The 129442-nt window shown below is 39.8% G+C and overlaps 2 protein-coding genes across 7 annotated transcripts; one reads left to right on the forward strand and one right to left on the reverse strand.

Moving 5' to 3' along the window:
- The first annotated feature begins 46759 nt into the window (after positions 1-46759).
- On the forward strand, positions 46760-69480 carry KRR1 (KRR1 small subunit processome component homolog). 4 transcript variants are annotated; one of them, XM_058568759.1, is made up of 10 exons: positions 46763-47080; positions 59007-59179; positions 61218-61352; positions 61543-61668; positions 61759-61842; positions 62982-63038; positions 64174-64344; positions 66397-66474; positions 66582-66675; positions 68895-69480. In XM_058568759.1, the coding sequence occupies exons 1-10, from the start codon at positions 46996-46998 to the stop codon at positions 69035-69037; spliced, it is 1146 nt and encodes a 381-aa protein (XP_058424742.1). In that variant the 5' UTR covers positions 46763-46995; the 3' UTR covers positions 69038-69480. The 4 variants fall into 4 exon arrangements, with proteins under 4 accessions (XP_058424744.1, XP_058424742.1, XP_058424743.1 ...); XM_058568760.1 differs by having other exon boundaries at positions 46764-47041; XM_058568762.1 differs by lacking the exon at positions 46763-47080 and adding an exon at positions 59658-59725 and having other exon boundaries at positions 59116-59179.
- A 309-nt stretch (positions 69481-69789) lies between these two features.
- GLIPR1 (GLI pathogenesis related 1) lies at positions 69790-117399 on the reverse strand. Of its 3 annotated transcripts, XM_058568764.1 has the most exons (8): positions 117236-117399; positions 110135-110231; positions 89866-90144; positions 87813-88058; positions 79741-79853; positions 73739-73824; positions 70698-70724; positions 69790-70599 (listed from the first exon to the last, which is right to left on the reverse strand). In XM_058568764.1, exons 2-8 carry the CDS (start codon positions 110156-110158, stop codon positions 70457-70459), a joined length of 918 nt encoding a protein of 305 aa, XP_058424747.1. In that variant the 5' UTR covers positions 110159-110231; positions 117236-117399; the 3' UTR covers positions 69790-70456. The 3 variants fall into 3 exon arrangements, with proteins under 3 accessions (XP_058424747.1, XP_058424748.1, XP_058424749.1); XM_058568765.1 differs by lacking the exon at positions 110135-110231; XM_058568766.1 differs by lacking the exon at positions 110135-110231 and having other exon boundaries at positions 117232-117399.
- Between the last annotated feature and the right edge of the window lie 12043 nt (positions 117400-129442).

Below are 129442 nucleotides of genomic sequence, written 5' to 3' on the forward strand. Positions count from 1 at the left end.
ACCAACGCAATGATCCAAACTTACTAAGAGACATATAAATTTTAAAGAACCGTCCTCTCCCTTGGGAACTTGAAGGGAGTTTTGAAAGCACAAAGACTCCCCAGCTGGATGCAGCACTTGAAGAAAGATTTTTTTTTTTTTTGTGAGGAAGACCGGCCCTGTGCTAACATCTGCCAATCCTCCTCTTTTTGCTGAGGAAGACTGGCCCTGGGCTAACATCCGTGCCCATCTTCCTCCACTTTATATGGGACACCGCCACAGCGTGGCTTGACAAGCGGTGCGGCAGCGTGCGCCTGGGAGCCGAGCCAGCGAACCCTGGGCCACCGCAGCAGAGCCATGTGCACTTAATCACTTACGCCACTGGGCCCGCCCGGAAGAAAGATTTTTAATGGTGCTGTTTTTCCTGGTCTAGAAGGCACCTAGGAATCAGATATAACCTGGAAGGGCTTCAGAGGTAAGTTGAGCCCACGTTTAAGAGGACACTCGCCTGACTATTCTGTTGTCATAGAGAACCATAACTGGCCTACCCACCTATCTCATCTGTTTCTAACATTTACTATAAAACGTCACTGGAATTGTAAATCTGATCAGCGGGGCTTTATTTGAATAATCTGATGAGCTAACTCTAGGGTTCAATGTTTTAAAAAAAAGCAACACTTTGCCAGTGAAGTACACTAGTGAGGCCTTGTGCCTTTGTCTCAGAATTATTTTGGCTCAAGCCAAATATCATCTGCATTTCATGGAGTTTTCAGTCTTGCATGACAGACGCAAAGGAGGAAAGTTCTGCCGATACAATCTTTTTACAGAGGGAAGTGGTTTGCTCCTATTAAGAAGTCTGAATGGTGACCAGAGGGAGAATGAGGAGGAACAGGAAGCAACAGAAAGGGATCTGGCTCCAAGGCCGTCCCTCGGCACCTGATACACACAGCGGTCGGCCGGGGGCTGAAGTCAAGCTGCAGAGTCCCGTGCTCCGAGACCTCGCCCCCCCGGACCAGCACTGGCTCAAACACGTGGTTCAACACCGCTCCGCCAACTATACAAATACTCACAACCAACAAAGGTTTCTTTATAAATTGAAATAAAAATGCAAGCAAATAAAATAAGAGAAATCCACTCTCCCCTATTGCAGTATAGAATGTTAAATCGAGATACTTTCTTCATAAACAGCTAACAGTAGATTCTTCCTGAACTACTCTACCCCTCACTGGCTCAGAAGGTGTCCTTTTTTATGCCTGAGCTATCATTTGGAGGATGTTTAACACGTAGGATTTATTATTTAGAACGTTTGCTAATTCGCTACAGTGTTCCCAGTCAGTTCAGATTAAAAAGGAGGATTGCATATTTTATTAATTAATTAACAATAATGAATACTTTATCTCTGGTTTGGCAAAGGCTGAAGCAGCCTATTCGGTGACTGTTACACAGGCTGGTTTGCAAGTATTTCCTCTTGAGATTGCCTGAGGCAGCCGCCATGCGGTCAGAGACATTCCTTCTGCCACCACTAGCCCTTCTCCAAACACGTGGTAGAGACGCAGCAGAGGCCCCCTGTGTGGGCTTCTCCCTGGTCACAGCCAGAGGACCTTTGTTTTTATGTTACATTTTAAGATAAATTTTTTTTTTAAAGATTCTACAGCCGAAAATGTTTTGGAAAACTAGTCTTAAGAAATAGATGTATAGGTAAATAGTTAAATAGACAGACAGTATCCATAGAACACTGTAGTTCTATATAAAAATCCCTGCTTTCAGCCATAAGACCTTATGAATTTAACCTCCTTCTCTTTCACTGACACCTAAATGTATTCAAAATATTCCTTCCTACTAAAAAAAAGAATAATAAAATAATAATGGCCCCCAAAATACCTAGTGTCCACCTGTTCCTCTAAATTAGGGGTTATTAAATTTACTAAATTTATATGTATATTTCAGATGAATTAGGCCGAAACCTTTGTTTGTATCAATACAAGTGACTCTTACTCAGTTTGTGGAGGAGGCTAAAACCTGTGACCATGACAGGTCAATTCACAGACATTAAATGCCAATGAGTCCAGTCTTGATGTGACTTTTTCAAGACTGAAGTTATTGACTGACCCCCAACGCTGCGAGTCCATTCCACCGACACTCTGGCTGACAAGCAGGAAAACACTGCAGCAGAGAGCCGGCTGCTTATGGAACAGCAGTGCTCTAAACACCTGCCAAAGTGGAGAGAATTGAGTGCTCCATTTCTCTATTTTCTGGAGAGAAAACAGTCTTTTGCTTTCTGTTGAAGTGTATTTATTCTAAATCACTGTGAGATGAAGTCCTCACCACACAGGATGCCTCAAACTCCAGTGACTGACAGGGTGGTACAAGAATCAAAGTCAGGCCTCTCCGGGCCTCTCTGAGTCTCCTCTCCCTCATAGCCCTGCGTCCCCCCAGCCACCCACAACCCTGCCAGGACCATCCTGGAGGCGAGATGATCTTATTATTTGTAATAGTTCTAGCAAAGGCTATACAGCAATTTATTTCTTTAATTTTCAATGGCAGTTTACATATATACATACTTGTACACTTACTCTGCAGTATCTCCTTTCTTTTAAAATAAGTGAATACTTTCCAGGAAATATTTCAATTTACCAATATTAAATTCTTTACGAATGTAGATTTCATATTTATTACCTAAGCTTTCCTTTATTCTGAATTTTTTCCTTCCTCCATTCCTTTTTCCTCTTAGCTAGCCCATCAAATGACTTTTCTGCTATTTTACATTTTGCTGATAAGCAGTTCCTCTAATTAATAACCTTATCTTTCTATGTATGACAAAAACAAATTTAATGCATTTTATTAAGGAAATTGAAAGGACAAGGAGACATTTTATTGCCACGTTGATTCTGGTAAGACTAGAAATAAGCTGGTGGTCGGCTGACTGCATATGATAAATAGTATTTGCACACACATTTTCTGTTACTCTTGTACTTCAATATTTCTTATAGGTGTATTTCTGAATAGTTATATAATAAAGCAAATTTTGTTGAATAACATAATGATTTTAAGTCACTTTATCTTTATTTCTGATTCTAATCTTGTGTTTGTAGTTCTCAGCTGACCAACCTACAGGGCTGGGAATCAGAAGACATGGTTCCAACTCTTCCAAAAATTTGCTCTTGACTCAGGGAAAACAGCCTGATTGTTATTTCCTTATCTTTCAATCGGGGAGGAGTGTTTGTGTGCCTGAAACATCTCTAAAATCTCTTCCAGATCCATCATTATACAATTGCAGCTAATTCCTTTGGAGAAAGAGATGCCAATTTTTTAAAAATCCTACTTTAAAGCTTTTAAAGTTAAAGATCCTTTGAAACATGAATAATCAGGTCTCCATTTATCTGAGACTAAATCCAAAATGAAGACTGAATAAAGCCTATACCTTTGAAATTAGTGAGTCTATGAGTTCATGATGGGACCCTGACAGAAAGAGCTCTGTGAGGGACTCAGAAGAGTTTCTACCCTTATTTCCTGTCCATCCACGCACAGAACCCTGTGACAAGAGTGTGTCTGTACTTTCATTCTACAAAGAGGAAAACTGTGTTGGTGTTGCACAGAGGGGTTAGTTGTCCTGGGCAGGGCCGTACAGAGTCCCACAGCAAAGGAGGGTTGAACAAAAATCCTGATCTTCCAGATTATGATAATTTTTATCACAAATTTTGCTTTGGGGATCCCCAGGACTATTCCCTTCAAGTTAAGGGTAGAAAATAAATGGGAGCGAACACTCAGATAGGGTTGCCCTCCAACTAGGGAAGTGGACAGTTATGTGAGTGTCAGGGCATCTTTTCCACCAGACTGTAAGCTCTTAGAGGGAAAGTACCCTGTTCTATTGAATTGAGATGGGAGTAGTACCCTCCCTTCCCCCATCCTCACATCTGACCTCTTTCCACAGTCACTGTATCCTTCATCTTCCATTTGTACTGTTGAGTGTATTCATTTATCCTTCAGGGCAGAAAAAACACTTAGAATTTTTGTAACCTCCTACAATACCCAGCACTGGGCCAGGCTTTCCAATATTTTCCAGTTCCCTGACTCTGCAGGCACTCAATACCCACTTGCTGTTGGGTGAATCACCTGGGCTAACTCCAGGAAAAATGAGAAGCTGGAATTTGGTACCCTTTGATAAACTTCTAGTCTCTCATTGTATTCCTCCCTCAACTCACCCCCGCAAGCCCCTTTTGAAAAATTTGAATCCTCAATTAATCCCTCAGGGTCCCCATAGTCCTTGTTAAAGCAGAGGTCAAGACTCGAGGACTGTGGGCTTTAATTATGGTTTAAGGAAACAATGTGTCCACTTTGGCAGTCTATCTAATTAGTAACGCTCTTAATGGAAGATTCAAGCAGGTAACCAAAAGGGGATCCTTGCAAGGTTCTACAGCCTTCAGATCCATCTTCAAATACTGCTAACCACTCCCCTTCTGACACTCAACCCCTCTTCAAAGGGCAAAGCTTAACCATTACATACTTTTTTTTTTTTTTTGGTGACGAAGATTAGCCCTGAGCTAACATCTGCCAATCCTCCTCTTTTTGCTGAGGAAAATTGGCCCTGGGCTAACATCCGTGCCCATCTTCCTCTACCTTATATGTAGGAGGCTGCCACAGCATGGCTGGATAAGTGGTGTGTAGGTCCATGCCCGGGATCCAAAACTGCGGCCAAAGTAGAGCACGTGAAACTAACCACTCCACCACCAGGGCAGCCCCATTTTTATCTATTTTTTGAGCTTGTGTTTTTGTACTATGCACCACATGTGACTATTATACTGATGAAGAAAAAAACATGTTTATTCAAATAAGTTGTTCACCAAAGTAAAATCTAAAGATGATCAAATCAGAGCAACAGAGATTGTTTTCCTGAGCATTTGGTCATGGCTTCAACAACTATTCTCTCATTGAGTTTTTTGTAAAGGGAGTTCACGTCCATTTATAAGGGCATCTTCTTTCATTTGTTCCTTGGTCATTCTGAATGTTAAATTTTACTGGTATTTCTCTTTCTCCAAGCTCAGCAAGTTAAGACAGCATCATCATTGATTTCTGCATCATGTTAGAGCAAACATATTTATTTCTCTTTTTTCCTCCAAAGAAATACGATCTTTCTGTGCTCTGCACGTGGGTTAGGGAAGTCACAGTGAGGGGATTGTTCAGTCCTTGGTGCTGCCCAACCTCAGAGGTATGGACTGTTGTTCTTTCAAGCACTGTCCTCTAGTGGGGAAAATAGATATTAGCACTCGTAGAACAAGCATTGCTGTTCAAGTACCAGCACTTGGAAAGTTCGTTGCACTAAACCCACCAGTGCTTTTCCTGGGAGCAAATGACCCTTTTAACAACGTGAGTTAAAGTAACTCTCAACAAGATGAATTCTGACAGCACGTGTACCTTTAGCTAAACAGACGGGAGAGGCAGGCTGGCAGCGCAGCGCAGGTCTCATGTGCATCTTGGTCAAATGCAAAACAATAAAAAGGGCAGAGTGACTGTATTTTAAAAATCAGTACGTTAAAGGAAGGACTGTTGTGTTGACAAACTTGCTATTCTGAAATTAATTACTATGTGGGGCAAACATGTAAATTGCTTTGAATCCATGCGCAACTCAAGCCTGGCTGCCTATCTAAGGGGATAGTTCAGGATTTCTCATTAAACTTCCCTTTGGGGTCCAATGACTATTCACATTTTCCAGATTACCATTTTTTCATTTTATTTAGCGAAATGTCTGACTTTGAAATTATGAATGAGTATTCAACATGTCTATCAGCTAAGGTTTTGGGGCACTAGACTCAGAGAGACCTGGGTTAACCATTTATTGGTTAGTTAGCCTTTATGAACCTCAGTTTCTTCAACTGTAAAATGGGGATCTTAATAATGCCTTTCTCAAAAAATTTAATCATGAACCTATGAGAGGGTGCTTGAGAAATACTTGACACAGTGCCTGGCTCTTCACAAACACTACATAAACGTTAGCTATTCTTTTAAATATCTTTTGTAAATTTTTTGACAAGGTTTCTAGAGAGCTCTTTATCTCCCAACCAAACTCCAAACCAACCTCCCTGTAGAGCATGTGGGAGAGTATTTAAAAGTCACCACAGAGTTCGCTTTTCCTGGTTCCGGTCTTTGCTCAGTGTGCGTGCTCGGCTGGCCTCACACTTCTTCCTCTCTGCTGAGTTTCTATGTGTGACGCCTCCTCAGGGAACAGCTCCATATCAGGTGTCATTGTACATCAAGAAGCCAAATTTTGTGACTGCTTATATATCCTCAAGAACATGAACACAGTCAAGCTGACTGTTCCTGCTGTCAGTTCCCAAAATAGTGATCCGACCTCCACGCCCAAAGGAACATAAGCCACAGACTTGTAAAAGGGGTCCTCCCAGGAAGCTAAGCTGGGAGACAATCTGTGAAATATTCATACTTTCCATTGCTTTGTAGATTATGTCTAACGCCCTTCAAGGTTATAAAAGAATTTGCAACACATCTCTTCCATAAACAACTTCTTCCTTCCATAAACCAGGCCAGTTGCACAGCTGGGAATGTTTCTGCAAGACGACAATGGCCGATGGGGGCTTCAGCATAGCTAAGCCCTTGATACACTCCTCAGCTCTGCTTTTCTGTGAAAGGTGCCCTTGAGTCTTCATTCTTGCTCAGTGTCCTGTGAAAGATGCTGAAGCTACCACCACCTGATCTCAGTGTTTCATTACTGCCTGACCCTGAGCTGTCAGTTGACTCTTCCTGGCTCTTGCCCTCATAAACAAAGCTCAGATCTCCCCTGGGCTGGAGAAGGAGGGATGGTTGAGATTAGAACAGGGGTCAAAAATCAACAGAGGAATCCAATTACTCTTTTGCAGAAGCAAACCCAGTGTGAATTCTCTACAGACAGGTATACTGACTTGTGCACAAGGCAGAGGAAATCCCGAATGGAAAACAAAAGGAAGACCACAATGACACAAATGACTTCCGCATCTGGTTCTCATAACTAAGATCCTGGCACAATTCAGAGAAACGTCAGGGTGTACTACTGCACTTATTAGAGCTCCTGAGCTCCAAAGAGAGTAGGAAAATGAAGAACCAAAGGGCCTCCCTAATGTTGAACTAATTCCTGTGAAAAAATGAAGGACTTATGTCTTCTGGCTGGGATGTGGCCCATTCACGGGCACTGAACTCATACTGCCGCATGTGTTTCCATTTTTAAAACAAAGTGAAAATAGTCTGTTACTTCAGGGTTTCCTCAAGCAAATTGTTGGACTAGCTTAGACTGGCCTCTGGGGAGTAATTTTGCTCCTTGGACATTACAGGCAGGATGATTATAGCACAAAAATCCACTTTAAATCAGGTATTTAGTATTGTTTTCTGTAGAGTAAAAGCAGATATGAAGGTTAACAAGGAATTAGTTTTAAAGAATCAAAATGAATACTTCATAAGAAATCTCTGAAAAGGAAGACTAATAATAATAGGGATTCTGATAATATTTTTTCAAAGGGTGACTGATTAATTGTTTACAGGATAGTGAACTTCATTGCTAGTTATTTTTACACCAGTGTATTACATCAGCATTGTTTTCCTCACACCAACAGCTTATAATTGATTGTACACACAACTGGTGTTTTCTCACGTGTATATTGAGTGCTGAAAATAAAGCCAGATGTTTTGTTAGAGTGGATCAATAGAAAGAAGAATTCTCCTTTAAAGATCTCTTGAACATAGATGGAGGAATGATGAGTCCTGTTTAACTATTTAAGTATGGAATTCACCCAAACGTCATTCTACGCTTCTGGTCTTTTGGGAAACACTGGGTGTGAAAGATGGCAAAATCCCTGTGCATACATACAGAAAGCCCACAGTTCAGCAATTCATACTGCTCTGCCTCGTGAACCTCCATCATCTCCCTGATGATAAAATGTAGACAGGAGGCAATAAACTGCAAATCACATGACCACGTTTTGGTGCTTGGGGCCAGTCTTAGATCACATCGTTCCCAAGAGATAGAGAGAGGACTCAAGCACACACAGTCAGGCAGCAGGGGAGCCCAGGTGAGGTATGTGACGGGGCTCTTTATTTGGAGTTGAGAGTTCAGGTGGCTTCTCCAATGTCCTCTTACACTGGCCTTTGTGATGTTATAATAAAGTGAGCACAAGATTTCACCAAATTTACAGGGCTCCAATGATTCATTTCTTTGACTTCTTCTGAGGCTGCATGAAACTTTTGCTTCCAGACACTTCTAGTGGCTGAGTGAGGTTTCAGAGAGCCATTAAGGTGTACAGCTGAAAACGCATCTTGTAGAAGTGAATCAAGGACACACAACTTAGGGGGCAGCTCCCCATACAGTGACATTATTCATTCGGTCAGCAAATACTGATCGAATACCTACTGCATGCCAGTCACTGTCCTAAGTTCTGGAGATACTACAATGAATAAAACAAAAACAAACACATATCCCTGTCCTCTTAGACTCTATGTCACAGTATTGTTGTTATTGTTGTTTAACTATAATAGGCACCCCTCCCCCTTTTAGGTCATTTCAACACTGTTTTACCAAACTGTATTCGTATCATATAGGAATGCATTTGGCTACAGGTAAGAGAAAAGTTGACAAATAGTGGTTTAAACAAACAGGGTTCTCTTTTGTACTTAGCAGGAAGTCTGGCCATAGATTGTCTGGGGGCTTATGCAGCAGCTCTGCTGCATCCTGGGGAATTAGGCTCTCTCTGTCTTAGCACTTTTCCATGCTTAGCTAAGCACTTTGCTTAGCATGATGCTCATTTCTCATAGTTTCAGGATGCTTGCTGCAGCTCCTGGCATTATGTCTGTGCTCACGGCAAGGAGAAGAGGAGACAGATGTGAAGTCAGCTATGTCTATGCTTTATTTAAAGAGGAGAACAAAATTCTTACAAAACTGTACTAGCATACTTCAAATTATGTGTCATGGACCAGAACTGTATCATATGACTACCCTTATCTGCAAAGAAGGCTGAGAAATTGAGTATATAGTATTTATAGCCTTCATAGTGAAGGTAATCAAGGTAATCACAGTGAAGGTAATCAAGAAAGAATGGGATTGGGAATGGGTGTCAAGTTAGCTAACCTATAGTATCAATGACAATATTGATTACAAAAATAAAACAAAACAAAAAAAAAACAAGAATCCAGTGCCATTTAAAATTAAAACTGGTTGATTTTTGCATCTGTTAATTTTCTTAATGAGTGACTAAATGCATGAATGCCTTGTCAAAGTACACAATATTCTGTCATAGAAGCTTGAATAATTGAATAAGTGAATGAATGAATGGCCTGATACAACTGGCATATGCAAAAGATTTTCTGAAACTCTACATGGACAATTGTTTTGACCATTTGACCCTTTTCATTGCTTATTTCAGTGAAAAATTATTAATATGCCTGAATATAATCTCAGTTATCAAAGTTAGCATGTTTTTAAAAATTCCATTCAACAACTATTTCTCAAAAAATGGCTATAAAGCCAAGCACTGTCCTAGGCCTGGAAGAGGCAAAGAAAAATAGACAAGATTCCTATGCTGAAGGAGCAAATGGTCAAGAAGGAGAAAAAGATAAGCAAAAGGCTGCATTGGACACTACAGTGGGTCACCTAGCTCTGCATGGAGGAGTCAGAAGTTTTCCTGACGAGTTGTGTATGTCCTTTTCCCTGGTGTGCAGACAGGAGGATGGAAAGAAAAAGGAGGAAGAGAGAAGAGACAGATGGAGGCTTTTTCAGGCAAAGGGAACAGCATGTGAAAGCCACAAAGGCCTGCGGGTACACATTAAGTGAGGCAGATATTTTGGTATGGCTGTGCAGCATAGTGAAAAGTTGACAGATGCTGGAATCAAGCGTTATCTGAGTTTGACTCTCAATTCAGGTTCTTCCTTGTTGTGAGAACTGTTAAGCTCCTGAATGTCTCAGTTTCCTTATCTCTAAAATGGGAACAAAAATACCTCCATGGTAGGGAATTTGGAGGATGAAGTGCAATAATATATGCACAACATCAGCCACAGGGCTTGAGACAAAGAAAGTACTCGATGACTGTATCTTTTGTTGTTATCATTAGCATCATATTATCAAGGCTAGAATATTGTCTTGTGAGAGGAATGGGAGACAAGGAAGGAGAGGACAGCAAGTGTAGGTCACAAGGACACAGAGCAAGGTGTGGTAGATTGCAAAATATGGCCACAAGTTCCTCCCGCCTCTCTAGTCCCACCCTGGCAATGTGATGCTGCTGTTCTTCCATCAGGAGGTGAAATCTATTTCTCCAACCTCCCAACTCTGGGCTGGTCTTGTGACATATTTGGACCAATAGAATGTGGGAGAGGTGACATTGTGCATTGAGCTGAGGCCTTGAGAAACATTTCCAGCTTTCACTTTTACTCTCTTGGAACCCAGCTGCCTCATGAGAAGATCCCAGCCAGCCTGCAGGCTAGTCCACGTGGAGAACTGAGGCGCCTCAGCAGAAAGCCCAGGCAACTGTCATCTGGGGCCTGCTGGTCACTAGCTGATCTGCCACCTGACCACAAAACACATGAGTGAGCCCAGCAAACACCACAGGGAACAGGGACAAGTGGTCAGACCCGGAATTGTGAACAATTATGAAACTGGCAAACAGCATTGATGATTAAGCAGCAAGTAACTACAGGGAATCGGAATTGGCCACTTCAAAATATGTCTCTGCCTAAATGACACTTTGGCCCCCACCCCCACTAACTGACCAAAGGAGTTTGGGATGGGAAGCCTGCCCCCAGAACAGGCCATCACCATAGACATTTCCAGGTATCCGGGATGGTCTGTGCTAAGCCCATTCTTAGTTTTGGTTACCCTTTGTAAGAGACATTTATATTTGTAAAGGAAATCTCCATTTGTAAAGGTATCTTCTTCCCTGTACCAGGAAGAAGGAGGGGATGACCTTACCTAGAAACTTATCAGAATGGAAGGTGAGGACTTAAATCTGCATGATAAACTTACCCATTGTTAACTGTGCTGTTTAGGCAATATGCTCTCTGACTCCCACTAGGTTCCTGTAGGCAACATCCTTCTGGAGCCGGGATCATCAATGGTAATGGGTGTTTGAGCTATTTTTTTTCAGGAACTGAATCCCTTGTCCACTTCAGGCCAGATTGAGACCACCAACCCATCAACTGTGCACATGCAGACATGGGTCCGATAAGCAACCTTTTGACTACAAGAAGTTGGAACTCCACCCTCAGGACATGCTGACACCGCCATTCTGTGAACATGTGTCCTACGAAGAGGCATGAAGAGGCATGAAGGCTGACTACGCTCGCGCAGATCATCAATTACCTCATCTCTCCTCACTGCCAATCATTTCAGACCACCTTGTCCCCTACCCCATAAATATCCCTGAGTCCCTATTTTCGGGGGGAAGCAGATTTGAGATGCATTCTCCCGTTTCCACACTTGGATGCCTTGTGAGTAATAAACACTCTCTCTCTCTCTCTCTCTCTCTCTGCAATCTCATCATCTTGGTGATTGGCTTTCTGGGCACCGGGCAAAAACGGACCTGGTGCGGTAACAATTATGTGTTAGTTGTTTTAAGCTAATGAGTTCTGGAGTGTTTTATTATGCAGCAATAGACAACTGAAAAAGAAGCCTAAGCAGTCTTAACTTTATCCCAGGAGATGATAAGGAATTGTTGAAAGATTTTAAACAAGCTAATGACCTCAACAGATTTTATTTAGAAATTTCACCCCAATGCCAGCATAGAGGATATGCTGAAAGGCTGTTAATGAAAGCAGGTAGAGAAGAGAGGGGATGTTAGGAGCCATAGTTAGGCGAAACTTTATAAGGATTTGGAAGATAAACAGGAGAAGAGCAAAGAAAAAGTGACTTTCATGAGCGTGAAAACTCAGATGGGTTTAATGCTCTGCAGAATCCTTCTTGAAATTCTTAATAGTTTTTGAACAAGGAGCCTGCATTTTTATTTCGTGCTGGGCCCTGCGAATTACGTAGCCGGTCCTGAGGAAGAGACTAATAGTAACACCTCCAGGCCCTACAGGTCAGGGTGAAACAAACCTGACACAGTATATTCTTGACTGTGGTGGCCTGAATTGTATGAGGCCTGGGCTCAGTATCTAAGTGAATGCTTGAGTCTCTCAGTAGCAGTCAAGCTTTGATTACTGCTAAAATTAGTGGCAATTCCATACAATAGAAACACCAACAATAAAAAAAGTACTTCTAATCTTCTCCCGCCTAAAAGCTACCTGAGTGGCCTTGAATGAGGCAAGCTTTTCCAGCTTCCTCATTCATGAAATAAGGTGATAATCCTATCCCTACACAGCTCACAGGACTGTGATAATTCAGCGGACATGTGAATGAAGCACTTTAAATTCCCCGCAAAGGAATGCATTCAGCTAAATAGAAGTACTAAAAATAATTCTAGGAACAACAATAAGCCTCACTCAGTGTCCTCAACCCAGGTCCTTCTGAGGTGGCTATGACTGCATACGCTTCAGAATCCTCGGAATTAAAATGTCTGATACTTTTCCGAGAGATGAGGATGATAGTAAACAGATAAGCATTTGATCAGACTGGATCTGTGTTAACATGGTGTAAACTCTTTTTTGTTTATTTACACTGTCTTATAGTTTAAATTTTCTGCATCCATTAATTCATCAAAAATTTAAGGAACATACTTCATTATGTACCAGGCACCATGGTAGGTGCTAGGAAAGAGGAACCAGTAAGAGTCTCCACCCTCCAGAGCTCACAGTGTGTAAACTGGAGATTAGGATGCCGTGCCAGTGTCAAAACAGTCATAAACCATAAATGCTAGTGGAACACACAGAAAGAAACCATTTATAGTGGATGGAGGAGAAAAGAAGGGCTTCCCTGGGGAAGTAACGTTGAGTTGCTAAGAATTAGTTTTGGCATGTTAAGAAGAAATAGAATCAACACAGAATGAATTTTCAAGATTGAAAAATAAGTTCAAAATTTGAAAATAATCTCAGACTGATAATACCATATACATATGGGCATTATTTTTTACCACTGTATTGTTTTTGTTTTCTAAAAAGCCATTCTGGGTGTCTTGTGTTTCTTCATGATTTGATACTGAGTTGCTGTCATCTTATCAATTCACTCAAACATCAGTGAATATTTAGAGTGCCTTAAGCTTCTGAGCCTCAGTCTCTTCTAAAAATAAGAGATTTAGAAATAATGCATAAGGTGGCTTTGAGATCAAAAATCCAACAGACTGATTTTTAAATGAATATATCAGGACTGACACTTATAAAAATGTTAGAAATTTAGGGGCTGGCCCGGTGGCGCAAGCGGTTAAGTGCGCACGTTCCGCTGCGGCGGCCCGGGGTTCGCCGGTTCGGATCCCGGGTGCGCACCGATGCACCGCTTGTTAAGCCATGCTGTGGCGGCGTCCCATATAAAATAGAGGAAGATGGGCATGGATGTTAGCCCAGGGCCAGTCTTCCTCAGCAAAAAAGAGGAGGATTGGCATTGGATGTTAGCTCAGGGCTGGTCCTCCTCACAAAAAAAAAAAAAAAAAAAAATGTTAGAAATTTCAATGTAGCTAGTCTGAAGGATGGTACTTATGTTCCAATGGTGTTACCATTGTTCAAAATATTTTTGGCAACTATATTGTGGAACTGACAATGATTTGAGGACTTCCGTAGGAAAAACCTAAGGAGTAGGGGAAATTTCTGCCTAGGATAAGAAATCCCTTTGGCGATAGGAAATCAGAGTTTGCATCAGAGCTTGAGCTCTCTGGTCCTCAATTCTTCATAAACTAGATCTATAAGCATGGACTCCGCCCAGCCTAAAGAACTACGGGGAGGCTCAAATGCCAAGGTTATGTGAAATTGTTACCATGAAGCATAATACAAATATCTTGCTTTGAGAATGAACTTGATTTTATATCTGAGCCAAAAGTCATTCGGAGTAAGTCAGGTAAATAAAATGGATGTTATTTTGGGTCATAGATGAGCAGTGATTTTTGAGACCAACTTTTTCTTCAGTTTGTATGTAGGTTCTGAAGGTAACTCAAGGAGATGACTTTTTAGAAAGTACAATGGCTTCCTTGCTTGTCTGAAGATATAGTATCCCAAGATGACTTCTTTTAAAATATTCCTGTTTAAAAACCATTGGAGGGGCAGGCCCCGTGGCTTAGCGGTTAAGTGCGCGTGCTCCGCTACTGGCGACCCCGGTTCGGATCCCAGGCGGGCACCGGTGCACTGCTTCTCCCGCCATGCTGTGGCCGCGTCCCACATACAGCAACCAGAAGGATGTGCAACTGTGACATACAACTATCTACTGGGGCTTTGGGGAAAAAAAAAAGGAGGAGGATTGGCAATAGATGTTAGCTCAGAGCCGGTCTTCCTCAGCAAAAAGAGGAGGATTAGCACAGGTGTTAGCTCAGGGCCGATCTTCCTCACAAAAAAAAAAAAAAACCATTGGAGTACCTTTACTAGAGTCATGATTTATAAAGTGTGTTTTATATATAATTTCTAAAAACAACCAATAATGAAGATAAGTGTTGAGATGCATTTTTACAAAGGAGTGAACTGCTCCCAAAAAGCCCAATGACACATTTGTATGGACTTTACCATTTAAAATGTGCTTTATGTAAATCATTTCATTTGAGCCTAATAACAACACTGTGAGGTATATTTAATTTTATTCTCAGTTTACAGATGAGGAAATTGAGGATTATCTGTAGAATGAGACTGAGACAGTTGTTAACCTTCTTGAGCCTTAAATTAGCCACAGGGCAGAGTTTCAGTCCCACAAATCTGGAATCTGAGTCCTCCCATGCTCACACACATATTTAGACTACTAGACATCTTCATTTCACTGATGAATCTAGTAAAGCTATATCAAGCTTGTCTGGATGTCTGGAATTGTCTGAACAGCCGTGTTTTCTTGTCCCCTCTAGATGCCAGTGATCTGGGTTCATGACAAGCTTTAAGGATAAGCTGTTTCCTATCCTAAAGTGTCACCTGGTAGCCGCGCGGCGTATTGACTCATGGACCCTGAGAGGGCTACGGCATGGCTCAGAGGTTTGACTTGCCCATTCCTGACCTCTTCCTTCAATGGTGCTAAGCCCTGGCCTTGAAACAGGATGCCTATAGTTAGTGCTCACCCTACATGCTGGGTTCCTAATGGACTCCTGAGCTCCACCTGCAATTCTTCATTCTCTGATTTGCTGGCTTCACCTGTAAACTCTCGTCTTCCTTTCCACTCTCATTCTCTTCTTCCTTTTGTCACACACTCGAAGTGTCCACAGATGTCAAGTGTAGAAAAAGACATGTGGTGTTAATGCTTTCGTGCTGGCACAAAGGTACTTCCTGAAGAAGATATGGCCCCGTGAAGAGTTTTTTGTAGGCTGCCCAACTATATTTATCACTGCTCAGTGCTGATTCTTGATTCAAATAGCCTGACAGCTTTTGAGCTGGCATAATGCCACCCAGGATATCAGTCAACAGGCCATCTAGCCATATCAAGGGCGGCTGTTCAGGGCAGGAATCCCGGCCAGGAATTTCTAAACTGCTGTCTGTGAAGAGGTTCTATGCATTTTGGCCGGGGAGAACTTCCCAAAATAAAAATGAGATACCGTGGCCATTTGTTTGGACTTTGTAGAAGAGTTATTAGTCATTGGGGGAAAGGACAGGATGGCAGGGAAGACAGCATGAAATTAAACCTAATTAATCACTCTGACAAGCAGACAAGAACTGAGCCCACTCTTCCCAGAACAATCGTTGGAAATCTAGGAAATGCAAAAAAAAGCATTTAGCCTTACCAAATTTTGCTGATTTCTTCAGAAATTGGAAAGCCCAGATGAAAAAAAATGCATGGAAAGTAAACAATGCAGTGATCTGAGGAGTGTGTGCACTTTTCTTAGAATTTAGATGGAAGAGGGTCAAAGTGAAGTTTGTTTCCATCTCTGTAATTTACTTACTCTGCACACTGTTTGCTAATTTAGACTCTCCTGATGGAGGAGCAAATCCACTGCTCTTTTAAGTTGGAGCTCTGAGTGGCTTTGAGGGTTGTAAGGTCTCTTACTGGAGGGTAAGGGAGTAGGGTCTACATACTTTTTGAAGAACGGAGGCATTTGAGCAAAACAGAACTGGAGTTAATCCTTGCTTTCCTACCAGAAAAGTTGTTTTCCTTCTCTATGCCTGTTTCCCCATCTGTTAAAAAGTGATCATGGTAATACAACTTAATAAGATTGTTGTGAAGAATAAATAAGAAATTAGACGTAAAGAGCTGCCTGGCATTTAGTAAGTTCTCAATAAATACGAATAAATATCTAATTGATCCACTATGACTCACATGCTAGGAGTTTTTGTCTTTGCCTAAACATTCTTGTGGTTTTTATGCCTCTTTTCTCTTTCCTGGTCTCCCAGTGGTGTGCTAAAGCTAACTTTTACTGGCTTACAAGAGCTAATTGTTAAATTTTTAGAAATTTTGAGATCTGATTGTTAAATCTGGTTGTTAAATACTGCCAATATTAAAAAATAGATGAAAAGAAACATATGATTAAGTAATTATATTTAAAACAAAGTTTTAAATTATTTCACTGGATTTTACTATTATCTATACTCTTGAGGTTATTTATTTCTATTTTATCTGTATGGTGAAAACATGTGCTTCGCTTCCCAACTTGCGTTCAATGATATCCCTCTAGTGGCTTGAAAAGAGCCAAATGGCTTGAAAACAGACATCCCTCTAGTGGCTTCTGTAGGCCATTGCTCTACAGAAATAGGCAAATACTGTAATTCAAGACTTTTTCCCAAAAAGCCAATTATAAAACACTTACCATAATTTTGTGTTTATTAATCCTACACATGGAAAATTGGATTAATTTTATGTGAGAACATACAAAACTTATTCTGATAAACTTTTTATGCTTTGTAGGATCCAACTCTAAAGAATGAGTCAAATATACTACATATTCCCTCATGAAGTAAAAAATGTGCAAACAAAATTTCCATTTTTAGTGAAGAAGTAATTTCTATAAAACACGCCACTTAATAAACTTTTAAATGGGTATGCATTCATCAAACATTTTGATTTCTTACTGGTTATTTTTTAAGTGTCTGAAAGTTTACCTATTCTTGATTTTGGGAAATTACTAAAAATCCTAAAATTGTTACTGTTTGTCTCCAACTATGTGGAGACTTGTTTTTAAATAAAAATATTAATATGTAACTGCATCAATGCTCCTTTGTTTTTAAAATAAAAAATTATTCAACCCAGTGCCTGGCACAGATTGGAAATGGAGTGAAAGAGAGGAAAGAGAATGAGATTTACATTTGGAAGACTTGGATTCAAGTCCTGCTCATCTCTTACATGCAGTGGCCTTGGGGCAGCAATCAGTTAATCTTCTGTCAAGTTAGCCTGTCATGGGTATGTTAACATACCCTGGGGTGTTTGGCACGTATGAGGGAGTTTGGCATATAGCAGATTTTTCAACACATGCTAATTTACTGTGATAGCAAGCTAATATTTATGGGTTAAATAAATCCAGATCAACTGATTACTAAAGAGCCTCAGTATATGCAAGGGAAGAAATTCAGAAGACCACAATTTTTTGGAGTAATTCACATCCTAATTTTGTCGGAATAAAAACATGTGTCCCCTGGGGCCAGCCCAGTGGCGTAGTGGTTAAGTTCTCGAGCTCTGCTTTGGCAGCAGCACAGGGTTCACAGGTTTGTATCCCAGGCACAGACCTACGCACCGCTTGTCAGGCCATGCTGTGGCAGCATCCCATATAAAGTGGAGGAAGATGGGCACAGATGTTAGCCCAGGGCCAATCTTCCTCAGCAAAAAGAGGAGGATTGGCAACAGATGTTAACTCAGGGCTAATCGTCCTCAAAAAAAAAAAAAATGTATGCCCTGATTCAATGATCTGATGTCTCTCAGTGTCTTTTTTCTCCTCAGCAACTGGCCACGACCTATAAAAACAAGTTTTAGACTCCATTCCCCTGGACTCCTTTTCCTGACCTCCCGAGTTCTGCTCAATCCCTTTTCACTCCGCTTTTTCTTACCTACTCTGGTGATTCAGCCCAAATGCTCCACCCCAGCCAAATCTGGTCCCTATTACTCCTGGATTCAGCCAATGCTCTTGATTTTCTCTTTTCTTTGCCCAAAATGTCATCCTCTCCATTTTTCCATGTAGGAAAAGAATTCACAACTATTCTTTCTTTTTTCAAGACTTGGTGACCTTCTTATGCCATCAGGGTGCACTCCTTATTTTTTTTTTTGTGAGGAAGATCAGCCCTGAGCTAACATCTGCCAATTCTCATCTTTTTTTGCTGAGGAAGACTGGCCCTGGGCTAACATCCGTGCCCATCTTCCTCCACTTTATATGGGACACCGCCACAGCATGGCTTGACAAGTGATGTGTTGGTGCACCTCCCAAGATCTGAACTGGCAAACTCCGGGCCGCCACAGCAGAGTGCTCGCACTTAACCACTTGTGCCACCAGGCTGGCCCCCAGGGCTCACTCTTGATATCCCCAACCTTTGAGTTCCCAAAGTCCTTACTAGCAACACCTCTCATTGGTGCATTGGTTTTTCAGCCAATCCATATGAGTATATTACTTCGTCACCTAGATAATAAACTCCATGATAGTTTGGATTTTCTGTAACTCTCCTTCTCCCCAGTGCCTGGCACTGTGCTAGGCCAATAATGCACTCTTAGTAAAGGTTAGAATCTGTATGTGTCTGATGTGCAGTTGGTTTTTTTCCTCCCCAACTATTTTTTTCCTTGTTTTACCTTTTTATAGACTTGAGAGGAAAATTGCAGTCTAGGAGTCCAATATTCCAGAAATATCTGTTTTTCATTTAATATAAAACCATAAACCTCTGGCTGCTCACTGATTAAAATAACATAAGTTAGCTAAATACTTCATGAAAATACATGAAGCAAGATATTTTTCCCACTACTGAGTAGAAGATACTTTTTGCTTATACAAAGGTTCATAAAGAATGAGTTATATAAAGAACAAATCTAAGACCAAGATTGATAAGTCAATTGTAATTTTATATCTATTCAATTGACTCTCTTTATAAATAACTCAACATATCTTTATGTCTAATTTACTCAGAAACTTTTTGAAATTGAGGCTTCAGTTTTCATTAGAATGAATAAAGGAATATATCTCTAGTAAACAGAGGAAAATTTAAATTTCAGATTTTTTTCCACCCAATTCCTCATAATAAATTATAGAGTACTGGGGTAGAATTGGGAGAACTAATTAATATTCATCAACTTGTTTTTGATTACGTTTATTCTCTTCCTTTCTAGTTGACTTATTTTTCAGGCCCCACAGGTTCTGTCAATTTAGGCTGCTTGGGATTCTCTCCCCTCACAGCCACCCTCTCTCCCCCAATCCAGAGGAGCCAGAAGGAAAAGTTAGAAGAAAGGAAATAATTTCAATTCCAGAGGAATAATTTGCAATTTTCTTTATAACTGACCACTTTTTTCTTTTTCCCTCCTCTTTCCCTCTGCTAAGCCATTGAGATAATCCTTACAGAGGTGCTGTGAGCACCCTTTTTAAAGCATGGCTTGCATTTTCTAAAGCGATTCAGTTAAAGGATAAATGCAAGAGAACTAAAGTAGACTCAAAGTCATGCAGGTCTAAGTTGGTTTAAAAGAAAATAAACATGTAAAGAGACAGGAAAAAAACAGATCTTAAATGTCATACAACACCATGTGATGACAGGAGATGTATAGCCATAGGACACAACCACATCCCTCTTTGCTCCACATACTATGATTTGCTTACAAATTCATGAATCAGGATGCACGCCACGTTCATAAAAATTTATCTGAGGGCCGGCCCTGTGGCTTAGCAGTTAAGTGCACACACTCTGCTACTGGTGGCCCGGGTTCGGATCCCAGGGGTGCACCGACGCACAGCTTCTCCGGCCATGCTGAGGCCGCGTCCCACATACAGCAACTAGAAGGATGTGCAACTATGACATACAACTATCTACTGGGGCTTTGGGGAAAAAAAAAAAGGAGGAGGATTGGCAATAGATGTTAGCTCAGAGCCGGTCTTCCTCAGCAAAAAGAGGAGGATTAGCATGCATGTTAGCTCAGGGCTGATCTTCTCACAAAAAAAAAAAAAAAAAAATTTATCCGAGATTGAAAAACAGTTTGTAGAAGAGAGTGTAGGAAATAGGCAACTTGGTATGATCAAAATTCAACTGGCTTCCAATATGTAAATTTTTTCATAGTAGGTTGAGAGGGCATCTTTAATGGATAATCCCCCTGTGTTTATGGAATTAGAGCAGGGATAACCACTTGTTCTACAAGATTTTAATTACTCTGTCCTGATCTGATCAGCAAATCATGAGCATGTCCTTTTATAAGCCTGAGGATTACACAGCAGCCAGTAAGTAGTCTCAATGCGGATGTCCAATGAAATGTAGTAGAAAGAATGAAGAATTCTGTTATCTTTTCTGCATGTGAAGTTGCCATCTCAAAGCCCCATATTGTGTATTTTTTGATTTGCACTACAAACAAATGGCCATCCTAAAATTTTATAGAATAACAAAAGACCCCAAATAGCCAAAGGAATCCTGAGAAAAAAGAACAAAGCTGGAAGCATCACACTCTCCAATTTCAAAATATACTACAAAGCTGTAGTAATCAAAACAGCATGGTACTGGCACAAAAACAGACACACAGATCAACGGAATAGAATTGAGAGGCCAGAAATAAAATCACACATCTATGGACAGCTAATTTTTGACAAGGGAGCCAAGAACATACAATGGAAAAAGGAAAGTCTCTTCAATAAATGGTGTTGGGCAAACTAGACAGCTGCATGCAAAAGAATGAAAGTAGACCATTATCTTGTACCATCCAAAAAATTAACTCAAAATGGATTAAAGACCTGAATGTAAAACCCGAAACCATAAAACTCCCAAAAGAAAACATAGGCAGTACGTTCTTTGACATTGGTGTTAGCAGCATCTTTTTCAATACTATGTCTGACTGGGCAAGGGAAACAATAGGAAAAATAAACGAATGGGACTACATCAAACTAAAAAGCTTCTGCACAGCAAAGGAAACCATCAACAAAATGAAAAGACAACCCACCAACTGGGAGAAAGTATTTGCAAATCATATATCCAACAAGGGGTTAATTTCCAAACTATGTAAAGAACGCATACAACTCAACAACAACAAAAGAACAATCCAGTTAAAAATGGGCAAAGGATCTGACCAGACATTTTTCTGAAGAAGATATACAGATGGCAAACAGGCACATGAAAAGATGTTCAACACCACTAATTATTAGAGAACTGCAAGTCAAAACTACATTGAGATATCACCTCACACCGATCAGAATGGCTATTCTTAAAAAGACAAAGAAATGACAAATGTTGGAAAGGATGTGGAGAAAAGGGAACCCTCATACATTGCTGATGGGAATGCAATACCATTTATTTAGATAAATACCAGCTATTTCAAGATATTTATCTAAAGAACATGAAATCAATAATTCAAAAAGATGTATGCACCCCTATGTTCACTGCAGCATTATTCACAACACCCAAGACTTAGAAACAACCTAAGTGCCCATCAACAGATGAATGGATAAAGAAGATGTGGTATATACGTCCTGTATGGACTTTGAGGGTATTATGCTAAGTGAAATAAGTGAGACAGAGAAAAACAAATACCATATGACTTCACTCATATGTGGAAGATAAACAAACAAACAAACATATATAGATATGGAGAACAGGTTGGTGGTTACCAGAGGAGAACGGGGTGGAGGGAGGGCAAAAGGAGTAAAGGGGCACATATGTATGGTGACAGATAAAAACTAGACTATTGGTGGTGAATACGATGCAGTCTATACAGAAGCTGAAATATAATGATGTACACCTGGAATTCACACACTGTTATAAACCAATATGACCTCAATAAAATAAAATTTAAGTCAAATTGCTTCAAATAAGTCAATTATTCTAGGTATATAAATGAAATAACAAAAGCATCCCATTGTTACAATTCTCCATCTGTCCTACTCCCCTTAATTTTGTTTTTCCAGTTTCATCTTTAAAAACAAAAAATCAGATGCTCTTCTCCTTTATAAATTGCTCTGGCTTCATTTCTATTTCCTGCCAATTCTCATCTATTTTAAAATGAAGTTTCTGGCCCATTTGGAAGTAAATTTGGCTTACTGACTGACTATTTCTATGCCTGCCATGTAAATTTAGACAGCAACTCAAATGGAGGCGCTCAATGTTGTACAAGAAAATCAAAATAGGAAGAATTCTTTAAAGTTATAGAGCCGCTTCATTTTACTTGTAAATAGAAAATAAAGCAAATCCCCTTCCGCTCCTTTCAAATAAAGACTGGTAAAGAGAAAGACCTTTGCTACAAATTGAATCAGATTTTTGCAACTGACCCCTCACAGCCAGGGCTGGGTCTTTGCTTAGGTGAAAGAATGGCCACGGAAAAGAGCGATGCAGACTCACGGTCTGCGGTTTCCAGCCTCCTGCTTCTGTCTTGCTCTCTTTAATCTTCATGTACAATTTCAGAGTCTATTTTGTTTTTTTAAAAAAGGTTTGCTCATACATAAGAAGCATCATACTTAAATATGAAGGGGAAAAAAGCTGCCTTAAAATATCCTTCATTGTGTTCTTTTTTGACTACAATGAACATATGTCATAAACAATTATTTTTATTCATTTTTGGTGTCATTCTTTTTTTATAATTCAATAGTTCTTCAAGTAAACAAAAAGTTTAATTTATAAGACATTTGGGGAATACAATGAGGGGTTAGTTGGCCTCTGGCATCTAGTTGAATTACATAAATAAAGTTTCTAATAAGTGGAAGCTGGGAATATTTTTAGAAAGGAGTGTACCAAAGGAACACTGAAGGCATTGAAAATCATGAGTAAGTCCCATTTACGGGTAGCTTTGATCTGTTTATGAGAATGAAGTTTCAATTCAGCTTTTTCTTGCTGTCTCTTCTGACAGCAGGACCATGCACTCTATTAGACTCTTTTTATTTCATATATTTTTTACTTATTTTGTATATTTTTTTGAATTCCATTATTTTTTTCCTTCCATTATTAAGCCGTGCTAAGCAGATCTGTTTTATTTCCCATGAATATATCCAACAGGGCAATGTTGCCTTCGCCCAACAAGCTCTGAGCAGGAGGCTCTACTACGGGTCCCCTTCAAAGGAGTCATCAGTTTCCTCTAACACACGTCATAAATTGGCTAACTTGCTTATTGTAATGTGTGTCATTGGCTTAAGCAACTTCAGTTTACTTCATTGAATTCTTGTCTGACTTTTCTGTTCTTTACTAACTAGAACAGAGTGTCTTCCTAGACACAGAAACACCGGCAACTTAGTAAACAAAACAAAACAAATAAGCAAGCAAATAAAAAGCTGTGATTCGACCCTGACTCACTGGTGTTTTGCATTCGTGAACGAGATTGCTAGTATCTCTAAGCACATGGTCTTAAGAAACACCATAAATATTGCATCAAATTCATCCTGTGTACAGTCTTCAGCTCCTCCCAATCCCCCTTCCTGTTATGTCTTTCCTAGTTTTGTTTAATGTGGTCTAAGATGTTCTTATAGTTTCAAATGAATAGATTAGGAAATTTGTAGAAATGTTTGAGCCTTACAGAATATGGAGACACTTTTGAGATCAAAGGAATTTTTTACTTACGTATTTAAAGATACAAAAGTCCGTTGGACAATGAGCTGTCAAATCAAAGTGTGGTTCTTAAAAACTGTTCATATAAAAGACTTCTTTACCAGTTACTACATAGCACAGGGGTGCTGATAAAACCACCCTTGCCTAATGAACAGCTGTTATTATTGGTTACGCTGATTGAAATAAGAGAGAATTATGGCCAGCTGCAAAACACATTCACAAGTGGTGAGAGAAACTAGCAGCTGGTATTCCACTTGCTATAAATATTTTTAATTAAAATTTGCCTCCTGTTTTCAATTTGCCTAATAGCAGGGATTTTTAGTTACTTTAGGGGTGAAGGGATGTCTTTCTCCTGAAGAATAGCTTTTTTTTTTTTTTTTTTTGTGAGGAAGATCTGCCCTGAGCTAACATCCGTGCTTATCCTCCTCTTTAGGCTGAGGAAGACTGGCTCTGAGCTAACATCTATTGCCAATCATCCTCCTTTTTTTTTTTTACCCCAAAGCCCCAGTAGATAGTTGTATGTCATAGTTGCACACCCTTCTCGTTGCTGTATGTGGCACGCGGCCTCAGCATGGCCGGAGAAGCAGTGCGTCGGTGCGCGCCCGGGATCCGAACCCCGGCCACCAGTAGCGGAGCACGTACACTTAACCGCTAAGCCACGGGCCCGGCCCAAGAATAGCTTTTTAACTCTTTTATTAACAATACCTATTAACAATAATGGTGGCATCCTGCTGGCTGATAAGAAAATGAGTGCATGATGAAACTTTTTCTTTTCTAGATCTGCAACCAAGAATTTCAAAGTTTTATTTATTTACTTTCAATACTTGCATTTCCAGATAAAGAGTCCCTGCCATCCATCAGGAGTTCTTATAAAAATGGTGAATAGATGTGTCTTAGAAGTACCTAAATGGGCCCTGCATTAGAAATATAAGACACACACATACATTTTCTTACTGAAATTCTGCCTTTTTAACTTATAGGACTCTCCTCTCACTCTTGATGGTTCCTTTTCATTTCATCATCCATTTGCTGTCAAACATTGATAATTTTCTAGAATCTAGTTCCCAGGTCACTTCTACTCTGCATGCTCTCCTCAGATGTACTCAGCTTCTTTGTGGTATTAACCATGATCTACATATTAATGGTGCAAAAGTCTCATTCTCTAGCCCTGCCTTCCCTCCTGAACACTAAGGTTGTGCATCTGGATTCCTCTAAGCACTTAAAACTCATTAGTTTCCCCACATCTGCTTCTCCTCTATCTTCTGATCTCAGTTAACAGCACCACTACCCACTACATCACTGAAGCCAAAAGCCATGGGGTCACCTGGGACATCTCTCTTCCCCTCAAATTCTCTCCTACATCTTATCATCTCCAAGCTCTGATGATTTTACTTCTTAAATATTTCTCAGTTCTGTTCCTTCACACTTTCATCTCCACTGCTACAGCCCTTTATCTGGACCAGGAATGTTCTTGCCTAGAATGTTAAAACAGCCTCCTAACTTGTCTCCCTGTTCTTAGATTTGGCCCCTCAAATTTATCATCTGCCTAAAATGAAAACTAACCACATCACTCTCCTGCCTAAAATTATTCAATGGCTTTCTACCATCTCCAGGATAAAGCTTGAAGTTTTTATCACGGAATTCAAGGTCCTCCATGACATGGCCCCAGCCTATCTTTTCTTCTACTCCCCACTTCATAGTCTGGGCTGAATGGTACTGAATTGTTCTAGTCCTTCACTCATCAGCCTCAAAAACGTAACTTAAACATGACACTCTGGTGAAGTCTTCCTCAGAATCACCTCCTCCTCAATGGTCCCATGACTCTTGATCATGTACCTCAAGTGTAACATCTATCAAAATATACTATAATCATTTGTTTACTTGTTTGTGTCTATGATGGGGCCATTCTTTGATCAAGGACAATGCCATTTATCCTTGTGTTCACACAGTGACTGGCACATGGACTCTTAAATGTTTTATGATATTTAGAAAAAAGAATTTTAAATAAGAAAATTAGATCAGTATTCTTAGGAGTCTTTACATTAAATAGACAATTGTAGAAACTAGAATGTTAAAAAACACCCATTACTTTTATTAATGAGATGAACATTTTATTAGTAAAAGCAGGAGAAGATATTATCTGTCTCTTATTTACAAATGATATTCAGCCAAAACCATTTACTCTCCTGGAAAATAATGACATGTGGAAAGCACTCCTTATTGGTTTTATTAATTTACCTCCAGTAACCTAAGCCTTATGTTTCAAAAATCTGCATAAGATAAATAGCTATTATAATTTATGATCAATAAATCTATTGTTACAATATAAATAACATTTCTAACACATTTATTTACCAAGAAATATTGTTTGAGCCTTTCCTAGCTGAGGACCAGGATTTAGAGATGAATCTACGGGTCTGGACAGTCATTAACAAGCACATGGTTGAGAATTTGCTTGCTTGTGTAAGTTGTCTTAGCACTATGGGAGAAACACCAAAAGTTTCACAAAAAGGAATGTTCTATGTAGTCTAAGTTCCTCTGTATTCAAGAAGTAATCAAACCTCATAGTTCTGTTGATAATGTAGACCAGCCTGATATGGAACTTCTCGTGTTAAAAATAGATGGAAATGGGCACATGTGTATGGTGACAGATGGCAACTAGACTCTTGGTGGTGAACACGATGTGGTATATACAGAAGTCAAAATATAATGATGTACACCTGGAATTGATGTAATGTTATAAACCATTACATCAATTAAAAAATAGACGGAAATGCTAGACAAAATATAACACAACCTACAGAAAAGTCTGTGTGCCCGCACACGCACGCAAAGAAATAGCTGTATTTCAGTGAGAAAGGAATTGAATCCGTAGAGTGAGAGCAGCAGTAGCGAGCAAAGAAATAGGTAAACATGTAATTACATCTAAGTAGATATTGACTTTAAAATAAATAAATATCTATGTATGCACGTGTGTGTTATATTTGATTAACTGGAGCGTGTTTTAAAACAATATATGATACTTCTATTCAACGTTATATTGGATGCCCAAACCAGCATGGTGAGAAAAAGAAATGAAAGGTTAAGGATTGGAAAGAAAGAAACAAAACTACCATTATATAGAGACTACATTATTGATTAAGTAGAAATCCTATGAGAATCTACAAATTAACAGAATTAATGAGTGTCTTGAATGCTTGCTATAAAATATAAAAATTAATTACATTCATAACTATCTATGCAAAAGTGTATGAAATGTTATGGAAAGACATTAAAGATACCTCAATAAGTGGGAAGATTATACCCTGCTTATGGATAGAAAAATTCAAAAATATCAAAAATTGATATCAAAATATCAATACCAAATTAATTTTAAATTCATTGTAATCACAATAAAATCCCAAAGCTGAGTGTGTGTGTGTCCGTGTGGAACTAGGGAACTGATTCTAAACATTTAATTAATGAACCAAGGGACAAGAATAGACCAGGCAATTTTTTAAAAGAAGGATAAAATACAGAAAATTTCACTACTAGATATTGTTACTTACAAAAAAAAAGCATGATGTTAGTACAGGGATAGCTAAGTAAACCAGTGAAACAGACTAGAAAGCCCATATATGGAAACATGATCTATGACAGAGGAAGCATTGCAAAGCCACAGGGAAGGGCAGTTTAATCAACAGTCCTGGGACAAATGGTTTTCCATTTGGAAATAAAACAATTTGATTTCCACTTTACACCACACACAAAAATCAGTTTAAGATGAATTAAAACAAAAATATAAAAGTAAAAAGCTGAAAGCTTTAGGGAAAAAATGAGACTATTTTAGGATCATATTTTATGAAGAGGGAGAAAATTTTTAAATAAAATACAAAAATTGAGTCATAAAGGAAGAATTTTACAAATTAGATTACATTAAAATTTAAAATGTCTATTCATCAAAGGATGCCACAAAAAGTGAAAAAAAAACTACATACTGGGAGAAGTTGTTTGCAACACAGCGTAATACTAGTCTGTGACAATCTGACTGGTAAAATTTAAAGGCTGAATAGCAAATGTTGATAAGGATATATATTGAGTAAAAATGCATGTTGTAAAATATGTTCAATATAATACACTAACTAAAATTGCACAAAACAATACTGGCGTATGCAGAGGTTATAAAATGTAAAGGTATGCATGGGAAAGACACTTGCCCCCCTTAGAACAGTGTCAATTATTGGGTGTGAAGGGTTAGAAATTCTGAAACCAATATGACAAAATGTTATTCCAAGTAGTGGGTACTAGATGGCTATTTTATTTTTTCTGTACTTTTCCGTACATCTAAAATATTTCATAATTAAGCAAAATCTAGACAGACATTAACTTTAAAATAAATTAAATATATCTATGTATATGTATATGTATGTATATGCATGTGTGTGTGTATTTGATTAATTGGAGGATATTTAAAAACAATGTATGATACTTCTATTCAACATTATATTGAGTTTTTTTAAGAAACAATAGAAAAATTATTCTTATAAAAGAGCCTTGTGACTTACTCTGGGCATATTACACACATGACCAAGTGCTCGAGCTGCGCCCGGGAAACACCTGTCATCACCGAAGAGTGAACAGGCTGTGCTCTCAGCCCTGTGCACACCTGGGTCCCGTGTGAGGCTCTCTCTGAAGATGATGAGGCAGAAGACAGGATGGAGCTGAAAATTGGAGGCACGTAAATCTACCTTCTGATAAATTGAAGTACCGAAAGTGTCAAAGGGCACAGACATAACATTGATATTAGCAAATTCAGCATAAAGCACAGAGTTGTGGATGGCTGAGTTGCATTTATGTTTGGAGACATTTCAGTATACATTTTTCTTTTATATGAGGATGCAGAGGAGGGCATGAAGAACAGGGACATTTCAGAGCTTTTCCTCTCTCCAGGTCACACCCTGCTGCCTCTTGTTAGGCCCTGAGCCAACGGCCTTGTTGCAGGCTAATGAGGAGCCTGGCTCAAGCGTCGTTGGGCTTTTCTTGTGCACTCCCACAAGCCCAGCCTAGAAATTTCTTTCTGTGGGGGTGGCAGAACCACCTCGGAGGCGCCAACAGCACGGCTGATTAAAGATGTGGTCTGGCTGAATGAAAATTACGGCTGCAGTGACTCTCTGCCATTTGGCACAAGACTCTTCGGCTCTGCCAGATGGCCTCCTCTGCAGCCTTCGTCTCTCTCACAGCACCTGGCAAAGGAAGCCACGAGCCCCTCTGGATCCTCCCCCTCCCCACCCCGTGTGGACTCTGGGGACAGCCCTCACCACTTACCACTTCGTGTCCAAAGACACCAAGCGTGTGTCTGTGGAGTTCTGTGTTTAGGGATCTGGGGCTCCTGTAGGGCCAGAACTACGTCTTAAAGAACACGCAGGTGACTTGCTCATTGTAGGCCAAGGGATACAATAAAAAAGAAATCATAGGATTACATACAAAGAAGTCTTTGTTTATTCCAGTTTAGTGAACTTGGAACACACACACACACACACAAGTGTGTGTGAACATATTTTGAAACTGCTCTGTTTTTGTGTTAATGGCTCTGTTACATCTTCCCTAAATCAATGTAGCATTCTATATTACTGTTTTAAAATATTCTAAATTGTGATAAAATTTTGTTACTAAAGGGTGAATGTTAGTTTTGGAATTAGCTAAGAGCCACATAGAGTTTATTTTAATCAAAACATAGCAAAATCATCACATGGGATCTCTCAAATCTGCCATAATTCTATTTAAAATGCATGAGTTTCTCCCTAGCCATGGAGATTGGATGTTTACTAAGAATGCTCACCCCAGTCTAGGATGGCTTACCTCAGGACTCTGTCACGTGAAAGAGAAATTAACTATCTAGTTTAAGCTGTGGCTATTTGTTTTTTTAAAAAATTTATAGCCAAACAAAATTAATGCAATTAATAATAGATACAGTACCTAAGAATATGTCAAAAGTAAACGAAGTGGCAGATATCAACTTTTTATCTAACCTGTAGTTCAGAAAATTATATTTCAGCATCTTCAGGAATTTCTTTATTCTTCCTGCTATGTACGGACAGAATCTAAAATCACTGTTCTGTTGTCTTTCTTTGCAAGAGTTTCTGGCTAACCCCAGCACGCCTAGGGTAATCAGGGACACCTGTTGAGCTCACTTCTCTTACCAGTTTATATTTTCATCCATAATTTTATTTTGTGTTCATGGACAACACATGCCATTCAACTCCAACCTAAAAATTCCAAAGAAGGACTAGTGCCGACCAAATAATTTTTTATGACTTTTGTTTAAATTTATTTTTATGATTTTTGTTTAGATTATTATCTAAAATTATTAATCTATTATTATTAAATTGCCTAGGTTCTATCCATGGGGTCAGCAGAAACCCAAAAATAGCTCATTGAGAGTTGATGAAATCTGTTTCTTCTTCTATGTTTCTGCCTTTCCCTACATGAGAATGTTAGATTTTAACAAATAATTCAATGGCTTAAGTTTAATTCCCACCTCCCGGCTATCCCGCTTGAACAAACAAAACAACACAAATAAATAACATGGAGAACCCAGGAAATTTGAGGTCTTTTCATAACGCTACTAATACTATAGCCAAAAACTAGTTCTGGGAACTCAGAAATTAGTACACAGAGACATCGGGGGCATTATGCTTTAACCATAGCTCTTGTATTTGGCCTTTCAAAAACGTCATGTGATAAAAGTTGCCCATGGGAATTCCTTTCTCCTCCTTTCACAACACTCATTCAGTTGATTATTTAACAAATGTTTACTGTATACCTACTATGTGCCAAACACTATGCTTGACACTGGGCAAAAATATTCCCTGCCTCCAAGGAACTCCAAGGACTCCAAGGAGTCTAGTAGGCTTACATTTCACCTGTTAAAAAGTATTATTGATGATCACTAACCCATAACGACTGATATAACTTAGACACATGGGAAGAAATTTTATATCAACTTAAAGTGAAATTTAGGTAAATCTTCAAGATAAAGCTTCTATCATGAGAATTATAACAATAGATAATACTTAGAAATTTAACTGTACAATATAACTTTGTCAGTTCCTGCTGCTATAACGAAGTATCATAGACTGGGTGGCTTATAAACAACAGGAATTTATTTTTTGCAGTTCTGGAAGCTGGAAGATCAAGATCAGGGTGCCAGCATGGATGGAGTTCTAGAGGTTGCAGAACCTCTTCCAGGTTGCAGATGGCCATCTCCTTGCTGTATCCTCAACTTGATGGAAAGAGGGTAAGAGAGCTTTCCGGGGTCCCTTTTATAAGGGCACTAACCCTATTCGTGAAGGCTCCATCCTCATGACCTACTTACCTCCCAAAGGCCCACTTCCTAATACCATCACATTTGGGAGTAAGATTTCAACATATGAATTTTGGAAGGACACAAACATTCAGTCCATGTGTACATTGTAGGAGGTAATGGCTGTTATTACTTCTTTATACAAATGAGGAAACCAAGCATGACTGGTCCAAAATCGCACCACCAGTAAGGGTTTAGGCAAGGATTTGAGCCAGGTAGTCTGACTCTAGCACCTAGAGGGGTGATGTTTTCAAAATACTTTTTACTTAATAAGACGCAAAGCACTTACCATATTCCCAAAATGCTTAAGTATCTGAGAAATGTCTTCTTCAGAGTAGGAACTTTCAATTAATATCTCCCATGATGTGCAGCTTGTGGCAGCCTTGCACTTTTAAAAACACATATTTTCCTTCTCAAACTCTATCCCTCTGAAGGGGGCACAACATCACACCATGAATTCAGAGCGGTCACAACTCTGGGCTTCTCAAAAAATTAAAAGTATTTTCATCTTCTTATTGAGATACGTTGGTGCTGGTAGCTTTGTTTCCACTCAATCCAAATATTCCAATATTTATTGATTGAAACCTCATACTTAAAAGATGAATTGCTATGAAAAAACCAAGATGATTTTACACCCCCCAAACACACATAAGCATGTTCTGATCAATTTCAGTCTCCTGCTAAGTACATCGAGGTCACCCTGAAGTTTCTATATGTGACCCTTCTATATATGATCAGCCTTATTAGTAGAAGTTGATCAATTAGGATGACATTCATCTCTGAGAAACAAAAACCCAATAAACCTTTAAAATATCAGGTTTAGTATAGACTGTCCAAGGTTGAGACAGCATCTCTAAAATGTCACCAAAGAACTAAACTCCTTCTCTTCCTGCTCCATCAACCTTAGTGATGACTTTCATCCTTGTGGTTTCATGATGGCTGCTATACTTCCAGTCATCACAGGCATGTTTCAAGCAGGAAGAATGGGAAAAAGCAAAGCAACAAGAAGCGCTGTTAGTCCCCAGCGACTTCCATCTACATCTCGTAGGCCAGAATTGCGTTACATACTGCTCTTAGCTGAGAGAAAGGCTGGGAGTTGACCACAGTCATTTTCTAGCCTCAATAGTAGAGAAGGCAAGAGAGAAGAGCTAGGAAAGGTATTGAAAGAGCCATACTACAGCATCCACTGTAGAAGTCATTTGCATCTTTACCTTGGAAACTATGGAAAACATAGGGATGTTTCTACATGTCTGTGTATGGGACTCATCCCTGATTTCGGTAATGAAAGGTCTAAGAATAATAATTTGGGGTTCTTGCTAATCCACTTGGTTACTTCAGGGAGAAAATGACAGGGTGCAACCTTTCGAGGTGGCACCTTTAGGGCATGTGGCTGCTATGATCCAGAAGAGAGCAGTATCCCCACTCAGCTCGGTGCACACACAAAAGAGGGGGCCTTTGGAAACAGAAAGACCATCTGGTATACCCTAGTGGCCTTATTCTAGAGCATTTCCAGTGGAGGTTATTGAGCATCTCAGGATTCTAAATTGGAGCTTCACGGCTGCCACTCTAGGGATGATCAATGACAGAATGACTGTCCGCACTTCGTCCCCAGGCAGTCCTCACATTGTTCTGTCAGAGAAAGACCTTGAATATGCCATTGGGAATGGAGAGGTTTGGAAAGAATTCTAGCACCTTATCATTGGAAGGGACCTTTAGAATTCATTTAGTCCAAGCCTTCTTACTTTCATCTGAGGAAAATGAAGCCTAGGAGATTATTTGCACTGGGATGCCCAGATGAGGATCACTTTGGTGTCCTTTTCTATTCTGCCAGTTGGAAGAAGTAGAAACACTCCTACCGTGTATTACCATAGGACCATGTGCTTCCCATATGTGACACTTAACTGTAGATATTTGTTTGGTATCCTTCACCTCTACACTGTAAACTCTCACGCAGGTAGGGACTATGTCTGTCTCATTAAATGCAGTGTTTCTATGGCCCAGTACAACTTTGGAGATACAGTAGACAGTTGATGTATTTTTATGGAGTGAATAAATGAAAGACTAGATGGTCCCGAAAGATGCTAAGCAACACCTGATAGAGGTTGTAATCTTTTTTTCGCAATCACTAGCATTATCAAGGCCATTGTTATTCAGGTCATCAGCAGAAATGGAGTAAAGAGCCAGTACGGTATTGCACCAGGGAAGATTTTCCTACCTGTTCCGTTCCTGACCCCCTCATCACCCACTTTCCCAGGGCTGAGGAGCACTCAAGTCCCTCCTGTGTGTGAATCTGTCAATGAAGGGAAATAGAGATATTTTCAGTAAAACGTTCCATTCTCTGAGAAGATATTGGTTACCCGACAATGATATAGACCTAGAAATTCTGGGTGGAAACTGAGCCAAGCGTATACTTTTAAGTATAGCAGAGCTAAAGAGATTATAATAGTATCTGTCATGGTAAATCCTAAGGAATCTTCATTGATCTGTCTGGGTGTTCTGGAACGTGTAACCAGCTCACACAGTCTCCGACCTTATAGCCTATATCCAGCTGGAGCCCAGGGATAAAAGTGACTTACTGTATTTTTTGCCATGCCTTAGGGTCTGCTGTTTATCTTAGGTTTTCAATGGTTTACTTTTGGGAGATGGTCTCAGTGTTTTTAAGGTTACAGAGGTAATTGTTCTAATTTCATTCCAATGAGAGATGCTGTCTAGAACACTGGGCCTAGAGAATGCCCTCAGATTGCAGACTGCCTAGTTAGTGAGGCATGTGAGGAGTTGGAAATCTCCCAGTCATTTGTCACCCACAGTAAGAATGCATTATAGGAAGAGGAATCCCTTCTTGTTGCTCTTTCTAAATCTATTCACTGCAGGGTGAGGCACCACGGAATTAGGAAGAATACAGATTTTGGAAGATCAGAACACTTATTTCAGTAACTCTTGAAAGCAGAGAAGGCTCTCCCTAGTGGCCAGAGAAGAAAGGGTTTGAATCCTCTTAAAGGCTGTAGTTTCTACCACTCAAAGAGATAATCCTATAAATTGAATCTTACCGTTTTGTTTCCTAAGTTACAGTCTAAAACAAATGGCTCTTAGCATTAAGCTGATTGTCCTAACCAGAATTTGATCTCATTATCATTCATTTTAAAATACTGGTGAATCTCAACTATTAGGTGTTATCTTGCTAAATAGAGCTTATTCTCTAAAAAATTATCATAATCTTATTTGAATTTTTTCAAATTCTGTATGAATAATTCCTCATCTACTTATTCCACAAATACGTGATAATCATAAAAAATGACAAAAACTATTTGTGTCATTTTTTTCTCTCTAAGTAATAGCCTTTCATTGAAAGACAAATCTTTTCAAAATTTCTACCCAGGTCCCTTTTAAGCAAGGACATATCACTTATTCGATTAACATCGTGGGAATTTACAATGAGGTGTCCATGAACAGAAATTTCAAGATGAGCTCTTCTGGCATTAGACCTATAGTTTGTGAAATGAGTCATTTTGCTGCTCTTTTTCTCTGTTCTTCTGATTTTTTGCCCTAGAAACTTTGATCACTACATCATCGATTTAAAATTAATATTGTCGTTTCCAAAATAGCAACTCTTGATAAATTATAGTAGACGCTCAGTTAGTATTGTCCAAATAAGAAATTTATCTTAGATGAAAGCAGAGTTTGAAAAGTCATCATTTAAATAAAAATACAGTCAAATTGAATTCTAGCAATAGTGACTGTTCTAGTCCATTTGGGCTGCTATAACAATATACCATAGACTGGGTGGCTTATAGACAACAGTGATTGATTTCTCACAGTTGTGGAGGCTGGGAAGTCCACGATCAAGGCATCTGCAGATTCTGTGTCTGGTAAGAGCCAGTTTTCTGGTTCACAGACAGCTGTCTTTTCTCTGTGTCCTCCCATGGCAGAAGCGGGGCAAGCGAGCTTTCTCTGGCCCTTTTAGAAGGGCACTAATGCCATCCACCTGGTTAGACCTAATCACCTCCTAAAGGCCTCACCTCTTAACACCATCACGTTGGGGGTAGGATTCAACATATTAATTGGGGGGTCTGGCACAAGCATTCAGACCATAGCAGTGCTGACTTTTCCCAGATTTTATCTAAAGGCAAATAACCTCTTTGAGGAGGAACTACATTTAATTAGCTTCAACCACATGCAGGCTCTGTGTTAATTACATTATATATATATATATGTATTATACGTGTCTGTGTGTATAGTTGTTTAATTTTTATTACAACCAATCATGTAAAATATTATTTTTCCTACTTTACAACTGAGAAAATGGAAATATAGAAAAATTAAGTAACTTGACCAAAGTCACACTGCTAGTAGGCTGCAGAGCTGGACTCAAATGCAGACGCTGGTCTCTTTATCCAATATCTGCTCATTTAATGAATTTTTGTTAAGCGTGTACTATGGGAGGAATAGTGTGTGAGAAGATGAAGAAGCAAAAAAGTGAGTCAGAGTCCCTGCTTTCAAAGAAGTCACTGCTAATTTTAAGAGAATACGGAAGTGCCTCGACAGCAGACTCACGGGATATCACAGGGAAGCTATGTTTTTCCACTTGGATTTTCTTATCAAAAATACCTTTTACTCAAAAGAAAATCATCAACTTAAGCCTTCTAGAAATTTAGGACTATGAAACACCTAGTTCCCTGTTTCCTAATTCAAACTCGTTTCATTGAGCACAGAAATGGCCATGTCTCAGGGACCATGTTAACAGACAGGGCCAGGCCAGCACAGCACCTATTCCTCCAATGCTAGCACATCCCCCCTTTTACCTCTCCCACAGCTGATAAGGTAAGACGAAAAACCTTCCTTATCAGATCTGTTTCAGGGTTAGCAAAGCTCCAGACATAGCGTCCCAAATGGGAAGGCCCTGCCCGCACCGTGGAGTGGATACTCAGATCAAGAACTGCTAATTAGGTTGAAGATAATTAAACTGTGTTACAGGCTCACGGGGAACATTTTCCTACTCTTTTTGCCTGTTAGTTTATTGCTGATACATCCCAAAGGGACCCTTAGAAAGACTATGATAATGCTATCCCGTTACCCTCACTAACTGCACTATCATTAGCTAGAATAATCTTTCTGTTGTAGCCGTCTGTCTTCCCCAGTTAGGAAGTAAGTGCCACAGGTCAGGGAGCTGTCCGCTTCGCCTGGTGCTGGGCACTGCACGCCCAGAAGAAGCCAGGTGCGCGGGAGACAACAAACTTATGCAACAAATATTTTTGAGCGTGAATGAGTGAATGAAGAAAGGAATTCTCTATTTTAACAGGACTTTCATGAAGCTAAAAACGGTATCCCCTCCATTTTACCAAACTGTATCTTTTTCTCATTTCTTTTCTCTGAAGGACTATTCTATTTCATTTAGCAAAGGGAGAACGTCAAGGGATATATGATCCTATTTTAAATGTTGATAGGTGTTTCAAAATTCTACTGCTGTGTAACAAGCATCCTGAGAACATAATGGCTTAGCACCACCCAGTGTTTAATTCTCCTGTTTCTGTGATCTGGGCTGGACAGTGCTTTTGCCCCACGTGCTGTCTGCTGGAGCTGAGATGTCTAAGACTGTTTCTTCACTCACTCACGTCAAGAACGTCGGCCGTGATGACTGCAATATCTGGGAGCTGGCCAGGCGTGTCTCTGTCTCTGTCTCCACATGGCTAGCTTGAGCTTCGTCACAGTGAGGTGGCCTCAGGGTGGTTGATGTTCTTACACTGCAGCTCTCTTCCAAGAGAGAGGAAACAGAAGCTGCCAGTCCTCCTGAAGGTTTGGCTGGAATTAGCAGTCAAAGCCACCGCATCTTATTGGGCTAAGTCAGTCACAGGGTCAGTCCAGATTCAAGAGGAGGAGGAATAGGCTCAATTTCTTGGTGTGAGGAGTGGCGTGCATGCACAGACCAGGAGGGAAGGCACCAATGGTGGCTATCTCTGGAGATCATATATCACAACAATGAGGTGGTTCTTCTAGGGTTGCCTGCCTGAGTGCCATGGAATTGCTGTGACTGTGTGCCAGTATGTGCCAGGCAGGGATGAGGATCAAAGCAGTGTCTGAGGGAGGCAGATATTGCACCCTCCTTGCACCTAACTTGGTGCTGCCGATGTGTTGGCATTACTTCATTGCTTTGGTGTGGCAACAGCTCCAGCCAAGTCACTACTGCCAGACACCTGCCCGTCTGTCCTAAAATATGACTAATCACCATTATAACGATTCTTCAGCTTTATTAAACACTTGTCTTCTGCAAAATCAAATGAGATTCATAAAGACTTCCTCACTAAGTATCACAGCATCCCTGTTGAGAGTTTGAAGATGGTAGGTGTATTCTCATTTTAGAAATGAAGAAGGTGCAACAAGGAAGCTCTAGAAAGGTTAACCAAGATCACACAGCTGGTTGGATTGAATGACGGGAAGAGGCAATGTGTGTGCACGTGAGTGAGGATGAGAGAGAGGGAGAGAGAAGGGTATCTGGGCAAAAGGGAAGGAGAGTCATCAAAATTATTTTTTCTTTTCTCTTCCAATGCTATATGGCAACCACTTAAGTATCTTAACAAACTAAAAGATTTCCAGAAGCAACAAACTTCTGGTATAATCAAAGACTGAGTTCCCCCGCAAAATCATTGTAATGAGATTTAACCTGTATCAGATTCAAATTTGTTTTGCCTCTTTCTAGCTATATGTCCTTGTCCTCATGTGTTGATAAGTGTAAGTTTCAAAGGTTTGTTGTGCCGATGAAATGAAAATACATGTAGCACAGAATGTGTGGTAACTGGCTCATAACAGGCACCCAATAAATGGGAATGGTTGTCATCATGAGTTTTTCGGTCTTAGGAATATTAATATGTTAATTGAAACAGAGAGGATTAAAAAAAGCCTTCTGTCTTTATTTGGTACTGAGTGATTTTTCAAAACAACAGAATTGATTAGTAGTTAGCTGGTCTGCATATTATTATATGCAGCTGAATTTGTACATTTAGACCCAAGTTTGTGTGACATCACACCAGTCAATTAATGTCTCTGGGCGATAGAATCCTCATCTGTAACTTGACGGAACTGGACCAGATGATCTCTAAGGTTTTTGCATCTCTGACATCTGTGGTTCCACGCAAATAGAAAAAGTCTTTTAATTCCTTCCTCAAGCCATCATTTGTGACCATTTTGCCCTCTAGTGGCAAGAATCAAGGAAAAATATTCCCCGGAGAAAAAGTTTCACGTTTATATCCCCATTAAAATCAGATAAATGTTTGAGGAATGCTTAGACTTGCTTCAATATGGTTCTAGTTGTGTCTATGTAAATATTACCCCGAAGTTAGCAGCTTAAAATCACAAACATTTGCACAGTTTCTGAGGGTCAGGAATTCGTGAGCAGCCTAGCTGGGTGCTGCTGGCTCCGGGTCTCTCAGGAGGCTGATCAGGGGGTCTGAAGGGCTGTATCATCTGAAGGCTGCACTAGACTGGAGGACGGGCTTCCAGCTCTCTCAGGAGGCTGAGCGCGCGAGGCCTCGGTTCCTCCCCCCCTGTGCATCTCTCCCTGGGGCTGCTCAAGACACAGCGTCTGGTCTCCCAGGGCGAGCCATCCCAGAGAGAGAAAACCATAATAGAAGCTGCAATGTCTTCCACAAACTAATTTCACAAGTTTTCTACCATGGACAAATGAACTAGAATTACATAGATGCAACATGTAAATCTCAAAACAACTATTCCACCAAAAAAGCAAGTTGCACAAGTATGTACAGCATATGTATGTGTATAACTTTGTGTGTGTGTATCTATCTATATATATATATAAGAAAATAATTACTTTATCTGTATACAACTAATATAAAATACTTATATAACTATTAATATAATTATACATCAATTTATTAACATATAATGTATAATATGTCATATAAGATATGTAAAGCCTACTTTATCTTGATTAAAGATTATGTCTGTGTGTGTGGCAGCTGTACAGACAAAAATATGCTTGGAAGTGACAAACATCAAACTCAGCATAGTGGTCACCTCTGGTGGAAGGGGGCAGGAAGGAGATTAGGGGGTGTACACAGGGGCTTTAATTGGCAATATCTCATGTCTTAGGTTTAATTATGACTACAGAAGCATTTGTGTTATTAGTCTATCTGCTTTTTTGTAAGTCTGAAATAGTCCATAAAAAATCAAATCATATTGTTATTGCCTCTAGAAAAGAAAAGAGCAATACAGCGCTGTGGAGAGAGTGACTTTGTCTTGCACGTAGGTAAGATTTTATCATACAAACATGTATGTAAATCTGGAGCAAACGTGGCAAAAGGGTAACATTTCCTAATTCTAGGCAGAGGGTCTGGGATGATGGCTGCATTTGGATGTTCCTTGCATTTTCCTTTTTTATTCTTTTCAAGATTAAAAGAAAAAATACAGCCGTTTCTTACAGGGAAATATGCTACCTGGGAGCATAATCATTATAAAAGAGGGTTACACCAAGTCAGCATGGTTACAGTAGGTCACCTTTTCAGTGTCACCACACATGCCTGGGGAAACAGAAATCAACTTATTGGAGCAATCAGTGCATTTTAAAAACCTCACAACAAATATAGAGAATTACTACACCCCTCCCCAAAATAAAATTTTAACAAATAATTCCTCACCTATCTTGTGACTGGGCCTAAGTATTCTTTCAGTGTGTGGCTTCTTTTAATGAAATGGTGGCATGAGGGATGGTGATGGATAAAACCTGAAAATCTATTAATCCCTTGGGTAATTTACTGACTGTACTACACAGTGTGTGTTTTCGCCCCCCTGGCCAGCCTCCATCCCCCTTCTTTGGCAACAGCTCTTGACTTCCCCTTGGGAATCATTCCTTCCCATTCCCAGCCCACATGGTTTACCTGGGTGTGATCCACCTCTGACTCCAGCATGTGACCCAGGACTGGTCACTGAGAGTCCTTCTGGGACTTTTGATGGGACTCTTAGGAAGAAAGAAACTCTTCTTCTGTTGAGGAGCTTCTTCTGTTCCTGGAGCTGCTGGTAGACATCTTTGCTTCAGAATAAAGACAACACAGAAAAAGCAGAGCCAAAAGACGGAAGGAGAGAGAGAGAGATCTTGAAATCGTGGTTGAGAAAGAGCATGAACATCTCTATGACATTCTTGTGGTCCTAGATCCAGTTCCCAGGTGTGTAGGACAATAAATCCTCTTTCTCACTTGTTACTTTGAGTTTCTATGACTTGCAGTCAAGGGAATCTTGAGAAGTATACCTATACGCAGGTACAAAAGCATACTAAAATTCTAATTGTAGAAGGTATGTGCCTGTTTATTAAGGTAGAGGAGCCCCTCCATCCCCTCTGCCTCTCCTGGGGATCACTAAGAGCAGGGACTTTGAGTGCTTGTAAGATCAGATACAGGCTTTGAGACACTCCTCTCATGTTGCTTTATGGTGAGGGTCCTTAACCTGATAGCCAGGGCCTCTAGGGGTTCTATGAAAGAGCGCGACAGGTGTGCAAACATCCCATTAAATTGTCGGTAAGATGATATGTGTACCCAAATGTATGTGCTTTCTGGGGAAAGGGCCCATAGATTTTATCACATTAGTGAAGAAACTGGTAAACCAAAAGAGGTTGCAATCCCTATTAGATGATCCAAGGCAAATGTGCAGTGCTAATGTCTGAATTTTCACGCCTCTAAGTGTCTCAGGCAGCTAGACTTTTTAATCAGAGAATCCGAAACAATGAAGAAGCAATGTCACCATCTTACTAACATCATGAAATGACTTGTTTAAATATAAATACATTAAGCATTTTAAATACTTCATCTAAAAAATTTATTTCATCGCTATCTGCAGTGACTACTATCTGAAGGATGGGAGAGGCATATAGATTTAACAAATGACTAGAAATCTGCTTCCTGGAAAAGCGCAAATACTCCCCCAGTATCATGTAAACAAATAAAGACTGTAGTTTGCATGTTCTATTTGCACAAAATAATAATTCTCAGCAGTGTCAATACATTTCACATGCTACTGATTAAATCTTGAATATTCATGCATGCATAAAAAGCCTTCTGTTGCTATGGTGGAAACTAATATCATGAAATGTGTTCAGCTTTCCTTTAGGGAAAACAATATTATACCTTAAAATTAAATCAAAGCTGTTGCTTATCAATAAGAACAATTAGAAAGAGAAACAGGGAAGATTGCCCTTGAAATAGTAGGAAAGGCTGGATTAGATTCCCAAAAAAATATTAATGTTTTGGGGGCCTGGGGCCTGGAGAGACTAATATTCAAGCAGCAATGAGTATCTTTAGACCCCAAGCATCCACTGTATGTACAAGTCCCAATGTTTGTTCAGGGAGACAACAGAATTCCAGATTGACAAGGGCAAAGTTGAGAAAAATGGAGCAGGATTGCTCACGACGGAGCCCAACATAATAATGAACAGCCATCTGGCAACTTTGGCTTTTGATACCAGGCAAGTTCTGCTCTAGGTAGGTAAGAAGAGTCGAAAATAACTTTACTTTCATTGCATGCCTGGTTAGGAGTAAAGCCCTTACTAGCCCTTTGATGAAGAAACACAGAAGTTAGGAAAACCTATAGACCCAAGTTTCTCTACCTTAGCACTATTGACATTTTTGGGTTGGACAATTCTTTGTTGTTGAGGCTGCAAATTCTTGGACCCTACCCCAGTTCTACTGAACTATAAACTGGGAGTGAAGTCACCCCTCCACATGATTCTGTGGTTGGCTAAAGTTTAAGAACCAGTAATCTAACTCAACTCACTCATTTTACAATTGAAAAAACAGAGGTTGGTTAAGTGCCTACTGAAGATCTAACAGCTGGTTGGCAGCCAAAGCAGTACACCACACCTCCTTCTCCAGACAGTTTGCTAAGCATGGCCTTGCAGGAAGAGGTGGATGTCCTGCAAGGATAGTTCATCCCAGCACCACGACACATGAAACACCTTGCTGCACAGCAGAAAACATTCTAAGGCTGTCTGAATATGTTTCTCAGATTTGGTCTTATAGGGGATCAGAATTGACCACCTTAAAACACGTCTCTTTACCTTGATTATTTTCTCCAAAAGAAACTCCCACCATCCCCCCCCCCCCATTGCTTAAAAGAATTTTAGATAGAAGGCCTGTCCCCAGGACAGGCCATCACCATAGATAACTCTGGGTATGGATAGACTTGGAGGGTCCTTGCTAAGCCCATTCTTATCAAAGTTCTGTTTACCAAACATTTATATTTGAAGGGAAATCTCCATTTGTAAAGGTATCTCCCTCTCTGTACCAGGAAGAAGGGGGGATGACCTTATCTCTAGAAACTCTTATCAATGTGGAAGGCAAGGACTTAAATCTGCATACTCTTGTTTACGGTGATTTTCTGGTAATCTCCCATAGCTGACTCCCTTCACCCCCAACATCCTCCTTTGTCTTTAACTGAAGATAGTATTTAAGATGAGAACCTCTGCCATTTTGTTGAGTTACCCAGTTTCCTGGCTCTCTCCCATGTATACATGTTATAAAGCTTTGTTTGATTTTCTCCTGCTATTGGGTCTCATGTCAATTTAATTTGTAGCCCAGCCAGAAAGGACCCAGAGTGGATAGAGGATAGTCTTCTCCCCTACAGTCTCTTCCTAGATTCCCAGATTTCCTAGACTTTCATGCAGAACACTTCATTTTTATTGACATTATTTTTCTAAAGATAGGTTAATAACATGATTAGTTTACAGCTAGGCTGCTTTACTGTGCTTTTCCCTTCTCAACTGTTACCCCTAGATCCTTTTTAATATGTAATCTTATGGAGTTAGAACAGGCCTTATTTTACAGCCATAGTTGTTATTAGCGTTACTGATGTTGATAGAGATATGTTGATTGAAGATTTCACACCTTGCTGTGAGGTCAATTGGAATAGAAAGTAGCTTATGTATGTTAGAAAATAAAAACGTGTCAATCCTATGTATTTGAGAAAACTTGTCTTGATTGCTTATTTAAAAAAAAATTAGCAGAAGAAAACCCACATAGATTACTGTGCAAAAATCATTTTTATCCCTGTTAAATGAGTGCAGAAATGTTAAACGGAAAATAAATCACACTTATTTGCCCAGTTTTCCTACTCTTTTTAATAAGAGATAAATGCACTCTTCATCCCCCAACATTGTTAAGCCACATTCTGACTTCTCTGCCCACTACCCTCTGGGTTAATTTTGTGGGAATTAAGGTCTCTAATTCCAAAGGAGAGTTGTGAGGCCAACTTGCTTTTCACGGGAAAATGAATAAGCAGGGTAAGAGCTGGTGGAACTCGTCATCTGTAGGAGGATGGCTGCATGTGGGTCTAGATTGTTTATGAGGCCAAGGAAGGGAGAAGTCACAAGCAAAATGGGTCTGCCTGCTGTTGCTGTGACACAGAGAGGACTTTCCCAGCCCAGGTTTGTGACAAGAAACTCCTTAGTTTTTTCTTTCCCTTTTTAGTGTTACTTGTACAATTTCTGAAAATAACCTTGCAGATCTGAGTACATATTTATATTCAGATTTCCAAGGATGTTAAAATAAAATGATGTAAATTGTGATTGATTTACAATTGTATTGTTATTTAAATTGCCATCCTTTGTAACGTCTCTATACTGAGAAGTAACATGGTCAACATTTTGGTGACCATCATTTCATAGACTTCCCTGTGCACACTCAAACAGACAGTGTGATATAAACAGGGTCATGTGCACGCTTGTTTTTATCATGGATACCTATTTTTTTAACTCTTTTTGCCTACTTCATTTTTCTTTTCTAATTGCCTTCATCCCTAAGGTAGCCAGCCTTATAAGCTTGATATGTATCCTTCCAAATCTTTCCCATTGTACAGTCACATGTAAACAAATATATTCATATACATATATAGGCACACATATACACACACATATAATTATTATTATGTCCAGCACATAAAAAAGAACCAAGTATTTAGAACAGTGCCTGAAACATTACAGATGCTCAATAACTATTTATTGCATGAATGAATGGTTTGCTTTATAAAAATGAGATAATTAATATATAATTATTATATAAAAATATAAAAATGAGATATATATATAATTATATATAAAAATGTATAGAATTATTATCCCATCTTTCTGTATCTGGCTTTTATCACTCAATGCTTCTAGTTCATCTCTTCCATATAGATTTAATTAATTCTTATGAATGGCTATGTAATAGCTCACAGTTATGAAGGTAACATCAATTTATTTAACTATATCCCAAATTGATAGTCAAGATGCTTTTACATTTTTGCCACCATAAATAAATAACAGCTAACACTCACTGAGTGAGTACTGTTACCACACAAAGGGCACGATCTGCTCGCCGCAAGACAAAAGCCAATCATCACGAGGCAAGATGGTGGCAGAGAAAGGGCAGTTTATTACAGCTTGCTAGCAAGGGGGAACATGGCCGACTAATGTCTGAAAGAACCATCTCCCAGAACAAAGACTACAGGCCAGTTATATAGAGGGCTGGTCTCCGGGTGGGGGAGGCATCTGATCTCCAGGTGGAGGCATCTGGTCTCTGGGTAGGGACACCCATCTGGTCTCCGGGTGGGGGCAACCATCTGGTTTTAGTTCCTGGCAGTCTTTGTTTTACTGGATATGCATCAGAGACCAGAGCAAAGCCCTCTACCCTGATCTTTCAGTTGTCCTTGATGATGGCTATCAGCATAGACTCTCTGCCCAGGGGTCATCACATTCCTAAGGAACTCAAGAGAACAAAGTTATCAACTTGTAGCAGCTGGGAGGGGCCATAAAATCCGCAGAGTTAGTCAGAGGTCATTCAAAGTTACAATATTGTTTCTTTTCTACAATATGGCTTCCCTTATGTGGATCTTGTGTTGAGCTGGTATCAGTACAACCTGCAAAGTATTTTTTTTTTTAGCATTTTCCATGTATAAAGTCACTGAGGTAAAGTTTATCTCCCCATCGTAGGAAATTGAACAGGGGTGGTAAGAAATTTGCCCAAGGCTATATAGCCACTAAGTGGCAAACCAGTCAGTGTGGCTCCAAAGCACCTTTCACTGAATCACTTCTATACAAGGCAGTAATCAACACAGTTGTACACACATTCTAATGGAATGATGCTTTATTTCTAGTTGACAGTTTCCCAGGAGTGGAATTACTGTGGAAGAATATGTGTATATTTTATATTGATAGATTGTTTGCAAAGAGGCAGTAACAGTTTACATTTCCACCAGCAGTGTATGACAGTGCCCTTTCCTCCAGTAGATTATCATTTAAAAAAATTTTTTTATTATTTCTTTTTTGCCAATCTGGTGGGTGAGAAGTGATATTTCCTTGTTACGTCTATATGCTTTTTTGACCATAGTAAGGTTGAGCAGCATATGTTCATCAACCATTTGGATTTACTCTTACAAATTGCTGTATTAGTCAAGATTCTCCACAAACTTATAGATTAGTAATTATAGATTCCTGGCAAGTCCAAAATCTACAGGGTGGCCCAACAGGCTGGAGACCCAGGGGAGAGCTGATGCTGTAATTCAAGTCCAAAAGCTGTGAGGCTGAAAACCCAGCCTTCCTTCTGACACATTTGCAACAATTAATCCTTTAGTATAGTAGCCTTTCTGGAGGTGCTAATGGTCAGACTGCCTGGACTCGAAGTCTAGCTCACCACTTATAAGCGACTGAGTTCCTTAAAATAAGGATAATACAACCCTGCTTCATAGAGTTTCTGGGAACATTAAAGGAATTGCTTCTCACTTTTTAACTTTCACCTGTTGTTATTTGTTCACTATACGGATCTGTCATTGCTTTTTGAGCAAACTGTAAGACTATAGGAATGGAATCACTGACTGTCGTTTTTAAGACACAGGATAAAAGCAAAGATCTTAACATAATCATGTGTCTTGGGATCTTCTGTTCCCAAGTAACAGTCTGTTTTATACATGTACCTCATATACGGAAATCTAAATTTTTATAGAAGATACATAGGGTGGATTTCAGATAAACGTTCCTCCTTTCACTAACACAAGGAATTCAACCTATCAAAGACTTTCCCTAGTTGTGCTGCAGGAAATTTTAGAAAAGTCAAGCAATAAGACCAATCATCAAAAGAAGTCCTATCTTTACCATGTGTAAGAACTTTTAGATTCCTAGAAGTGTAAACACTTGTAGCAGTGATGAATTTCACACCTTGAAGTCAGCCATATGCAGTGCTGGGGTAGACAGGAGTTTGTCATTTCGGAAAATCTTAGGCTAGGTGAAACACTTCAGGAGTGTCGCTTAATTACTACCTCTCCGGCGGAGACAGCTAAATATCAAGACCCAAGAAAACTACCATCAGAAACAAGGATTTGAAAACTTACCCTCCAAAAAATTATCAATTTTGGAGAGATTTGTTTTAACTTTATTTTGTTCTAAGGATTAGAAATGCAAATAAAGTGCCAGGCACAAACAAATGGTAGTTATTACCGTCACTTCTTGCTGTCGAGAACCATATATTCTCATACTTGTACCTCTTCCCAACTCCTAAGACTTACCTGATGATTATATAAGATATTTATCGAATGAACGAATAAGTGACATTATATCGAATGAACGAATAAGTGACATTAATGACGATAGCATTAGGTGCCCTAACCCTGAAGTCCGACGTCCCGGGTTAGACACTGGGGCCACGAGAAAACTACAAATCCGACAGCCCTCAATGTTCCCACAGTGCGGAACTACAATTCCCAGCATGCAGTCAAACTCCGCAGTTGCAGCGCGGAAAAGAACCCCGGAAACGAACTCTCCGGCTCTCCACGGGCCACGCACGAGAAGCGCTGCACTGAGCAACTCCGCGGGCTCAGGCGTACGCACGAACGGAGACTGCGCACATCTCCTCGTCTGAGTTCTGCGGAACTCATTTTGAGTAGAGGGATTTTTAAGTCCGGTAGGATTTAAGAACCGTGTCACTTCCGGTAACACCGGAAGCAATTTGAAGATGGCGTCCTCCTCACTGAACGGCCCAGCCACGGCGGCTGGGAAAAGTGAGTCTCGAACCCAGAAGCCGAAGCCGGAGAACCGAGGTGGGGGTGTGTGGGAAGCGAAGCCTGGGGTTTGGGTGTGGAGGCGCGATTGTGTCTTTGGCTGGCCGGGGACGCGTACGCCGCCTGAGTCCGCTCTGGGAAGTGGAGGGCCACAGTTGCTGACGGTTGGGGGTGGCGGCCGGGTCTGGCCGGTGTGGTCCGGCCACGTGTTCCTGACTAATTGCTTGTCCTCGGGTGTTCTGTGAACCGGTGAGGACGGGGACCGCGCGCGGGGGCGGCGGCTGGCGTGGCCGAGCTGAGGGACGCGGGAGGAGCTCGGTGTGTCCGGGAGCGCCGGCCCCGAGGGCGTGGGACAGGCGCGGGGATGCGGGGCGGACACGGCCGCGTGGCCTGACCCGGCGTGTCGGTTAGTGGAGGTGTGGAAGCGTTTCCGTTATTCCTGTCCGTCAGACGACACGGCTCCTGCTCCTGAGGCTGCCCCACTTTTAAGTTGACGTGTCGCTGTGGCGTCTGGTTTTGTCTGTTTTCTTCCGAGTGAATGACAGGAAGAGGCTGGAGACAGGGCCCCGGGCCTGAGCAGCCAGTCCTACTGAAGGGTTAAAAGCCTGACCTCGCTCTCTGCAGGCGTTAGGGAGGTGCTGACGGGGCGGCGTCGTTCGTGGTGGAGCGTTCACGGCAGCGCAGTATACGCACCGCGCAGGCGTCAACCCGCACGTGAGCAGGGCCCGCGCCGTCCAGCGGAAGAGAGCGTCCCTGCGCCCGCGAGCCCCGCAGCCTCTCCGTGGGGTTCTCCCCCTCCGGCACGTCAGTCACCCTCTGAATCGTCTTGATCGCTCTCTTCTCCATCATCTTTACTACCTATGCGCAAGATGCTTTAATTTTGCCTGCTTTTGAATTTTATATAAATGAACGAGGACTGTAGGCATTTTTCTGTTTCTTGCTTTTTTTTTTTTTATTGATATTTTAATGGTTTCTAACGTGAAATTTTGGGTTGTACATTTTTGTTTGTCCATCACCCCATATATGACTCCCTTCACCCCTTGTGCCCACCCCCCACCCCCACTTCCCGGGTAACCACAGTCCAGTTTTCTCTGTCCATGTGTTGGTTTATATTCCACATATGAGTGAGATCATACAGTGTTTGTCTTTCTCTTTCTGGCTTATTTCACTTAACATAATACGCTCCAGGCCCATCCATGTTGTTGCAAATGGGACGATTTTATCTTTTTTTATGGCTGAGTAGTATTCCATTGTATATATATACCACATTTTCTTAATCCAATCGTCAGTCGAGGGACACTTAGGTTGCTTCTACTTCTTGGCTATGGTGAATAATGCTGCAATGAACATAGGGGTGCATAAGCCTCTTTGGATTGTTGATTTCAGGTGCGTTGGATAGATTCCCAGTAGTGGGATGGCTGGATCATAGGGCATCTCTATTTTTAATTCTTTGAGGAATCTCCATACCGTTTTCCATAGAGGCTGCACCAATTTGCATTCCCACCAGCTGTGTATGAGGGTTCCTGTTTCTCCACATCCTTTCCAACATTTGTTGTTTTTTGTCTTGGTGATTATAGCCATTCTAACGGGCGTGAGGTGGTATCTTAGTGTTGTTTTGATTTGCATTTCCCTGATGATTAGTGATGTTGAGCATCTTTTCATGTGCCTATTGGCCATCTGTATATCTTCCTTGGAGAAGTGTCCATTTCCTCTGCCCATTTTTTGATCGGGTTGTTTGTTTTTTTGTTGTTCAATTGTGTGAGTTCTTTATATATTATGGAGATCAACCCCTTGTCAGATGTATGTTTTGCAAATATTCTCTCCCAGCTGGTTGGTTGTTTGTTCATCTTGATTCTGGTTTCATTTGTCTTATAAAAGCTCTTTAGTCTGATAAAGTCCCACTTGTTTATTTTTTCTTTAGTTTCCCTAGTCTGGGTAGGCATGTCATCCGAAAAGATTCCTTTAAACCCAATGTCAAATAGTGTGTTGCCTATATTTTCTTCTATGAGTTTTATAGTTTCAGGTCTCACCTTCAGGTCTTTGATCCATTTTGAGTTAATTTTTGTGAATGGCAATAGCACATGGTCCACTTTCATTCTTTTGCATGTGGCTGTCCAGTTTTCCCAACACCATTTATTGAAGAGACTTTCCTTTCTCCATTGCATGTCCTTAGCACCTTTGTCGAAAATTAGCTGTCCGTATATGTGCGGTTTTATTTCTGGGCTTTCAATTCTGTTCCATTGATCTGTGTGTCTGTTTTTGTACCAGTACCATGCTGTTTTGATTACTATTGCTTTGTAGTATGTTTTGAAGTCAGGAATTGTGATGCCTCCTGCTTTGTTCTTTTTCTTTAGGATTTCTTTAGCTATTCGGGGTCTTTTGTTGCCCCATATAAATTTTAGTATTCTTTTTTCTATTTCTGTGAAGAATGTCATTGGGATTCTGATTGGGATTGCATTGAATCTGTAGATTGCTTTAGGTAATATAGACATTTTAACTATGTTTATTCTTCCAATCCACGTGCATGGGATATCTTTCCATTTCTTTATGTCATCGTAGATTTCCCTCAATAATGTCTTGTAGTTCTCATTGTATAGGTCCTTCACCTCCTTGGTAAGATTTATTCCTAGGTATTTTATTCTTTTTGATGCAATTGTAAATGGTATTATCTTTTTGAGCTCTCTTTCTGTTAGTTCATTATTAGCATATAGAAATGCAACTGATTTTTGTAGATTGATTTTGTACCCTGCAACTTTGCTGTAGTTGTTGATTGTTTCTAACAGTTTTCCAACAGATTCTTTATTGTTTTCTATATATACAATCATGTCATCTGCAAATAGTGAGAGTTTCACTTCTTCATTACCTATTTGGATTCCTTTTATTCCTTTTTCTTGCCTAATTGCTCTGGCCAAAACCTCCAGTACTATGTTGAACAGGAGTGGTGAGAGTGGGCAGCCCTGCCTCGTTCCTGTTCTCAGAGGAATGGCTTTCAGTCTTTCCCCGTTGAGTATGATGTTAGCTGTGGGTTTGTCATATATGGCCTTTATTATGTTGAGGTACTTGCCTTCTATTCCCATTTTATTGAGAGTTTTTATCATAAATGGATGTTGTATCTTGTCAAATGCCTTCTCTGCGTCTATTGAGACGACATGTGGTTTTTATTCTTTGTTTTGTTGATGTGATGTATCACGTTGATTGATTTGCGGATGTTGAACCATCCCTGCGTCTCTGGTATAAATCCCACTTGATCATGGTGTATGATCTTTTTAATATATTGTTGTATTCGGTTTGCCAATATTTTGTTGAGGATTTTTGCATCAATGTTCATCAGCGATATTGGCCTGTAATTTTCTTTCTTTGTATTGTCTTTGTCTGGTTTTGGTATCAGGGTGATGTTGGCCTCATAGAATGATTCAGGAAGTGTTCCATCTTCCTCTATTTTTTGGAATAGTTTGAGGAGGATGGGTATTAAATCTTCTTTGAATGTTTGGTAAAATTCACTGGAGAAGCCATCTGGTCCTGGACTTTTATTTTTTGGGAGGTTTTTGATTACTATTTCAATCTCTTTACTTGTGATTGGTCTATTCAGATTCTCCATTTCTTTTTGGTTCAATTTTGGGAGGTTGTATAAGTCTAAGAATTTATCCATTTCTTCTAGATTGTCCAATTTGTTGGCATATAATTTCTCATAGTATTCTCTTATAATCCTCTGTATTTCCATGGTATCCGTTGTAATTTCTCCTCTTTCATTTCTAATTTTATTTACTTGAGCCTTTTCTCTTTTTTTCTTAGTTAGCCTGGCTAAGGGTTTGTCTATTTTGTTTATCTTCTCGAAGAACCAACTCTTTGTTTCATTAATCCTTTCTACTGTTTTTTTGGTCTCAATATCATTTATTTCTGCTCTGATTTTTATTATTTCTCTCCTTCTGCTGGCTTTGGGCTTTGTTCTGTTTCTTGCTTTTTAAGCTTAACTTTGTTTTTGTTATTCAATCAGGGCAGTACTTCCAGCTGTAGTTTATTCTTTTCACTACTGTATGATGTTCCTTTGTGTGAATAGATGGTAATTTATATTTTCATTTTGCGTTGGTGGACTTTCGGATTGTCCCCGTCGTTTGTTGCTGTAAACATCTTTGTACATATCTCCTGGTTTACGTGTTCAAGAGTTTCTCAAGTTTACGTACATGGGATTGGACTCCTTGAAGTATAGGGTCGGTGCCGGTAATACTCAGGCTTCCCCAGAGGCGTTGTGCCAGTTTACACTCCCGCGGACAGTGGATGAGAGTTCTCCTTGCTCTGCATCCACACTCACACTTGGTATTTTCTGAAGTTTGAATTTCTGTCATTTTGGTAAGCATGAGAGGGTATCTCATTACAGTTTTGGTTCAAACTTTCCTTATTACTAATAAGGTTGCACATCTTTTCACACGTTTTGGGGCTTTTTGTTCCTCCTCTATTATGAAATTTCTGTGTATTTCTTTTGTCATTTTGTTGGTTTTTTAAAAATTCATAACCATCGAAGTGTTTAAATTGGGTGGGGACTTGGTTAGATATGCATTTTAAGTATCACAGTTGTAGAATTGGAGATTTTCTAGGATAGTGGGAAGTGAATGGTGTATGAAGACTAGCTAATCCTCTGTGATTTGATCCAGAAGTAGCAAAGTGAAGAAGTATAAGAAACAGAGAGCAGGTTTACCTGACTGGAGTTGATAACATGGGCTATAAAGACCTGTTTCTCAGACTTTAGTGTGCATAAGACTTTTCTGATGAGATTGTTAAAACAGATTCTTGGGCCTCCTCCCAGAGATTCAGATCCCGTGAGTCTGGGTCGGAGCCCAAGAATTGCATTTCTAACAAACTCCCAATTTATGCTGATGCTGCAGGCCTGTGGATCATACCTTTGAGTGTGCTGAATTAAAGTATAGCTGTTGGATTTAAGAGGTTCCTAAAATCCAGGACCAGGAGTTTTAATAAATGATGTGGGAGATCATTTATAGCCCTTAGGAGGCATTTTGTTTTAATGAAAGGAGACCTAGACTGACTCACTTTTGTGTACCCTTAGGCAAGTCACTAATCTTTTTGGACTGAATGTCTTTTATAAAATGGGAAAAAATAATACTGGTTCTTCCTACCTTTCATAGTTGTCATGAAAGATATACAGAAATAAGGCACGTGAAAACTCTTTGGAAAACCTGAAACCCTATACCAATGATTATTAGTTTTTTTTTTATTATTAATTTTTTGTGTGTGTGTGTGTGAGGAGATCAGCCCTGAGCTAACATCTGCCAATCCTCCTCTTTTTTTTTTTTTTTCTTTCTTTACATTTTTATTGATATTTTAATGGTTTCTAACATTGTGAGATTTTGGGTTGTACATTTTTGTTTGTCCTTCACCCCATATATGACTCCCTTCACCCCTTGTGCCCACCCCCCACCCCCCACCCCCACTTCCCGGGTAACCACAGTCCAGTTTTCTCTGTCCATGTGTTGGTTTATATTCCACATATGAGTGAGATCATACAGTGTTTGTCTTTCTCTTTCTGGCTTATTTCACTTAACATAATACGCTCCAGGCCCATCCATGTTGTTGCAAATGGGACGATTTTGTCTTTTTTTATGGCTGAGTAGTATTCCATTGTATATATATACCACATTTTCTTAATCCAATCGTCAGTTGAGGGACACTTAGGTTGCTTCCACTTCTTGGCTATGGTGAATAATGCTGCAATGAACATAGGGGTGCATAAGCCTCTTTGGATTGTTGATTTCAGGTGCGTTGGATAGATTCCCAGTAGTGGGATGGCTGGATCATAGGGCATCTCTATTTTTAATTCTTTGAGGAATCTCCATACCGTTTTCCATAGAGGCTGCACCAATTTGCATTCCCACCAGCTGTGTATGAGGGTTCCTGTTTCTCCACATCCTCTCCAACATTTGTTGTTTTTTGTCTTGGTGATTATAGCCATTCTAACGGGCGTGAGGTGGTATCTTAGTGTTGTTTTGATTTGCATTTCCCTGATGATTAGTGATGTTGAGCATCTTTTCATGTGCCTATTGGCCATCTGTATATCTTCCTTGGAGAAGTGTCTGTTCATTTCCTCTGCCCATTTTTTGATCGGGTTGTTTGTTTTTTTGTTGTTCAATTGTGTGAGTTCTTTATATATTATGGATATCAACCCCTTGTCAGATGTATGTTTTGCAAATATTCTCTCCCAGCTGGTTGGTTGTTTGTTCATCTTGATTCTGATTTCATTTGTCTTATAAAAGCTCTTTAGTCTGATAAAGTCCCACTTGTTTATTTTTTCTTTAGTTTCCCTAGTCTGGGTAGGCATGTCATCCGAAAAGATTCCTTTAAGCCCAATGTCAAATAGTGTGTTGCCTATATTTTCTTCTATGAGTTTTATAGTTTCAGGTCTCACCTTCAGGTCTTTGATCCATTTTGAGTTAATTTTTGTGTATGGCGATAGCACATGGTCCACTTTCATTCTTTTGCATGTGGATGTCCAGTTTTCCCAACACCATTTATTGAAGAGACTTTCCTTTCTCCATTGCATGTCCTTAGCACCTTTGTCGAAAATTAGCTGTCCGTATATGTGCGGTTTTATTTCTGGGCTTTCAATTCTGTTCCATTGATCTGTGTGTCTGTTTTTGTACCAGTACCATGCTGTTTTGATTACTATTGCTTTGTAGTATGTTTTGAAGTCAGGAATTGTGATGCCTCCTGCTTTGTTCTTTTTCTTTAGGATTTCTTTAGCTATTCGGGGTCTTTTGTTGCCCCATATAAATTTTAGTATTCTTTTTTCTATTTCTGTGAAGAATGTCATTGGGATTCTGATTGGGATTGCATTGAATCTGTAGATTGCTTTAGGTAATATAGACATTTTAACTATGTTTATTCTTCCAATCCACGTGCATGGGATATCTTTCCATTTCTTTATGTCATCGTAGATTTCCCTCAATAATGTCTTGTAGTTCTCATTGTATAGGTCCTTCACCTCCTTGGTAAGATTTATTCCTAGGTATTTTATTCTTTTTGATGCAATTGTAAATGGTATTATCTTTTTGAGCTCTCTTTCTGTTAGTTCATTATTAGCATATAGAAATGCAACTGATTTTTGTAGATTGATTTTGTACCCTGCAACTTTGCTGTAGTTGTTGATTGTTTCTAACAGTTTTCCAACAGATTCTTTAGGGTTTTCTATATATACAATCATGTCATCTGCAAATAGTGAGAGTTTCACTTCTTCGTTACCTATTTGGATTCCTTTTATTCCTTTTTCTTGCCTAATTGCTCTGGCCAAAACCTCTAGTACTATGTTGAACAGGAGTGGTGAGAGTGGGCAGCCCTGCCTCGTTCCTGTTCTCAGAGGAATGGCTTTCAGTCTTTCCCCGTTGAGTATGATGTTAGCTGTGGGTTTGTCATATATGGCCTTTATTATGTTGAGGTACTTTCCTTCTATTCCCAATTTATTGAGAGTTTTTATCATAAATGGATGTTGTATCTTGTCAAATGCCTTCTCTGCGTCTATTGAGATGATCATGTGGTTTTTATTCTTTGTTTTGTTGATGTGATGTATCACGTTGATTGATTTGCGGATGTTGAACCATCCCTGCGTCTCTGGTATAAATCCCACTTGATCATGGTGTATGATCTTTTTAATATATTGTTGTATTCGGTTTGCCAATATTTTGTTGAGGATTTTTGCATCAATGTTCATCAGCGATATTGGCCTGTAATTTTCTTTCTTTGTATTGTCTTTGTCTGGTTTCGGTATCAGGGTGATGTTGGCCTCGTAGAATGATTCAGGAAGTGTTCCATCTTCCTCTATTTTTTGGAATAGTTTGAGGAGGATGGGTATTAAATCTTCTTTGAATGTTTGGTAAAATTCACTGGAGAAGCCATCTGGTCCTGGACTTTTATTTTTTGGGAGGTTTTTGATTACTATTTCAATCTCTTTACTTGTGATTGGTCTATTCAGATTCTCCATTTCTTCTTGGTTCAATTTTGGGAGGTTGTATAAGTCTAAGAATTTATCCATTTCTTCTAGATTGTCCAATTTGTTGGCATATAATTTCTCATAGTATTCTCTTATAATCCTCTGTATTTCCATGGTATCCGTTGTAATTTCTCCTCTTTCATTTCTAATTTTATTTACTTGAGCCTTTTCTCTTTTTTTCTTAGTTAGCCTGGCTAAGGGTTTGTCTATTTTGTTTATCTTCTCGAAGAACCAACTCTTTGTTTCATTAATCCTTTCTACTGTTTTTTTGGTCTCAATATCATTTATTTCTGCTCTGATTTTTATTATTTCTCTCCTTCTGCTGGCTTTGGGCTTTGTTTGTTCTTCTTTTTCTAGTTCTGTTAGGTGTAATTTAAGGTTGCCTATTAGGGCTTTTTCTTGTTTGTTAAGGTGGGCTTGTATCGCTATGAGTTTCCCTCTCAGGACCGCTTTTGCTGCGTCCCATATGGTTTGATATGGCATGTTATCATTTTCGTTTGTTTCCAGATAGTTTTTGATTTCTCCTTTAATTTCATCAATGATCCATTGGTTGTTCAGTAGCATGTTGTTTAATCTCCACATTTTTGTCACTTTCCCAGTTTTTTTTTCCTGGTTCATTTCCAGTTTCATAGCCTTATGGTCTGAAAAGATGCTTGTTATGATTTCAATCCTCTTAAATTTATTGAGGCTTGCTTTGTTTCCCAACATATGGTCTATCCTAGAGAATGTTCCATGCGCGCTTGAGAAGAATGTGTAGTCAGCTGTTTTTGGGTGGAGTGCTCTGTATATGTCTACTAGGTCCATCTCGTCCAGTTTTTCATTTAAGTCTAATATTTCTTTATTAACTTTTTGTCTGGATGATCTATCCATTGCTGTAAGTGGGGTGTTAAGATCCCCTACTATTATTGTGTTGTTGTTGATTTCTCCTTTTAGGTTTGTTAATAGTTGTTTTATGTACATTGGTGCTCCTATGTTGGGTGCATATATATTTATAAGTGATATGTCTTCTTGATGGAGTGTCCCTTTTATCATTATATATTTCCCTTCTTTGTCTTTCTTAACCTGTTTTATCTTGAAGTCTACTTTGTCTGATATGAGTATGGCAACACCTGCTTTCTTTTGTTTGCCATTAGCTTGGAGTATTGTCTTCCATCCTTTCACTCTGAGCCTGTGCTTGTCTTTAGTGCTAAGATGTGTTTCCTGAAGGCAGCATATTGTTGGGTCTTGCTTTTTAATCCATCCTGCCACTCTGTATCTTTTGATTGGAGAGTTCAATCCATTTACATTTAGGGTAATTATTGAAATATGAGGGTTGAATGTTGCTGTTTTGTCACTTATTTTCTGGTTCTTTTGCATTTCCTTTGTTTCTTGTCCCATTTGTTTTGGACTGCCAATTCAGTTTGGTTGTTCTGTCTTATGATTCTTCTAGTTTTCTCTTTGTTTATCATATGTGGTTTTAATTTGATTATTTGTTTAGTGGTTACCTTGAGGTTTGGGCAAAAAATCTTCTGTATGAGATAGTCCATTATCTGATAGCCTCCTATTTCCTTATACTAAGTCAATTCAGTCACTTTCCTCTTCCCCTTCTAAGTTGCTCTTGTTATACCTTATTCTATCTTGTGTTGTGGCTGTGTGTTTACAGTGATGAGGTTAAATTTATTTTTGGTGAATTTCTTCCTTTGATCTTTGAGTTTAGTATTTAAGTGGTTGCTAACCTATTCCGGTAAAGATCTACTATTTCTCTGATTTTGTCTGCCTACTTTTCTCCTTACTCCAAGCTTTGTGTTCCCTTTCTCTTCTTGTTTTCAGGCCTGAGGGCCTTCTTGAGTATTTCTTGTAGTGGCGGTCTCGTGGCCATGAACTCCCTTAGCTTTTGTTTATCTGGGAGAGTTACTATTTCTCCATCATATTTGAAGGATATTTTTGCTGGATAGAGTATTCTTGGCTGAAAGTTTTTGTCTTTTAGTATTTTGAATATATCATTCCAGTCTCTTCTAGCCTGAAAAGTTTCTGTTGAGAAATCCGCTGAGAGCCTGATGGGAGTTCCTTTGTACATTATTTTTTGTTTTTGTCTAGCTGCCCTTAATATTGTTTCTTTGTCGTTGACCCTGGCTAGCCTTACCACTAGGTGTCGTGGTGAAGGCCTTTGTCTGTTAATATATATAGGAGTCCTGTTGGCTTCGCTTACTGGTATTTCCTGCTCCTTCCCCAGATTTGGGAAATTTTCAGCTATTATTTCCTTGAATAGGCTCTCTGTTCCTCTTTCCCTCTCCTCTCCCTCAGGAATACCTATAATTCTTATGTTACATTTTCTAATAGAGTCCGATATTTCTCGGAGTCTTTCTTCATTTCTTTTTAGTCTTAGTTCTCTCTCTTCTTCCATCTGGAGTATATCTGTATTCCTATCCTCTAAAGTACTAATTCTTTCCTCCATATTGTCAGCTCTGTTCTTTAAAGATTCCAGATTCTCCTTTATCTCCTCCATTGTGTTCTTCATCTCCATCAGCCCTGATAGGTTTTTCTTTATGATTTCAATCTCTTTTGTGAAGAAACTCCTAATCTCATTGAATTGTTTGTCTGTGTTGTCTCGTATTTCGTTGAGTGTTTTTATGATAGCTATTTTGAAATCTCTGTCATTTAGTTTATGGATTTCTGTGTCTTCGGGGTTGATTTCTGGTTGCTTGTCATTTTGTTTCTGGTCTGGTGATTTCATATATTTTTGCATTGTGGTTCCTGTGTTGGTTTTGGTTTTCCTCATCCTGGAAGTCTCTGGTTGCACTTTCCACCTGCCGCCACTGTGTGGTGGTGAAGGGCTGTGTAGTCTAAGCCCCCTGCGCTCTGCCCCAGTTTTTCTGCTGCGATCCGCAGTTTTGTTTTGTTTTGTTTTGTTTCTTTTCCCCACTGCGATCCACGGGTCCAGTCCAATTTATTCAGGTCTGCCTCGGACCGCTAGATCTGGTCGAGCTGCAGACTCCGGGTTGTGGGGAGGGGGGAGCTCTCTCTTTTGCCCTCTGGGTCCCTGACGTGGGAGGCTTCTCGTTTGCCCCTCTTTATCCGCTCTCTGGGTTGCTCAGATGTTGATGGTAGCCCTGTGGCTCCTCTGAGCCCTCTGTGCGGGAGTTTCCCACTGGCTGAGAGCGCCCGAAGAGCTGCAGTTTCCCGCCGAGGGCCGCCCCTCCCCCCTCTCTGGGAGCCGCGCGGACCGGATCGCTGATCTGATGGGGAGGGAGCGGAGTTCTCCTTACCTCTCCCCACTTCCTCCGGGGGCCCAGCACGTTCCGCTCTCAGATGTGCGGCAGTGTGGATCCCTCCGCTCCAGCTTTTGACTGTCTGGGATTCCGTTGTTTGTCTGTGGCTGTTACTTTTGTTGTATTTTGTGGGGGAAGAATTCACGGGAAAGCTCACTCCGCCATGATGCTGACGTCACCCCCAATCCTCCTCTTTTTTTTGCTGAGGAAGACTGGCCCTGGGCTAACATCTGTGCGCATCTTCCTCCACTTTATATGCGACTCCGCATGGCTTGCCACAGCATGGCTTGCCAAGCAGCGTGTCGGTGCACGCCTGGGATGCGAACCCCGGGCCGCCGCAGCAGAGCTCGAGCACTTAACCGCTTGCGCCGCCAAACCTGCCCCTAAAATAGTCATATAAACAAAATGGTATTTGAATTTTCAGCTCTAAGATAGTGTAGTGCAATAGAAGTTTAAGTACCCACTGTCTGTCAGGCATATGCTAATTAGGAGGGTCCCTGCCCTTAAGGAACTTTGTGTTATGAGAGGACTGAAATGTATACAGGTAATTTTAATACAGCGTGTTGATGATAGTGAGAAGCATGTTCTTTGTTGAATAGTCTGTAAAAAGCATGGGAAGAGGAAGTGCAGGGAGAGTACTGGGAAGCTGGTAAATGTGTGCAAGTGTTCAAAAAGTGTCAAAAGAAGGTTAAAATCGGATGTATAAATTTTTTCCCCTCTCTAGATGAATCAGAACTCCTCACTGTTCCTGAGGGTTGGAAGGAACCAGCTTTTTCCAAAGAGGACAATCCCAGAGGACTCTTGGAGGAAAGCAGTTTTGCAACTTTGTTCCCAAAATATAGAGAGGCTTACTTGAAAGAGTGCTGGCCTTTGGTACAGAAAGCCTTGAATGAGCATGTATGCATATTTATATATTTCTTTGAGATTTTGCTCTTTCTTATACCTTTACTTTTAATAAATATATGTGTGCTGATGGATTTTTTTTTTTTTTAAGTGCTAGCATAACTGGTTAATTTGGTTCCTTTGGTATTTTAAACAGCCTAGATAAGCTTTATTCCTATAATCCATTTGTTTTTGATTTTGCAGGTAATAGATTACTTTGAAAAATTCGCATACCTTTAACATTTTAGGGATTTCATGGACTTTCTGAAACTCACCCATGAACTCCCAAGTTTCAGAATGCCTGCTGTATGCTCTGTTAGTGACAGTGTACCTGGACAGTTTGAGTTGAGGCATGTTCCTGACAAATTGCTTAATTTTCACGTTAAATGAAGGCTGTGGATGTGGCCAACTTTCCCCTATCTGTTGCTGCTGCCATGCCCCTAGAGTAGTGTATTTGTTTTTGTTTTTCCAACTATGGATTGAAACCCATTAGTGGATCAAGAAGTCAATTCAGTGGATATAATGAGCCTTAAAAAAATGAATGTATCACATGTGGTAAGGGTAAGTGTCATGTTATGAAGCTTTTGGTTCATTTGTGTGTGTGTGCGTGTGTGTGTGTACTAGGTTGTGATATAAAATGCATTTCTCAACTCTGGGACTGCCCTGGAGCTGTTTTTGCCCATTGAGTATGAGGGTGGCTCAGCAAACTGCAGGCTGTTTTTACAGCTTTCTACATCTGGGTTTGGACTCTTGTTGTTGTTAACTTGTAGAGACCCAACCTTATGTTGAATTGTTCATCACTCACTATGTTGAAATATTCTTCAGATTATGCTCACAAGTCAGAAAATAGCATTTTTATTTGCTTTGTTGATATCTAGTTCTTCCTATTGAGAGTTAATGCATAATTTTCCAATTATTACTTCTGTCTAAACCTATGATAATTTGTTTTTACTGTGTATTTAGCTAATACAAACCAAGCTAGAAAAAAGTTTGAAAGGGAGGGTCTGTTCTCACCCTTAGGAAGCTGATGGTAGATTAGAGCTGGGTCCAGGATAGGGAAGCTATATAGCTTTACTTTTTTTGTTGTTGTTGTTTTTTGGTGAGGAAAATTGGCCCTGAGCTATCATCTGTTGCCAATCTTCCTCTTTTTTGGTGAGGAAGATGGGCCCTGAGCTAACGTCTGTGCCCATCTTCCTCTATTTTGTATGTGGGACGCCGCCACAGCATGGCTTGTTGAGCAGTGAGTAGGTTGGTGCCTGGGATCCGAACCTGTGAACCTTGGGCTGCTGAAACAGAGCACGTGAACTTAACCACTACACCGCCTGGCTGCCCCTTGACTTTTTTTTTTTTTTTTGCTATGAGGAAGTCTAACACCAGAATGAATTTTCCTCCAAGAAGTGATTTGATTTTGTCTAGATTTCCATAGAATTTTTTTGTGATGTTTGACATCTATTAACACTGAATTTGTTTCAGTGCTAAACAGTCAGTACCAACTTTTCCTGAAAGGATGTGTTCTTTCAGTCTGTAAATTCAAGTTTGCCTTTATTTCAGTAAAATGTCCCAGTGTTATAATTTAAAAATTTCTTTCTTGTTCCATTTATCATGTTCTCTTCAGAGACACCAATTATCCTTATTTTTGACTTTTACTCTTGACTCCATTTTTATCATTCTCTCCTATCTTTTAATACTGTATTATGTATCTATACTGTATATAACTTTACATTTCTACCTTAGGTCTTAAGTATGGCTTCATTTGGATTGATTTATATTTTTTAAACTAGAGATAATCTTTAATCCAGTAAGTACAAAGTATTCTAAAGCAAACTAAGTATAAATGGCTTCAATTGCTTGACTTTCTTATATTCTTTGAAGTATGAAAGTAATCAAGTATTAATTATTTATATTAACTACCTAGCTTCTTCAAGGAGGGAGTTGATAGAATTTGAGAGACAGCTTAATTCACAATAATTAATACTTTGATAGGATAGCCTCTAATTATCTACAATTGAATCCATTTTTAGACAGCTGCTTGTTTGCCCCTTCCTTTTTGCAGCACGTTAATGCAACCCTGGACCTGATTGAGGGCAGCATGACTGTTTGTACAACAAAGAAGACCTTTGATCCGTATATCATCATTAGGGCCAGAGACCTCATAAAACTATTAGCAAGGAGTGTTTCATTTGAACAGGTAAATTTAGAATTACAGAGACTTGGCTTTATTTGCATCAACATTAGAGACAACATATAACACTGCACCCCTCCCTTTCTCCCTCCATAGAGTTTTCATTTTTCTGCTTAGATATCATTAGCCTGGGCTCTGAAAAGAAATGTATTTATAAAGAATATTTGATTTAGTGTTTTCTTTATTTCCCCATAAGGCAGTACGGATTCTTCAGGATGATGTTGCATGTGACATCATTAAAATAGGTTCTTTAGTAAGAAATAAAGAAAGATTTGTTAAAAGAAGACAACGGCTCATTGGTCCCAAAGGATCTACACTGAAGGTACTTTTTATCAGTGGACTACTTGAATATCGTTCTCTATCATTAGTTTTTCAGTGTACTGAATTTCAACTTATTGTTCTTTTGATGCAGGCATTGGAACTCTTAACAAATTGTTACATTATGGTTCAGGGAAACACAGTTTCAGCCATTGGACCTTTTAGTGGCTTAAAAGAGGTGAGAACTATTTACTATCTTAAGTTAATTTTCAGCAGAGAACAAATTAAATAATTTGGTTATAATATAATAGTCCATTGGATAAATATTGTTTTATAATTATTTTATTTTTTAAGAATGTGCTTTGTTTGATTTCGCATTAGTAAATACTGTAATTTGAGGAAATCATCATTCCTGGACCCTAACGTATTAGGTGCCAACCTTTGGCAACTACAGAGGCATCCATTTTTGAATTAGAAAGTCTGCCCATCATCACTCCTTCCACTACACATTTTAAATGGGTATTTAAGATCTTAGTCTGCAGCACATATGAGACACATGATGTAGTTGCATGGCTCAAATGATTGGAGAGTTGAATAGAGATCATGTTATTTGCAGTAACGTATAGAGCCAGTAGAGGTCAGACTCTGAAAACTTCTTTTCCTTTAAGATATATTTTCTTTTGTTTGAATTTTAGCATAATGTTTATTCAATGTACTCATGAACATTTTCTTTAACTTGTTAAATTAAATGTTATGAGAAGATCTGTGGCGCAGATACTGTTTCTGTTAACTCCTTTTGATGCTATTGTCTGGATCTGGCTGTGAAGTCTTGCTTCCTTTCCAGGGCCTTTAATAGTAATTCTGTTGCACCTGATTCTCATAAGTTATCTGCCCTTTTCTCATGGGGCAATAATAATTTAAATATATTGAATACTTTATAGTTTTGTAAAGTCTACATATATTATCTTATTTAATTCTTACAACAGACTTTTGAGGTAGTTTTATTTTCACATTATAGATGAGAAAGCTGGAACAGGAAAATTAAGTGACTTTCCCATATGACGTGGTAGTCCCATTATTTGAGCCCACATTTTCTGACTCTAAATCCAGCCCTCTTCCCACTAAATCCGACAGTTCCAATGTGTTATATTAGTTCTATATATTACATTTTAGCAATAAAGTTGAGAACATCATTGTATTCAAGGGAGGTTGACGATTATGAAAGATCTAGAAGTCACTCAGAGCAATGGAAGGAACTATTATATTGAATGTGGTAACCATTGCCTGGTTCATACGACATGTTGCAATGTATCCCCTTCTACCTAGTTCATTAAAATCTTTATAAATGACTAATTTATTTTTCTTTGCAAATTTCAGGTTCGAAAAGTAGTCCTAGATACTATGAAGAATATTCATCCTATTTATAACATTAAAGTGAGTGTTAAATATATTACTCTAACAGTAGTTGTCAAACTTCTTTTAGCTACAGAAACCTTTCTTGAAATTAAATCTTTTATGAAAGCCTAATATACAAAACAAATAAAGAGGAGCTATTTTGGGTAAATTAGAGTTCAGCCAACTTAACTCTACCCCAGTCTTGTAGTTACATCCTTGAAAGCTTAGGTCTCTGTGGAGTACAGTTTGAAAACTATTGAAAGGGACAGTGTAATGTATTATATAGTTTTAATACAAAGAAAGGAAGCTTCATAGAATTTGTTGTCGATGATATAAATCCAGTTTTCTTAGATTATGAGCCTGTGTACTATATTTAAAGATGTGATCTTTCAGAATTCACTCTTTAAATAAAGTCTGGAATATTTCAGATTGCATTAAAACCTTTTTTGGAATTTAACACTCATAGATTCTTTGAGAGAGATCTGTTATATCCCTGTGTGCACAAAGTGCCTGATGGTACTTGGAAATGTACCCATGGTATCATGAGCCATTTTATGATGGGTATTTGTTAAGCAGTCCACTTAAATTTGATGAGGTTAAGTTAAAAAGTCACTCTTAAATTGGGGCAAAAGAACCATTTTGAGTTACATTGGGACATTAAAGATGGGATGCAAATCTGATGCCTGGTTTGCATCCTCTGATGTTCTAATGTCTGTGAAATTCACATTGGCATGGGGGAAATGTGCAAATATTGTGTGATCAAGAGAAAATTTGCTTTTTTCTTTCCCTGATGCTACCAAAAGCTTCCTGCTTGCAGGGAACACTGCTAATGAAGAACTCTCTCTGCTGTTATTAAGTTGAATAGTAAAAGTTTTAATGAAATAATGTTGAAAAGCTGAATTGGTCTCATTTTCATCTCAATTTATTTTAACAATACTGCATTTCTTAATCTAAATTTCTAATAGTTTTCTGATGCTTGGTTAATTATACATGTTTGAGATTACATATTGTTTTCTTTATGGAATTGGTTTACTCCTACTGAAGAGACTAAGAACTATTCCTCATTTTAATTTTGTTATTTCTAGGAACAATATTTACAATGTCTTAGTTTGACAAATGTATGAATTTTGAAAATAAAAATTTTTACTTTGTTCCTATATTGCCATGACTAAAGACCTTAATGATTAAACGAGAGTTGGCAAAAGATTCTGAATTAAGATCACAAAGTTGGGAAAGATTTTTGCCACAGTTCAAGCACAAAAATGTGAATAAACGCAAGGAACCAAAGAAAAAAACTGTTAAGAAAGAGTATACACCATTCCCACCACCACAGCCAGAAAGTCAGGTCAGTATTAAATGTTGAATTTCTTTACACGAGGGGGGAAGTATTTTAATCTATTTTGTCAGAAACTTTATTGAGGTTATTGTAGGTGGAATTTGTGTGTGTGTGTAGGTGTGTAGAGATATAAGAAGCTGACAGTAAGTGTAAATAGGCTTATTTTGAGCTAAGTGTGTGTCGGGGGGTATTAGGGGCTTCACCTTGTGACTGTAAACTACATCAAGGTGTAAACTACATCATTCGTGTCCCCATAGCCTCTATATATGTTCCATGGATGAAAAAGTCAACAGTTTAGCCGACAGTGTTCTCTGCTCTGCTTTAGCATCCTTCCTGTGACCATGTACTATATGACTGCTCCAGTTCTGAAGTTTTAAATTCTAGTATCTATCCTTTTTCTAAGTTATGAATGCCTCTCATTTTGTCAACTCTCCTCTGGCTTCAATTCCTTTCCAAAATTTCCTTTTCTCTCTTGTCCCTCACTGTTTTTTGTCATGCTCCCTTTTCTTTCTGTCAGACCTGCCCAGCAAAACTCTCAAATGTGGATCAGTCCTAAAACTTGACTTCTTTCCCACAATGTGGCTAGCAAACATAGTTGGAGAAAGTCATATCTTTGGATTATATTTACTGTGAATTCATGTTTCCAACCTCAGATAGGGCCTCAGTACTGTGTGGCAGTTCTGTGTAGCCTCTTAATTCTTTAGGCACCCTCCCACTTCTGGCAGATGACAGTGCATTTTATTTCACTGACATATTGAAGACCATCAGGCAAGAACACCTTCAGCTTCCTCCTCTCTCACTTATAATTGTTTTTTTCCATCTGCATTAATCCTTTCTTTACCTCTTCTTTGAATTCTGTCTTCACCTGTCTCCTGAGGGATCTAGCTTCATTATTTCCTCCCTTGGCTGTATCTTAGTCTTCCCCTTTTTCCTAGTTCTTTGTGCTCAGCTCGTAAACCCATCCCTTTCTGTGTACTGTCTTGTCTTCTCCACAGCCTTGTATTTGGAGTTTTTCAGGGAAAGTTGGATGAAAGGTCAAAGGGAAAAAAGGCATGATGATCATCATGGTGAAAACAACAGTGCAAGTCTTGGATCATGAGTACTGCTCTGGAAAAGGGAGGTAGTGAAGCCAGGAAATCTGATAGTTGAGGACAGCAGAGCGATCCAGTTACTAACCATGCTTCCATGACACCTGCTAGATTTCTCATGGCCCTGGCCTGGAGTTTGTTAGTAATTATCTGATCTCTCCCCTACCACTGTAAGCTTCTCGAAATGGTGATGTCTCAATTGACTTATTTTGCTGCTTATTTGCTCTGTGACTATGGGAAATTTATTTAACCCATCCGTGTCTCAGTTTCCCTATACATAAAATGGGGGTAATGATAATACCTATCTCAAAGAATTGTTAATGAGGATTAAATTGATTAGTAATTGTAAAGAGCTTAGTAACTGTAAAGAGTTTAGAACACTGCCTTAGATATATTAATGCTATGAAAGTGTAGGATAGATTAGTTATATATGTTGACTCTATATTGAATGAATGAGTTGTAGCTTTCTCTCATTATTATTTAATTAGTTACCAAATCCTGACAATTCTTGCTTTTCATTTTGCATGCTGCCACCTTTATCCCAAGCTTTCATCTCTTCTCCGTGCTTCTATACCTTAGGAAACGCTGCTTTGGTCTCTTCACTCTTCTCAGAAACCTTCAGTCATTTCTAAATCATATCTCACCTCCTTCGCCTGGCATACGAGTTTCTTTACGCTTCCCCAAAACTATCTTTCCAGTTTCCTCTCACGCTTCTCTGAGTCACTGACCTTCCACCCCACCTAAAGCAGTCCGTTGTGTATTCCGTGAACACATCACCTGCTTTGCTACCTTTTTGCTTTTGTGCATGTATTCCCTCAGCTTAGAGTACATTTTCTTTTTTTATGTCACTGCCCTTACAAATTAATCATGGATTTTTGATCCCACTGTCTTTACCTCAAGGACATTGTGACTTTCTTAGGAAATGACTTCTAATCTGTATTTCTGATGTAACTGTAAATACCACTTTCAACAGATTGATAAAGAATTGGCTAGTGGTGAATACTTTCTGAAGGCAAGTCAAAAGAAGCGACAGAAAATGGAAGCAGTGAAGGTAAGACTGTCTGGCTCACAACATTAATAGCAAAGGTCAGAGAAACTGAATTCTTACTTAACTATGAATTGTGTCTTAGTAATAACGTGTTTGTATTAACACTGTAGGCTAAACAAGCAGAAGCGCTCTCTAAGAGACAAGAGGAAAGAAACAAAGCTTTTATTCCACCTAAAGAAAAACCAGTTGTGAAACTGAAGGAAGGTAATGCTTGTTTTCCAACTCTTGGTATGATGCAAAAGTCTGTTATCTGAAGAGTAAACCCATAGGGAATTTGACTGAATCTATTTGAGCGTTTAGTAAAGAAATAACCTTATTCTTCCATCAGTTCTCTTAGCATTTCATTAATCACTAAGCCTAAGATGAGAAACTGAGGTCATTTATAATTTAGGAGCTGCTATTTCCTACTTAAGTGTATCCCAGATTGACAGTCTTCTCCTGACCTCTGGTTGTGCTTGGTAGTGAAAGATAGAAACCAGAGCAGTGAATCCTCTGTGAAAATAAAAGTAAAGCAGTGAGATCCCTGAGTTCTGCTATCTTGCCTCTCAGAAAGAGCTTATCAGAAGTGGTGCTTTTCTTCTCTTTGCGTACATGATTTATGGCTTAAAGTTTGATTCCTATATTGTCCACATGGATTTCTTATCCCCTTGTGCTGAAGGACACCAACAAAATAACAGGAAGGTCTTTTTTAGGGGCTTTTAAAAAGATACTCAGAGAAAGCACTCTCGTGCCTTCTCTTCTCCATTCCTAGCCTCATTCTGATCTGTCCTCTCCTCTGTTGCATTTTCTTTCCCACTAGTAGCACTTGTACTCTTCCTAAGGTAACTCACCAAAGTGGCCGGTGGCACAGTGAGGGGAGGGGGTCACCAGCAGCATTGCATATGACCTATGGCTCAAAGTCAGATAGAACATTGCTAGTTTGGTATCTTATGTTACATCAGTGTTAACAGCTTTAAAAATACTGTATTCTACTATGTAGATCATTGGTTATGTAAAAGTTAAAAATGTCATAAGCATTATAATTTCCAGTTTGTACAATTTGTCATTTATGTGCTTTGAAGGTAGTTCAGTAGCTGGTTAAATCTCAGTTTATCACAAATAGCAAAATTTCCTTCTTTTTTATGGCTGAATATATGACAGCATGATGCAACAACATGGGCTAAGTGAAGTAAGTTAGAGAAAGACAAATACTGTATGATCTCACTTATATGTGGAATCTCAAAAAAAAGTGAGCTCATGAATACAGAGAACAGATTGGTGGTTGCCAGAAGAGGGGTGTGGGGGTGGGAGAAACATATGAAGGGGTGAAAAGGTACAAAGTTCCAGTTATCAAATAAATGAGTCCTGGGGATATTATGTACTACAAGGTGACTATAGTTAATAATACTGTACTGTATGTTTGAAAATTGCTAAGAGAGTAGATCTTAAAAGTTCTCATCATGAGAAAAAAAGATTTTGTGACTGTGTGGTGATGGATGTTAACTAAACTTACCGTGGTGATCATTTCATAATACATACAAATATTAAATCATTATGTTGTATACCTGAAACTAATATAATGTTATATGTCAGTTATACCTCAATAAAACAAAAAATAATCTCAGTTTATAATGATTAAAAAGGTAGCTGTTCCACTATAGCGGAGGCTTTAGATCTCTGCTCCTCAAATTGCTGGGCAGATTGTATAAGGATGTTTTATCTTGTGATCTTTTATGCTCTGAGTACTGTTCTTTAAATGGTAAGAAAAAGTTACATTTTTTCTATGCTTCCTTTCTCTATTTTGTTCATGCTTTTGGCCTTGATTAGATGGTTGCATTCTGCTAAGAGGACCTCCAAATACTCTCAGATGTTAAATAAAATACTACTGGTCATTCATTGAACTAATATTTGGAAAACTGTATTTTTAAATTTTTATGTGGTTGTAAGTGAAGTAGATTTTGACCTGTAGCTTTATGATTAGTTAAAATTTTTGAAGCTAGAAGGACTACATGTAATATTCCTCATGAAATGTAATTTTAAATTATTTTAATATGCAAGATAGAAAATTGGCATACTAATGAGTACTCTAAAGTTCCAAAATACAGAAAAGAATATAAGTAAAAATAATCTAATTTCAAGTACGATTTAAGGAAAAAATATAGTTTTAATATAAATTGAATCCAGTAATTGGTTCAAATAGCTAAACTGTAATGCCATTTTCATGTATACTTTCACTAATGTGTTTTTAAAGTACTTTATTTTATGATTTATTTTCTCTTAGTTTGAAGAAACTTCGAACTTTCCTTTAGGCAGGTGTTTTATATTTATAACATGACCTTTCAACTTTAACAGTGCTCTGAAATTATTGTCCTAAATATATATTCTTTATGTTTTATTTGTTAAAATATAAAGAATTACATATATTATGTTCTTAATCTGTGTAGCATCTACTGAAACTAAAGTTGATGTGGCTGCCATCAAGGAAAAAGTCAAGAAAGCAAAGAATAAGAAGCTGGGCGCTCTTACAGCTGAAGAAGTTAAGCTTAAAATGGAAGCAGATGAAAAGAAAAAGAAGAAAAAAAAGTAACATACAGAAAAAAAATTGAGCTAAAACTTACTAAACTTTCTCCTTTTGTAAAGGATTTTGAGATACTAGGGCATTAGTTGCCTTATCTGTGAGGAGTAGACTCTGATCACTTTTTTTCTGAGTTTTGCTTTTTATAACAGTGTTTATATAAACAGCTGTTCTTTATAAATATAAATTATTCTCCATGTGTTTTTGAAACATTTTGTACTGTAAAGTGGTATGTATGCCTTTGTATACATTGCACCTGATCTGTTCCAGGCACGTTTTGCCTAAGCATGATTTTAGGAGTAATCCTTTAGGTTGTTTATATTATATAAAGATTTTTGGAATGTGGCTATTATAATTATCCATCAGATCCAGTGTGTGATGCCATTGGTTAATCTTTAAATCATGTCCCAGCATTTGGTTTTGAGGAAAATAAATGCAGATTTTTCAGTACTCTCTCTAATGATAACAAACATTTAGGCTTATTACAGCCCCCTCCCCTTTTTTTGTGAGGAAGATTGGCTCTGAACTAACATCTGTGCCCATCTTCCTACACTTGATATGTGGCACGCCGCCACACGTGACCTGATGAGCAGTGCCTATGTCCTCGCCAGGGATCCGAACCCGAGAACCCCGGGCTGCCAAAGTGGAGCTCGTGAACCCAACCACTATGCCATCGGGCTGGCCCCTAGGCTTATTCCCTTTTATAATCTCATTTTACATTTCATTCCAAGACGAAACAACCCATAAGCAAAGAAAGCAAGGCCTCTTAGATCAAATCCTTCATTTCTGTTGTATTCTGAGTCTGGGAAAGTGGTCAACCAGAAGCACATCAAATTGCAGGAGAGCAGGGAAAACCAGGTATTCAGACTTGAAGCAGCATGAACAAGCGAGGTAGAAACATTTTTACTCCTGAGGGCCGGGGGGTTATCTGGAATCACCTACATCTAGCTTGCTCATCTTACATACTGAGAAGCTGAGGCAGACAGGCTGGCTACTTATCAGCTGTGGCAGCCTGAAAACTGCTCATTCATAGAAAAGTGGAAAGTAAAGATGAGTTTATCCTATAGAGTTGGGAAGTTGAACAGTTGCTTCTTCTAAGAGTTTATTGCAACAACATTTTTTTCATGAAATGTTTTAAAATTAGAAATAAACCCAATTGTGTGGGGTTTTTTTTTTTTTTTTTTTGGTGAGGAAGATTGGCCCTGAACTAACATCCGTGTCAGTCTCCCTCTATTTTTGTATGTGGGACACTGCCACAGCATGGCTTGATGAGTGGTGTAGGTCTGCACCCAGGATCCGAACTCGCAAACCCCAGGCCACCAAAGTGGAGCACACGAACTTAACCGCTATGCCACAGGGCTGGCCCCGCCCAACTGTTATTTTTTAAGTGAGAGTTGTTTTTTTTTTCTGGATTGTATTAGTCCAACAGAACTAAATGTGAGGATATTTGTGCTTGACCCAAATGGTAATTATAACACCCAATAATAGGATTGGCGGACTAACAATGAGAAAGAGAGAGATGTATCTGTTACGTGAAGATATCGGCCAGTCTGGATACACAGTAGAGTAGTAACCTGTGAAATAAACATAAAATATCGTCTTAAATGTCTCCCAGAATGCAGTAACAATTCACATAGATCTTAATGAAACAATTTAAGATTTATATACATACGTGTGACGTTGTCTCGCTGTGGGTTAGCTATAAAATCAGAGAGAAGAAAGAAAAAACAGTAAGTACTGGTAAGTATAATAAAGCCAAGTCTTTAATTATAACCATTAACTGTGGCTTTGGCTTTATTGCAGTGATTTTAAAAGGTTAATTATTCAAGATTTTTTTTGTATTAACTGTATTAACTTGATATTTTTAAGTCAACTTTCTATATAAGCTTTATATATAAACTCTATATACCACCAGTATAAATGGAAAATCATAGTTTTACATTCCATAACTAGCAGATAATTTAAAACATTAGAATTTAAAAATAATTAAATATTAGAAATAATAGGAGCAATTTAAATATTTTTGTGGAAGTACGTTCCTCCCTGAGAATGATACTATTTATGATCAGTCAGTAATAAAGAGCTGCCTCTCTTATCTGTTCCATTAATTTAATTATCGCCATTAAATTATCATTAGGGCATTTGGCTCTCCTAAAGTCATAGTTACTCCTTTCCTTTCACTGGCCTTTACTCAGATTTTGACATGCAGAGCACTGGGAAGAAAATTCCACATCTGCCTTAGCCTTCTCCATACTTTTTTTTTATGAAAGAGGCAGACACCTTTTCCACACCAGTTCTCCACCAGCTGCTATTGGATTCCTGTGGTGGAATCATTGAGGAGCTGACCCTCTGGGGCCTTGTGAGTATCCTCGATCCTCACACCTGTGACTGGGCTTTGTCAATGGGGAACTAGCCTGAAGCTGCTGCTGCTTTAACTTTTCTTGGCAGTTACATCCATGAAATCAAGGATTTCTAGTTAACGTTTTTTTCTTACATATATATTTTTAAAATGTTAAGTATTCAGCTATTGAATATTGAAACAAACGTACATCCATGTATTAGCTAAGACCATCTCGTGTGCCATTGGTGTGCCCAGCACGTGTGCCGTTGGTGTGGCATTGGTATGCCCATACCAGTTTTGCTGGTGTGCCCAGCAAAACTGCCCTGATTTGGCCTCTGGGGAATTATTGAACTACCAGAAGTATCTGGAAGATCACTCCAATGTTTGCCATAATTTGTCAGAGATGGCCTTTGTTAAATAAAAGCTTTATTCTCTAACCCTTACCCCATGCAAGTCAGCCTACGTTTCCCTTTATCTGTCTTAAGAGCCCAGGGGCTTTTCATTGTGGGACTACGGCTTTAATTTTCTGAATTTTATCCCACAAGATTAGAGACCATCTCAAGCTAGATCTCCAAGATGGAAAGCTGAAACTCCAGCAGTTTTCTCCCTGTTGTTATCATCGTGGTAGCAGTGTTGTTACTAATTATCTGGGTTTTTAAAGGGAAGGAATGATTTTTTTAGGAAACATGCACTCAAATTAGTGCTTATTTGCCAGCTAGACTAGGCACTTTGGATACAAAGGAGAATTGGATAGGCATAATTCCTACCTGTTTGGAATTTAGAATCCAGTGGGAAAGACAGACAACTAACCAGTGGCAACAATTAAATTACTCTTTACATAATTTAAAATAATTGTCTCAGTGTTCATCACTATTTTAAAGAAGCATCGTGAAGATTGTTCATGGGCAGAAAAACATACCACCTAAAAGTTTGGGCATAAAGAAAACACCAAAACATCAAGAGTAAACTCAAGATTTGGGCTTACAGGGAGGATGAATTTGGGGTTAATAGATAATATTTATTGAATGCCATTGTATGCCAGGCCCTTGTTCTAAATATGAGTTTTTCTTTCATTGATTTGTTTCACCAAATGTGTGAAAAAGTATTGTCATCTACATTTTATTGTTGAGGAAATAGGTCCAGATACTTACCCAAGGTCACAGTGCATGGAACTGGAAATTGAACTAAGCATATTGTTTCTAAAACCTATGGTTTTACTCCTGTGTTACTGTATACTGCCTAACTTGGAAAAAAATAATACTATGCTTTGTAGTGTTGTAGCAGCATGAAAAATTCAGTTGATATGTTGAAACTCTGAGAAGAGATTCCTTGTCTTATGGCTGCATGTTACCAAGTTCTCTTAACACAGCTGATAGGAGTGAATAAAGAATGGTTGAACTCAGAGAGAAATGACTGGCTCAGAAAGCAGGTCAAAAAAGTGTTGCTGTATCTGGAGTAAAGATGAGAATTCAGTGTTTACAAATCAGGAGGAAGGGAACAAACACTTGAAAAGAATTTTATAATTTTAGACCTGACAGGGACCTTAGAAAACATGTAGGCAATGGAACACGTTTGCTAAACAGAAATTATGCAGTTAAACTTCATCCACCCTATCCCCCCTCTACTCTAAGCACCCGGCTCAGCCCTGGAGCTCTCAGGAGTTCAGCTGGTTACAGATGTGAACACAAAAGTACTTACAGGACTTGTACAACTGTAACAGCTTAATTGAGTCTTCCCTTCTTCACCCCATAAGAGAAAATGAATTAAAATACATACTGGGATGAAATGGGGACGTGTCTGGGACAGGAACCATAAACGCTTGGCCAATTATGTATTAATACTGCAAAATTACAAAGAATTTTAAGAGGACGTTCACTAAAGCATCCTTGAAAGTTATCTTCATTGGCCTTTTACGCTGTTCCTCATTAAATGCTGTCTTGCTAATAAAAAATGCCACATTGCAGCTTTATTTCATTCATTTAGTTCTATAGATGAAAATGCAAGCCTTGAGTGCCTTGGACAGGTAGTATCACAAAATTCAGACTTCTGCTTTTTTGGATATCTTTGTTATACCAATTTTTGATCTTGTTGAAATTAGCACATCTTGGATCTACAGTTTCCACCGTCATAGTCATTTTTTGTTGTACTGATTAGAGCTACATAAAAAGGATATTATTTGCTGCTTTAACTTTATCTTAAACATATATTCATTCCTCGGTAGGTAAGTAAGCCATTGGTTTAATTGCTACCTGATGCCAATTTCCCTGAAAATAGCTATTAGGATAAAACAAATGTTTGCATTCTTAACTCTGCAGAAAGTTATAATAGTTGCAAACACATCGTATTATCGGCCAATTGTTCCTTTTACTCACCGCAGAGGTTGTCCAGACAGATGTCATTCCTGGGGCAGGCGGTGCAAGTGGATCCTTTCTTATATGGCCAGGTTGGGTAATTTCCTCTATAAAGTAGAAGAAAGCTGTCCATTAGGAGATTTTTTTTCAGTTGCAATTTACTATGAATCCTTGACTAAACCCGTGGGATGGAAGGCCACAGATTCAGATGGTTGGTAGAAGTGGAGAGAGAGAAGCAGAAATGGAAGCCTGTTAGTATTTGCAGAGTTCATTCTGTGTGTCTGTGTCTATGTCTATGAAAACTATGTCTTAATGTACATCTTCTCACGTAATTCTTTTTTTTTATTTAAAGATTTTATTTTTTATATTTTCCCCCCCAAAGCCCCAGTAGATAGTTGTATGTCATAGCTGCACATCCTTTTAGTTGCTGTATGTGGGATGCGGCCTCAGCATGGCCGGAGAAGCGGTGCGTCGGTGCGCGCCCGGGATCTGAACCCGTGCCGCCAGGAGCGGAGAGCGCGCACTTAACTGCTAAGCCACGGGGCCGGCCCTTCTCACTTAATTCTTAAGACAACTCTGAGAGGAAGTTATTTTTATTTCTGTTTTGCAGATAAGGAAACTAAAGCTCTAAGACATTAAGTAACTTATCAAAAATCACAGTGTACACATGTCAGAGTCAGAACAAAACCTAGACTTGTCTGGCTCCAGGGCAGCACCCCTCTACTTACTGTCTGGCCTATGTGATTACTGTCATCCAAAAAGTCCATCTTAGAAAAGGTGTCGTGACCCACATTTGCTCTCCTCAGTCTAGCAAACTTCCATGGTTTTATTGGATAGGAGCCATTTGGCTGGGGGAAGTCCCTTTCAAAAGAAAAGAGATGGAATTTGTAAAGTGCAATTTGTTTTCACATAAAAGATGTGATATGAATAATAGATAATTACTGAGATCTCCTCATGTGCTAGGCACTGTTTTAAGCATCCTTGAATGAATTAATCTTCCCAATAACCCTATGAGGAAGATGATATTATTTATTTTTCCCCATTATATAGCTAGAGGCTGAGGCACAGAGTGTAAGCAGTTGACCAAGATCACAGACTAGAAAGTGAAATAATTCCAAACATTTTCTATCCCCATGAATATCTCCAGAATAATAATGATGAGAGGCTGTATATTTATTTCAATGACCTGCCATTGCACTGATCTTGTTTAGAACTTTGCTTTTGGAAAGTTCTTAACTTTTTTGTGTCATGGTACCCTTTGGCAGCCTGGTGGAGCTTATGGACTCTTTCAAAATAGTTTTTAAATGCATAAATTAAGGTCCTTGGATTATAAAGGAAACTGATTAAATTGAAATAGTTACCAAAATGTTAAAAAAAAATTGTGATATGGTAATATGTGCTTCTCAAGTATTAAATAAGATCTGGCAGGGAGTCTAATTACAGTAATTTCAAAGTAGTGATGAATAAAAACTGTATTTTGAGATGCCTGCAGCAACTGGAATGTGAGATGAAAATACCTGTGCTATTTCCAGAGTCACAGGGAGTGCTGACAGGACTGGAGCATCATCTTCATGCATAATGAAATGTTCTTTTCAGTATGAGGTAGTAAAATAAGATGTGACTTGTTTCTAGTCCAAGTTCATGGACTCCCCTCCCTGATACTGTAACATTTACCTCCAAAATTAAGAACTCCTTCTTTAGAGACATTATATTAACACCTCATTTCCAACCCAAAATATATGTTCTAATCTTATTTAGGTTGTTTCAGAAATTAAATTTACCCTTGTGCTTATTCGACACCATGGAAGATAGTCAAAGGAAGATAGTTGAGATTCTGACAACAATTATAGAAGATGTCCAAAATGGACATTAATCATTGGAATATCTTTCATTGTTAAAAAGCACAATACTCATTGAATGGTTAAGTTCTAGAATTTTTTTTTTTTTAAAAGAACAGACTTTTTTTTTTTTTTTTGAGGAAGCTTGGCCCTGAGCTAACATCTGTTGCCAATCTTCCTCTTTTTCTTTTTCTCCCCAAAGCCCAGTACACAGTTGTATATCCGAGTTGTAGGTCCTTCTAGTTCTTCTCTATGGGACCCTGCCTCAGCATGGCCTGATGAGTGGTGAGTAGGTCCACACTCGGGATCCAAACCAGCTAACTCCAGGCCACCGAAGCCGAGGGCATGAACTTAACCACTACGCCACTGGGCCGGCCCCTAGAATATTTTTAATAAGATCATTTATGCTACTTCATTCTTTGTTTAATTGTGCATTCCAAACTATAAAGAAGAGGGGAAAACTGCTACTTAAAAAACAAGCTAAAACAAAGCAGTTATGAATTTAGGGAAATGGCAGAATTCATCTTGGGAGGAACATGTTTACTGTAAAGGCCTGGGTTTGTCTGCATGGGAGTGATCAAGACAAAGGGGCCTGAAGTGTTCTGCCCCATAAAACAGCAGGAAGTTTTAGTGTCTCCCCTCCTAGCCTGGGAGATAAAGGGCTGGGGCCCTGGGACCATGGGGAAGAGAAAAGACAGCTCTTTAAAGAAAAAGATATGAGTAAGGGTCCCCAAGGCCATGGCTGCCAAAGTACACTGGGTCCTGTCCTATCTGCTTGTCAAGCTTGTTACCTCCTCTTCTGTGCTGTAGTCCTCTCCCACTAACCCCCTCTGGTGAAGGTCCGCTACACACCGTAGCCTTGCTCACGGGGCGCAGGGGAATGAAGAAGGGAGACTGTCTGTGCTTCGGATAATGCAGATCAGACAGCCCTGAAGCAGCTGGCAGGAGAGGGCTCAAAACTGTCCTGGGCAGGGGCCGGCCCGGTGGCGCAAGCAGTTAAGTGCTCGCGCTCCGCTGTGGTGGCCCGGTGTTCACCGGCTTGGATCCCGGGCGCGCACCGACGCACCGCTTGTCAGGCCATGCTGTGGCGGCGTCCCATATCAAGTGGAGGAAGATGGGCATGGATGTTAGCCCAGGGCCATCTTCCTCAGCAAAAAAGAGGAGGATTGGCAGATGTTAGCACAGGGCTGATCTCTTCACAAAAAAAAAAAAAACTGTCCTGAGCAGTGAAAACGAGTTGAGTGCATGACTGCAGAGCCTGAGTGACCGGTGGCTGGAGAATTAAGCACCCCCACACCCCATTCTGAGGAAATCTCGGAAATTTGGGGGAGGATACCAGACTTCTTGGAATCATATGGAAGGGGGGCCTATGATTTTTTGGACAGAGGAGGAAACAAGCTCAGAAGGCAGAAGGCGGGGAGGACATGCCTAACTGGCCTCTGCCCCCTTCATGCCTTCAGTCCACTCGGCACACTTGATGCAGAACGACCTCCAGGTTTACAGCAGTCGTGCCACTGCCTTGCTTACAGCACGTGGATGGCTTCCTCATGTGATGTGATAGTTCAGTCTGCCACGGCCCACAAGGCCCTGCCAGATCCTTTCCCCCAATTTCATCCGTTCAGTGGTCCGAACACCCTGGTCTTCTGTCCGTTCTTGAATCCTCTCCACAGCTTTGCCGCTGTTTTCCCCACCGCATCTGTTCCCAAAGGTCCTCCCTCACGCGTCTGCCTCCTCCTCACTCTTCATGCCTAGGCTTAAATACATCACAGAAAGCCCCTCCCTGATCATTTCCTCTCAGATAAGGGCCCTGCCTATCGATGGTGTCCGTTACAGTATATTTATATTTCCTTCATCACGCCTATCATAATACAGTTATTATATTTGTATTTTTATTGTCTGTCTGCTCCATAAATATAAGTTCCATAAGGGCAGGACCTGTGTCTGGCTTGTTCCCCTTTGAAGTTCAGTAAACAAATATTTGTTAAATAATTGAATGTATGATTGCATTTATTTGTATGAATAAGTGAATGTTAATATAGAAGCATTATAACTGGTTATACAGTTTTACAACTTAATATTGTTTATAACTCTGGAGGCAAGTAAAGTGTGTCTAAACCAGGAGAATTCACATTTGCACCTCATTATTACAACAATAATAATTATGAATACCTCTCAAATAATCACCATTGCCAGGCATTGAATATACTTCATGTTTTACATACCTTTCTCCTGTAATATTCATAGCTACTCCATAAGTAGTAGGTGCTATTATTATCCTGATCTTTTAGAGAGGAAACTGAGATTCAGAGAGGTTAAGTAACTTGCCCAAGGTCACACAGTAAGTGAACCAAGGTAGTAGGTCTCAAGAGCCTGTATCTTAATCATTAAGCTATATAAATATGAAAAGTTCCCACTGCTTGACTTATGGCTTTGGCTAGTGTTTCCTGGGTTTCCCTTATTTTCTGACTCTGGGATTTTAAGTCAAAGCTGTTATCTTCTGAATGACACCTGATTTTAGTCCCCTCACTCCTGCCCACACTCAGACTAGCAGACGTCTCTTTCTGAGCGCTGCTTCGGGGAAAGAGAGACAGGTTTCTTCTAACAAGTCTCCAGGAATTCTGAAGACTGGTAAAGGCAAATGAAATTCAAGGGCAACAAGTTAAAGGAAAAATTGTTACATAGGTAACAACAGGTTAAATTATAAACAACTACCACAAACCAATAAGAAAATCACTCTAGTAGAAAAATGAGTAGACCAAATGATTCACAAAAGGTGGAATGTAAACAGGCCATCAGGTGAAAAAATGTGTCATCAGTAGTAATCAGAGATGCAAAAGAAAACGTGGAATGCCATCTTCCATCGAGTTAGAAAATACTGAAAAATTATAATATTCAGTACAGTACTGATGAAGTATAAAGTGATACGGTGGAGGATAATTGGGCAATATGTATTTTAAAAAACTTAAAAATGATCACACCCTTACTTAGTAGACCATTTCTAGGAATTGTAGGGAAATAGATGTGACCAAAGACTTAAATACAGGGCTGTTCATCATATGCTCAGGAACCACCTCACTTCTTCAACAGGACGTGCAGGTGTGTGGGCCTCAGGCACAGACTCAGGGGCAGACAGCGGGTCGCCGCCCAGCCGATGGTCACCGGCGCGGCCCGTCGGGGCCTCAGTTTTCTTATCTGCAGAATGGGCAGTAACAGGACCTGTCTCCCAGACTTTCTGTGAAGGCCGGACAAGCCAGCGCACATGAAGCTCTCGGAACGCTCTGCACCCGGTAAGCATCACACAAGCACGCTTTCTCCTTGTTTTTGTAATTATTGAAATCATGTCTAAAACTGTAATGACATGTAAAATGTTCTGGGGTAATTTTAGGTAAAAAATAGAAACGTGTATTTCAGGATGACCTCGGTTTGCTGAACTTGCGTAGACGTATAAGCATACGTGTCTAAGTTTAGGGGAGTCGAGGACCACACGGGTCTTCCCTGTTTTCCAAAGGGAGACAAACTGTATCCGTTTCAAAAATGAAACTGTCAAAAGTAAATGAAATAAGTTATATAAATTGAGGAATTCAATTCAGAGTTATTTCTGTTTTGAAAATTATGTAAAAATTGCCCAGTTTTTAATAAATCAATAAATATAAAGTAAAATCAATCCTCCCATTTTGTGAAGTCATTACCATATCCAATTAATCTCTGTCCCTGAAAACATTTTAGTCTTGCTGCTCTTAAAAATGTGTGTGGGGCCGGCCCCGTGGCTTAGCGGTTAAGTGCGTGCGCTCCGCTGCTGGTGGCCGGGGTTCGGACCGGGCGCGCACCGATGCACTGCCTCTCCGGCCATGCTGAGGCCGCGTCCCACATACAGCAACTATAAGGTTGTGCTATGACATACAACTATCTACTGGGGCTTTGGGGGGAAAAAAATAAAATCTTTAAAAAAAAAGTGTGTGTATTCATGTAGTGTTTATAAAGGGTGCGCACACACACACCCACACACACACATACCAAGAAAAACGTACCAGAATGTTAACGGAGTAGATCTCTGGGCAGAGGAATTAGGGTAATATTAATTTTCTTTTTTCCACTTTCCTTATTATCCAGATTTTCTATAAGGAAGGTAAATACTTATAAAATAGATTTTTAAAAAATTTTCAGAAAGTTGATTTGGGCACTTACGCTGGTCCGTAGTTGCATATAAAATGTGCTCCGTTGGAAAGGGTTTCAAAGCCAGAAACTTTAGGACAAGATTGTACTGCACAGCCAACTTTGTAGCTATCTGCCCAAACAACCTAAAAAAAAATAAGGATTTTTAACGAGAGAGACAATAGAATGAGCAGCTGAATACAACCCGGCCCTCCGGCACAGGGTGCTGTCCGCCCCGGTACAGGGGGCACCTCCCGCCGGGCAAGGTCCAGGTGCTCAGAGCTCCGGTGAAAGCAAGCCCTGTAATCACTATTGTTGATGTGTGTGAGAGAAATATATACACACTAGCTAAGGTAAGCGTTGACAGTGCCACGAAGCAATGAAACCGAGCGGCTGCCGGCGGGGAGGGGCTGCTTTAGCCCGCGGGTCGGGAGGACGTGTCTGGAGCGGGCAGCTCTCAGCTGTGCGGGAGGCCTAGCTGATGGAGGACCAGGGCACGCGAGGCGCAAGGGCCCTGGCCGGCGTCTGCCTGCGTGGTGGAGGGGCGGGGAGAAGGCGAGCGGAGCTGGGCTCTGACGGTGAGGGAGAGGCGGAGGCGACGGCGTCCGAGGCGCAGGAGCAGGTCGTGGGGGATCTTGTGACGAGGAGCTGGAAGGGTCACGTTGGTTGTGATGCAGTAAGGGGCTGAGGAGAGCGAGGCCGGAAAGAGCGAGGGAGCGTGGGAGGCCGTCGCAGCGCACCAGCGAGAGAGGACGGCGACCTACGCGGCCGCCGGAGCAGAGCTGAGGACTGCTCAGGCTCGCGGCCCGGCTTAGAGCCACAGCTGAAGGGGGCGCCTTCGCTGTGAGCGCGGAGTAAGAGGGAAAGAGAACATGCGAGTTCCTGTTTGGGGCCTGAGCAAGACTGCCCGCGGTGAGGAAACGAGGGCAGGAGGCGGCGGCTGGGCACGGCCGAGGGGCTCTGCGCCGGCCGCCGCGCCTCTAAGACGCCTGTGGCCGCGCAAGTGCAGACGTCCGGCTGCCGGCCAGGACCGCCTGCGGCCGCAGCCCGGAGAACAGGCCCAGGCTACAGACACGGATCTGCCAGACACGCGGCTGCAGCAGGCCAGCGGGCAAAGAGAACAGAAAGAGAAAGGGAACGAGAGCATGGGCTACAGAAAAAAGAAAAACAGCAAAGCAGATTGAAAAGGAGTGGGCAGTGACATGGGAGAGCAACCAAGGACAGAGCCAGCTTCAGGCAGAGGGCCCCGTGACCAGAAGGGCTCCGTGCTTGGTTTAATTCAGTGCTGTCACACAGTTTAGCACGCTTAGTGGCACTTTCCCCCCGATTCTTGAACAACGGACTCCATGTTTTCCTTTTGCACGGGACTCCACAGACCATATAGCTTGTCTTAACCGAGAGTACTTGGTGTCATAGAAGCCTCAAGAAAAAAGTAAGGAGCTAGTATCTGGAGACGCCAGCAATTAAATGCACTCCTTTTTACAGTGATACCAAATTGCATTGTAAATTATTTTTATTCATAAACTTTTTTTAGCAATTTTGTGACAGGAATTGTGCCCAGTATGGGGGATGAGCAGGTGAATGAGCTGCAGCCAGTGGGCACCTGCACAAAATGTAGAGAAAGCAGTCGTGAAACCCTTACGGGGGTCTGACCACTGTGAAGAGGAAGTAGAGGGTGCTAAGGGGGTATCCCACACACGTGGGACCCTGCTCTGAGTGAGTGAGGCGAGCTGAGGGGGGGGGGCGGTCTGAGCGCCAGAAGAAGTCTCCAGCAGAGGGCAACACCTGTGTGAGACTCACTCAGATCTAAGAAGGCCAGGATAGCTGCAGAAGAAGATCCAGTTTACTGTAAAACTCAGTAAAAGTTGCTCCCTGGGGAGAGAGCGCAGGGCGAGACAAGGGAGGAGCTGAGGGTGGCGTGTGAGCTGCTCCACGGCTTGAAGCTGGGGTAGGAGGTGGGGCGTGGCTAGAAGCGGGAGGCTTGAAGCTGGGGTAGGAGGTGGGGCGTGGCTAGAAGCGGGAGGCCAAGTGTCGGGGAGGCTGCTGGTCTTTGCATTCTGCCCTCCTTGGTTTGGCAACTAGGGAGGATCTGGGAAGGCAGCTACTGGTCCCCCCAGAGGAGGAGCAATGCTCTGCTTTGGCAAGGGACCCCTCGCTGCTCCCTGAGGGAAGTGGGGTGCTTCCCTTCACCTCCCACACCCAGGAATCCTGTGCGGGAACTCGAGATAACCAAGTGGCTTGGGCCTCTCGCTCACAGAGAGAGCCTAGCTTTATGGCCATTAATCCTCAGGTTTGATCCCTGTACTTTAACTTTCCAATCATTTTTGTATTTATTTTTAAAATTTCTTAATTTCTATTCACTGCATCTCAAAGTGATTTCACCTGGGGTGCTTGGTTTAAAATGCAGATTTCTGGGCCCATCTCAGTCCTACTGAATGAGAGTTACTGGAATTGTCCTTGAAAGCTGTATTTTTTTATTGAGATATAATTGACATATAACATTATATTAGTTTCAGAGGTAAAACATAATTTGATATATATAATGTATATATACATTGCAAAATGATCACCACAATAAGTCTAGCTAACATCTGTCACCACACATAGTTACAAATTTTTTTTCTTGTGATGAGAAAAGACTTTTAAGATCTACTCTCAGCAATTTTCAAATATACAATACAGTATTAACTATAGTCGCCATGCTGTACATTACATCCCCAGGACTTATCGATTTTATAACTGGAATTTTGTAGCTTTTGACTCCTTGACCTATTTTGCCCACCCTCCACCCCCCACCTCTGACAGGCACCAATCTATTCTATGAGTTTGTTTTTTGTCTTTTTTTATTCCACATAGAAGTGAGATTATACAGTATTTGTCTTTCTCTGTCTGACTTATTTCACTTGGCATAATGCCCTCAAGGTCCATCCATGTTGTTGAAAAAGGTAGGATTTTTTTCTTAAAGGAAATGTGGTATGTGTATACAATGGAATGTTATTCAGCCATAACGAAAATGAAATCTGTATTTTAACAAGTTCCTCAGGTGATTCTCATGGGTACAACGGTGTCTGTCTTCCTTTTACCATCACCTTTGTACAGTCACACGCTGCATAACGATGTTTTGGTCAATGATGGACCGCATATGGGATGGTGGTCCCATAAGATTAGTACCGTGTAGCCTAGGTGTGGAGTGGGCTGTATGTGAGGTTTATGTGAGCACACTCCATGATGTTCACACAATGACGAAGTCACCTAACAAAGCATTTCTCAGAATGTGTCCCTGTCGTTAAGTGACGCATGACTCTAAATCACTGTATATTTTTATCCTTTTGTCTGTGAGCACTTTCTTCTGGTGTTGTTGTATCTCAAGTATTCTTAATCTTTGGGTTCCCCCACCTTTATGTTTTATGCTATATCTTTTATTGTACTTTCTTTTATATTTCTGGTCTTTTTTCCAAGTGCGAAAATGTTAGTTACTACATATTTTGTGTTTTAATTAGTCTTTCTTTTTTTTTTTTTTTGGTGTGTGAGGAAGATCAGCCCTGAGCTAACATCCGTGCTAATCCTCCTCTTTTTGCTGAGGAACACCGGCTCTGAGCTAACATCTATTGCCAATCTTCCTCCCTTTTTCCCCACCCAAAGCTCCAGGAGACAGTTGTATGTCATAGCTGCACATCCTTCTAGTTGCTGTATGTGGGAAGCGGCCTCAGCATGGCCGGAGAAGCGGTGCGTCGGTGCGCGCCCGGGATCCAAACCCAGGCCACCAGCAGCGGAGCCGGGCGCCAGTAGCAGAGCCGGGCGCCAGTAGCAGAGCTCAAGTACTTAACCACTAAGCCATGGGCCGGCCCTAATTAGTCTCTTTTTTAAAATCAGGTTGTAATTAACACAGTAAAATCCATCCTTTTTAGGTATACAGTTCTATGAATTTTGACAAAAGCATATAGGTGTGCAGTCATCACCATATTTAAGATCTACACATCACCCCACAGAGTCCCCTTGCGCACTTTGTGGTCAGCTCCTACCCTACCTCCAGCCCCTGGCAACCTCTAATCTTATTTTCTGTCCCTGTAGTTTTGCTTTTCCCAGAATGTTATACAAATGGAATCACTTTAAATGTAGCTTTTTCAATCTGGCTCTTTCACTTAACATAAGCATTTGCGATCCATTCATGTGCAGAATTCATTAGTAGCCACTTCTTTTTATTGCTGAGTAATATTTATTGCATGGGTGTACCACAGTTGACATCCATCCAAGCCGGTCTCTTTTTAAAAGCTTCCTGGGCATTTGGGTTCTGGGTTAAACTCGTGGGCTCTGGAGCTGTGAAGACCGAGTCCATGTTTCAGCTCGGCCACTCGCTCTGTGACCTTGGCCTCGGCTTTCTCGTCTGTTCAATGATAACAGTACCAAGTCCACAGGCTCATTCTGACATTTTAAAGGGGCTAATAAGAAAGTGCTTAGAACCTAGCAAGCACTTGGCAAATGTTCATGTGTTTTTTCCTCTTACAACTAATTTTATTCTCCTTTAAAATGTTTGAAACACTATTTTTTCATTAGGCAGATTTCTGTTGTATGTTTTCATTTCTTTTATTATGGTAAACAAAAAACATAATTTTTAAAAAAAGAGAGCCCCTCATTATTGAGAATGTAGTTGGCCCCAGGGTAGTGGTAAGCACTTTACATGCAGCATCACGTTTAACCTCACAGCACGTCAATACATAGGTATTGACCCGTTTTTATACATGAGAGTGGGAAGCTAATTCTACTTCACCACGAAGTCCTGTGAGGGCACTCCACGCCCTCAGCAAGATGCTTTCCGAGCGCTTTCCCTTCTAGCAGAACCAGGAGTGACGCTACACCTTTCTAACAAACACCCCGCGTCTGGGGACCCAGTGCGGCAGGCATGGCTCTCCCTTCCAGCTAACAAGCCCTTCCCACCATCTTCTCCTTCCAAGTCTCAGCATGAGTCCACCTGGCTCATTAAAAGGAGAATGGTAGGTAACACCGCAACACATATAACACCAGGTGGAGAAACTGTGAAACACGTCACACTTCCATTGGTTCGTGAGAGCGTAAAAATAACAAATAGATCAATACTACCATCTAGTGGGCATTTCCAGCACTACCAAACCTAAACTGCTGCCCCACCCGGATACTTGTCTAAAACTAGTCTCAAACTTTACAGAGCTGAACTGTTGGCAACAAAATATCGAATTTGAATAATATTTCATATTAACATACCAAAATTCTTCCATAATGCAGATCTAACCTCTAGTGAAGACAGAGCTAAAGTGTCTCATTAACAAGTCAAGAAATATCACACCTGTATGAAGTAATAATGGATCTGAATCTACTGTCTTTGCTCTGTACAACCACCCTTCACCGGCCAAAACCTGATAATAGCTTGCTTTTTATTATAGAAGATGAAGATAAGTGGGAGGTTATAATACCTACTTGAGGTTATTTCCTGCATGAATTTATAACAGAACTGAGTAGTCTTGAATCTCCCAGCAAGATTTCTTGCAAGGATGAAAACAGGAAGTCTTGAACCGAGCTATCAGAGTCTTCTTCCAATATAACTGGTGGAAAACCAGCTCCTGGAAGAGACCCAACCTTTGCTCAAAGCCTACTAAGTACTAGTACTTTACTAGATAATTTATACACATTATATTATTTAATCCTCACAACATACCTGATAGCCGGATCCCGACTCTCCCTCTTACTAGCTAAATGACACTGGGAAAACAACCTCTCTGAGCCTGTTTATTCCTCTATGGGTAATAGCATCTTTCTTACAGGTTTGTGGTGCGAACTGAATGAGATCTTAAATGTAGAGAGCTAAACACCACGCTCACTTAAAAAGTGGTTGCTGCTGCCGCCTCCTCCCAGAGCTGGGGGTCCCTGGGCATGCTCCCCATGAGGAGGGTCCCCCTTCTGAAGTGGGAGTGGGAGGTAAAGAGAACAGGTTAAGATCACTCAGCTTGGGCTCTGACACCTGTATGCAAGGAACTGGATTTTAGGAAATGAGTTTTCTCATGTCCAAAACATTAGCCCTCCCTTTTCCCCCTGGATGTAAGGGGGAAAGTTACAAGTAGGCTCAGTTAATTTTGGGAGGGCCATCTCTGAAATCTCAGGCCCATGTGACATTAACTCGAGTTTCCTCCGCTTGTTTTGGCTCCCTGGTCTGATGGAGATGCAGTGTCTTGCGTAGTTAAGGAGTCTGTTGTCAGCTTGATGTCTTCTGATCTCTGTGTATTTGCGTGCTGAGCTACCTGCCTTCCGAAGTACAGGCTCGTTGGTACACACCGTGCACCTTCTACACCTTGTCCATTTTGCCTGGAGTTCTTGCCCCTTTCCTTTTCACTTGACAAACTCGCACTTAGTTTTCAAGAGCCAACTCATATGTCTCCTGCTGTGTGAACACCCCCTGTCTCCATACCTCCCTTTGGCCAGATGAGTTGCTCTGTCCTCTGTGCTCACATGGCACTTACTTTCTCCGAACTGCACTAGCCATGCACTCTGATACATCCCCTTACACATATGTCTCCCCAAGAGAAGGTCAACTCTAAGGGTCAGGGGCCATTCCCAGCTGTGTCCCTCATTCCCTGCCCTACTCCCCACTTCTCCTCACTTCTGCTTCTCTTCAACTGTACTCCCAATAAAGCGTTAGCACGTGGGCTATTGTCTCAAGCTCTGTTTTTAAGGAATCTGGACTAAGACACATGACCAGTACCTTACAAAGTGCCTGGTGTAGGATAGAGCTTAAATCTGACTGAATGCGAGTCAGCACCCTCAAACTGACAATTATTTCTGGAGATTTAAACATCACAATGCATAATGGTACCAGGTCGGCATTCTGGGTTTAGCTTTCCTGCCCTCTAGGACTTGTAGGAATCCGACGGACTTTACTTTCTAGTTAACCTTATTTGTAAACATAAACCAAAATTGATGGCTTATGGGATAAGTCTAGGGGAAACCTTATTTATATTTCCAAGAAAGGGGCCAATGCTACTGCTGATTTGATAGCCATTCCTTGCTTATGATACTCCTGAGATGGAAATGTCACTGAAATCAGTCCTTTCCCTCTCATCATCATAATCTCCTACAACTGTGCCAAACTTGTTTGCCTGTAACACCACCAGTGAGAGCAGAGGCTTCATAAGACTGAACTCGGTTGAGAGTTTTTCCAACATTTTCCTCTTTAAAACCATCTAATATTCCAAGTTAACTGCCTTGTTAGAAATGTTTTTGCCCTCATACCTCATTTCACCAAATTTTTGTACATTAAAAGCAGTCAAACATAGGTTCAGTATCTTTCGTTATTGGTTTGACAAGGACTGCCAGGAAATAAAATAAGTAAACAAAATGTGGCCGGGATAGGGAGGCAGCATATCAAGAAGACTATAGAAGATGCTACTTAGGGACTTGTTTCTATCATGCTGCAAACGTGAGTTAGAGTTAGGAAGCCAAAACCAGCTTGAGTAAAAAAAAAAAAAAAATCTCAATGGGAGGCTCCCAACATTGCTATTGGGACTAATACTGTAGATTTTGGGGGCAGAATACCCACAGGATGGTTTATACAAGTTTACGTGTCGGCCTTTCCATTGGGGCTGAGACTTGTTTTGTTTGTTTTTCCTCCTCGGGTGGCACATTGTAGGTTCTCAGTCCATGTTTGAAAGAATAAGAGGATATGGAAGCGTCAATAAGAATGAGAGGCTTATTTCTCCCAGTTTTATAGTCTCTAAACAACTGCCTCAAATTTCATAGAGGACTCATACCTGAAAATCCATTCACTCGTAAGGTCCTTTGATTGCTCACAGATGGAATAAAGTCCCATGGGAAGACAGCTGTTGTCAAAATTGTTCAAGGCCTGTCCAAATTGGTGGGCCTCACATTTTTCCTTTGTCTGCATAACTAAACTCTTCAAGTGCTATCTCCTCTGGTATTGGAGTCTGTTCCACATACTTATGTTTTAAAGTAAGCCTGTAGCCCCTACTCGCTCATATTTACAGGTGCACTAGCTTACTATATATTTTCTTCACACCAGATTCCAGTTGTCTCCTCACCCTTGAAAGATGGTTTCAAGAGAATATAGGGAAGATACTTACCTGAGTGTAATGGCCACAGACCTTGCTGCATTTCCGGGTCTTGAAGTCATAGTATTCCATTTCATTGTACCAGGCCGTGATAGCTGAAGACACAGAAAACAAGGATCGAGACCCAGTCCAGATGTTTTCTCCCAGGGAAGTGAAATTTGGGTGCAGCTTGTAGGGTGGCTTCAGCTGTGAATTATGTGCAAACTGACAGTGTCTTGCCCACGCTTTTGCAATTTGGGCTAGTACTGGGTCCCAAGTCTGCAAAAACAAATATGCAACAACAGCAGGGTCAAGAATGGAACCTGTTACCCAACAATGTGACTGGAGTGAGCGAGGTGGGAACTGGAATGGGATGAGGTGTGATGACCAAGATAGAGAAGGAACCGCTGCACACAAGTCCTCCACAGAAGTATGGTCTTCAGGTATGAACTCACGCTAGCAGAAACATGATAATCTAGTTTTGTGGAACTCAGAATCTAAGTTAGGGACACAGACCAACATTTCACTGAAGGCCTATTATGTGCAAACTACTGTATGCTGTGTTTCATATATATATTTTTTTTCTCTTTTTTTGCAGGGAAAAGTTTGCCCTGAGCTAACATCTGTTGCCAATCTTGCTTTTTTTTTTTTTTTCCTCCTCAAAACCCCAGTACATAGTTGTATATTCCAGTTCTAAGTTGTTCTAGTTCTTCTATGTGAGCCGCCACCACAGCATGGCCACTGACAGACAGGGGGCGTGGTTCCATGCCCGGGGAGCGAACCTGGGCTGCCGAAGCGGTGACCCCCAAACTTGAACCACTAGGCCATCAGGGCTGGCTCTCACATATTTTATATAATTTAATAACCAATAGCCCCTATCCTAAGAAGCTCAGAAAGGTTAAACCAGCTCAAAGCCACAGAGCTGAGATTCAGCCCAAGACTGACTGAATCAAAATCCCGATATACAGATGGCCAATAGGCACATGAAAAGATGTTCAACATCGATAATCATCGGGGAAATGCAAATCAAAACAACACTAAGATATCACCTCACACCTGTTAGAACGGCTATAATCACCAAGACGAAAAACAACAAATGTTGGAGAGGTTGTGGAGAAACAGGAACCCTCATACACAGCTGGTGGGAATGCAAACTGGTGCAGCCTCTATGGAAAACGGTATGGAGATTCCTCAAAGAATTAAAAATAGAAATACCCTATGATCCAGCTATCCCACTACTGGGAATCTATCCAATGAACCTGAAATCAACAATCCAAAGAGGCTTATACACACCTATGTTCACTGCAGCATCATTCACTATAGCCAAGAAGTGGAAGCAACCCAAGTGTCCCTCAACTGATGACTGGATCAAGAAGATGTGGTATATATATACAATGGAATACTACTCAGCCATAAAAAACGACAAAATTGTCCCATTTGCAACAACATGGATGGACCTGGAGGGTATTATGTTAAGTGAAATAAGCCAGAAAGAGAAAGACAAACACTGCATGATCTCACTCATATGTGCAACATAAACCAACACATGGACAGAGAAAACTGTATTGTGGTTACCAGGGGCAATGGGGGTAGGGGGTGGGCACAAGGGGTGAAGGGAGACACGTATATGGTGATGGACAAACAAAAATGTACAACCAAAAATTTCACAATGTTATAAACTATTAAAACATCAATTTAAAAAAAAAAAATCCCGTCCTTTCCCAGACGCCACGCTGCCTTCCTGAGAAGTCAACACACTGCTGGCAACAAGAAAAGTAACTTAGAGACAAAACAAACAAAAAAAACCCTACAAAAATCAACAGGGGAGAAAAGAGAAGTAAAATCTACCTTTGAGCAGAGGAAAGGAAGTGTTCAACAGAGAACAGGCACTTGTTGGGCTCGCTCTCAACAGGAGTTGAGCCGACAGAACTAGGCTGGCTGTGGTCTGACCGCAGACTGTGAATTTACTGCACACATTAATCACAGTGAAACAATCATTCAGGATCACCGAGGATTTACTTCCAAAACCAGCACACATTAGTTGTTTTTGACTGACTTATGCCACAAAGACCGATCCTTTCCTTACCATGTATAGCATATCACTGGCTGCTGGATTCACCTCTGATCGGAACTTGTTGTGAACTCGAACACAGTCTTTGATGAAATCTTCATTTTCGATATCTGGCAAAGTATTTGCAGGATATGAATAACTGGAGACTAAAGACGCCATCCAGGCCGCCACAGCAAGTGTGACTCGCATGCTCAGTCTGTCTGGCCGGGAGCCCCGGGGGGTTGGAATCTGGAGCCACTGCAGGTCCCGAGAGTGGGCGCGTCTCTCTGTTTTACAACGCACAGCCAACTGCAGCTTTGAGAAAACGGAAAACAGAACATGAGTTCATCCCAAGTTTGAAGAAATGGGTTTCTCCATATATGGTTTGCAGCTCCTTTTGTGCTCTTAACCCTGTCTTTTCAGTGGTTCTCGGTGACACAGCACCTATTACAACATAGATTTTTATGAGGCTGCATCAGACTTTCTTTTGGGTTGGGGGCTATTTCCAAAGGAAATTCTGGGATCTCCAGAAATAACAACCTCAGTTTTTACAGAGGTTCTGGTGGTTAAATAAAAACATTTCTCTTACTTCTACAATTGTCTTGCAAAACGCTTTTTAAGAACTTTTTTTAAGAGTCTTATCAGCACACAGTGCTTGGAATATCTGGTTAACATCGGAACTTGACCTAGAATTCATTCACAATGGTGGATGTGTGTGTGTGCGTGTGTGTGTATCCATGCGAAAGAGGAGGCAGAGAGAGAGAGAGAGAACAGTGGAAAGAGCACGGGTATCGATTTCAGATTTTAGTTTGAGTTCTGTTTCTAACTAGTGGTAAGACCTTGGACAAGTTACCAAACTCTCTAATCCTCAGCTGCCTATTTACTGAATGAGGTCTTTTCTACCCCCTTTAATCAGGGGGGGTTTGGGAGATCAAATGAACTAGCTAATATATTAATTCAACACATATTAAATTCCTGCTCTGTGTATTCAGTTTAGTAATAGGAGATAAAAACATAGCACTGCCCTCAAGGAGCTTGCAGTGGTAAGAGCTGTGAGATGGTGACAAAGACAGGGAGAGGTGAACATCTGGATGGAGGAAAGCACAGGGAACTAAGGACCCACTGGAGACAGTGCTTAACCCATTCTGGGAAGGGTAGAGACGGCTTCCTACACAGGGCAGTGAGGTCCTCTTTGAGCTGGAATTGGGTAGGTGTTGATCAGTGGAAAGGGATGCAGAGATGAAGAGAACTGGGGACAGGAGCCGTGCTCTCTAGTTGTGAAGCTGGAAACACGATTTCGTGGCAAGACTAAAGAACCACTGCATGTTGTCTCTCTCTGTGGAGATGGTCTTCAAGAATTGCTTATGGCTAGTAGGAAACACGGTAGGTACCTGGTTTCATGGAATTTAGAATCCAAATGGTGCTCTCGTGCCAGTCAGGGAGAGAGGTAAGAGTCAGATCAGGGAGGACTTCTGGATTCTGCTACTGATTTGGATTTTATCAGCAAGGTGACAGGAGGGCTTTTTAGCTGTGGAGTGTGATCTGGTTTTAGAAAACACCAGTGTTTTAGAAAATCAAGAGGTACAGAGAATGGAATGGGGTGAGGGAAATATTTCTAATGGAAACTCTTAAAAAGTAAAGAAGCATTACAGAACCATATGGTGGAATTATTGTTGCCACACACACACAAAATAACATATACTCATATATAATTTCAGATTTTGTCCAGGCTGCTAATTTGTACTAGCATTCCTTTCCATTATGTGGACCTAGGATAAGCATCTCCCTGTCTGGGGCTCAGACGCAACCTTTTGATCAAGCTAGTGGCAATCAACAGTGAGATCTTCCTCCAACCTGAGGTGGTAACCAGACCTGGGGCCTGTTCCCATTTTCTTCTGGGTCTTTTTGAGCTTGTTTGTCCAGGCTTTGAACACAAGAACAAGAAAAATGAGACCTCACAAGCAAGGAAATTCAATGACATTTTGTGGTTGCTTGAGCAATCTCCATTGTACACATACAACTCCCAAGAATAAACAATATTCTCTTGGTATTGAAATAAACTAATCAATTTTTTCCTCTAATTTCCTGAAAATAATAAGCCAAAGGGAAAGTCTACCATTACTGAGACCATTTTTACATTATTATGCATAGCAATTTAGCTCCTCAGAGCTACAAGCCTCAAACTTCTTAATTCACACTACATCTCCACAACAAAAGCCCATGGAAGTAGTTTGCTCAGAACAGGAACTTTTACCTGGAAACAAATGCAAGCCTTCATGTCTTTTCAGAAGGCTTGCAACTTGGCTGAGTCTTTCCTCTCCTTATCCTGGGTCTTCACCATGGTCTCCTTCAAAAGTAGGTGTGTTTTCAGTGCTTATCTCTGAATGGTGGCGTTTTAGATTTTTTTTACTTTCTTTTTCATTCTTTTCTGTATTGTTTAAATTTTTTTACAGTGAGCATATACTATCTTTTATAATCAAAAAATAAACTAAAAATATTTTTATTTTGGAGAACCATAGGATCTTTATAATCATGCACAAATTAACACATATACACAGTTGATAAACCCATGCATAGATAAAAGACTAAAGGGATATTGGTATACCAGTGTTGACGCAAGTACCTAATAATCAATCAATAGATTAAAAATGGGGTGAGTTTATTATATGAGCCAGTTCTGAGGACTATAGCCCAGGAGAGGGACCTCCACCAGGGAAGGAAGCACTCTGGAGAAGTGATGTGAACAGCATGGTTATATACCATTTTGGAACAAGGAACATACGTCAAATATGACAGGAATACTTTTTTTCTTTTTACTACAGTCACAAGATGTTTTGCTAGGCACAGCAGGTCAGTGGTCACAAGATGTACACAGCAGATCAATCTGACCCTGATTTCTGGGAAGGAATGCTTATCTTTAAAGAAATGCTCATATGGGAGGGAGGCATTCATCTCTACCTTTAACGGCATCATTCTTTGCTTTGGGATACTGTAAATGTTTAAAGCAGATATACAATGCATGATTGACAGGCCACATCAGACCATTCTGGAAAAACAAGTTCAGGCCAAATCAGTTTTAATCCAAAATGGCTTCCTCATATACCTCAATAAATACTAACTTTTCTTGTTGCTTTTAATTTATCCCATCACCAGTATTAGTTGTGGTTATCATTGAATAATGGGGTATGTCTCTCTATCCCAGCATGTTTTACTAAAGTGCTTTATAAAAAGCAACAGTTTGTGCAGCTGGAGATAATTGTATATATTATATGGCAAAATCTCAGTCTTGCTATACTGTTCTAGACACGTCCTTTAGATACATGATGAGCTTCCTTATTTCTTGGGGAGAAATGATGTAGAATTCCCTATATCCCTATATCTCCCTCTCTGATTAGATTCTGTAAATATTTAGGCTCCAAAAGGCTTTAGTCACCTATTACATTGAGGATGGGGGTGTGCAGGTGGGGATGGACAAAGGTTAGGTGTCCAGAAAGGGAGAAGGATTCTAATAGTTATTAGCCAAACACCGGCACTGTTAAATTGTCTATGTGATAATACTTCTCACAATCATAATAACTTGGTCTAAGCCAGTTACATGTATGCCAGTTGCACAAGTTAACTCTAATTTATAACCTAGGACCAGTTAGCACTGAAGTACTCTGATAAGGAATCCACACTCCAAGGCGGGTCTCAGCACTTAAGATATGGTTATGGAAACTGACACCAGAGAGTTTGTTAATTAGACTAGGGATGTTACAGAATACTTTCCACTGATGAAATGAGTGCTGTTCAAGATGAATGGTTTGTAGGAAGATTGAACATGCCCTCCTGCCATTGCGTGAACAAAGTGTAGCGAAGACCTCTCACAGAGGCCCCGGCCCCTGCCCTGACTCGGAGCACAGACTCTGACTTCAGACTCGGCCAGTCCTGACTTCAGAATGTGTTGAGTGAGCCTCTCATACAAGTGTATGGTTGGAGTGTCCAGGGGCAGAGCAGGTCTGTTTTTATAACTGCTTGCTAAGGAATGTTTAGAGTTTTAGCAGAATTTGTCCAAGGCTTGCTGTCACGGTAGCATACCATCAAATATTGAGGTTGTCGGGGAGGGAAAGTAGCCTTTGCCTAACCTAGCTCCAACTGCATGAGGCTACACACATTTACGGAAAGAACCTGGCACTGGAGACCACGTTGGTTTAGGTCAGTTAGCAGCAGTGATGATAAGCACCAGCGAGGCTTTCTCAACTGCATTACCTCACTGCTTTCACAATAACTGTGTGAGAGATGCATTATTACCCCTATCTTACAGGTGACAATATTGAGACAAAAGAAGTTAAATGACTGGACCGAGAGCATGACTAATAAGATCTTAACAAAGGGTCTGTCTGATTGCTAAGCCTGTTTGTAGCCATTAAGAGCACAAGTTCTCTAAACTGTCTGGGTTCAAGTCCGGTCCTATGTACTGGCTGCGGGCCTTTTACTTCTCTGGGCCTTGGCTTCCTTATCTCTAAAACTGGGATAATAATAGTACCTACTTCATTGGACTGATAAGAAATTATTTGTAAAAAAAGCTTAGAAAGCGCCCAACACACAGTAAGTATGATACATATTAACTATTATTATTATTATTACTTCCCTTTTATTATCCTAGGTATGCATATGCATATACCTATGCATATCATAGGTATAATTGAGACTACCTTTAACCTAGAACATTTTCCTATTTTATAGCGTTACATTTAGATAAGTTGTTAGAAAAAATTGTATCTTGACAGTATAAATTATTGCTATAGAGTCACAATGGATTTTGATGCAAATTATTCAGACTGGTGTTTGATTTGTTTTTTAATAAATTCTTTATCTTGTGATTGTTCATGCCACTTGCATTTGATAATCATTTGGATAGTCTAAATAAATTATTTATTCTCCTAATTTTAGAAATGGATGGACTGAATTACACATAATGATATTTTATAATTAGTTTTTAAACATGTTATTACTGGGCAACAAGGTATGAGTCTTTTAAAGATTTCAAATATAGAGTGTCCAATAACCTTTTAGAACTTATACTAATTTATACTTCCATCATCATCAGATAGGTGTTGAGACCATATATTATCTCAAACATTGGAACTATGTGTATATATGTATATGGTTGTGCATATTGTCAGAGAACCAGAGCTTTACTAACTAAAGCAGTAAAAATAGATTTTATTCAGAAACTATTGCAATAGGGCAAAGGAGACCTCAGTGTAGAACTGGGCTCAATTCAGATTATACTAAGACAACTGGGGATTTGTAGCCAAAGAGCAGAGGTGGCATGGGCCGGGGGTTGGTGGACGGAAAATTACTGAGGGCAGGCCAGAGTGATCAGATGTCAAAGGTTGGGGATGAGGAATTTGATTAGATATTGAAAGTGATCAGATGTCAAAGGTGGGAGAGATTCTCTCTAAACTGACTTAGCAGGACTCTTGCTAAAACTGGGCTATGTAGCCCCAGTAAGGATGGGGGGCAAGATTGAGGCCTAGATGAGAACAGGGCTTAGAGATGTCTGACTACAGTTTGGTCAAGGAGAGTGTCTTGTCAATATGCATATTTAATTACTCCCTGTTTTCTCGCCCTTTGCTTGCTAGATTTTAGTTTATCATTTCCTAACTTGAGCTGACCTTGAGGCATAGTTTTTCCAAAGAGGAAGTCACAGTGGAACCTCTAAATTTTGCCTTTGGCTTGTTGTATGGTATAACAAGAGAGACAGCACCCAAAGCAACTTTACGAGCACTGGGATAAATTCTGCTCATACTTAAACAGATTAGTCATTTTTAAAAATATGAATTCAAAGATAATGTTAACATGAGAATTGAATAACATACATTTCTAAACTCTTAAACATTGCTACACTTGTCTTTCTATAAATATTTCTAAAAACTTGCTTTAGCATAGATGTTTCAGCAAAAACTATTTACTGAAAGTTCGTATCTTCTTGTTGTATTTTTTAATTTGATAAGAGTCCAAATATGAGTTAACTGAATTTCAGTGGAATAATCTGCCTGGTGCTCCCTTTTCTGTTTCTCTACTGAGTAATGCTGTTCTGATTTGCATAAGGCAAGAGAGAAGTCCTTACTGTGCACTCCCTCAAGTTCCTCCAGGGCCTCTCTGCTGGGGTGACCTCAGAGAATGATTCATATGCTTCAGCAGTTGTACTATAGCTTCTCGGTAGCCGGGCAAAGGTCTTTGTACAAACTGCAAATTGTCTGCAGGAAAATCAGCTGAGAAGGCTGGTGTGCAGTCGCCATAGCAACAAGCCTTCACCTTCTGCCCGTTAGCTTCTGCCCAAGACAGGGGAAGCCTGACAATTGTATGCTGGACTATTCCACTTACTCAAAGAGGGCAGCTGTCTGCTGCCAGTTCACTCTGGTCCATTCACAAGACAGAGATCCACGACCACCAGCCTTATATTTTTCACGGCATGGTATATCATGGCCTGGCATGTTCTCAGTTAATGTTTAATTCATTATGATACTGGAAACTATGTATTATATAGCTACATTTTTGGTGAGGAAATTGAGAGTCAGCATTAAGTAATTTGCTCAAGTTCACACAGTTAGTAAATGAAAGGAGTAAATTAAACTCAGCATTATCTCTCACACAATTACTTACATATTAGGTGGGCATTAGAATTTCCACACCATAACAACCCACCAGTGCTTTTAATCAGCTCTCCCTAGTATTTCTAGAATATGGCCAAAGTTTGATAACTGCTATTTTATGCCATGCTGCTTCTCTTTGCCTGGATGACATCTTATCCCTGGCAAAGTGCTTAGGCTGAAGGCCCTCATTCACTCTCATTCACTGTATCTTAGGATGTTGGAACCAAAATTCTCCCAGCTCCCTTCTGCTGCTTCCAGACCATTGCTACACAGCTTTTCCTCAGACTGCTTCTTTGAGGTGTACAACATTCATTTACACCAAATTCCACTCTTACCACCATCATTTTCAGGCCTCCCCTACAAGCCCTGAAGACTTGAGCCTTGGTCCCTAGTCTTTGTCTCCATTTGAATTATCTAACACGCTGCCCACAAACTTCTTTGACCAACTCTGCTTCACTGATTTGAACAAATCATTCACTTAGACATATCTGGGCCTTACCAACTAAGTTGCTGTACTCCAAACTCCACCTGGAATTGCTCTACCTCCAGTTCCTACTCTTGGGCCACAATCTTCTTCCTCCCACCTCTCAAGCACTGGCACTGTACTTGCTACTAAATCTGCTCCCCATATTCATGGCGATTCACCAGCTTCTCACCTTATTCTCTCAGCCCAGAACCCCCAATCCAACCTGCTTTTATTTCTTCTCTCTATGTAGCCTAGGCACCAATAATCAAAAATCACAAGCATGTTCACACCAGCATCTTCCACACTCTCACACTTAGGGTCTTCCTGTGAGCTAGCTCAGCCAGTCTTTCACCAAAGAATGTTTGTTGTTTTAGTTTCTATGAAGTAGAACTATAGAAAATAGAAAAACTATGATAATGGGCACCATCACATTGTTTATTGCTCAGCAACATTTTAAATCAGATCCGCTTTCATTTTGAGCAATGGTTTATCCAAACCTTTTGTAATCCTCAAGCCACCTACCCACCCTGAGATCTGGTCTCCTGTAAGCTTCTCAGCAGGCATCAAATGCCACGTTCTTCTGCAACTCAGTGTTTCTGTTCCTTTTGACCCAAGTGTCATTTTTGCACTTCTTTCTCTGTCAAACTCCTACTCACCCTGTGAAGCCCAACTAAAATGTTATCTTTTCTGTATTGCATTTTCTGACTTCCCTAAGCATCCCCTTTCCTCTGTGCTCCCTTATTTCCTTTACATACATGTCTTCCTTTTCCACTAAACAATGAGGCAGAAGCAGTCTGTCTTCATTATATTACTACCTCCTATAGTCTTTCCCTCTGCCTTAGACCACTCAGGCTGCTAGAACAAAATATCATAGACTGGGTGGCTTAAACAACAGAGCTCTATTTCTGGCAGTTCTGGAGACTGGGACATCCCACCAGCTAGGTGCCGGCTGATTCGGTCCCTGGTACGGCCCCCTTCCTGGCTTGCTGAGGGCCACTCTCTCGCTCTGTCCTCACATGGTGAAGAGAGAGACAGAGAGGGAGAGAGAGTGTGCTCTGGTCTCTTCTTCTTCTTATAAAGACACTAATCCCATCATGAACTCATCTAAACCTAATTACCTCCCTAAGGCCCTACCTCCTAATACCATCATATTGGGGGTTAGGGCTTCAACACAGCAATTTGGAGGGGACACAAACATTCAGTCAATACACCTTCTAATTCATAATTCCCACCTCAATCATTTTAAGTAAACAGAAGCCTACTTGGATACTGGACAAGATGTGCTCTAGAGCTGAGGCACTTGCAAGAGCTCAGTCTTTAAATCTGTGCTGTCCAGTGTCATAGCCACTGACCTCATGGGGCTGTAGAGCCCTTAGAATGTGGCTAGTCTAAATCGATGTGTGTTCTAAGTGTAAAATAGACACTAGATTTTAAAGATTTGGTAAGAAACAAAGGATGTAAAATATCTCCTTAATACTTTTAATATTGATTACACATTGAAATGATAATATTTTGCATATGCCGAATTAAATAAGATCTATTATTAAAATTAATTTCACCTGCTTTTTTTACTTCTTTAACATAGCTAAATTTTAAGAAAATTTAAAGTAATACATGTGGCTTGCATTACAGATCTATTAGACAGAAATGTTTTAAATAAATGATCTACGATGTGCAGTATGAATAGAGTGACTAACACAGAAGTATGGACTGATAGAGTTTAGGAATATTTTCAACTAGGAACTTTGCGTATAAACCTGTACTTACAAGAATATTCCTTTTTTAATAATTCTCCAAACTATATAGTAAATTCAAGATTCTTATCAATATGAGATTAGAATTAGAAAGAAGCTGGTGATAATGCTACCCTGCCTTTTTATCAGAAGATCTATAGATTCTGTCCTAACATATTCTCGTATAAATTTAAAATATAAGCATCCTCTTTATGCAAGTATCCATATTCAATTCACCACAGTTACAAGGTGGGATAGGACAGCTAATGCAGTTATCATACACACACACACACACACACCCCCACACCCACACCCACACAAATTCATTAATAAACATATATAGTTACTACCAATTCAAACATTCCTATTCTCTTATCACTAATACCTAATCCTTGCAGTAAGAGTCAATATCTTTGTAGTTCTCTTGCTAATTGTGCAATGCTGTCAACACCCTACAGTACGAGGCAAATTCCATAGAAGAAATCAATTGCAATGTGAGATTGCAATTCTTGCAAAAGATTCAGGATTTCAGGAATTTATTCAAAATCTGTTGACAAATACAATGCTGGCCAGAATCCAATCAGTTAATATTTTGAGGAGAACAAATAAACAAAATAATGACTCCATTAGTTTTTAAAAAGAGACTGATTTAGGGAAGTGACATCAGCAACATGGCAGAGTGAGCTGTTCCCTTTATCTCTCGTGCTTTGAACTACAACTAAATGGACATTCATTGACCAATGGAGGATACCCATACAGCACAACAGGATGCCTAGGAGACCCATGCAGCTATACATCTGAAAGTGGATGATCTGGGTCCCTGAGAAGTAATGGAGATAGGTGAGCAGTCCCCTACCCTTCCCCAGCAGCCCTGTGCACACATGCAAATGCTTTCCTGGAGGGCGGGAGTGCCCATAGTGCCACCACAGTCCTGCAAGTGGGAATGCGCCTTGGCGTGACTGTAAGAAGAGGCAGCAGCAGCCCTGACCCATGCAGGAACACTTTCTCGGCTGGCGGGAGCACCCACTGTACCCACAAAACTTCCAGCAGATGAGGGTGTGATCAGAAACACAGCTCCTGCTTCCCCTCAACAGCAGCAGGTGGAATCTGTGACCTGATACTACCACAAATGCACCAGCAAAGGATTAATTCATCAAACACCATGACAAACTGCAGTAACAATTCAGAGCAGAAGGAAAATGACAAGTCTCCAGAATCCAACCCTGAAGTCATGGAAATTTACAATCTAAATGACAGAGAATTCAAAATAGCTGTCATAAAGAAACTCAAATAGTTACAAGAAAACTCAAAAAGACAGTTCAATGAGCTCAGAAGTACAATTAATTATAAGAAGGAATACTTCACAAAGACATTGAAACTATATTAAAAAAAGCAGAAATTCTGGATATGAAGAACACAATTAATGAGATAAAAAATAATTTAGAACCCTTAAAAAATAGAGCTGATGTTATGGAAGAAAGAATTAGTGATTTAGAGGATGGAAATACAGAAATGCTTCAGGTAGAGGAGGAGGGAGAACTAAGATTTTTAAAAAAGAAGAAATTCTTCAGGGCCGGCCCCGGGGTGTAGCAGTTAAGTGCACGCGCTCCAGTGCTGGCGGCTCGGGTTTGGATCCCGGGCACACACCAAGGCACTGCTTGTCAGGCCATGCTGTGGTGGTGTCCCATATAAGGTGGAGGAATATGGGCACAGATGTTAGCCCAGGGCCAGTCTTCCTCAGCAAAAAGAGGAGGATTGGCATGGATGTTAGCTCAGGGCTGATCTTCCTCACAAAAAAATAAATAAAAACAAATAAATAAATAAATGAGAAATTCTTCAAGAAATATCCAATTCAACTAGGAAAAGCAACATAAGAATTATAGGTATTCCAGAGGGAGAAGAGAGGGGGAAAGGAGCAGAGAGCTTCTTCAAAGAAATAATAGCTGAGAACTTCCCAAACCTGGGGAAGGAACCAGAGTTACAAATACATGAAGCCAATAGTACTCCAAATTACATCAATGTAAAAAGACCTTCTCCAAGGCATATAATAGTAAAAGTGGCAAAAGTCAATGACAAAGAAAAAATATTAAGGGTAGCAAGGCAGAAGAAAATAACCTACAAAGGAACCTATCAGGCTTTCAGCAGATTTCTTGGCAGAAACCTTACAGGCTAGGAGAGAATGGAATGATATATTCAAAATACTGAAAGACAAGAACTTTCAGCCAAGAATACTCTATCCAGCGAAATGATCCTTCAGATACAATGGGGAAATAAAAGTTTTCCCAGATAAACAAAAGCTGAGGAAGTTCATCGTCACGAGACCTCCCCTACAAGAAATGATTAAAGATGCTCTTAAACCTGAAACAAAAAGGCAAGGGTCTACAAAGGTTTGAGCAAGGAGATAAACAGACAAAATAAGAAAACTGCAGTTCTCTTTCACAACAGAGTAACAAATACTTAATTATAACTTAAACGATAAAGGGAAGAAAAGCATCAAAAGTAACTATAAACACTTCAACTTAGTCACAAACTCACAACACAAAACAGAATAATTTGTGACAACAATAATTCAGAAGGGGAAGAGGGAAGGGATGGAACTTTCTTAGAGTAATGGAGATAAGAGGCTATCAGAAGATGGATTATCTCATCTATACAATCTTTTATATAAACCTCACAGTAACCACTCAACAAAAAATCAGAGCAGAGCCACAATTCATAAATAAGAAGAAAACTCAGAAAACCACCAAACTGAAATGGCAGTCAGAAAAGCAAGGGAAGAGAAACTGGAAGTACAGATCAACTAGAAAACAAGATATAAAATGGCAGTATTAAGCCCTCATATATCAACAATCATTCTAATGTAAATAGACTGACTTCTCCAATCAAAAGAGACAGAGTCACTGGAAGGATTAGAAAACAAGATCCAACAATATGCTGCCTACAGGAAACACATTTCAGCTCTAAAGACAAACATAGGTCAGAGTGAAGGGATGGAAGATGACACTCCAAACAAATGGCAAACAAAATAAAGTAGGTGTTGTCACACTTATATCAGAAAAGGTAGACTTCAATAGAAAAAAGACAATGAGAGACAAAGAGGGGCAGTATATAATGATAAAAGGGACTTTCCACTAAGAGGTCATAACACTTATTAATATATATGCACCCAACACAGGAGCACCAAAGTATATTAAGAAACTATTAACAGACCTAAAGGGAGAAATTAACAGCAACACAATAATAGTAGGGGAGCTCAACACCCCACTTACATCAATGGATAGATCATCAAGACAGAAAGTCAACAAGGAAATAGTGGACTTAAACAAACAAACAAAAAAATAGACCAGATGGACTTAATAGATATATACAGAACACTCCATCCAAAGACAGCAGAATACACATTCTTCTCAAGTGCACATGGAACATTCTCAAGGATAGACCATATGTTGGGAAACAAGGCAAGCCTCAATAAATTTAAGAAGATTGAAATCATATCAAGCACCTTTTCTGACCACAATGTTATGAAACTAGAAATCAACTACAAGAAAAAAGCTGGGAAAGTCACAGATATGTGGAGACTAAGCAACATGCTACTGAACACCATTGGATCAATGAAGAAATCAAAGGAGAAATTAAAAAATACCTGGAGATAAATGTAAATGAAAACACAACTGACCAACTCTTATGGGATGCAGCAAAAGCGGTTATAAGGGGGAAATTCATAGTAATATAGGCCCACCTCAACAAACAAGAAAAATCTCAAATAAGTAATCTTAAACTACACCTAATAGAACTATAAAAAGAAGAACAAGCAAAGCCCAAAGTCAGCAGAATGAGGGAAATAATAAAAATTAGAGCATAAATAAATGAAATAGAGGCTGAAAAAAACAGTAGAAAGGATCAATGAAACTAAGAGCTCATTTTTTGAGAAAATAAACAAAATTGACAAACTTTTAGCCAGACTCACTAAGAAAAAAAGAGAGAAGTTTCAAATAAATAAAATTAGAAATGAAAGAGGAGAAATTACAATGGATACCACAGAAATACAAAGGATTATAAGAGAATACTATGAAAAACTATATGCCCACAAATTGGATAACCTAGAAGAAATGGATGAAGTCTTAGACTCATACAACCTCCCAAAACTGAATCAAGAAGAAATTGAGAATCTCAATAGACTAGTCAAAAGTAAAGAGATTGAAACAGTCAAAACCTCCCAAAAAACAAAAATCCTGGACTAGATGGCTTCTCTGGAGAATTCTACCAAACATCCAAAGAAGATTTAATACCTATCCTTCTCAAGCTATTCCAAAAAATTGAAGACAGAACCACATCCTAACTCATTCTATGAGGCCAACATTACCCTGACACCAAAACCAGGAAAGGACACCACAAAGAAGGAAAATTACAGGCCAATATTGCTGATGAACATAGATGCAAAAATCCTCAACAAAATATCAGCAAACCAGGGGCCGGCCCTGTGGTGTAGTGGTTAAGTGCACACGCTCCACTGCTGGCGGCCCAGGTTCGGATCCCAGGCACACAGCGACATACCACTTGTCAGGCTGTGCTGTGGCAGCATCTCACATAAAGGGGAGGAGGATGGGCATGGATGTTAGCTCAGGGCCAGGCTTCACAGCAAAAAGAGGAGGATTGGCATGGATGTTAGCTCAGGGCTGATCTTCCTCACCAAAAAAAATATTGGCAAACCAAATACAGCAGTACATTAAAAGGATCATACACCATGATCAAGTGGGATTTATACCAGGGACACAGAGAGGGTTCAACATCCACAAATCAATGTGATACAACACATTAACAAAATGAGGAATAAAAATCACATGATCATCTCAATAGATGAAGAGAAATCATTTGACAAGATCCAACATCCATTTATGATAAAAACTCTCAATAAAATGTGTATAGAAGGAAAGTACCCCAACACAATAAAGGCCATATGTGACAAACCCACAGCCAACATCATACTTAATGGTGAAAAACTGAAAGCCATTCCTCTGAGAACAGGAAAAGACAAGGGTGCCCACTCTCACCACTCCTATTCAACATAGTACTGGAGGTTTTGGCCAGAGCAATTAGGCAAGAAAAAGAAATAAAAGGAATACAAATTGGAAAGGAAGAAATGAAACTCTTGCTGTTTGCAGATGACATGATTTTATATATAGAAAACCCTAAAGAATCCATCAGAAAACGATTTGAAATAATCAACAACTAAAGCAAAGTTGCAGGGTACAAAATCAACTTACACAAATGAGTTGCATTTCTATACACTAAGAACAAACTAGCAGAAAGAGAAGTCAAGAATACAATTCCATTTACAATCACAACAAAAAGAATAAAATATCTAGGAATAAATTTAACCAAAGAGATGAAAGACCTATACACTGAAAACTATAAGACATTAATGAAGTTGAATAATATATAAAGAAATGGAAAGATATTCCATGCTCACGTATTGGAAGAATAAACATAGTTAAAATGTCCATATTATCTAAAGCAATCTACAGATTCAGTGCAATCCCAATCAGAATCCCAATGACATTCTTCATGGAGATAGAACAAAGAATCCTAAAATTTGTATAGAACAAAAGACTTCAAATAGCCAAAGCAGTCCTGAGAAAAAAGAACAAAGCTGAAGGCATCACAATCCCGGACTTCAAAATATACTACAAAGCTATGGTAATCAAAACAGCATGGTACTGGCAGAAAAAGAGACACACAGATCAACGGAACAGAATTGAGAGCCCAGAAATAAAACCACACATCTATGGCCAGTTAATCTTCAACAAAGGAGCCAAGAACATACAATGGAGAAAGGAAAGTCTCTTCAATAAATGGTGTTGGTCAATAAATGATGTTGGGAAAACCAGACAGCCACATGCAAAAGAATGAAAGTAGACCATTATCTTACACCATACACAAAAATTAACTCAAAATGGATTAAAGACTTGAATGTAAGACCTGAAATCATAAAACTCCTAGAAGAAAATATAGTCAGTATACTCTTCAACATCGGTCTTAGCAGCATCTTTTTGAATACCATGTCCATTCAGGCAAGGGAAACAAATGAAAAAATTAACAAATGGGACTACATCAGACTAAAGAGATTCTGCAAGGCAAAGTAAACCAGGAACTAAAGAAAAAATAACCCAGCAAGTGGGAGAAAATATTTGCAAATCTTATATCTGACAAGGCATTAATTTCCAAAATATATTAAAAAACTCATACAACTCAACAACAAAATAACAAACAACCTAATCAAAAAATGGGCAGAGGATCTGAATAGAAATTTTTTCCAAAGAAGATATACAGATGGCCAACAGAAGATGTTCAACATCACTAATTATTAGGGAAATGTAGTCAAAACTACAATGAGATATCACTTAGACCCATCAGAGTGGCTATAATTACCAAGACAAAAAATAGCAAATTTTGGAGAGGATGTGGAGAAAAGGGAACCCTCATACACTGCTGGTGGGAATGCAAACTGGTGCGGCCACCATGGAAAACAGTATGGAGATTTATCAAAAAATTAAAAATAGAAATATCATACAGTCCAGCTAGCCCACCATTGGGTATTTATCCAAAGAATTTGAAATCAACAATTCAAAGAGATTTATGCACCCCTATGTTCACTGCCACATTATTCACAGTAGCCAAGACATGGAAGCAACCCAACTGTCCTTCTACGGATGAATGGATGAAAAAGATGTGGTGCATATATATATATATATATATATATATATATACACAATGGAATACTACTCAGCCATAAAAAAGACAAAATTGTTCCATTTGCAGGAACATGGACAGACCTTGAGGGTATGATGTTAAGTGAAATAAGCCAGACAGAGCAAGCCAACCACAGCATGATTTCACTCATATGTGGAAGATAAATAAACACATGGATGACAAGAACAGATTAGTGGTTACCAGAGGGGAAGGAGGCTACAGGGTGGGTGAAACGGGTAAAGGAGAACATATGTATGGTGATGGATAAAAATTAGACTATTGGGGGTGAGCACGATGCAGTCTATACAGAAACAGATAAATAATAATGTCCACCTGAAATTACACAATGTTATAAACCTTTATGACCTCAATAAAATAATTGGGGAAAAACAGGGACTGGAATATAAGATTTCTTGGGAAAATTGATGGAGAGCTCTCATATATATAGATAGATAAATATTTTGTGTGTGTGTGTGTGAGGAAGATCAGCCCTGAGCTAACATCTGCCAATCCTCCTCTTTTTTTCGCTGAGGAAGAGTGGCCCTGGGCTAACATCCATGCCCATCTTCCTCTACTGTATATGGGACGGCGCCACAGCATGGCTTGCCAAGCGGTGCGTCGGTGCGCACCCAGGATCCGAACCGGCAGACCCCAGGCTGCCACAGTGGAGCGTGCGCACTTAACCGCTTGCGCCACCTGGCCGGCCCCAATAGATAGATACATTTTAATGGCCCTCTTTACTTTGCAAGTCAAATGGAAAGTGAAATATGCTGTTTTGTATTAACACATAACTTTGTTAAAAAATTATGGCCGTCCTCTCAACCAATACTCATTTTATTCTTTTCTGTTTCTAAGAATTAGTCCATTGTTGCAAATTTCAGTTAAACATTTGTTAAATATGAGAAAAAAAGAACCCAATTTCTAAATTTTCACTTTCATTTTTCCAAAGAAAATCCCATCTAAATCATTTTTTCCACATTTTATTTTAAATTTTTGGTCCTCTCTCACAGTATACCAACTATCCTAAGATAATTGTGAGGGCTAAATTTTAAAAATCATTATAAATTCAAACAGGATAAATGTACTTTCTAAATCAATAAACACGCAGAAATGAATAAATATTAATAGGTTGATGCTTGTGTTTATGAAGTGCTTACACCATATGAATAATGCTGCTAGATGTAGTCACTCGTGAGTTAAACTTGTTTGGCATCTGAACATAACCTGAGCGTTTACAGGTAGGAATACAAGATAGAAACGGTCAAAGAGATAACGGTCAAAGGATAGCATTGAGACTTACCCAACCAATGTTTACACTATTCAACTAGCTCCACATTTGTAGCCTAGTTAATTCCTCAATTCTGAGAAGGAAATTATTTTAAACTTGTTCAACCCAAAGGAAATGGTGGTTTCAACAGCTATTTTGCTGTTTCCTTTGCATGTTTTAGTCCAACTCTTTTTTTTTTTTCTGTTTCCTTTTTGTGGTTTCTTTGCTAAAGCATTTTCTAAAGCATGTCCTATCAGCAGTGCTTACAGGAGCAACTATGTTTTTATTACCCTATAGAATTATTTGATTTCTTAAATTATGCATATGTATATCTTTAATATAAATAAAATTTGAGAAATAAAAATTATTTTAAAAGCTTTAATTCCTTACCATTGCTGTAAGTAAAGTACTGTCCTTTGTCTCTCACCCAGAAGTCTTGCATTTTCTTTCATTATCTTTGAAACTGCGGTTAACTAACTTGTCAGCTTGCAAGTAAGACACAGTCTCAGACCTTTCACAATTTTTGACATGAGGCTATTCATATTTTTTTCCTGATTCTCATGTTGATTTTGGAAGTGGACTCATGCAAGAATTTGCACATTCCATCTAAATTGTTGAATCTACTGACAAAAAGTTATTCATTATATTCACTTATTATTCTCTTAATTTCTCTAGGGCCTCAAGTAGTGTCCCTTGTTTTATTCCTGATACTGACAATTGTTGTTTTCTCTCTTTTTCTTCTTGATCAGTCTTGCGAGGGGGTTACCATTTTCATTAACCCAATGTAGGAAGGCTCAGCCAGGATTCCATAGGGCTGCCAGTTATAAGGAGGGTTAAGAACTTAGGCCAAAGTCGGTGTTAGGAAAGCTGAGCGAGGCAGAGAAAGGACTGAGAAGTAGCCATCTAGATCAGAAACCAAACAGGAAATCTGCTATGGGCAGTGTCTGAGGTCACTGATATCTGAAATTAAAGTCAGCAATGAAGCCAAACACAATCACACACGTGGGTTGGTGCTGACAGTCCTTTCGTAAGGAGAACATCTGTCACCAATGAGACTGCACCTTACAACTTCCCTAGTAGGTATGGAAATGTGGAAGGTCACACTGACTTAAAACAAAAAGAAGAAGAAAAATAGAACTAAAATATACACTATTTATTACTTTAAAAAGACGTTATCTGCTTGTGTTGAGCTGCTCAGATACGCCAATCCTACATCACTAACAAGCATGATTGACTTTCACAGGTTTGCATGAGCAGTTAGGCCTGAGGAAGCAGTCTATTAACACAGCTGTTTCATTTTGAGTTTTGCTGTTTAGAGGTTGTTTTTGATGGGAGGGAAGGTGTATTAGTTGCACAAAAACTCATCTACAGGGACTTGACTACAATGGCATATAATTTTTCTAAAATAATAAGTCGAAAGGTGGGGAGCCCAGGGCTGGTGCGGTAGCAACATGATGTCGGTATGTCCTGCTCCTCCTCTTTTCCTGCACCATCATCCTTAGCATGTGGCTTTTCCACTCACACTTCTTATCTCATGGTCACAAGACAGCTGCTCCATCTGTGGCTTCATATCCATACTCTAAGAATGAGGAAGAAGGAGGCAAGGGATGGTACCTATATCAGACTGGGGCTACAGTGGAGATAGCTAGTTCTGCTTTGCATAGGAGGCAGAAAAATAAGTTACTGCAGGAGAGATATCAGCATCCCCAGACAAGGCACCTATTATGGATTGGGCTGAGTCCCTCCAAAAGATATGTTGAAATCCTAACCCCTTAGACCTCAAAATGACATTTCGAAATGGGGTCCTTGCAGATGTAATCAAGTTAAGATGAGGTTGTTAGGATGGACCTAATCCAATGTGACCAGGGCCCTTATAATAAGTAGAGAAGAGATACAGAGAGGAGAGTGCCATGTGAAGACACCGAGACACACAAAGAGCAGACCACCATGTGAAGCTGGAGGCAGAGACGGGAGTTTTGCTGCCATAAGCCGAGCAATGCCTTGGGCCATCAGAAGCTGAAGAGCAAGGAAGCACCACCTACTCGAGGCTTCAGTGGGAACACGGCCCGGCCAACACCTTGATTTTGGACTTCAGGCCTCCAGAAATGTGAGGGAATAAATTTCTCTTGTTTTAAGCCACTCAGTTTGTGGTATTTGTTACAGTAGCCCTAGGAAATCTAATACGGCATCTAACCCAGATTTTGGGGACAGTTATTCCTGAAATTAACATCCTGAGTGCCAGAACTTGAGAGGACAATAATAAACAGAGCCTGCTTAGAGGAAGGTTTTCTTGAGGGTCAACAAAATATGCATTACTATACCTCTATAAAGGAATCAGAAGTAGAAATAGTAAAGAAATAATTAAATCTAAAGTACCGAGGTTTTAGAATAAGATAAAGCTTTTAATCATTATATTTACAAAGATACTATTTTTTCTTGCTTTTAAGTTATGTTAATAGTTTAATAGAATACATCATACTAAAGCTGCAATTATAATGTATTTTTTAAGGAGAGTAATAAATGTTTAATAAAATTGATGTTCATAGTTTTGTTTCTTAGACTATAAATAACAAATTTAGCATTTAAATAGGTACAAAGGAACTTTTATGCAAAAGTTCCTTTGACATTAAATAACCTATTATTTGATGCTATTAACATTTATTTAAGTCCTAATTATTATACATAAATTATAAAACTGTTAAGCTGGAGTCAAATATATGAAAATGCTTACACAACCTGGTTGTAATTCGGGAACATACCGTGACAAGGCGAGGCGAGGAAGGAGCAAGGGCTGTGGGGACGGCCCGAGGAAGAGACGGAAGGAGCGGTGGAAGAAAAGCAGCATCTGAGAGGCGGAGCAAAAGCGCCCCACAGAGAAAGGCGCCCGCGAAATAAGGAACGGTTCACCAAGAAACTAAATCAACGCGGGGCTAATTTCCGAAACTGGAAAATTGCATTGAGAATTGTCAATTTTCACTAATTTAAATTATAAATAGAATACAATCACAATTACAATAATCCCAATTAAAAATACTAATGGGATTTTTTAATAACTTGACAAAATGATCCCAGAGTTCATTCAGAAGTAAGACTAGCAAAACAATTTGAAAGAAGAAAAAGTGAGGAGCGATTTCTCTAAGAGAGTTGATAAAACGTACTAGATTACTATAATAATAATAAAAAGGGTCTTACTGGGGTAAGAATGAACAAATTGGCCTCTTTTAGGAGCTCAAGCTCCTCATAGTCACTCTCGCCCTCTCCCTCCAGCCCCGGCAGGAATACTAAGCTCGATTAATCATTTTCCACTGCACTGACTGGGCCCTGTTATTTGGAGTGGATCATTCAAAGGAAATAAAGTCATGGACGGGTGTGTGATCTCTTCTCTATTTTTCTTCCATGCCTGGGAGCAGCTGCTTCTACAGTTTGGAACGCATTTATCTTTACTCACACAGGATGGTCCTGGGATGTCCATCTGCTAAATTCCTTTGCTCCTCTTTCTTCTGTTACTGGCAGGGATGACTTGCAATTCCACTCAGTGGTAAATCCTGAGATCCAGGGTTACATATTGGGGTGGGAGAGAACACAGGCCATAGTTGGACATGGCTTAATCAGGCTCACCATGGTTCTTTAGTGGGGGCTTGGGGACAAAGCCCTTGCTAACAGTAAAGTATTACTTTTCCTTGTATAATTCTCATGCAGCTGGGGAGTATGTGTCAGGGGGAGGGAGGGGAGTGAGAAGGATGATATTCTTAGGTCTCCTGGTTAACAGCATCTCAGTTGTATTAGTTGGGGTTCTCCAGAGAAACAGAACCAAAAGGACATATATAGAGATACAGAAAAAGAACTATTATGAAAGATTGGCTCATGTGATTACAGAAGTTGAAAAGCCCCATGATCTGCTGTCTGCAAGCTGGAGGCCCAGGAAAGCTGGTGGTGCAGTCTCAGTTCAAGCCAGAGGCCTGAGAACCAGGGAAACCACGAGCGCGAGTCCCAGTCTGAGTCTGAAGGCCGGAGAACCAGCAGTGCTGATGCCCAAGGACAGGAGCAGACAGATGTGCCAGCTCAACAGAGAGAGCGAATTTACCTGTCTTTCACCTTTTTGTTCTATTTGGGCCTCAACGGATTGGATGATGCCCGCTCACACTGGCGAGGGGGTCTTCCCTACTCAGTCTACTGAGCCAAATGATAATATCTTCTGGATCCATTCTCACAGACACACCCATAAATAGTGTTTTCCCAGCTATCTGGGCATCCCTTAGCCGAGAAGCTGACACATAACATTAACCATCACATCAGTATAATCCATTTCTTACCACTAACCTAATGAAACAGATCAGTGGAATAAAATAATAAATGCAAGTGTTTATAAGGATTTAATATATGGCAGCATTTTACCAAATTATATTCTCTTGAAAACAGAGCAGATATGTGAGAAAGTGCTTGATGATAATAAGGGTGAAAAACTCTTCATATTTTACACAGTTTAGAGATCCTTCATTCATTTTTAGCCTATCAAAGGCTCTGAGAATTCCTGTAGTATATAATACAGAAATCAGTTTAACTTTGTTTAATTCAGCATTTTTAAGTGCTGAAATTTCAAATTCAAAATTGTATTTGGCTAGAATTGTGGGGGGGGTTTTGTCCTGGTATGTGCCCATATATATTTGAGGATTAACTGATTATTCAAAAAATGATTTCAGGACAACTGGGTATCAACTTGGGAACAACTGCTGTGGCACATTGCTGCACTTAACTGTGGTAACTATAGCGTTTCTGGTTTCTGTGCCCAGAAGATTTTCCCATCCACTAGTCCTGGGTACCAGTGGTTTGACTGTCAATCATGGCACCCTGCTCCCCCATCCATCTCCATGTACTGGAATGGCCACACATTCTAGATCGGGCCAATCAGAATCTTGCTTTATCTTTCTCTGCATTCTCTGTGTATAGTGATTGGTTCAGGGATGAGAACATGATCCAGGCTAGGCCAATTGGAGTCCTTCCTGTGTTTTGCGCTGGAGCTAGGAAGGCAGGTTGTCTCTCCTTCTTTGTGAGATAAAAGGATATAGGCCTGGGGTTACTGACAGCCATCTTTCCTGCTATACAGAGAGATTCTAAACAGCACCATAGACAAATATAAAAGCAAGTGACAAACTGGGGACAGATATTGCAACCCATATGATATAGCATGGTTATCATTCTTAAATATATGCATTCTTATCAAAGAGAAAACGATGAAAACTCCAAATGAGGAATGGGCAAAGAAAATGTACAGGCAAACAATAAAAGAAGTGAATGGCCAATAAGCATAAGAAAAAGAAGTCCTACCCCACTAGCATTAAAAAAAAAAAATATGGAGATGGCATTTGTACTCTGTCAGATTCACAAAGAGGACAAAGAATAATAGCACTCTACATTGGACAGGAGGTGGGGAACTAGGTACCCTCATCCACTGATCATAGGAGTATGAATTGTTAACGTTTTCCGAAAAGTGACTGTGGTAAAACAAATCAGATGCCTTCAACATTTGCATACCTCGACATCCCAGTTTTGACAATTATCCCAAGGAAATAATTGGACAAGTGCTCAGATACGTGTGTTTGTGGCAGGGCTTGATCTCAAAGTATTGGTCTTATTCTCTCTCCCTTTTTTCTCTCATGTGTATCTCAGAGGATAATTCTGTGCCCCTAACTCACACCAAAGACTCAAAGAAATCACCAACCAAGGTCCTAGATCTAAGCAGGGCTGGTTCCTAACACTTTACCTTCGTAGGCCCCTTTTGCCATAAAAAAAATTAAAAATTGTATTTTATAACTGTTGGTATAAAGATGAATATAATCTAAGCTAGAAGCATCAGTATATGTTCACTATTATTATCATATTAATTTTTCTTTCGATTTTAAAAGAAATTAAAATTAAAACATTTTCCTGGCTCCCTAAAAGTGTAGTGGGCCCTAGGCCCTTGCCTGCTTTGCCTCTTAGATAAGTCAGCACTAGAGATAAGCCGTGGGCCATGGAGAGAGAGCCAGAGTAGCAACTCAAAACAAAAGGAGATGGAGAAAAGTCTGGAGGAGACCAGTGAGCAAAGTGGGAGAGACTTAGGACCAGCTGTCCCCGAGCTCTTCTCCTATCCACTGGTCACTTGTAGAAAACTTACAAATGAACAGTCCTAGACTTTGTCTTCCCCCCTTTAGGGACCTGTGTGGAGATGGAGTGTGAAGGAAGAACTGCCTCCCATGTCCCCACCAGGTTAGAAATGAACTGAAGTCATGGGGAATCTCCTTCTGAGCAGGAAGATCAATAGCTAGTGCCATTATGTAATGTGTTAGAAAGAACATGAATGTCCAATAAACGGAGGCAGGTTATACAGACAGCATTCATGCAGGAGAAATTTTTGCGGCCATTAAAAGGGATTCAGATATATTTTATTAATAAGAGACAATAACACATGATGCAATGAGACCTGGCTCCCAACAGGGGCATTATAGTCAGTAAGTCTATTCCCACCAGTGGGAAAATAGAATAGGCCTGAGAACCATTCGCCTGGGTTATATCTCACCTCACAAGGTCTAATAAGTCTAACAAGTGACAGGCTTGCCTGTCACTGTTGTCCCAAAGTGATCCCAAATTTGTGCTTCCTTAAATTATGATCCCAGAATCCCCAGCCATTGTCTAACTATGGACATTTACTCCCATAATTCCTACCATCATCAATAGTTCCCACTATCTATAAGGATTAGTTGCACATAAGCCCACTGTCTCAAAACTTTCTAAGTTTAGATTGTCCATGTTCACAAAGCTTCTGCATCTCTCACTCTTGGCCAGGATCCAGAAACAGAAACTCTTCATGGGCTCTCATTTCACTGCTTTTTCTTTATTATATGTCTTATCCATAAAAATTAGTTTTCTTTTTTATTCTGGTTCATGGCTCCCAAACCAATTATCATTGCACCATGTTATATCAAGACAATATTTTTCATATAGGATTTAGAAACCATCTACAAAAGCAACGTCATTTTGCTTATGCACATTTATATAGAGTGTATATGTAGAGTATTATGTAGTCATTTATGTAGAGTAAGCCACTTTCAGATCCTTTCCATTGTATTTAGGAACTTGGTATAAATTTCAATACCTTGATAGATTCCAAAACATGGTATCTGCTTTGCATTTCTGTTCATAGTCTGGCTGGCTGTGTGGTCAGGTAAATTTTTCCGTGGGTTCTAAGGGGGAAAAACTCAACACCAATTAAATAATCTATTATTCCCACTTCTATTTCCAAACTCCATTAGGAATTGGCCACATCCACAATATTCATTCATTATTGCCCATACAGGATAGCCTTTTGTCCAAGTCCATTGCAATAGACTCGGGATGATTGGATCAGTGCTGGAGTCTTCTCTCAAGATCCTTCCTTAAGGGGTGCTGACATATAGAGTAAGAATGCTAAGAGCACATCCTCTTGTTCTCTACTCTTCTTTAAAGTGCCAATATAGGGTTGCCTGATTCTGCCACTTCTTATCTTTTTCCCCATCTGCATCTTTCCTTTGCCCTACGAGAGGAGAGAGCCTTGAGAAATACTCCAAATAGCGAGCAGCAAATATGGTATGACAAGACTCTTTCCTCTGTTTATTCCAACCTATAGTCATGTTGTCTCTGGGGTTTCCCTTCCCCTGGGCCCTGGGTGAGGACACTCTCTAAGCATCAGATCTGCCTTAGTCATGGAAGCAGGGCTGGTCCAGCCCATCGATCTTATTGATGAAATTCTAGCACTCACATTTGTATAACAAGTCACAGATTACAGGAATTTTAACGTTCCTATCTTGGAAACATATAACTGAATATCTGCTCTTAAAATAATGACTGGAATAAAAATTATCTAAAAAATTAATTGGGTAATTATGACATGAGTTACACCTTTCATCTCTACCCCCTCATGCCAACTCTATCTCTTAGAAATAATTCAACTGGTGATCTAACTTTATTGCCCTTCAACATAAGTTGAAACACATTTTTTAAATCTGGAATACTACTTCTTAAGCTCTATCACCCCTCTATTTTGTCTAATATTTGCTTAAAGTGCCCATTTTAATTTTCATTTATTCCTCTGCTTTGTGGTTATGAATTACTGAAAGGATCACTTCACATTATATTTCCTGCTCTTTCCTATTCTGTATTGACTGTGCTATAAAATGCTATTCCCTGATCTGTTGATATCTAAGTTTGGGTCTATATTTGTGGATAGTCTTATCTTTTAGCCTTTTTTGTCTTTGTCAAGGCCTCAGTCATAAAGTCAAAACCAAAAAAATACGTCAATACCGGAGAAAAACTAGTTATAATTTATTGCTCCCATGGGTGATGAGCCATGTAACCTAGGGATCTGTTTACTGACTAAAACATAAATAAGTCTTTGGCTAATTACAAACTGGACAATCCCAAGAAACAAGAGCAATTTCTGCAAATGTGTCTATTGAAACCTATCTTACAGCCCCATGCACACTCATTTCAGGTTCCTAACACTGCCAAAGCGTGCACAGATAAATATATCTTTTTGTCTCAATCACTAGCACTTTCCTCCTCTGAATGTGACTGAAGGGTGTTCACGTGACTCATCCATATTTTCAGATAAAAAGCTTATGGTTTTTTCTTTAAGTCCAGCATCCAAATGATGGTATTTCTAAGTCTTGTTCCCTCTGTACCACTTGCCAAAACAAATGGTTAGACTATTGGTCACAGACTGAGTCATTATATGTATATCAATCTATCTCTCTATCTATCTACCTCTCTCTCTACCTATCTATCAATCATCTACTTATCTCAGTGGGGGTATGCTAGCCACACGGTATAATAACTCTGTCCATTTTGCTGATATACTCCATCTTTTTTTCTTTTACTAGAAATTTTCTGTTAGCTGGCATTCTTTCAGACACAAATCTTCTCCATTAACCAAGCACTGCCATCCATAAACCAAGCTTCATCATTTTTTTTCTTTTTCTGAATACAGAAACTCACATAGTGGGGCACAAGCCTTCAGTGTTAGAAGTAAATCATTTCATGGGGACAGTCTTGGCCCTAGGGAGGTGGCTTCCTCTTGTTTACAGACAGGTTTCTGAATATATCATTTCCATTTAACCAGGTCACTTTGATGAGCTGTTTTTTATTTAAATGCTTTTTTGAAAATGCCCAGGTTCTTACTGGAATCTTTGATCCTAAAATTACTGGAGTCCCTCATTAGTAGGCATAGTCTCAACCAATACCCAGTAGAATGCCTATGATTGCATTTCAAAGGGAAAGTGGTGAGTAGCTGGATCAAGGATCCTTAGGTCTAAACGCTCAATGTTCTTCCCTGAAGCACTTCCCAGCACTGTTTCTGCCAGAAGTACAGTTCTCTATCATGCCCTACGGGGTCTGTATCGTTAAAACTTTCCTGTGTCTTTCAGCTTTGATACTCCAAGGTTCCCACTTAATGAACCCTTCCCATTCTCTTAGTGGCAGCAGAATCCTGCCACTCATAGCAGAATTTCCTACTCACTCATAGCATCCATACCAACAATGGGTCTCGTGTTCTTCACAACAGAATTTGTTACTGATTTGCTAGTTTAACACCTTGCACTCTTTCACCACTGCGTCTTTCTCTCCCCTCAGTATTGACCTATGGACAGTGCCCTAGTATCTGGGTTATACTGTACATTGAGCCTAGTACTCAGAGATCCAGGAAAGCTCTGTTACTGATCCTCTGGCCATTATACCATAACCTCATCGTACAGCTTCAGCCTGCCTGTCAACTGGAATTTTCATCTCATCCTCCAGGAATTATTTTCCTCATGGAGAAGAGATTAATCTCAGACTCTTTAATCAGAATCCCACCCTCTTTTTTTAACCATTATTTTTCCCCCATCTTCTTGAAACCTTTAGAGCTGTAAGATATGCTACATATATGCTTTGACACATGTGAAGTGTCAGTTACTGCAAGTGAATTCTCCACTCACTCTGGCAAAACAGAGGCAGATCCCTCAGAGTTTCCTTCAAGATAGAACCTGCCAGAGGAGTTTGGAAGATGGCAGTGTAGGAGGATCCTGAACTCACCTCCTCCCATGGACACAACAAACCTATAACTACCTATGAAACAATTTCCTCTGAGAGAGATCTGGAAACTGGATAAAAAGAACCCCTACAAAAGGGGCCACACTGATGGGGGTGGAAGAGGTAGAAATACAGTCCTGCTGAGGAACAAAACCACAACCTAGCCTCAGTGCTCTACAGCCATGAGCAATCTCAAAGTTACAAGGATTTTCCCGGAGAAGCTGGGGATCTGAGCTCCACAGTGGGCATGTCAGTCTTTAGAATCAGCACAGCCGAGACAAGATCCCATAGTACCTGGCTTTGCTGGCTTTGAAGACCAATGGGGAATACACTGAGAAAAACTATAGAACTTCAGAGAAAGAAAAACCTGCTCTTAAAGGGCCCACGCAGAGATATACCCAATCTGGAAACCAACACAAAACACCAGATAGAAAAGTGCATAGTCTGTTGATAAAAAAGACTCACTTACTAAGCTCAGAGGCATCCCAGAGAGGCAGGAGGTGGCTGGGCCCACGCTTCAGAGACGGAGACACAGGCGGCGGCCATTACTGTGACCTAGTTCAGTCGTGCTGAAGCAGAGGCTGGCAGCTGACACTGCATTACTTCCTCTAGTCTGATAGTGCAGGGGTCAGCCCCACCCACTAGAACACCTGAGGGAAGTGAGCACAGCCAGGGCAGGCAGCTTGCCCAAGGGACGGGCCCCGCCCACCAGCAAGCCCTCAGGGAATCTGTGGGCGGTGTAGGCAGGGTGTGTGGCACCTCTGCAGCTGTGCGGGGCATGTGGGTCTGCAGCAGACTTGTGCAGCTGGCCATTGCAAACTTCTAACACCTGAAACAATTATGCACGGCTATGCCTGGATTTGGCTCCTCCCATCTGCACTCCTGAGGCAGCTGTGTACTGCAGAGCAAGACAGCCAGATCTGGCCAGAGGCCTGCCCGACCCAAAAGAGAGCCCACAACAGCCATGCTCCACAGGGAGTGGCACTGGAGACCTGCAGTAGCTGTGAGCCCCCAAGCCTAGCAACCAGCCACATCAGGGGCCTGACTCATAAAACAGCAGTAGTTGTGTGCTATTAGACCTTGCAGCCAGCCATGCTGAGGGCTCGCCCTGCCCAATAACATGCCCATAGCAGCCACATGTAGCCAGGCCATGCAACCACCCAGCCTGGGGGCCAGCCCAGCCTAACCATACACCCACAGCACTAGCAGCCCCAACACAACAGAAGGGCACGCATAGTCCACACAGGGGACATCATGTAGCATTTGCCACTGGTGACGGGAGGGGAGCACACTGCTAGACCCCATAAGACATCTCCTACATAAGGCCACATTTCCAAGATTGGGAAACATAGTTGATGTACCTAATACATAGAAATAAGCATAGAGAAGTAGGCAAAATGAGGAGAGAAAGGAATATGTTCCAAATAAAAGAACAGGACAAATTCTCAGAAAAAAGAACTAAACAAAACAGAGATAAACAATCTACCTGATAAAGAGTACAAACTAACGGTCATGAGGATGCTCACTGAACTGGGAAGAAGAACAGATGAACACAGTGAGAACTTCAAGAAAGAATCAAAAAATATAAAAAAGAACCAATCAGAGCTGAAGAATAAAATAATGGAAATGAAAAATTCACCAGAGGGAATCAACAGCAGAGTAGATGACACAGAAGAATGGATCAGCGATCTGGCTGAAAGAGTAGAGAAAATCACTCAAGCTGAACAGAAAAAAGAATTAAAAAGAATGAGGACAGTATAAGGGACCTCTGGGACAACATCAAGCATACTAACATTCACATTATAGGTGTCCCAGAAGGAAAAGAGAGAGACAAAGGGGCAGAAAATTTATTTGAAGAAATAATAGCTGAAAACTTCCTAACTTGGGAAAGAAAATGGATATGTAGGTTCAGGAAGCACAGAGAATACCAAAAAAAGATGAATCCAAAAGGCCCACACAAAGACACATTATAATTAAAATGTCAAGAATCAAATATAGAGAATCCTAAAGCCGAAAAAGAAAAGCAACAAGTTATGTACAAAGGACACTCCAAAGGCTGTCAGCTGAATTTTTAACAGACACTTTACAGGCTAGAAGCGAGTGGCATGATATACTTAAAGTGCTGAAAGGAAAAAAGTTACAACCAAGAATACTCTCCCTGGCAAGGTTATCATTCAGAATGCAAGGAGAGATAAAGAGTTCTCCAGACAAGCAAAAACTAAAGGAGTTCATCATTATTAAACTGGCCTTACAAGAAATATTAAAGGGATTTGTTTAAGTGGAAAAGAAAAGACTGCAAATAGGAATAAGAAAATTATCAAAGAAAAATTATCACTGGTAAAGGCAAATATACAGTAAAGGTAGTGGATCAACCACCTATAAAGCTAGTATGAAGGTCAAAAGACAAAAGTACTAAAATTATCTATTTCCATGATAAGAGGTTAAGGGATACACAAAAATAAAAGAGGTAAAATATGATATCGAAAACATAAAATGGGGAGCGGGAGTAAAAGTGTAGGGCTTTTAGTAAGAGGTCAGACTTAAGATACCATCAACTTAATATAGATTGCTATTTACATAGGTTATTATACATGAATCTCATGGTATTCAAAAACCAAAAACCTATAATAAATACACAAAAAAATAAAGAAAAAGAAACCCAAACATAACACTAAAGAAAGCCATCAAAGGACAAGGGAAGAGAGCAAGAGAAGAAGAAAGGAACAGAGAAGAACTACAAAAACATCCAGAAAAAAAGTAACAAAATGGCAATAATTACATACTTTACATGTAAATGTACTAAATGCTCCAATAAAAAGATATAGGGTGGCTGAATGGATAAAAAAAACAAGACCCGTACGTATATGCTATATACAAGAGACACACTTCAGACAAAGACACTCACAAACTGAAAGTAAAGGAATGGAAAAAGATACTCCATACAAATGGAAATGAAAAGAAAGTTGGGGGAGCAATACTTAATATCAGACAAAATAGACTTTAAAACAAAAACTGTAACAAGAGACAAAGAAGGGCACTACATAACAATCAAGAGTACAATCCAACAAGAGGACATAACACTTGTAAATATCTATGCATCCAACATAGGAGCACCTAAATACATAAATCAATTATTAACAAACATAAAAGGAGAAATAGTAACACAATAATAGTAGGGTACTTTAACACTCCACTTACATCAATGGATAGATCATCCAAACAGAAGATCAATTAAAAAACATTGGCCTTGGGGCTGGCCTGGTGGCACAAGCGGTTAAGTGCATGCGCTCCACTGTGGCGGCCCAGGGTTCGCCGGTTCGGATCCCGGGTGGACACCAATGCACTGCTTGGCAGGTCATGCTGTGGCAGCGTTCCACGTAAAGTGGAGGAAGATGGGCATGGATGTTAGCCCAGGGCCAGTCTTCATCAGCAAAAAGAGGAGGATTGGCAGATGTTAGCTCAGGGCCGATCTTACTCAAAAAAAAAAAAAAACAACATTGGCCTTAAGTGACTTATTAGACCAGGTGGACCTAGTAGATATATACAGAACATTCCATCTAAAAACCACAGAATACATATTCTTTTTGAATGCACATGGAACATTCTCCAGGATAGATCCTATATTAGGCCACGAAACAATTCTCAATAATTTTAAGAAGGTTGAAATAATACCAAGCATCTTTTCTTACCACAATAGTATGAAACTAGAAATAAAATACAAGGAGAAAACTCGAAAAGCCATAAATATGTGGAGATTAAAGAAAATGCTACTGAAAACTATTGGTTCAATGAAGATATCAAAGGAGAAATCCAAAAATACCTGGAGAAAATGAAAATATGACATACCAAAATTTATGGGATACAGCAAAAGTGGTACTAAGAGGGAAGGTTATAGTAATACAGGCCTACGTCAAAAAACAAGAAAAATATCAAATAAACAATCTAACAACACCTAAAGGAACTAGAAAAAATAGCAAATGAAGCCCAATATCAGTAGAAGGAAGGAAATAATAAAAATCAGAGTGGAAATAAATGAAAAATTCGAGACCAAAAAAAATAGAAAAAAATCAATTAAACTAAGAGCTAGTTCTTTGAAAAGATAAAAAAGTTGACAAAACTTTAGCTAGACTCACCAAGTAAAAAACAGAGAAGGCTCAAATAAATAAAGTCAGAAACAAAAGAGGAGAAATTACAACAGATATCACAGAAAGACAAAGGATTATAAGAGAATAATACAAAAAGCTATAGGCCAACAAATTGGATAATCTAGAAGAAATGGGTAAATTCTTAGAATCATACAACCTCCCAAAACTGAATCAACAAGAAATAGAGAATCTGAATAGACCAATCACTAGTAAGGAAATTGAAACAGTAATCAAAAACCTCTCAAAAAACATAAGTTCAGGATCAGACAGCTTCTCTGGTGAATTCTACCTAACATTCAAAGAAGATTTAATACCTATCCTTCTCAAACTCTTCCAAAAAACTGAAGAGAAGGGGAAGCTTCCTAACTCATTCTACAAGGCCAACATTACCCTACACCAACACCAGACAAAGACAACATAAAAAAATACAATTATAGGCCAACATCACTGATGAACACAGATGCAAAAATCCTCAACAAAATACTAGCTAATCAAATCCAACAATACATTAGAAAGATCATATAGCATGATCAAGTGGGATTTATTCCAGGGATGCAAGGATGGTTCAACATCCACAAATCAATCAATGTGATACACCATGTTAGCAAAATAAAAATCACATGAGCATCTCAATAGATGCAGAGGACAGCATTTGACAAGATACAGCATCCATTTATGACAAAAACTCTGAATAAAATGAGTATAGAAGGAAAGTACCTCAGTATAATAAAGGCCATATATGACAGACCCATACCTTACATTGTACTCAATGGTGAAAAACTGAAAGTTATCTCTCCAAGAACAGGACTAGGACAAGGATGCCCACTTTCACCACTCTTATTTAACATAGTACTGGAAGTCCTAGCCAGAGCAATCAGGCAAGAAAAAGAAATAAAAGGGATCCAAACTGGAAAGGAAGAAATAAAACTGTTGCTATTTCCAGATGACATGGTTTTATATATAGAAAACTCTAAAGAATCCATCAAAAAACCTAGAAATAATAAATGAATACAGTGAAGTTGTGGGGTACAAAATGAACATACAAAAATCAGTTGCATTTCTATACACTACCAACGAAATAACAGAAAGAGAAATTAAGAATACAATCCCATTTACAATTGCAACAAAAAAAAAGGAAATACCTAGGAATAAATTTAACCAAAGAGGTGAAAATTATACACTGAAAATTATAAAATTATACACTGAAAATTATAAAACATTGTTGAATGAAATTGAAGAAGACACAAAGAAATGGAAAGATATTCCATGCTCATGAACTGGAAGAATTAACATAGTTAAAATGTCCATACTTCATAAGCAATCTACAGATTCAATGCAATCCCTATCAAAGTCCCAATGACATTTTTCATGGAAATAGAACAAAAAATCCTAAAATTTATATGGAACAACAAAAGACCTCGAATAGCCAAAGCAATCCTGAATGAAAAGAACAAAGCTGGAGGTCTTACACTCCCTGATTTCAAAATATACTATAAAGCTATAGCAATCAAAACAGCATGGTACAGACACAAAAACAGACATGCGGATCAATGGAACAGAATTGAGAGCCCAGAAATATATATATAAATATATATGTAGACAGTGGTGTATATATATATACAGACAGCTAATTTTTGACAAAGGAGCCAAGAACACAATGGAAAAAGGAAAGTATCTTCAATAAATAGTGTTGAGAAAACTGGACAGCCACATGCAAAAGAATGAAAGTAGACCATTATCTTACACCATACACGAAAAGTAACTCAAAATGGATTAAAGACTTGAATGTAAGACCTGAGACCATAAAAATCCTAGAAGAAAATATAGGCAGTATGCTCTTTGACATCAGTTTTAAGCAGTATCTTTTTGAATACTATGTCTTCCCAGGCAAGGGAAACAAAAGAAAAATTAAACAAATGGGACTACATCTAAAAATCTTCTGCATGGCAAAGGAAACCATCAACAAAGTGAGAAGACAACCTAACAATTGGAAGAAGATATTTGCAAATCATATATCTATAAGGGGTTCATATCCAAAATATATAAAGAACTCATACAACTCAACAACAAAAAACCAAACAACCCAATTTAAAAAATGGGCAAAGGATCTGAACAGACATTTTTCCAAAGAAGATATACAGATGGTCAACAGGCACATGAAAAGATGTTTAACATCACTAATTATTAGGGAAATGCAAATCAAAACTAGAGTGAGATATCACCTCACACCTGTCACAATGGCTATAATTAAAAAGACAAGAAATAAATGTTGGAGAGGATGTGGAGAGAAGGGAACTCTCATACAGTGCTGGTGGGAGTGCAAACTGGTGCAGCTACTATGGAAAACAGTATGGAGATTCCTCAAAAAATTAAGAATAGAACTACCATATGATCCAGCTATTCCACTTCTGGGGATTTATCCAAAGTACACGAAAACACTAATTCTAAAAGATACGTGCACCCCTGTGTTCATTGCAGCGTTATTCACAACAGCCAAGACTTGGAAACAACCCAAGTGCCCATCAATGGACGAATGGATAAAGAAGATGTGGTATATATATCCAGAGGAATACTACTCAGCCATAAAAAAGATGAAATCTTGCCATTTGTGACATCATGGATAGACTTTGAGGGTATTATGCTAAGCGAAATAAGTCAGATACAGAAAGCCAAATACCGTATGATTCCATTCATAAGTGGAAGATAAAAACAACAACAACAAAAAAAAAACACATAGATACAGAGATGAGATTGGTGGTTACCAAAGGGGAAGAGGGAGGGGGGAGGGTGAAAGGCGTAAAAGGGCACATGTGTGTGGTGACAGATGATAATTTCTCTTTGGGTGGTGAGCATCAGATGCAGTCTACACAGAAATCAAAATATAATGATGTATGTAAACCTGAAATTTATATAATGATATCAACCAATGTTAGCTCAATAAAAAAAATAAACTTAAAAAAAGAGTTTAAAAAAAAAAAACAAGACAGAACCTGCCCTGAGGCGTGCAGGTAGCTGACAGCCATCAGCTGCAGCACCTGTGGAATCTGCTACAGCATCTCAGCCAAGGCTATACTCTTCCTGGGCAACCCCCGTCAATGACAGCATGACAGCCCTATTAAGCCATTTCTGCCCAACACGTACTTCTCCCAACAAGAAAGATCTCCACAGGGGATTTTTGCACCACAGCTCCCCCTTGTGTGGGCTGAGATTTTCTCAGTTGCCTTGCAGTCTGAGCCTCTTCCAACTGAATTTCCCAGGTGTCAGATATGCATTGTAGAAGGCTTTCCCTACCTACTCCTGCTCTCCCAGCCCCTTGTGTGTGTGTCTGTCTTCCAATAAAACTTTATTTATGGACACTGAAATTTGAATTTTATATAATTTTCATGTGCCACAAAATATTCTTTATTTTCTTAAAATACTTTATTTTAGAATAATTTTGATTTACAGAAAAATTGTGAAGACAGTACAGAGTTCCCCCGTACTCCACACCCACTCTCCCCTATTATTAACATTTTACAGTACATTTGTCACATTTAATGAACCAATTTGGATACATTGTTATTAACTAAAATCCACACTTCAATCAGATTTTCTTATTTTTCACTTAGTGCCCGTTTTATGTTCTAGGACCCCATTCAGGATACCATATTACATTTAGCAGTCTTGCTTCTAAGCTTAGACTTCTCTTGGTCGTGATGGTTTCTCAGGATTTCCTTGTTTTTGATGACCTTGCCAGTTTTTAGGAGTATTGGTCAGTATTTTACAGAATGTCCCAGAAGTGGGATTTGTTTGATGTTTTTCTCATGATTAGACTGGGATTATATGTTCTTGGGAAGAAGACTACAGAGGTAAAATGCCATTTTTGTCATATCATAGCAAGGAAACATGCTATTAACTTGACTTACCACTTGTTGATATTGACCTTGATCACTTGGCTGAGGTAGTGTTTGTCAGATTTCTCCACTGTAAAGTCACTCTTTTTTTCTCTTTTCCCATACTGTATTCTTTGATACCTCAATTTTTATAGGCATCAACTAATAAGTCTCTCATACTTCTAATTCTGTCTTGACATTGCATTCAGGAGGATCTGAACTGGCACAGTTGGTTTTGGTAGTGGTCCATGGAAGTGAACGATAAGAAATCATGATCTCTTGCTTAGTTACTGGAACTGAGCTAGTTTTCAGACTTGGAAACCAATGACTAAAGAAGTGGCTGAGTTCTCAGGAGAAAGTCACTAGTATGCACTTTAAAGATTTCCCTAGTACTTCACAAAAGAGACCCATGGACATTTACTTGAGGGACTATATAATTGAAAAAGGGAATATCCACACATTTGGGGGAACTACTGGATGCAGGATTTGAGTTGACATCGAGCCAAAGCATCATCATGGGGTCGAATGCAAGCAGGATCAGAGGGCATGAGTGAGCAGACAACCTAGACTTCCATTTCACCTATCTTAGTTATACCAGCCCCCTTTCTCAGCTCACACCTATGACTATATTGAAGAGGGTCCTGTACGTCCAGAAAAAGGTAATGAAAAAAAGCCAAATCTTAATCAATTGGTTGGCTCCACATGTGAGTGTAAGCTAAAAATGGACAATGGTTGCATTACAGCCATACTCGGGGATGGCCTTGAGAGACAGTGGAGAGGGAAAATCTTCAAGGTGGAGCTTTGAGTGGTGCACCTGGCCATCCACTTTGTAGGGCAGAATAAGTGGCCTGAGATGAGAATCAATATGGACACACAGACAGTAGCAAATGCCTGGCCAGGGGTTAGGAGTTCAGAAGGAAAAGGATTGAAAGATGAGAAAGAAGAAAGTCTAGGGCAGAGACAGGTGGATGGAAATATGGGAGTGTGAATGGTGTGTGGAAATGTTTTACAGGTTAATGCCACCTAGAGGAATTGAACAACCAAGTAGACAAAATGATCCAGTTGACATTAACTAGCCTTTGTCTTTCATCCACCCAGAATTAGCATGATGGGCAGAAATTTGGAATGCATGGAGGCCACAAATAGGTCCATTTGCATGGACTTACACTTATTAATGTTGATCTAGGTACCTCTATATGAAGAATCTACCAACAATGAAGATGAATGCTGAGTCCCCAACATGGCACTATTGTTTGAGGAAACCAACTGGCACTTGGTGGTAAGTTGACTACACTGGGCTCCTTCCATCCTGCAAAAGACAGTGGTTCATCCTCACTGGAATAGATACCTATTCTGACATCTTTTCTGGGTATGGGTTTAACTTTCCTGACCTCAGAGTCTTAGCCAACACCACCACATGTGGGTTTCCTGAGTGCCTGATCCACAGGAACAGAATACCACACAAGCTAGCATCCCATCAGATGTCTCACTTCACAATGAAAGATTTTCAGAAGGGGCGCCCTGACTCGGAATCCACTGGTTGGATTACACATCACTCCATGTAGAAATTTCTGGCTTGATACAGCATTGGGATGGTCTTTTGAAGGTGCAGCTAACATGCCAGGCTAGAGGCAATACTCTGCAAGGGTAAGTTGCCTACACGAAGACTACATGGGAGCAGGACCAAGGGGGTGGAAGCTGGAGTGGCCTAATTGCCATCATTCCCAATGACCCATTGGGTGACTTTGTGCTCTGCAAGCTTCGTGGTCCTGTTCCCCAAAACTGGCACGTTCTTGCCCAGAGACATAGCAAGGGTTCCTTTAAACTATAAGTTACAGCTGGATAGTTGTTTTTTTTTGTTTGTTTTGGGGTTTTTTTCCTGCACTGGTTAGTGCTATGTGGGGCAGACTAGTCACCAATGCTGTACTGTTCCAACTTGAGTGGTCTGAAGGTTAGTGATTGTGGTCTTCTCCAATGACGAGTTCTATCAAATCTATTTAATAAGGGGAATATCAATAGTACTCCTCAGATTTTAAATATTTTGAGAGATCTTGTCTAATACTGCCCATAATCATGCTTCCCTTACTCAGGTGGTATTTTGAATTTGAGTAGGCATGTGTTTTTGGCAGTTCCCTCTTTCAGGACAAAAATGTTGAATTTCTGCTATGGAAGAGAAGGGAAAGGTACTGTCCAATGCCCTCCCACTCTGTCCCAGCCCCCCACTAGTTTCCCAGCAACATTATATTAAATGATGTAGAAGAGGTTTATGACTATGCTAAATAATTGCAGGTCCTGCCCCTTCTAGAGTCACCTCCCCCATTGCTGTGTGTTGTTCCTTGTGAACATTCTGTAATCATTCCTGCTTTTCCCCAGCCTCCCTTTGTGTAGTGTCTATTACCACACAGCTCTATAGCTCATTGCTGTGGGAAACTGAGGAACTTACAGCAAACCCAACAATCTTCACCTTTATCTCATTTCAAGGAATAACATACTCGATCCTTGACCATTTAAATGGAGGACTCAAGATAGCATTGGATCACTAACGTTTTGTCTATTTATTGACTAAGTATACTGATTCTTTCACATTTTCTCAAGCCCTTAGCTAAACCGAGGGCAAGCAGAAAACAAACATGGCATCACACTATCATCTCTGTCCCCTTTATTATCCCAGAGTTTTCCCCACAGAGATTTATCCACATTGGATACGGAGTCTTTGTGCCACTTCCATTGGCTGCCATTCTGCACAACTGCTGTATTGACAATGTAAATGGACTGATGGATAGACAAGGCACAAACACTTGAGAATATCAAACAGGTTTTACTCATGTAAAGGATACAAAAGAATGTCAGGATATATTGAAGAAAGATCAGCAATGTTCTCCAGGACCGAGACGGTGCAACTTCCTAGTACTAAACTTCACTAGCAGATGTATGGTTGCAGAGGTTAAAGTATGAATAAATGAATGAAAGACTAGAAGCATATCTGTCTTCCTCTGGCCCATTCATATGCCGGAGCATTCCTACACATAATGCAGTATAGACACTTGCTGGAGATTACCTTACCAGGGCCAGGAGCATTTCAATAGTCTCAGAGTTTTACGATGAAGAACAGAATTCACAGTACTTTAAGGAATGAACCAAATGCTCATCCATCACTCCATACTATCTAGGCTAGAACATCCTGGTCAAAGTACATCCCTGAACTCAGTGCCATGGAAACAGAAGGGTAATTTTCCCAGATATCTCTGGGATTCATGCTAATAATCTCTTATGCTACTAAAGGAGTCAACCCATAACTTGTAATAAAAATAAGTATTCTAAGCACACATTCTAAGTATTCTAAGCACCCAGGTGTGGTTCTGGGAGAGCTAGAGATGATATTGAGAACAAAGATTTGGGAAATAAAATGTAAGAAGACATTCTGTTCCTCTGACTACATGATGATTTGAAGGACATCCACAGATTGAGTTTTAGTGCCATTATTGTTTATGCTGCTTCAGAATAATGAAAATTTTAATGAAAATAACATTATAGTAAGTATGCTCTGTCAACTGAATCAGTTACAGAAATACAACTAAAAATAACCTAAGGAAAAAAAAAACTTACTGGATGGAAATAGGATATATTTGGGAAATAAACGGTTCATGTGAAGGTTGGGATAAAACCAGGTATCAGAGACAACAGTCTTTCACTGCTTCTTTCTGTGTGTCTCATTCTTTCTTTCCATGCAGTCTGCTAAAGAGCATCAGAGCTTTACGTATTAAAACTTTAGCCACCCAGGAGAACCTGCCTTGAATATCTGTCTGGATCCCTAAACCAAAGACTATGACTGGGCCCAGCTGTTGTCAGTGGAACATCCCAAAACTAGAGAGACAGAATATCAATAACAAAATGATTGCTCCCGTGGTAACCTATGGATATGGAAAGGTGAGGAAAGGGGGGTACGAAAAAGAACGGGAGAACACTTTTGAGAAAAATGAGTTTAAGGAAATATAACAACATATCCAATACATCCATAATTTACATGTGTCCAGGGTAGAAATAAGCCTACAGCAGAGCTTCTCAACCTTGGCACTACTGAAATTTTGGACCGGATAATTCTTTGCTGTGGGGGCTGTCCTGTGCATTGTAAGATGTTTAGCAGCATTCCTGGCATCTACCCACTAGATACCAGCAGCACTTTCCTGGTTGTGACAATCAAAAGTGTTTCCAGATGTTGCCAAATGACCTGGGGGGGAGGTGGCAAAAGTGCCCCCAGTTAAGAACCACTAACTTATAGCAATCATATTCCATGACATTACCTGGAAAGTACATTGAAGAGTAGATGTAGAAGGGCAGAAGTTACATATACAGATATATAACAAGTTAGTCATAATGTGAATTCAACGTGGTATCATGAAGAATTTATACTTATAAATGCATCAGAAAGTTCAGAAATTAATTTGTTCTCAGTCCTAGGTTGAATGACTTCAGAGATCCAAAGTCAGTTTTCTCATTTAAAAAATGGAAGCAATATCAACTTCACAGAGTACTTTTGGGTATTAAATAATTATGTGAAAACACTTTGGAAGCTATGAAGTGGTATACAAATGTAAGATAATAATAATAAATCAACTCACTGTAGAGAACCAGACCTTTTTTCTACCTAAGGCTTTTTCT

Source organism: Diceros bicornis, chromosome 25 (genome assembly GCF_020826845.1).
Source record: "Diceros bicornis minor isolate mBicDic1 chromosome 25, mDicBic1.mat.cur, whole genome shotgun sequence".
NCBI lineage: Eukaryota > Metazoa > Chordata > Mammalia > Perissodactyla > Rhinocerotidae > Diceros > Diceros bicornis.

Excerpts from the sequence above, each read along its gene's own strand:
- GLIPR1 (XM_058568764.1), bottom strand. The coding sequence starts at position 110,158 with ATGGACATCCCAGGACCATCCTGT. Across the intron at positions 79,854-87,812 it reads TCTGTGGCCATTACACTCAG|GTTGTTTGGGCAGATAGCTA; the intron begins GTAAGTATCTTC and ends ATTTTTTTTTAG. Across the intron at positions 73,825-79,740 it reads ATATGCAACTACGGACCAGC|AGGAAATTACCCAACCTGGC; the intron begins GTAAGTGCCCAA and ends TCTACTTTATAG.
- KRR1 (XM_058568759.1), top strand. The coding sequence starts at position 46,996 with ATGGCGTCCTCCTCACTGAACGGCCCAGCCACGGCGGCTGGGAAAAGT. Across the intron at positions 47,081-59,006 it reads GCCGAAGCCGGAGAACCGAG|ATGAATCAGAACTCCTCACT; the intron begins GTGGGGGTGTGT and ends TCCCCTCTCTAG. Across the intron at positions 59,180-61,217 it reads AGAAAGCCTTGAATGAGCAT|CACGTTAATGCAACCCTGGA; the intron begins GTATGCATATTT and ends TCCTTTTTGCAG.